General features: G+C 37.8%; 2 protein-coding genes across 5 annotated transcripts; both read left to right on the forward strand.

The window, feature by feature from the left end:
• The first annotated feature begins 32,869 nt into the window (after nucleotides 1-32,869).
• On the forward strand, nucleotides 32,870-99,314 carry HBS1L (HBS1 like translational GTPase). 3 transcript variants are annotated; one of them, XM_067293690.1, is made up of 18 exons: nucleotides 32,873-33,017; nucleotides 37,125-37,190; nucleotides 39,113-39,250; nucleotides 41,926-42,120; nucleotides 72,143-72,251; nucleotides 80,308-80,564; nucleotides 81,033-81,198; nucleotides 83,481-83,598; nucleotides 86,414-86,560; nucleotides 87,278-87,352; nucleotides 88,163-88,280; nucleotides 88,465-88,533; nucleotides 91,805-91,909; nucleotides 93,979-94,069; nucleotides 95,645-95,753; nucleotides 96,360-96,460; nucleotides 97,465-97,609; nucleotides 98,673-99,314. In XM_067293690.1, exons 1-18 carry the CDS (start codon nucleotides 32,975-32,977, stop codon nucleotides 98,682-98,684), a joined length of 2,064 nt encoding a protein of 687 aa, XP_067149791.1. In that variant the 5' UTR covers nucleotides 32,873-32,974; the 3' UTR covers nucleotides 98,685-99,314. The 3 variants fall into 3 exon arrangements, with proteins under 3 accessions (XP_067149793.1, XP_067149792.1, XP_067149791.1); XM_067293691.1 differs by lacking the exon at nucleotides 87,278-87,352 and having other exon boundaries at nucleotides 32,872-33,017; XM_067293692.1 differs by lacking the exons at nucleotides 96,360-96,460; nucleotides 97,465-97,609; nucleotides 98,673-99,314 and adding an exon at nucleotides 94,967-95,030 and having other exon boundaries at nucleotides 32,870-33,017; nucleotides 95,645-95,723.
• Nucleotides 99,315-101,708: 2,394 nt separating this feature from the next.
• On the forward strand, nucleotides 101,709-112,426 carry ALDH8A1 (aldehyde dehydrogenase 8 family member A1). 2 transcript variants are annotated; one of them, XM_013958944.2, is made up of 7 exons: nucleotides 101,709-101,936; nucleotides 106,222-106,369; nucleotides 106,813-106,968; nucleotides 108,364-108,513; nucleotides 109,177-109,433; nucleotides 109,883-110,044; nucleotides 111,458-112,426. In XM_013958944.2, exons 1-7 carry the CDS (start codon nucleotides 101,799-101,801, stop codon nucleotides 111,908-111,910), a joined length of 1,464 nt encoding a protein of 487 aa, XP_013814398.1. In that variant the 5' UTR covers nucleotides 101,709-101,798; the 3' UTR covers nucleotides 111,911-112,426. The 2 variants fall into 2 exon arrangements, with proteins under 2 accessions (XP_013814398.1, XP_067149794.1); XM_067293693.1 differs by lacking the exon at nucleotides 109,883-110,044.
• The last annotated feature ends 31,753 nt before the right edge of the window (nucleotides 112,427-144,179 follow it).

The raw sequence follows: 144,179 nt of genomic DNA on the forward strand, positions 1-144,179 counted from the left end.
TTTTATTCTTACAAAACATATTGTATGACAATAACCAGAGCTTCAGCTATGAATGATAATAGTAATAATATTGATATGGGTCCTTATCTGAGACCTACTGAAGTCAGTTAAAGGACTTCCATTGATTGCAAAGGATATTAGATCAGGCCCTTTCAGAATGTATTTTGGTCAACTTTGTCCAACCGTTATTTCATATAAGAGAAATGGGGTTTATCTCCTTTTTGCACTCTGGGCTTCTATCAGCAGAATGACATCCAAATAAGTGATCCAAATACAAGAAAAGTCAAAACTGTTCCAGTAGTACAGGACAGAGGGTGTGACAGTTTTTAAAGAGCATCAACACCATGACACATGAGAGAGCAAGGGAGGGGAAAAAGAAAGAGTGAGAGAAAATAAATCACGGATTAAGACTGGAAGGTAAAGAAGTAGAGAGGTATAAAAGCAGTTCTACAGTTTGTCTAAAACAAAAATAGTCCAGTCATGTTAAGACCTGAGCAGGTGGGAAAGTACAGCTTTGTAGCTTTAAAATTTTATATTGTTTTTCAGTCGTAACACGAAAGAGAGTTTTAAAAAAGTGAAAAATGTTCCAGCAAGTTTCGGAACAGGAAACAGGCTATGCCAAATTATTGCTGATGTTCAGCCTTTACAGGTGTGCTTTCTCTCTCACCTTGACAGGAAATCCCCCTCATTTAATCTCATGAAATGTAGCAGGATGATTGTAAGCAACTTCCTACCTGGTGTCCTTTTCTTCAGATTTTCAAGCTGTGGTGAGAGCACAAGAATTAAGACCCTTCAGGTTATTACATACGGATGAAATCATATGAACTCACACAGCATGACTGCTAATGGGGTTCTGCAGGGACACGGATAGCCATTTAGAAGGAAACGTTTAGCAGAGCAGGGTCCACCTTAAGCTGTTTGCTGCGGCGTGGTCTTTTCTCTGAATACTTTCACCCACACTTCTCAAGAGAGCTTGCTTTACCCTTAAAGTAAGAATTATGTTACCTGTTGTTGCATTTTAGTAGTGACGTGTTGACTGTAAGCAGGATTGGCATTTATTTTATATTATTTTAGAATACAAATGATTCACAGGAAAAAACTTTAAAACTATATACTATCATACATATCCTGTCACAATAGGAATATCTTATAAGATATTTTATCTAATTTTTAAATAGTTTGAATCTTACTGGAACATACAATTTCAGCTTCTGTATGTTATTTCAGTTTTCTCATGCTATTTCATTTTTATTTCATTCATATTTTTATCTTTAGAACTTTTACATTAATTGTAATATTGTGTGTGCATTTTGTTTACCTTAGAAAGAATTACAACTTTGTGTACCCTGACATCTTGTAAAATCTTGTATTTTCATATAGTTGTTTTGATATTTCCACAGAAACATTTTGGAATTTGTGTTATACAGCAAACCGTAATATTTTGACTCTTTGCCCCACATTTGGAAATGCAATTTCTTTTTAACTGGCATTGAGATAACTATCAACACCATTTTCTTCTCATTTTTCATGTGGTGCATATGAGATTAGACATTCTTCCTGTCTCTTGTTTTCATTCCTCTTACCCTCTTATTCCCATCCTAACACTACGGCAATAAAAGAGTACCAGCCCAGTCATCTTCTCCTTGCACCCTACACTCAAATTGTATGGGACAGGCACTCTGTCACATACACATTCTCCTTAATCCATCCTTCAAGGAGAAGCTTGAATCTCGCTTCATTTAGTTCTTACCCCAGCCCCAACAGGAGAAACTAAAAAGTTTCTGATTTCTTCTTATTAGGAAGTTTCTCAGTGGACATTGTATCATATCCTTAGTTATACCTGCAGTCTTTTAAAATAAATGCATCTTACTGCGACTCTAGGATAATGAGCAACATTTCCAGAGACTATGGTGTTACAGTTCTCTGCTGTCTAAACACAGTGATGAGTGTAACCCGCTGCACCTGTGACTCTCTGAAAGTGCAGCTCTTCACAGCAGAGCGATGCAACAGGAGCAAACTCGGCCAACAGCCCAGGATGCAACAGAGTAAAAACATGATCTTTTTCCTTCCTGCAGAAGCTCAGATGCTATGAGCCTGATACAAAAACCTAGACAGATGGAACAAAAAGAAGGCCACATGTCATTCCATTTCGTTTTGGTGAGATACTGTCTTTTTTTTTCATGGCTGATTAGTATAAGGGACACAACAGAGAATGAATAATTCAATGAGCTCTTCCAGTAATTATGTAAACATGCCGTGAGAAAATGTTCATAATATTTGATAGCAAGTCGTACATACATTGCTGCTTCTGCATGTGCAAAGAAAACATGCAACATGTTCCTCTAGCACTGTAACTAGAAAACATGAATTGTTGAAAAGTTTATTGTAAGCACAGAGAAAAATATTCCATGAATTTTAATTTATTTTTCATTATTATTATTATTATTTAATTATACTCAGTAAATAAACTATTACGATTAAATTGCTGGAATAAAGTGAACTAAACAACAAGATAGTACATGCTTAAGAAAAACTATATTAATTATTTTTGATTACTTTCCATCTCTTTAGATTCTTACTGTGATGAAAGACATAATTAAAGATTTTTCACCAAAAGCCTGATCCAAAGCTTGTGAAAAAAAAAAGCTTGTGATGTCACTGTTCCATTAAAACTAATTGGCAAGGTTCTTTCAACAGGAGGAGTTAGATTTTGAACTAGGGGAACTTTCCTGACTTTTGAAAATTCCAGGTTTATATTTTGCAATTTAAATTCCTGTTCATGCAAGTACAGCTGGTAAAAAAAAAAAAAAAAAAGAAAAGAAAATTAGGTGTAAATCTTCAAGTGCTTGCTCAATTATATCAGAATATTTTTTCATTAATGCATTGATTTTGTCAAAATTTTGCAAGTTATCAAAATGTTTTATCATTTCAATTTTCATATTCTGTATATTGATATTGTACCAGATATGTGTATTGTATATGTATTATATACTTATTTTAACTTTTTCTGTCGTAACATAAGCCAAAATCTCAAGGCCTAAAATAAATATTTTGAGATAATCAAAACAAATATTTATCACATATCTCAATTTGAAAAAAAATCTAATATTTAAATGTTCATCCTGATTTGGGATGAAACATAATGGTGCAATCTCAGAGTCTCACATGGGGTGACAATTCTAAGTCTCACAGAGGTGTCCCACATTCTCTAGTCATATGCTTGGCCGGTCAACAAGTTGTCTCATTGAAGTCAATGAAAGTTTTGCCATTGAATGAAACAGAATGATAGTTAGGAACTTTATTTTATTTTGCTTGTGAATAAATATATGTCCTTAGCTTTTCTTTTTACCTCACCATCTCCTTTCCCCTTGCACCTCCACAGACTTTTCTCATTTCATACTGCCATGACCACTTCACACTTCGTAGACCACTGTGGTCCATGCAGCTTGTTATGTGCCACATAGATTTTTCTCTTATGATCCAAGTATCTCTCGCTATATATGAGCTGTCTTATTGTGATGCTTCTTGGGGTCCTATCTCTCTGTAATCAACTAATGTGCTTACTATCTGAATTTAAGCTGATGTTGACTAGCCGGGAGGAAGGACAAAAGAGGAAGGAGGTTCATGTGGTTATGGTGTTAGCCAGAGCCTCAGGGGATGAAAGTATATTTCCCTGCTCTGCCACAAATGTCTGAAGTGAGCTCAGGCAAATTACTTAAAATGCTATCCAAAAAAGGGTGCAAGTCCCTAAAACGTTACTTAGGCAGGAATAAATTCTCCCTTTAAAAATCATGGTCCTGAAACCCCTGCTTCTCAACTTTTTTCTACCTGCCTGTGTAAAAAAAAAAAAACGCTTCAGTGTGGACATGACTGAACAGCTCAGTACCCGGCTTATGCCTAAGCTTGCCTGGAACCAAAAAACCCTTGGCACTTCTTCACCTGCCTCCCAACAGGGACTTGATCTGGCTGGCATGCTCATGTGCTGCCTGCCTACTAGACTGTGTCCCACACAAGGAGTGCCTGCCGGTGCTTCGGAGAAATTTTTATTCTGCAACCCCATGGCTAAAGCACTCCTCCAGGCTTTGGAAAAAGCAAGTTTGGAGCCCTTTCCTGGCCTGTGTGTTTTGATGACCACTAAATGGCTCTTAGGCACTGCTTTCTCTGTCAGTTGTGTATTGAAATGAAAGCATGGTGCCCTACCTGTATGTCTGGGTTTTAGAGACATGAGGCATTTATCTGCACTTAAGGCTGTCCTGACTGGTGACTTCCTGAAGTCCACAGTCAGGTACGTAAGCCTCTGGCAGCAGGGTAAGGAGGGACATTGGAGGTATGCTTCTTTACCTCAGCATTTTTGGCCTGGTGAGCTCCAGATGGCATCTTGCTTTGGGTGCTGGCTTCCCACGAGCCCCTCAGAGCGGTGCTGCTCTCTACAGGGCAGCTGGGGCCCACCAGGAGGGTCTCTCTTCCACTGCTGCGTAATCACGAGTGTTTGTACTGTAGCGTCTTCAATGCAGATTGAGGCTGCGCTTTTGAAATGAATCCCCTGATCCTCCATCTCCACCTACTCCACTTGGGTTCGTGGTGCAGAGTGGCCTGGGAGTGCACAAAGTGGATTTTTTGCAGGGGAAACTAGACTGGAAGGGCACACTAGGAGCGCACTGGGCGTCCTGCTGTGGCTAATGAGCTTCCAGGACATGGCACCAGACTGCAGCTAGTCTCAGTTAAAACCTCCTGAAATGCTCGCAGGGTGGGCATGGTGCATCAGCCTTTTCATGCAACAACTCCATTCCTGTTGAGCTACTCCAGTTGCTAATGTAGACACAGCGTAGGAGTTAGGTGCTCAACCCCATGACTATGTCCCATTTTGTACCTAACCTTCAGTTACTTTTTATCTCAGTTCCCCATCTAGGAATGGGGATGACAATATTTTTCTACCTTTCCTATGTGTAGTTGCTGGATTTCACCCTCTGGTTTTAAGTCAGGTATTATCCTGCTTGAGTAAAGTTTTCATGAAAGTGAAGAAATACTTTTTCTCTTGCAAAAATAAATGTTAGGCCAAATTCTGTCCTTAGTTAAATACATGTAATAACCAAGGCCTTAAAGTTTTCTTCTTCTACTTAAACCTTCGTAAAAAGAGTCAGAAAATCTGTTAATCTTGCCTCTGATTTGTTATATTAAAAGGCAGCCAAATATTGTCCTGTTTTTTGCAACAAGATGGCTGGGGGAATATGGGAGTTAAACAATCCAGCAGTGTTTTGCAGACTTTCACATTTCCCCGGTGTTTCTTTAGTGAACTATTTTCCACAGCTCCTTTTTCACAGGTGTATTTGACGGCTGTACATTTGACCTCCTTTCTCACCTCTGTTTGCACTCTGCCACGAGTAAGTGGTGAGTCTAACTTCTGCAAAACTGTCTTTCTGTCTGTATCTTTAAAATCTTTTATTTTCATATCCTGACTCTCCTGGTGATACCTTAAAAAAATACAGCCTTTCTTTTATTGGGAAGAGGAATGCATTTCAACCCATGTTAATTAATCTTTGATAAAATCTTGAGGAAGACAAGACAATTGTAGTTTTTAAGTCATGTTAGGCAGTGAGGAAGGACTAAGGATTTTAACAGAGCTGTAAATAGAAAAACTTCATGCTGTTTTGAGTTTTTAAACCTTATGAAATATATCTTTGAGCAGGATGAAGATGAGTTTGAAGTCTGGCATCAGAATACTTGAAGGGCTGGTATCCCAGTGATACTAATTTTCAAGATCTTTTTTAGCTCCACAAAATTCAAGAAAGCTCAAAAAGGCTAGGTACACTTTTTCAGTACCAGTTGAAATGATTATAGTAGGTTCCTAGGCACTCCCTGACTAGGTGGGAAAGATTAAAGCTTATACTTTCCTTGGTTTCAGGATTGTAGCATAGATGATGAATGAACTGGATTAAAAACAGGCTTCAGTTTTCTTTTTTTTTTTCTTTTCCTTTTTAGAGGAGACAAGGTCTGTATACTAAGTATCTAGCCAGGTGCATAGAAAAGCAATATATAGTTTCAATATGAAAATGACCATCTCTCTTTGCCCCAGAACCCTGTAATATGTGCATTATATTACACAATTGTGATTATCAGTTCCAGAGACCTGAGAGTTAAACAAGTCTACCATGTCCTGCAGTAAATTTTGGATCAGGCCATTGGTTTCCTTTTCTGAACGGATCACTGGCTCACTCACAACCCTTGACCAGGTCACTTGGGGAAATCTTTTCTAAAAAGTCCCCCACATTTTGGGTTCTTCTTTTTTTAGATAGCCTAATTTAGACACCTGCTGGTAAGTGTTTAAAGCCAGACAACCGTAAACAGAGGCATGCAAAATCAGTGAATACTTTTGAGCCTTTTCAGCCTTACCTCTGTATGGCTGAATAATTTCTGGTATGATTCAGGAGGCCCATCAGAGCTGAATTGTGAAGTTTAAGTTAATATTTATAAAATTTGTTGTATTTTTTTTTTCAGAAAAGCTGATCAACATTTTCAAACTTTAAGGACTAAAGGTAAGTCTTCAAATCTACTTGTCTATTGATCTATTAAACATATGGCCTGCTTTGATGAAGTTCTGTGGCTCTGTTGATCAAAGATGAACAAGATGCTTAGTTATTAGCTTCCATGACTTTAGGCAGTTAAGCTTAAGAATTAACTGAACCACACACTTCAAACTGTTACAAGCAACAAGAAGTCCTGAACTGCAGCTTAGTTCAGAAATATTAAGAATAATATGAAGAAGAGGAAGTATATTTGATGGTCACCTTTTTACTGCTAAGCTTTATCACTGTCACACAGATTTAAAAGCAAAATCAAGAAAAAAAACATTGAAAATAGAGAAATCCACAAGAAAAAGAGTCTGACTCATGAAAGGGATGCCCTTACTTTCCTTATTGGTAAAAATGAATCACTTGTGTGTGTGAGAACTAAGTGAAAAAAGATCAACTGTAAATATTGCTTTCTTTTTCCTCCCTTTTATCCTGTTCTTGCACCTACAAGCTGTGGTTGTTATGAAAAATAAATGACATTTACTGAAGTGATATCCACAGAGGCAGAATCCCCATGATACACAGCCAGCTAACCTGGAAGTTAATCTAGCTTCCCTTATTCTGTTTGGGCCAAATAGAACATGAGACTAATTTTTGAGATTCAGTTGATCTGTCCTTGAACATGGAACAAATATCTTGCAATTTGGGAAAGTTTTATACTCAGCTAAGATGGAGTGGTGTTTTGCTTGAGCAGGCTTTTGAGTCTTTGATGCAGAAACACTTCGCTTGCCATTTTAGTTTGATGCGTTTGATATGTTTATGTTGATATGTATCCTTTTTGTACCTTGGTCTCCATGAATAAGCTTAGTCCTTCTCTGGGCAGTCTGTGATAGGAAAATATGGAGATTCAGAGCGAAAGATGATTTGACTATGAAGTTAAGAAAAACTATGGATCTGATTCAGTGACTAGTGGAAATCCTGCACCTAAGCTTTATTTCAGTGGATTTTGGTCTATGATGTAAAGGCCTAAGTGTGTAATATGTACAACTGGCAGGTAAAAACAAAAGCAAAACCAACTCTATCAATGAATAATTTTTTCAAAAAAGATGCCATATAAACGAGAACTATATTTTCTTGCCTTTTCTCTTTTTTAAAAGACTGCTATAAAACTCACCCCCCCCATTAAAATAGCACCATTAAAATAGCACCAAAAATTCATTCAAATAATGCAGATTAACATAATAACAATTGAGCAGTTGTGGCCAGATCATAACCTCTGATAAATCAGGCAAACTTATTTTTTTCAAGTGGAGCTATAGCTGGTTTTCCCTTGCTGGGCCTCCAAACTACTGCATATAAATTACCTGAGCATAAGTTAGCCATGGAAGCATGGAGCCACCCCCAAAAGACTATTGCCACTGAAGTAAAATCAAGCGTAATAGTCCAATTATTGTCCAACCTCTTCTTAAAATACTTTAGTTGCTCTGCTAGTGAAGTGACTAAAGTCTTCCACAACATGTCCAAGAAACTTTATCACCTGCCTTCATACCAGCACAATATTGCTTGTATTAGCTTCAGTGGTCTTTGAATCAGACCCATAGCATTTTCAACTTCACAATAAAATATTCCTCTTCCAAAACTCCGGATATTTTTTTCTCAAACAGGCAATATCCTTCAATCTCTTATTTAATAGGACAACCAAGATGGCTCCCAGTATTTGAAAGAGGGTTGAGAAGCAGAATACATCTGGTATGCAATGTGGATGCGATCAGGATACTGTGACTCTGGGGGACTCGCAGTGTGGACACAGATCAGGCACTATCAGAAAGCTCCCCAGCGTGGAGTAAGTGGAGATTTGCTTTTTTTCATAGCCATGTGATATTATTGTCTCTCATCCAGTTTGCAAACCACTCCAATTCTTTGTCTGCCACACTGCCTTTTGGCCAGCCAGTTCCCCCTTCTGCATTTCTGGCGTTCTTCCCAAGTGGAGCATTTTGCAAGTCTCTTTCTTGCCTTTCAGCTCACTAAATTTGGACCATTCTTCCCATTTAACAAAATTAGTGTGAACTGTGATCCTTTTCACTTTCAGCTGCCCACAAGTTTTGTAAGCATGATTTCTGTTGTACTGTGCAAGTCATTATGGAAATATTAAATATACCTGGATTCAGAAGACCCATGAAGGAATCCATTTGAGGTACCTTCTTAGTTCAGCAGGGAATTACTGAGAGCTACATCTGAAACTGATTTTTCAGCCAAATGTATCTGCTGGATAGCAATTTTATTTAGATTCTGCTTCCATATGAGAATGCCATGCGGACTATGTCAAAACTGTACTGCAGTCAAAATATAATACATTTTCTGCTTCTCCCTTATCTGCTAGGTCTGCTACCTATCAAAAAAATAAATTAGACTTGTTTGAAGTGAGCTGTTCTTGACACACCCTTGTTGCCTGTTTTTATCACTTTGTTATCTTTAAGGCACTTAAAATGGATTGTTCAGTAATTTGTTCCAGAGTCTTTATAGACTGACTGGTCTATAATGTTCTTCAGCTTTGCGTCTTCTTCTCCCTTTTTAAAAGTATCTGCCCTTTTTTTGTCTACTGGAGCTTCCTTTGTCCTCCTCAGGTTCTCAAAGGCAATCACTAATATTTGGGAAATTATTTTGGCTAGTTCCTTAATCTAGAGTAAATTTCACCTAGCTCAGCCAGCTTGAATGCATCTCACTTAGCTAAATGTTTTTTAACCTACTCTTTCTGTGCTCTATCCTGCACTCTTCTGTCCTTGTTAAAAAATATTTCTGTTCAAGTGGCTGGTTGAAATTTATCTTTTGTGTTTTTGTGTGCTTAGGCATGTTTGCTCTCTTACACTAAGCAATGGATCTATACCTTGTTTTCCTCTTCTTTCTAATACAGTCATAGTATTTTATGTCATACATTACAGTCATACATTACAGTCATACATTGTCATACATATGTCATACATTACAGTCATAGCATTTTATGCCTCATGAGAATTTAAAGCTGTTTTCCACCTGAGGTTTTCTGATTTTTATCCACATGATCATGCTTGGAAATAATGCTTATAAAGTAACATGCCTTTCAAAAGTGCTTGCTGTAACTGTGGAAATCCTAACTCAAAGGCCAAGAGATACAAGTTTAATTATCACTTAGACTTGCAAAAATAAAGACTTACAAAACAACATTTCAAAAGCAATGAGAATTAAAGCAAATGGGAAACAGATTACGATCATTATTCAAAAAGAAAGTGACCTCTTCATCTGACTCAGACCTGAAAATCAACAATTTAGTAACTATCTGTTATATGGCATGAACTAGCTCGGAAACATTGGATAAACTTCTTCTGTCTTCAGTCTTTGTCTTTTAATATAATGAAAAATTTCACTGGAAGTTCATAGTTATAGGTTTGACAGAGGAATACCATAGCTATGGCAGGATAAGGGTTACCTTGAACATGTAACTGACCTAAAATATTTGGAAAATATCACATGTACTCCACAAATAGCTTCTGTGAATACTTACTGTCTCGTGCATGATCATGTACCTTTCTCTCTTCTGTCTAGGACCCCAGGCATTTTTAAAGAGACTGTGTTTTCTTTTAAAAGCTGCTGTGATATGCCTTTGAGTATGTTTCATTTGCTGTTTTGACTGGCTTGACTTCTTACTTCAACAATGCAGCTGAATTACAAGTCTCACATTAATTTTAATTCATCCTTTTGATAACATTAATAAAAAAGAAGTCACTTATTGGGGGCGAGGATCAAGGAGGATTAAGAAGCTGGAATGTGTAGGATAAAAGAGAGCGGGAATCAGGTTTGCCAGATGGAAAATGAAAAGATGAGGACAGAGGAGTAGGGGAAGCTCATGAAAAAGAAGAGGATGAGGATGACATTGGTGAGCAGAGCGTTACTGTGAGATTTTAGGCTTTGTGGGAATTCACAGGCTATCAGATTGGTCTTTTCCTAGAGGCACTATGATTATAGGCACTACAGCTCTGATATTGACTACAGCAGAAAAAGGTGGTTAACATGTTCTTGTACTGCATGAAGTTGGGAGCAGTTCACACGTAGCTGCTATGGTAAGATTATGCGATATGAGTCTGGGCTGGTGTTTGAATTGCTAAGTACCCCAGAAAGCCTAGCGTAGAAAGAAGAGATGCTCCAGACGCAGACATTTCCAGGCTGTGCTACGACCTTGCTCCAAGCCCCTTCCAACCCCTTCTGCAGGGCAGTGGTGGAGTAAGTGAAGAAAAAGTTGCTTCATGTCCCAGCTGTCACCACTTCCTCTCCCAGGATCTCTCCACCTAGTCTCTGGAGATGCACACTATGAGTCTTGCTCTAGGCCACATGCAGATTATTTTAAGTGGCTTGGAGGAGCAGGAGAATTGGCTGCAATAGGGTATCAGACAAGCTAGCAAGAAGACTAGCTTTGAATTTTTGAATACTATTGTGGCCACATTAATTTCAAATAGAGACTAAGTTATTAACATGGTACAATTCATAAGGGGATTTTGAAAACACTAAAGGGCAGTTAATGCCTAATCCCCACTGAAAGTTGATGAGGCTAGGCATCTGACACTTAGGTGTACTCCCTTCTGAATCACTTAAGGGACAAGAGAAAATTAAATTAAGGAAGAGGCAGCCTAAGGAATGTTGCAGAGGAGAGTAGAAATAAAACACGGGAGGAGATGAACACTAAAAATTACCCACATCTTGGGATGTAAAGGAGTAGTGCAATCAGCACTGGGAAGTATGTGAAGCAGGAAAACACATCTGCATGCATCTGCAGATAGAAGTAATTTTTTTTAAACAAAAGGGCATTTCAAGTAATTACAGGTTTTATGCGTTAAAACCAGTTGTTGCTTCATTAGAACATTTGCAGTGTGGCTGGTCAATGACTGTAATTTGTAGACTTGTATAGATACCCTTTGTGATGGAGTCCAAGCAGCTTTTCTCTGGATTTTTAGTGTTATGTTTAGAATAGCACTACAATTGTTACTATAACACAGCTTTATCCTATTCACTATTTAAGTTTGCCAAAATAAATGGGGATGTAAAGGAAGGAGAGGACGGTGGCTGACTGAGTGATGTTCAAACTGTCAAATTCCTTATGAACAAATTAGCTGATCCTAATCTAGTTGACATTGGGAAACCATCCAGGATTTTTTTTTGTTTTGGATATAAGATGACTTTTTATTGAAACCGAAACAACTGTTTCCCTGGCTCTGATTACATCCTTCCTCATCACAGTGTGTTTGGTATGGCTAGCAGAGAGAAGTCTTACTCCTTGTCTTATGCATCCCACATGTGCATCAATATGAAGGGTTTGGGGAAGGACATAAGGAAAAACTCTTCACTGAAAGCAGCCAGGAGAGGAAAGCCTGCAGTAGGCTGATTTAGGTGTGGGAATGCTGAAGCATTCCTAGAAGACTAAGTTAGAGATGAGCTATTCCACCGCATTACAACAGGCAGGATTTTGTTTTGATCTTTCTCAAATAGGACCTTTCCTTTTCCATCTACTTGGAATAATTCTGTGCTCTTATTTTGTTTTCCCTGAACCTGTTGGAATCAACCCCCTGACAACAAATGCATAGAAGATAACTTCGGATCTGAAAGGCTTCTGTTGTTATGTTAGTGAACTGTGCCGGTTTTCAATTGTCATGGGAAATATCTCTGTGTGCATATGATGTGTTTAAATGTGTTGCTTGGGACAGCTCTGCAGAAGTCTGTTCTTCAAGTGTTGTTCCAGTTCCAGCAGGCTGGTCCACCGACTCAGCTTTCTGGTTGAAGAATGAACAATTTATTACTTCAAATACCTTTGGGTTATAGATTAAAAGTGAGGTTTGGCTAAGCATCAGTGGATGGTTGCTAGATGCTGGGGAACTAAAAGGCCACAACCCGAGGGAAGAGAAGGAATCTCACGTCTTCTGTTCGGAGACAAAGACAGAGGAAAAAGAAAACCCTTGAAAGGGAAAATTAAGAGTTACAGCAACCACATATTAGAGCTAATTGCCCAGACACTTTACGAAATTTGATTTCAGTGTGGGGGGAACTTAATTTGCTCTTGGCAATGGGGTAGAATGCTTAATTCAACTTAACAAAAATACGTTTTTTGAAAGAGGAAACAAGACTGACAGGATTTTGGCACATCAACAAAAGGCAAGAATACAAAAAGAAAAGGATTAGTGAAAATGAAGATCAAGAAAGGATCAAAAATATATTGGCTAGAGTCCAGGAAACATTTGTTACATTTTATAAGCAAGGCTATTCTTCCCAAGTGTGTAGAACAGAGGAACTAGCTGATCTTTACCTAAAGGGATATTGGCCACCCTGTGTGCTAATGAACAGATGTCCCCATAGGAATCAAAAAAGCGTTGATCTCCATACTGTAACTGAAATGGAGTAAACTGCCAGGTCCACATGCATTAAAAACAAATGAAAAATTCAGTAAGAACTTGCAAAATTCTATTGATTTATAAGTAAACAATAACACCTACTACTTAAATCTGACACGATAAACTGTTTTTACTTTTATGAAAAGCTTTTCTTGTCTTTTCTGTCTATTTCTTAGAACACAAGGATTTGAGGCACTCCATAAAATTATAAGGCAGCAGGCTTGGAGGGAAGCCTGAAGGGGAATATTTTTTCCATGTGATGCACATGTGTATTGCAGCAAAACCCATGCCACACAATAGCAAGAAGGCCAAAGTATAATAGAATTATAACAGATCAGACAAATCAGTATAGTATATGTCCATCAGGAGTTTTCAGATTAAGAGATCCCAAACTGCTGCTGTTGACTGCTGATGCATACCAGCATCACTCGGTACTTGCTTTCATTCCTTCTGTTCTCCCCTTAGCATTTTTGCTGGTGGCCAATGCACATGTTGAATACTGAGCTAGATCAGTCTTAGGTCTGACCCAGTCTGCATATTCTTGCAGTTTAGTCTTGCATTCCTATGACCTGCTTTTGTTCTGAAATATTTTTCTAACAAGCAATTTAGAACAGAGTTTTTATTGACTCCCAGCTGAGATGTGGTAGCTGATGTGTAAGCAGTCCTTTATAAAGTCAGAGATTAACTCATACCAGCCTGACAATGGTTTAGTTAACCTATTCGATATTGATATAGGAGCGTCCAAATGGTCAGCAGCTTTGTCTCAACACAGTGTTCAACAAATAACCCAAGACCCAAATAACCCTTTTTTTTTCATGTGGTTGCAATCACCAATGTATGCCTTGGAGTAAAACAAGGACTTGGAGCTTAATTACTGGAAGAATTATCTGCTCTTAGTGCTTCCCCTCCAAAATTTTCATACTACTTCCGTGTAATAAGATGCAGTAGACTGAACAGACTGAAGAAATTGCTCCTGCTGTCTAAACTTAGAAATGTATCATTTATTTTACTCAAATAACTTATCTGCAAAGCAGATTAAACTTGAGGCCTGACTTTCCAAAACTATTCAAAGGTATTCCAAAACTGTATAATAGCAATTTTCAAACCTGTGGCCCTGCAAAAATTGTCTGGATACTTTGAGACTGCTGTGACATTTTTATTGTGCCTAAACTCAGAGAAAGTGATGAAAAAAAAGGTTGAGGACAGAACAGTGTGGAAACTGTCTTGTTAACAGGGCTAGTAATAACAGAGCTGAGTCTTTCACTGCTGAACTCTGTCTACATGGGCATTGCTGAAGGTGTGAATTTACTTTGATTTAGCTCAACTAAAACAACCCACAGCTGTCTTTTTCTAGATGGAAAAACAATTTTTTTCAGTTTATATTATGTCATTTGGAAAGGGATTCATGCTTGACTGGAAGAAACGTTCTCATACCTGACAGAACGTCCACTGATCTATTTTTATGTGTATAATGATACTGGTGTAAGTAAGTGATTAAACATTCCTGCATAAATAAGGTATGAGTCACTGGCTCAAACAGACACCATGTTAGTACCCAGAAAATATAACCAGATGGTATTCCAGTGGACTACGAGCATGAGCTCTGTTCCCTTGGTCCAGTTCCTCAGAGATGACCACCGCCAGTAAATTAATAGCAAATTACAGTCTGAATTGAAGCAGTCAAGATCTTAACACACCTCACTAGGAATGGCCTCTCAGGATACAGGGAGAAAGAAATACGAGCAATCTTAACCTACTATGGCCTACTAATATGGCTGATTTGGGGGTCAGAAAGATTAACACTGAATTATAGGCTTTTGACAGGGAAAGATGCCCAAACCATTTGTTTGAAATAATGTTTTTGGAAATAAGTAGAGATTATTATCGGAGTAAAAAAAAGTCAGTGAATCATCAAAAGTCACTTGCAATGAGTCATATTGTGGTCAGAGATTTCATATGTCAAGCAGGTATTTTTCTCAAAGAATAACTTTTGGTGTTTCTTTTTTTTTTTAATTTCAGTTATTCAGGTTATTCGTCTTGAGACTTTTACAGCGGTTCATACAGTTCAGGTTGTCAGACTATTCGGCATGATTAAATTATAAAGGGGTATTCTGTATCCCTTTATAAGCTCTGAATAGTCAAAACAAAGACAGCTGAACTCACCATTGGATTACAGTAATTTGAGAGAGAAATCTATGCGTAGGTATGTACCCAAGAAGCACTCTCTCGCTGATTGCTGTAAGATGGGTTGTGGCTTCTTCCCTTCCCAGACCCTTAGTGCAGCCCCTTGTCTCATGCAACCTGCAGCTAATCCAGAGACCACGGAAGCCAGTGAAGTGACTCATGTTTGACTTTACTGGGCTTTGGATCTGGATCCTTGTGTAGACCATAGCAGCAATATTGTGCATTGACATTACTGCCTCTAATGTTGCCAGGATGCTTTTAGCTGTCTGCCGGATCCGTGTTAGAGGTCTTGAAGCAGAGGAATGCAGTTGTGTCCCAGACGTCCTTCTCAACTCCTGCCATGTGAAGCACCTGTGCAATGACAGTTCTTAGAGGTTCAACAGCAGCTAGGTGGGTAGGATTTCATTTTCCTGTAATGCATGATTTAGTGTGATACCATGCTACTTCCTTCAGGATATTAGCCTAAAACCACTCCACCCTATTTTCAATAACACCCTGTTAATTAATTGGTTGAATTTTCTATTTTGACTGTACTCAGTCTCTGGGGAAGAGACTCTTATTGCTGATTTTAAAGATGATTTTTCATTTGGCTGTTTTTTATCTTATTTTCTACATTGTACATGATATATTTATCTTTGAACTTTTTCATTTTTTAAACTGTTAGTGCAGAACTGTACCTAATAAATGATTTATAAATGTTGTTCCTTATAACTGCAGTTGGAAGATGCAAATACATATAACTGGAATTTATGCACCTGGAAGATGTGAATATGTGTAATATATGTGCCAGAGAGTTTCTCTGGACATTTATTACTTTAGAAACTAAAATTAAAAAATGCATTTTTAAAGTTGCTATGTATATTTTTAAATAAATTCATTGTTGATTAATTATAAAGTAACTATTTCATTTTAAAGTAATTCATTGCTGGCTTGTTGATCTGGGGGAAATACTCTTCACCAGTACAGTATCTTCTTTCATATATAAGGCCTGAACCTTTATGCAAGCTCAATTTAATATCAATAAGATTAAAGCTGTAATGTAGCTTTTCTAGTAGCTGCCCCCACACTTCTCCCTCCTGGCATCCTTGGAGTGAAATCCAAGGGTTTACTGCAGGTGAAATAAGAACATCTTGGTGAATAGCTCCTGGGGCACCACAGTGGTCTCTGCAGGGCAGTGTAGCTGGGAGCACATGCTAACCTGCTGACCAAGCTGACTCCCCACAGTCGCTGTTAATGCTAATCTGGTTTTCAGACAGTTTTGCCCTTTTGTCCATCTGACCGAGTCTTGCACAGAGTGGCACATGGCTGCATTTGAGGAAGCAGTCATTTTGATTCTCTTCTTCTCATATATTAGAATAAAGCTGTGGAGGCATGTATGAAACAGCGTGGTCTGAGAATGTGTTATCTCCTTTCTGTTGTTTGACAGACTTCTGATCCGCTGCTGACTCATAAAAAAAAAAAGTTGGCAGAGAAGCCACGATGGGCCATGTGCCCCACTGTTGATAGCAATAAAAAAACAATGTCTTGGACTGAAAGTTTGTTTCAGCCTTTGTTTCAGAAGATACCTTTTTGTTATCAGTCTTTGCTTTGAAACATATATTTTTTCAATTAATTAAGTAAAATTTTGTCTTGTACTAATTTTGAAAGTGCTCCTTTGGCAAATATATTTATATAAATATATATTTTATATATATGTATATATAAATGCTTGTGGGATATCTATTCTTTTTAAATTTAACTTCAGATTTTTTGTTAGTAGTCTTTGGATAAAATTGATAATGTTAATCAAATTGAAATGATAATCAAATTTTCTGGATGCCTATATTACAACTGAAGTATTTAAATGCTCAGTATTCCATATTGGTACATTCAAATAAGCCTTTGAATGGTTAGAATAGATGCATAAATACATCCAAAATATTCCTTAGTCTTTTTGTACACGCTTAATTGCATTTAAAGATGATTTGGGGTAATTCTTCATGCACATGCTTATTGAAAAGGCTACTCCATGCTGAATATTTTTGGTGATTGCAAAGAGTTTTCATATGTTTAATTAGTATGTGGTGCCATAAGCAGAAGAATTGCTGGCTTTCTACAAGTTTGAATCCTTTGTCCCCTAACGCTTTCCACTACAACAGCCCCTGCTCTACAGTAATTCCTTCAACACCTCGGTTGGGAAGATGTTGGCATTTTCATTGACCTGGAGATATCGATGTGCTTGGTGGCCAGCTGTGGTGGCTGCACTATGTTGACTGGCCAGCTAGGCAAATGTTTTGTGCAACTGCTGAGTTCCCTTTGCCTTTTGCTCTATTGGAATAATATTTTGGGACAGTATTCTACCCAGCAGCCAAGTTTCATGAAAGATTTAGCATCATAATTATCGCTGAGATACTTACCACTTTTTGAAATTTGTAGAAACTGGCCAATGAAATCAGAACATACCTGGCAGGAGACATACAAAGGAAGGGACAGACAGACCTCCAGACAAATAGCAAAATCTAATAAAATAATTTCCCTAGAAAACCAGGCTAAAAAATAAACAGAGAAAATTTATGACATCTGACTTACAGTATTTCCCCCAAATTTTCAACAATTCTAGAACTGCATTTGGCACAGACCCTACAGTTGCCATGAAATTCAGGCCCTGAAACTACGTTTTCACTGAAACAGCAACAACTACAACAACAACGAAGTGTTACATGACCTTACTGTTGTAAGCAAAACCTTCCAAATAAAAAGTAGCAAATAATGTATTTTCTGTGTAGTGCTAAAAACAGCCTGAAATAATAGAGTAAGGGAATTTTATAATCATATGAATACAGGTTATAAATACAGTCTTCTTTTATAGTGTTTCTCTGGTCTAGCCAGAATGACCTATACTTCTCTTGGCTTGGGTTCTTTTTACCTTGAAAACAGTTTTCTAAACCTTTGGTGTTTTTGTATCCCCTTGGCTGACTTCAGTCTTTCTTTTCTCTTTTTTTTCTTACTTCTAGTATTCAAGGTCTTTTAGCACCTGTTGGCTGTCTCATTTCCCACACTTTGTGCCATCATGTGATAACACCAGCTGAAGGACTTCTTCTAAAACAACAACCACAGAAGCAGACTGTGGTTTTGAGAAAGGCACATCTTGCAGAGGGTGACATCTAACAGTGTTGTGATACCACCTGCATCTATGGTTGAAGTAGTCTCTAAAGTAATGTGAATCATATTTGACTTTGTATGAAAGCCAGAGGTCCAGTGCAGGACCTTGAAAATAAAAGTAACTAAAGAAGCTAGTTACTAGCTAGCAAAAAGGAACGTATTTTAAGCAGGGAGGTCAGTTACCTCAATTAAGGTAATTTGAGGCCCTAGCTATATCCTGATATGCCATGACCCCTGTTCCTTAGCTTTTTCCCCAAAACTATGGCTGCAATCTCTGTAGCACATTGCAGTCCTACCTTGGGATGAATGTGAAGTGGTTTTAGGCTGGGATCAGCTCTATCCACAGTGGGTCTTTTTGCTTGGAGCTGCTCCTTATTTGAGGGCTGTGGACATCCTCTCTCCTGAGTCCTCATTCCCTGCCTGCAGACATGTTGAGTGAGGAAGGAAGTGACAGCTCCCGCCTACCTGAGAAGAGGACTTGCCACCATCATGACAGAGTTATGATTGGATAGCAGCAGTCAAGAGCTCCCTCCTTCTTCCCCAAACAGCCAGATAAACCTAGGATGGTATCAGTAGGTGTCTCTCAATGTTCAGCTATCTCAGCTTGTAGGGTTGGGTCTTCTCACATTATTAGTTTTAACTGGAATACATATACAACGCTGTTTGAAAGATAGATACTGCCATTCCCTCCACTCCCAAACCATGAGAAATAATGACAGAAAACAAGAGGTGCTCTGATGGCTAGATAAAACTTTCAAATACTTATTATTCCCCAATATGAATGTGAACGATGGATAGTCCCTGCTGCCAGCCCAAACCTATGGAGAAAATTCAGTGCCATAAACATTAACAGTATATTCAAACTCATACTGGAAGGTCATCTACATGGTAAATCTTGATCTCCCCATCACAGCCCAGAAATATAGTTCATTTTAAGACAGTTTCAGAAGACAGCTATATAGAGTTGTGACCAGTTTGTCTCCTTCAGAATCATTCATCTTTCTGCAGGTCCTCAGAATTTCCAACTCTCACAATTTTATGTAGACTTCTATGCTATTTTGTGGGTTTATTACATTTACCATGATTTCATGATTGTGTGCATCAAAGCTGTGACTTTTCCCTTATATGTACACTGTTTTCACTTGGAGTAAAACCAGCCTACCATCAGCCAAGACTGCTGCTACCTGCCCATTTTCTCTGAACTAAGAGTCAGATTTCAATAGGTAAGGTAACTGCTTCATCCCACTGCTTGCAGCTAGCAGCTAGCCTACTTTCAAGGACAGCTTTCACATCATATTTTTATTTGTGGGATAAACAAGAAATAGTATATGCAAGAACCGGGATGTAGGTTGAAACTGTAAGAGTAATCATTCAGAGTTCCTGAGGCACCCAAATTCTGTGTATTATATAAGTTTATTAGACACACAGTAGTCAAGACAAATAGAAGGGAGGAAAGAGGGGAATATGTACACAAAGAGTTGCATAAATGACAAAGAAGTAAATTGCAGATGGAGAAACCTAAGAGAAGAATGACTGGAAACTTAGATAAAGGTCATGGAGCTATTTTTATACTTGTAAATAAAACAGGGCCAGGGCTCATACTCATGCACCCTTCTGCAGTAGCCAATACTTTTACAGTTTTAGCACACTTCCTAGCATGTTTTTGGCCCTGGCTAACTAGCACTACCCTGGAAAGTGTGTGGGCATCACTAATGGCAGGGCATATTCCATGAACCATTCCCATTAGGAGATTTGGATAAAACTACTCTGTTTGGGATGGGGCGGGCACAATTTAGTACTTGGATTAAAGCCATGTCATATCTCTTGTCTTCTGGGCCAAAGAACAGTCTCTAGTCTGTTTTATTTAGTAGTATTGATGTAGCCCAAAAGACCTGTCTTAGGAAAAGAGAAAGAACAGAGTGGTCAGGGATTTTTGGGTGCCGATCTTGACCTTTTTGTCTGCCTTTGAAATATTTACTGTATGAGATTAGGATAAAACAATACATCTAAAAGCCATTCACTAATTCAAATAAGACTTGATTCAGGTAGTTCATATAGGCAGTCAGATTATGTGATAACAGTAGTCTCTTCTAGATTTATAATCTGAAAAGGATCAGCATTCCAGGCCAAGGTAGAAAAGAAAGTTTGTCAGAAAGGAATAATAAACTTGAGGAAAAAATATGTATGGATGGTAGCTGCCTCAAGTTTAACAGTAGTTTTATTATTATTGAATGCAGGAGCTAAGTAAAAATCAGCAGGAACCTATGTGTGGGTCATAAATGAACATAAAATATTCTCTTTCAACCCTCACTGATATTACCAGAAAAAGTCTTACAGTCTTCACTGGCTGTTGGATGAAGCATAAAGAAGTGCAATATTTCTAGTTAAACCTGTCACACATTATTCTTGATAGATTACTTTCTGTCTTTTCTACACAGTTAGTATTAACACCAGTTATTTAATTCATATTTTTGTACATGTTTTCTTGCTTTTATGGAGATCACTGTTTTGTTCTGCTTTTTTCTGAGGGAAGAACTTTTGATTTTTCAGAATCAGGTGGGTTGTGAGAGCAGAGATGGAAATACTGAAATCATCTCATTTTTGTTTCTCAGTGGGAGGCCCATAGGGAACAGCAAAAACAAGTTTCCTCAGCCCAGACAAGTTTAAGAAGATAATGTGAGATGATGGTTGAAATATATTCTCTGATCATCTGCAGGCCATGTATTTGATGAGCATAGAGCCCTTATTGTTGGTGATGTACAAACGCCCCAAGAATCATCACACTAAAATTGCATAACCAAGCATTCACTCTTCAGCAGAACAAATTTACAGTAATGAATGGGGAGACTCTTTGAGAAATTATGTGAATTCTCACAGTAATGAATCAAACAACTACGAAAAAATGTTTCTTAAGGTACGTATACAGCTAATTTGTTCTGATTTATGGTGGTTTAGCTGTAATTCTTTATCAGAAGGGAATGTCATAAGTCATGACTGTACAGTTAAGAGTATGATTTTAAGTAGCTGCATGCAGATCATCCTCATGGCTCCCTGTCTCTTACACACAGACACACGAAGCCGTGTGTCTGACCCGTGATTCTTCCTGTGATCCCGTCTGACTCTTGTGCCAGTGACTCACAGCGACGTTTTCGTTCTACCTCCAACCACCTTACCACTTGAAAAGGTGCTCTGGCTTCACTTCCTGGTTTTCTGGGCTAAGTTTAGTTCATGAGAGGCTGCTGAGCTACCATAAACAGGTAACATGGAGCTGGGGTTCACCACAGTTGTTAAAGGTGAAGCCAAGGTCACTGACAAACAGCAGGAAATTGCCAGCTAAAGGAGCAAACTTCATTAATATAAGAGCTATTCATAATTTGGGAATGTACCGGTAGCTGGTTATATTCAGAGAGGATGAATTTTACATCTTCAGACCGTACAATGCATTACAAAGAGTGAATAGTGCAGTCAGGCTGTCATTGCCTCCAGAAAATGTCTTTACAGCCCCTAACAAAGTAGGGTCCTTCTGCCTGTTGATGACTTCTAACTCCTACCAGCAGAAAGCCTAATAAACAGTAATTGCAAGCTAATATTTGTACACTCTGACAACAGAGATCTATAAATGAAAGAAAATATATAGCCACTTTGCTCCATTGATCTGCTGAGCTATGGTTATACAAATCTCTTTGTATTTTGTTTTTCATTAAACATTTATCCCTCTTCTCAGGACAAAAGGAAAACAGAATAGTAAGCAAACACAGGCTACATATGTACTGTATAGAACTGGTAGAAATGATTGATTTTTAAGTAATGATTTAATCAGTTGGCTTTAAAAAGGCAATTATTTAAAGATTTGGAATCTTTATTATTATAAATGTTCCTTTTCCTTGAAGATTCAGTCATGGGGAAAATGAATATAGAAGAATCCATTATTCCTTCCTTCCCTGGGGCTGCAATTATAATGTTAGGCCAGATAGTACCTATTACCTGCCTGCTTCCTGTTATTTTTGGAACGATCTTAAACAGGGTGAAAGTGCTTATTCAGTGTGTGGGAATAAGAAGGCTTTATTTTACCTCTCCCAGGATAAACTCTGTATTGGTCCAGTATTTTACATGGCAAGTTAAGGACCAGAATCCATTGAATTTTATGTGAGTCTTACAATAATGCCAAATAAATTTGGGTGACACCCTCAAATAACAAGAATATATATCGCGTAAGGATCCCGAGATGCTGTGTTATCATTCTCAGCAAATGCTGCACACCATGTGGCAGTGCTTGCAGACAGCACTATTTTTACTTTCTTAACTTCACAAAGTATTTACTGTTCACACAGTTAAGTGTGTTAGCTTTGTATTAGGCTTAGACTATAAATAATCACATTTGCTTATACCTTGAACAGATTGTTTGTTTGAGCATTCTCATAGGAATAAAACTTGTTACATTGAAGCAACACTTTCACCCATTCACCAGCTAAAATAGTGTAACTTTCCCTTCAACCTTGCGGATGCAAAGACATCATATTTAAACAGGTTTTACCTTTTGCTACTGTTATAAAGCACTGTTAGAGACAAGTCTAGCTTCCAAAAAAAGAGACAAGATAGCGTAAAGACTAGTGATCCATTTGGGTAAGATTGCATGTAGACGCAATTTTACAAACTTTGTCATTTCTGGATAAAATATATGCAACCATTTAGACCTCCCTCAATTATTATTTTCCTTTGTTGATTTATATACCTTTTCCATGGATACAGTTTTTCCATCCATTCTCATTTGTTTGATCTTCCCCAGGTTAGCAGAAAATTTTTCAGTAGAAAATATCCCCCAAAGATCCCAAGAGCTCATTATAGTGCCTTGGAGTAGATGGTAACCCATGCTAGTAAATAAGGCCTCTTTAACTTTCATTGGTAAGTAATGTGGTTTTCTACCATTGTATGCACAGCTTTGGATTCTGCTCAAAATGACTGCATGAGGTAAAAAACAGGAAAATCAGTTTTTCTGGGCCTATAACCAAACAGAAGTTTCTTAAAAAAAAGCATGCCGCTTGCATCCAAATTATGAAATGGAAGCTTTAAATCCTGTGAAACTATAATTAATTTGTGCCTGCATATTCATTAATCAAGGTCTGATTCTCATTTAAACAACATTAATTTATTTCAGGAACCTACATAAGTTATATAACTAGTACAAATGCAAAATACTGTAGGATTAGAACTGGACTCTCAATACACTGACAATCTTTTGGTATGTGTCATAAATGCATATGTGTTTATATTAATGTTTGAGATACCACTGTTCTACCAGTGCTGCTTTTGTGAGCCCATCTGTACTCAGCATGGTAAAAATACAGCAAAAAACATGATGATCCTTGTTCCAAAGAGTTTATGATCTGAGACAAGCACTCTCTCCGGTTGAGGAATAGTTACTTTTCAACATAAAAGAAGTTCTGCTTTCAAAAATTCAAGTCAATGGATCACAAACAATCTTCTTTTCCTTTTTTGTTTACAAAGTGATCCTTTTCCTTGAGGTGCACTCAAAGATAATGTGTCAAGTCTGCTTTAAAATACTGGAAAGCTTTGTGTCTTTCTTGTGAAGGAAGACTTGTACAAGCACACAGTATTTGCTAAGCCCCTCTATTTTTGTGAAGTGGCAGGCTCCCTCACCAGCCAGGGAAAAAAATCCGGTACCACACCCAAGCCTCTTTAAGGCCCTTCCCTCAGGCATAGTTTATTATCTCAAATGCAAACTTTACTAAGCAGCACAACACAGGGTTATTTCCCCTGACTAAAACTACCCACCAGGGCCCCGCAGGCAGGAGCCAACTGATCCACCTGAGTTCCTGGTCCTTAGCAGGACTCCCTGGATGCCTTCCCAGGCTGGTCAAATAACTGCCCAGGGCTGGCTGGTGCCAGTACTCCTCTGTGAGACCTGGCGGACCTCAGAGGGGCAGCCTGCTCCCTTCCTCGCCTCCTCTTTGGTATGTTTCACTTTTTTTTTTAAACTCGATCTTGTGTTTTCACAGATAACATCCATTGACATTTTCTCACTGCCTGAGAACACAGATAAGAAATTTGCTATACCTATTATTATCTTTTGTCACTCAGCTCATGGTTCCTCTAGTAGCGATAGGATGTCTCCCTAAAACAAATTACTCTGCCAGAACCTGATGTACAGTTTTGCAGTTTTGTTCCACCAAAATTCACCCCTTTGTATGCTTTGTTGATATGGTTAATGTGAAATCGATTCATTAAAGCCAATGCAGTTTTCTATATTCACTTTGGTGAGTTTTGGACTGGGCCCCAAATGAATTGGTATAAAAAAGAAGACTGGAATCTTTTAGATGGAGTGTATTAGTGCACTTCTGCTGTGGCATTTACTGAGAATAAAATGTAGATTTTCACATTAATGTAGCTGAATGAAAATGGAGTAGAAATATTTTTTGTTTCTTTCACTGATAACGTTCATACTGATCCTGCTTGTAACATTTCCAATGATTCTAAACTTTCTTTTAACACGGTTAAGTGACCAAGATGTAATGCTGGCATTGCATCATAGCTGTAAATTACGATCTCAAAGTTATGGCCTGAAAACCAGCAAAGCACTGATGCATCCATCTAATGTTTCACCAGAATAAGGTTTTTGAATGGCCAGTAGATGCTAAAATTTACTGCTATGGGGTTAAATTCATTCCTGATTAAATTTCATTGAAGTCACTTTTACCTGCCTTGCCAAATAAATTATACTGATTTAATTCATCCATGCTTAATAGAGCTGAGTATCAATTATTAAACACTGAATAGAACTTATTTCATTATCTCCTGAATATCCTACCATCAACTTAACTAATGTGGATAGACGGTGACTAGATATATTAAATACTTAAGACACCAGGAACAGTTTCTGCCAAATAAAACAAGCCATTCAGCAAACAGTGAAGTGACGAGACCTGGATTCTTCTGCACTGCCTCTGTTGTCCCCTAACTACCCTTCACAGCAGTAACCAGAGCTCTCACCATATCTCTGTGACACCGTCGCTGGGCAAAAGATGGCACATGCTATGGCTAACCTGAAACTGTGTACACGCAGAAGGTGTAATGGTTCAGTTTTTGATGGTTTTCCATCTGTGTGAGTACTAATTTGAGTCCCTCTCTTTTATCTTGCCATTGAATTTTATGAAAATTAAAGGAATATATGAGAACTTTTTTTCCATAAGCCTTGTTTCTACAGAAGTTTGTGAAAAAAACCTGACCAGATTACTGCATGTAGAAAGAAAATGAACTTAGTTCTTGAATTCCATGAGTACAAATGAGAAAGGGACTTTCAAACAGGTAGTTGTTATTAGAACTTAAATGTGGTAGTCTCTTCAGAGGTTATCTGCAGGAACGATCGGTGCACAGTACACACTCAGCATGAACTCTTGTGGGAAATTACTTTATGTATAATAGAGGGGTAGAAAGAACCATTCTTCCCTTGTGTTCATGCATGTTTTGGTGAAAGTGATTTCAGTGCTAACTGAATTCAGCAATTGCAACACTGTTGTGTCTTTCAGGGAATTCCCTATGTGAATACAAACATAAAAAATTTTAATGGAAGCTTTAATGGAAGATGGAAGTTCAGCACATCTCCAATCAGCAACAAATTCACATAAAGCAAATTATAATTTCAATTGTATTAAGTGAAATTTGAATGTAGTTAATCTCCACTCAGAGATAGCTTAGAAAGCAAGACAATGGCCTTTTAAGAACAGGGGAATGACTCTGGAGGCAGAACAATGTTTAACTAGAACAGCTATATCAGTTAAGCTCTTGATGCCAGTATTAAAATTTTCATTCATAAAGGCTGGGTCATGTTTCTTTTTATAAATTATGTGGATAAGAAAATTGGGGAGGTGAGTAAGATATCTCCAGTTAAAATGAAATCCTGCCATCACACACAATGGTTTTGCAGAACCATAGGACCAAAAGTTTACATGTTCCTTTTTGTAACATAAAATGTACAGACTAGGAAACTTTTGACTGGTATTTTTTTTTTAATTGGTTTTTCTCCTTTATACTTTGTGGCTAATGTTTTCCTATTATCAAGGTCTTGCATATTTTCAGCACCCACCCAACTCTGTGGTATTATATGCATTTTTTAAAGGTCTGAGTGACAAGTACATTGATATAAGTGAATCATCATTTTGCAGGCATAAAATTTTATCAGATTGGTTTTTAAGTAGATTTATACATTTAAGAAAGTGCATCTGCCATACAAGATTAGCCCATGGAAGATAGGACATTTGTTCTAATAGCGAGTGATAGAATTTTGTACTTCAAACATGTGAAACAAACTAGATAGTAAATTAGCATCTTGTTAAGTAGTTCCTGGTTATCAGATACAGTAACCAAAACTAAACTAAAAGGATATTGTGCAAGATTAGGCCAAGTTTCCAACCCCTGCTAGTGTCACTGGTTTATGCTCCAGACCACACAATTTGAGTCTAGGATGTATAAAACATAACCAGATCACAAAATAAGGAAAGCAAAATAAAAGAACATCTGAAGTGCATTGTTTCCTGTGATAGCAGGATGAATTAGCAATGTTTGCTGTTTCAAAGTCTGCAGTAAATGAGAATTATTTGAGAGAGAGAAAGAGGGCCTTGCTAATTTCATGTAAAATTACGCCTTTAAAATCAAGATTTTTTTTGAAGAAAACAGAAATACTTTAGTCAAAGACTGAAGTATAGTATCAGTCTGAATGAGCCACATACCTTATCTATCTAATGATGCTCCCCATCACACTTCATAATACCCTATATTTCTTTTCAGCCTGACGTACCACAATTCTACAAGTTCAGTTACAAGTCTCGTGCAAATAAGTGTGATTCAGTAAAACCCTGCATGTACCAGATCCCCAAAAGAGGTATTTAGGGTTTCCTTGACTCAGTGGCCATGTCATCACTGCCATTAAGATGCCTGTCATTTGACCCTTCTACATCATGTAAGGGTAGCCAAAGTTCAGGCTCCCTGCAAATTGCAGACAGCTTTATAGCCTGCAATGTGGACACATGATATTGCTCCCCACTTGCTAGATGGCGTAGCAGAGGGCAGCAGATTGTCCGAGCCCTGGTGCACTTGTCAATTCACGCTGCCAGTAAGGATGTATTGGAATGAGGCCAATGAACACCATGTACCTGAGATTTGTCCTAGGACATCCTAGGACTTGCCTGGAGTCACTGTGTGAGTCTGTGCTTCAAATGACATGGATACATATTCAATGAGTTTGCCAGAGCCACAACTCATATAGGAATATCAAATAGCATTTCTTCTGAAAGTCTGAATTTCTTCTTCGGCTGGAGGTCTTTGTTATGCTTTCCATATGTTAGGCAAACTTTTTTTCCTCTCGGATAGCTTTTCTTTAGGGCAATAACCAAGAAAGTGCAAAAATAAAGTCTCAGAGAGACTAGTATATGGAGTTTCCTTGACAACACATTCAGTCTGTCCTGCCCAGCATATATAGCTCAGATTGCCAATGGCAGGTCCCCAGAATTTAAAAGTGCAGAACAGAGAAAACAGAATCAGAGTAATTACAAGCCAATGCTATAGAGTTTAATAAGCTGCCCCCCCCAACAAACCAACTATAATAGCTCCTCTCCCCTGCAAGCATCAGCGTATTTTTTGAATTATGTTTGCATGATGAGATTGGTAGGGAAATGTCCAATTAAAATTTATATGTTCAATGACTTTATCCAGGTAAGTGAAGTATTTTTCAAACTGTATTCATCCTGACTTGATTTACGCCTGTGGGTGCTTGCGTAATGCTTCTTAAAGCATATTTTCCAGAATCTAAGTTCTTTTTTTCTACTGAAGTAATAGAATAAGATCCTACTGGCTTTACTGAAAGCTTGAGTGAGTCTCTACATTCAAGAAATACACTGCACCACAGATGGATTGGTGAAGACATACAGTTTGTTGTAGTAGCTAGAATCCATGACAAACTTTTTTAGTTTAGTTTTAATGCTTGCTAAATTGATGTACACAATCATATACAACAGAATGCTGCTTTTACATATGTATGTCAGTCATTATAATATGCTTTAGCATGGACACGTGCATCATATTTAACCCTGAGTCATAATGACAGCCTTATGTTTTAATTGCCTCTTCCTTATGTCTGTAGCTCCCACTAATTTATCCTGTCGGTCATCTGTAACAATTAAAAGTGAACTGAATCTTTAACATGGAGATTTTCATCTCTTCCAGAACCTTTACATAAATTTTAAATATTTATTGTAATCAAGTTTAAGTATTCTTGTCATCTACACAAGCACCTAAGCAGTTTGAATCCTGCTAAGTTTTTGGCCTCAGTCATTTCTTCTGGCAGAGAATCTAATTCTGTGCTGAATGAAAATTTTTTACTTTTAACGGTTTAAAATTTTCTTCCCTTCAGGTTCAAGGAATTCCGTCTTTTATTATGAAGAAAAAAAGTAATGACTCTTTTTGAATCATTCACTAGTATATATTTTGGTCATGCTCCATTTTATTCGTATCCTTGGTAAGACAAAGTCTTAATCCTTTTAATCTTTCTTCATGTAATAAATTTTCCATGCCCCTAATGATTCTCATCACTCACCTCTCACCCCATATCAATAGCACACTTTATAGACCAATTAGAACCAAATGCAGTAGTCCAGGGAGGGCACAGTGCTGACATAAGTAATGGCACAATCATATTGCCAGATTACTCTAAGTTTTAATCACATCATATCTTAATTTTTTATTTGCATTCAGTGGCGAAAACAATTGATCAGAGATTTTCATATCTCCATTGTTCTTGGTAACTGTGCTTGAATTTGGATTCTTGCTCTCACAGCCATGTGGTCCAAGGGTCCCCATCCTTGTACCTAGTGACCGAGCTCCCCATTCTGGATGGTCTTTTGGCTCATTCCAGACTAGAAACGGTGTGAGAGCCAGCAGGGAGGCAGTATGATGATAGGGGAATTTGGGACTGGACCCAAAGTGAACAGCAAAGGATAGACATAGCTGAAGCTGCTCAAGTCTTTTTTTCTTTATTGCAACAGTGACTTTACATACTTGTGGCAAACACAAATAGTCCATATTAAACCATCTGAATATGCAACTTTTTCAGATCAAATTGCCATTATATGGTTTATTCATCTAATTTAACTGGATCCCATTGAAATTGTATAGGGTCTTGACTAATATAAATCATTCTAACTCACCTGCAAAATTTGCTGTTCTGCAGATTCCCCATTCTCAAGCAAATAATAAATATATTAAACAATCTCATTCATAATGTGGAAAATTGCACACACTTGCTATTTACCGTATGTACAAAATGATCATTTGTTAATACTCTTTGTTTTCTGACTCTTAATCAGCTTCTGATCTAGATGGTGTCATTGGAAATAAAAACAGACATTTACTTATTGCCTGCAGTTCTTTTGATCTAGTCAGATCATTTATCAGCTGGAAAAGTACTTAGTGACATTGATAATATCTATATTTTAAAACTTAACTCACACACTGCATAGTGAGGTGTGACATCTGGAACTATGCTGTTTTTTCCAAACCATGTCCTGCTTAACCATGGTTTAAAAGGAAACAATATTGAAGTAGACTGAATGCTTTTCACCTAAGAAATTTAAAACTACTAAACAGCTGGGTAATTTCACTTTAAGAAAAAATAACACCATCCAAGAGATTTTCTGCTTAGCTAAAATAAATTATTATTAAATATCAACTGAGTCTTACTGTTTTCAAAAAATTAGTAGTGCTAGGGTTGAGAGCACTCAGGGGGACTGCTAAAAAAAACAGACTACCAGTACTGCTAACTGCTGTAGATTAAGTCTGTCAATGACAGCTTTAGGTCATTATTACTCTCTGACACCTGGATTGAGACTGGTGGTCTTTGTCCACTTCCTAATGAACACATCTTAAAGTAATTGATAATCTCAGTGGGCAAGAAGGAAGCAATCATAGTATTTTCCAGCAGAAGTGACCTGTTTAGTCATTCGTAGGTTAGAACTGTTAGAGGCAGGCTGACATGGTTCTCTGACGGAGCTTTAGTTGCTGCTGAGAGTAGTACTTAGGCTGCTTTGCTCTCAGATGAATACCTTTCATGAACTTTTCTTTCACTAAAAAATAGCTATTATATAGCTTATAGCTAATAGCTATACTGAGCTATAAGCAGAGCTTGAGAACCAAAGCTTATTATTTCCTAAACACTTCATTAGCTGGCCACCTTCCCCAAAATATTTATATAGATCTCAGAGTTAGCAGTGCCAAAAGAATTATGACAGTGTATTTATGACTCTTTCCTAAATTCCTAAATCTTGAAAACAATGCTGTATTTGAATATCAAGTAAATGAAATGTGGGTCATATCTGCTGAGGCCACAGTCACTGAAAATCAAGGACTGATAAGCTAGTGAATGAGAACATAAAATTCAAATGTGAAAAAAACCACGAGCAGCTGATGATTTGTCTTAAAAGCATGACTAGTAAGTATAAAAGAAACATCTCTGCAATATGATGGTCATGTTTGAAAGGAGAAATACCATTGCTTGAAAGAGAAAATATACTATATTCATATGATTAGATTTTCTGGGGATTTTAACATTTGAAAAATGATTGGGAACTAAGTAATTCTGGGGGCTTAAAAAGCCAGAAAGTGCCATTGCCAGGTTAAAGTTGTTGGAGGCAGATTGGCAGGAAGCAGTGAGGGTGTAGTGCTATGGGATCTTAAGTTACCTCAGTAAAGGCACAGCTGGAAGCAGCACATGCTGGAATCAGCTTTTGAATTTAGAAGTGTGCTACACTGCAGAGCATACTGCTTAGCACTACATGCTGTTAGACAAATCTTTTAAGAATGACCTGTTCAGGATCACGTTTTAGAATTTTCTACAAATGTTCCTATTACGAACTTATTCTGAACTTATCAATTTGCTCATTTACTTCTTCACTTCTGCTGTCAGCAGCAATGGGAACCAGTTATTTAGAAATGTCACACATTTTTGCAGAGAATCACCACTGTTACAAAAGGTTTTGGAAATTTTTTGACAACAGTTTTAACACTTTGAAAATAAGATTTGGAAACATTCAAGGCTTTTCAGAAAATGTTTAGTAACATGTGGAATTGACCATACAACAAGAGTCTGTAATATTGAATCATAACATTTAACAGTAATTCTTCACTTTTTTTTTTATCTTTGACCTATATCAAGAGATTGGGACAGATAAAGATCAACACAATGTCTGTCAGACCTCTACAGAGAACATTGGGTCACTAAAGGTCAACAGCAAACCAGCATTAATTAGAAATCTTAGTTTCTAATTCTGTTTTAGCACCATATGAAGGACGTATGGATGGTAAGTTTGTGCAGCTGCATGTGCTGTTCTGTACAAATTAATTAGAAATATGCAAATAACAAAAAATCTGCACATTTGCATACAATTTGTATATGAACACAAACTTTGGCTTATGTTTAACATACCCTGTCTCTGGCGATTGACCAGGAAGGATGTGGAGTTGCAGGTACTGACAGTTCTGGCATGTGGGCCAGGATGAGACAACTGTTAGGCGCTGTTTAGAAAAACCAGGGTATGTGGATTTGTAGGGGTATGTGGCTAGAAGGTGGGATATCCGACGACACCTAGGCATGGCAGCTGGAGGAGGCTGGATTTGTGGTTTTGTCAAGACAGGATAAAAAGTTGGAAAGGCAAAATGAAATACCAAAGGTCTTGACTGGAAGATGGAGACATCTGATTTGAGAAATAGTAACTGGATGATTTGCCCAGAAGTTCCTCAGCAAGTTGATGAATGCAGGTATCCGAGGAAGAGCTGAGTTTGAGGCAACTGAGTCTGTCAGAGCTGGAGCTCAGTGGCTGGGACCTTTATGCAAGTAGCTGCCTGGGAGCCTTGTGGAGCCTGGAAACAGGGAGCTGCAGCCATTACTAGCTCCTCTCCCCTCTCTCTCTGCCACTGAAGCTTAGTGTCTTCTCCACTTGCTCTCCTCTCTCTCAGAGACATGGAGACAGGCAGTTGTTGGCATGTTCCTTGATTACCTGATCCCTAGACATTGCAACAGCACATGCAGGCTGAGACTCACTTTTCAATGGCACCCACAGCTGGAGACATGCCGATGAAGCCAAACCAAGATCCCCCAAAAGAGCCTGATACTTCAAGGTTTTGCTGATTAACACTACAGATAGCAATGCCAATTAATACAGACCATGTTTACCTACAGCTAACTCATTTTATCCTGGCCACTAGACAGTCATCACAGAGTAACGGTTACTGCCACCAACTAGCCAGGTCAAAGCTGGGCTGCGTTTTAAGCCCACAACCGAAAATTTAGTTCACTTCAAAACCGTTTCAAACTTTAACGTTGCAGTAGTAAATAAATAACGGGCAGCCTGGGCTCAGCCCCGCTGCCGCGGCCAACAGCGCGCCCCGTGCCCGAGCTCGTGACGCCACCGCCGCCCTGCTCGAGGGGCGGAGCCAGCAGCACCTCCCCCCGCCGCCACGCCGGCCCGCCTCGCGCTGCCCCGTTTGACCCGTCAATCAGGAAGCAGCCGCGCCGCCGCGCCTGCGCACCAGCGCACAGAGGGCGGGAAGCGGGGCGCCGCGCGCCTGCGCACGAGCCTCCCGCGAGGCCCCCGGCGAGCACCAACATGGCGCCCTAGGCCCGCCGGTGCCAGCGCTACCGCGGTGAGCGACGCAGCCGCCGCCATCATGTCCCGGCACAGGAACGTCCGAGGCTATAACTACGACGAAGGTAGTGGCAAGCAGGAGCCGGTGGCGGAGCTGGGAGGGCCGCCCCGGGCCCCTCCCCCACCCGCTCCTTCCCAGCCGCCCCGCCGCTCTTTCCCCGCCGGGCTCCCCCACCCACTTCCCCCGCCGCGCCGGGCCCATCCAGCCCCGCCGGGGTGCGCGGCCGCGGGGCGGGGGGCGGCCGGGCCCGCGCGGAGCGGGAGGAGGCCGCGGGGGGCGGTGGGAGGGGAGCGGGGCAGCCGCCTCCCTCCCTTCCTCCGCGCGGGGGGCGTTGGACGAGCGGCGGCGCCAGGCCGCGCCGCGCCCCGTCTCGGCCCGGCCCGGCCCGCGCGAGGGAGGCGTGGGCCTGGCGCCTCGGCGGAGGCGCGGCGGCGCTCGCCCACGTCGCCCTAAGCTGCTGCAGGGGGCCACTTTGCAGAGCGGGGTGCGAGCAGCCCGAAAAGCAGCCCCAGTGCAGAAGGGCCCGCCCCTGTTGAATCTTCGAAGTGTTCGTGGTCCCGCTCTCGCTCTAGTAGGTTGTTGCTGATGTTCAGCTGTAACATGGATAAGAGGCAACGGCCATCCTTTATAGAGGGAATGTAGCTCTTGAAGATGGAGATCAGCATCTAGTGAAAAAGCTCTTTTTTAGAAGCATTTCTGTCATGTTTTACTTAAGCTTGCATGGAATGAATGAGCTCTTGAATAAGAACTAAGCTAGTATGTGCACCACTGCAGCTTTCTTTGGTGCACTGTCCCATTAACTTAGGCAAACTGCTAATTGCCCCTTTTTTGCCAAGGTTTTATTTGTGTTGGCTTGGGGTGTGGAATAAAGAACATGCTTCCAGCTGATAATACTATTTTAAAGAACCCTTTAGTATGGGTTCAGCAATTTTATTGGCTGTCTCTGTCAGATTATATAAAAAATGCAAGAAATACTTCTGCCTGCCTCTGGCTTTTTGCTCTTGAGTGGACAGGTGCAAAGTGTGTGTATGTATTACAGTAGCACAAACTGGGTTGGTTGTGCACCATGTTCTCACAGCTTCTTTGGGAGTAAATTGAATGCGTGTGAACCATTTGTTGCAAATGTGGGGTCAGCCTATCTAGCAGGTTTTGCTAGTGCAAATTTACCTAATACAGGCAAAATCTTAAACTGGCTTGGGGATTTTACTGCTTGATTCTTTCACCTTCTAGAGATTTGCTTTGTTGGCTGAAATGCTGATTTAACTGAATCTCTGTCCTCTGTGGAGTTGAGTGCCCAACCTGTAGAATTCAACACTTGTACGCTCTTCAGAAACTTTTCATTGAAATTGCTGAGATGTGTAATAACTTGCTGCAACCATTTGAGTATTAATTTGCTATTGCTGTCTGAAACTACTACTGCATTATACTTTGGTTAACCTTGATTTGTATGTGCATTCTTTATGCTTCTGTAATAAAATTTCTGTTTCAAACGAAGTCTACCAAATACCACTTTTGTCTTCTTTTTTTATTTAATATAATGCCAGATGTTCTTGTAATGCCACTTCTCATTCTATATTGCTTTGTCTGGCCCAGTTGTTTTATTTCTAAAGTAAATATTAGCAATATTTTTGGTCTCCTTTCATAGGAAGGAGATCTTTGTTCTTGTGGCCTTTATTTGACATTATTCTATTTCTGCTGTCTTCTTTTTGAGATTGCATGATCAGAACTGAGTATGGTATTCCACTTGAGAGCATGCTGCTGATGTAAATGTTGATACTTCTTTCTTCTAATCTGTCCTCTGTAATTTGTACCATTGTCTAATAATTATTTTTATGGTCACTGCAAGCTGAGCAGTTTTCACAAATTAGTCTTTTTCTTAGCCTAGAAGTTAAAACTGTATGAGATGTACAAGTGATTCAAATGATGTGCACTGACAAAAGACTGTGATTTCGCCTGCTATTCTGTTAACCATTCTCTGAATTCCTCCTGGAGTTCTTGATACTCTCCAAGTCCTGGCCAATCTGCGAAAGGTGTCCTTACCTCAAAAAGTTGTATTGCTCTTTAGACCACTTTCTAGAGTAACTGATCCTCTTATGGGACCAGGAGGCAGTATATTCATTTACCGTGGTCAAAAAGTAGATTTTTTTTTTCCCCCATATATGATAAATATGTTTTGCTGTTCCCTGATACTTAATTTCCAGAGTAGCTTTCTGGGTCTCTGGTCTTTCACTAAACATCTCATACACTGTGTCAACCCTTTTAGTCACTGTTTTTATTGACCATTCTTGGAAAATTACAATGGATTATAGAGTTAAGTTTACTTTGATTTTTCTTATTTCATGTTGAGAGACAAATAAACCTTTCATTACTCGGCTGATTCTGAGCTTTTTATCAATAGATACAGTGTTTGTAACATCCCAGTTCTGCAGTCTAAAAGTTAATATCAGAGTGCAGATTTTTTTAATGCTTTGGTTACTTGTTCCCCTGATTCTTTTAAAAGGTTATTTGTGAAACTGCCAAGAGTATGCAATAGCATCTTTAAAAATATTCAATTACTTTATTCGTATTTTTCATTATTAGTGCAAAATGTGTAAATTTATTTTTGAGGTTTACATAATACCAAAATAACTTATTTTCAAGGTTGATATAATATTCAAGTAGCTTTTTAATTGGAAATAATTTACTTTCTAATTGTGATTCCTGATAACAGTACACTTAGCTGAATAAATCTTTATAGATCTCACATATCCAAAATGTTATTTTAATCAGTTGACATAATATTTTACCATTTTATAGATGGTGAACTGAATCGGGAGGTGAATGTCATTAGAAAAAATCAGAAAGTCTTGGCTTCTAGCTTTTTGTCCATTTGTTTGTGTAGATTTCGATTCATCCAAAGATGGCCAAAAACTTTATTCTGCTGAGGATTTGGTTGTTACTTACTTAATGATATTTTAAATCTTTGTTCAGGGGAAAAAAAAGAAAAGGAAAAAAATTCAATTCAGTAGACAGCGATTGTTGAAGAGTTACCTTTTAAAGGTAACTTTTCATTTCTTTCTTTCCTGAAATTCAGAAAGTTCTTGCTCTCATAAAAGTTGTAGTATAAGGTTATGGTGAACTTAAAGGTCTAGGTGTGACAATTTTTATTAGTCAGATGAGAACAAGCCTTATATGAGGGAATAAAAATGAAAGACTGCAGCACATGGAAGAAGAAAGAAGTTGCATGTAAGGTATTGAGAGACTACAGGTATCATCTTTCTTTGAATTTCAAGTGTGATGTGCAAAGAAATCATAAAGACAAAATAAAAAGTGGAGTGAAGTTAAGAAATAAAAACAGAACAAAATGATCTGGAGAGCCAGAATGTTAAATACTGTAAAAGTTTTAATGAAATAAGAAATTGATTTTAAATTGAAGGGCCAAAAGCAAAACATGATTATAGCATTATCAAAGTTATGCCCACTAGGGAAGACTACACAGTTTATTTGTTGACAATTGATTATTGGAGAAATCTTTAATACAGTGTGGATTTGACAAGTCAGTTTGTCAAGATTCTGTGGTTGTCCTTTTTGAATTGAGGAAAGATTATGGCTGTGTTTAAGTAACTGAATAAGAAACTTCCCTTTTGCCTGATACAATTTGACGTAGCCAGAGGGCATTATGAATTATGTTTTTTGCCTTGCTGAATTTGAGTTGACATGCAGCTGGCCATTAAGATAGATCAGAGAGTAAAGCTGTGAGAGGTAGACAGGTATGGAGTAGAAATGGTGATCTTTAATTGTTGGAATAAAGATTGTAATTGAACTGTCTGTGCATAAGGCTATTGAGGGATCAAGTGAAAATATCAAGAGAAGTACAAGACCATGGATGAAGGTCTGTGGAACTGTAGAAAGTTGGGTTTGAATTATGAGGGAGGTCTTCCAAAGGAAATGCTGAAGGAGGAGGATGGTGAAGCATTGCAACTCTTGAACTTTTTCTGCTTTCATAATTAGTAGACTATTAAAGATTTAAGTTCTATTATTGTAACCTAGAATTTCCTACCTATGTAAATAAACACTTCTGGAATACTGGAGATGCATAATAACTTTCTTAAAACCTTATATAAAAACCATCCTTTGACTTTCTAAGTATTTAAAAATTGCATAGATTAATCTTACTCTCTCTGCTTCATAGATTTTGAAGATGATGATGTGTATGGCCAATCAGTAGAAGATGATTATTGCATTTCTCCCTCAACAGGTTAGTTCAAATGATTACATATCGGCATTGTCCATTGATTCCTACTTTGATTAACCTGGGAAAATATATACATACAATTTCAGTTTGCTGGTGAGGAAAATAACTAAGATATTAACTGATAAACAGCTGACTAAGTAATGCAGTGAGATTTTTGGGTTAAAGAACTGCAATCAAATTATTATTTATTTCTAGAAGAAAGCAGTATTTAAAGGCAGCTAGTGAAACTTTCAAGAGTGCCTAGCTTTCTAACTCCTGTTAAAGTCAGTTAAGTAGTGCTAGGGATCTGTGTGCTTTTGAAAGTCACATTAGGTAATTCTCTGCATCTTTTGTCATTCAAGTGTATTATCTCGGATAATGGATGGTCATTTGGAATGTCATGAAGTAGGTGCACAAATAGGGATGCTGTGTGCTCATGTCAGATATAATTGGAGCGACTCAGCCCAGCTGAATTTAACCAGCCCCTGTGTAGAACCATTGGGTTGTTTGTGTTCTCCATGCCTTTGGCAAGATTATTTGCTCTGGGTTTCCCCAAATTTGGTTGTAATGTTTCTAGAGCTGAAGTGGCTCTGAAAATAATTGATGCTGTGCTACTGCAGGTAACTAGGATCGATCTAAATCCCCTGCATCTGTGATGTATTCTCTGACCTCTGGTCACAGGTACTTCAGTTAATTAGGCCTTTAAAGATTAACATGAAAATAAATGCTGCTGTGTCAACCTGTTCATTTTAGGTAAGCAAGTCTAGGTATTTGTATTATTTGTAGTCACGTTCTCTAATTTAAATGCAGATTGTCTCACATTTAATTTCTAAGCCTTATTGTGAGAATTTTTCAAGTCACTTCAAAAGAAATAAGGTAGCTGGTATTTTGTGATGAAAACATACAATATATTTACTTTTTAATTGTGTAAGCTTTTAAATCACAAAAGTAATTCTGGTGTTTGTGCACACTAATTTTCCTAAGAATTTTTTTCTATATAAGCTTTCATTTGTAAAATAATCTAATCTTGATGGTGCAGCAATCTTCTAATGTTAATAGTTGCTTCAGCTATGGTGATTGAATATGAAGTGATATGCATTTGTGAAACCATTGCTAAGGTTATACTACTTAACTGGAGGATATTAAAGTATGGAGGATAAAAAATGGAGGATATTAAAGCTTTCAGTATGTATTTCAGATCTGGGGAAATACTGCATAACACATGAGGACATTTGTTCACACTGTATTTTGTAAACTTCTCAGATTATGTGCTGTCTGGAGTTCATGTTCAGCAAAAAATTTTAACTATATATGCCTAAACATGTTGCTGAATTGGAATGGAATTTTGTCCTTGTTTAAAGTTGTGTGTGAATGTATGTTTTAATGCGTGCCCTGTATTTCTAATTCAATGCCAAGAATAGAGGAATGTGCTTAATTCAGGTAAACTGTTGCTGATAGTTGGACAGTGTCAAAAAGTAAAAACAACATTTATTTTCATGTTAATCTTTTGGCTGTAGCTATGTAAAAAAAGTTTGTGGAACAAGATTATGAAGAGAACATTAGGTCATAGATGGTAACTCAGTACGGAAAATTGTCTTTCAAACCTGGAATATCTTTCTTCTGTTTGAATATTGAACTTTGTAGAATTATTGCATTATATGCAGACATACAGGGATATTGTCCAGCCTGGGGTGTTTTCACTGTAGTGGTGAACTACCAGTATTTATATTCTGTCATGAACTGCTGTATGTTCTGTGCAGTCTTCAGGTAGTGGTCACTATACAGTGATATTGCCCCTTCCTGCTTCTTCCCTCCCCCCTCCCCACCTGCCCCCAAATCATTGCAACAAGCTAGCATCCTAACTTCCTTTCTGTAGATAGGCTTTGTTTTTAAAGGAAGAACAATATTTTAAATGTGTTTAATACTTTGTTTTTTTCCTAATGTAGCAGCTCAATTTATCTACTCAAGACGAGACAAACCAGCAGCATTTGCTGAGCCATTAGAAGAGGAATATGGCTATGAAGGTACAGAAGATACTGCTGGTTACTTTACAACCAATCATCAATTGTCTGGAGTTGACAGAGGTAATTATAGAAGAAGAATAATTCTCCTTAGAGCAGTTTCTCTTATGATGTAAAGGCTTACTGAAATAGTCTTAAATTAGCATTTGTTACTTGACTGACTTAAACTGCTCACTGTTTTGGAATCTCATACTAGAACAACACCCTTCATGAGTATAGTGGGTGGAGTACTATAAGAAGCACCTCTTCAACAATGGCCCTTTAAGCTCTTAGCCACCTTCTCATATATTGCTTGAAATTTGCGCACTCTAGAATATGTTCTGAGTTCCTCTCTGGAAATAGTGAGATTTGATAAGAAATTCAAACATAACACCTCCACTGGCTTAGACCAGGAGTTCATGTAGCTCAATAAACTGACTCCACAAATGGATGCCTAGGGAAGAGTATAAGAAACAGAGTATTTGTATAATAATTTTTTGCCTGTAATGCCTTCCAGATTATGGCAATTAACAGTATTTGACAGGGTTGCAAAGTCAGACATTTCCTTGAACCAATACTCAATAGCTTTGGATACCTACATTCTTTACAATCTTGTCTAATCCTGTTTTGAACCCATTAGACTTTGATTTTCATTCAGTCCTGCAGCCATGAATTCCATGTTACAAGCTGAGTTCTATATGGAGGGAATAATACTTGATTTTTAAACTTGCTGGCTGATTGCTTAGTTACATACTTCATGATAAAGTTGCCCAACTCTCTTTCCTAAATAGTAATAGCTAACTTAGTTTGTGATTTTTGTGGGAATAATCAGTGTTATTTTTACTGTGTTAATAAGCACAGACTAAAGCGTGTTGCTAAATGACTAGGCAATAAATGGATGAATCAAATTTAATATTTAAAACAGAACTTTCATGAAATTCTGAAACAGCAGACAATTCTAGATTCAATATCAAGTAAACTGGTAGAAGCTATGATAATGCATAGACATATGAGTAAATATGATAAATTGGAGTGTAATCCACATGTTTTTATAGAAGGAAATAATGCTGTAAAGTCAATTTGAAAGAATCAGCAAGCAGGTGGTAAATATAGCTGATATAGTATACTGGGTTTTCAGAATGCTTTTGACAAGGTCCACCAGCTATTTAAGGAGTTAAATGGTATTGGAACAAGAAGGAAAGTTATATTCTGGACTTATAAAGATGGAAAAGAAACCTAAAAATAACCATCTCCACTGCGAAAGCTGTCTTAATAGTAGGGGTGCCAAAATACCTGCTTTGTTCAGTATAGTTGCAGGTTATTTGGAAACAGTGTGGCAGTGTTGGCCATGAATACAAAATTATTGACTCTAATCAGTCTGGCTGCAAAGAGTTTGAAAAGTTTGTTCATATTGAGTGCTGGATAATAAAATGGCTGACCAGCACATTCTGTGGAGCTCTGTCAGTACTCGTTTTGCAGAGGAAATGTCTTGTGAAAATTGACTTGCTGTTCGGGTATGGACTGAGGGTGCTGATTTAAGTAACCTTGTAGAAGTTGGAATTGGTGTTGAATTTGCTTAGCAAAGTTCTTAAACTTACCATCATTGGTGAAGTTTTCAAATAATCTGTAGTCGTCTTTGTGGTGTTGAGTAGTCTTCCTGAAAACTGAACTGGCAGAAGCTGACACTCAAGGGGGTTTTCTTCTCTTCTGCTGTAGTGTTTGTATGTCTGATGAGCACACTACTTCTGTGAATGGCAGCCTGGTGAATTTTCAGTCTTTGGTTGTGTGGAAAGTCAAGAATGTTAAGAAACCAATCTTAGTCAAGGTTTATACTAGTCTGATGTTTTACTGGCTACTTTAAGATAGGAAAGTTTATTTACTGAACTGTATAAATATTTGCTTTAAAAAAAAAGGTTGGTCAGAGTGACAATAGAAGAGAAATTAAACACAAATTTAATGTTTATATCATAAAAAATCAAAAAATGAAAGATGTTTGAGAAAGCTACTTCTTTTTCAAAACCATTGAGAGTCTATTTTTAGTGTAGTCTCTTTTTTCTTAAGTTCAAATTCTGAAAACAATTTTGGTATACACCTTTGTGGTAGAATTTGATTGTCTAAGGCTTTTGAAATTTTCATTTCTGTTTGCATTCAAAAATGTTCTTGATAGGAATACAGAAACCTGCTGCAAAGAAAAATGGATTCTATGACCCTCAAAATATATTACAGTTCTAGGAAAGGTAAAGATGGCAGGTAATTTGGAAGCTGGAGTGTTGATCCAGAATCGCTAATATTTAGAATTTTTCCGTTGTTAAGACCTGAGGCCTGAGAAAATGCTGTTTACTTTGAATGTTAATTATAGCATCTGTAAACACTTAAATTGTGCTGTTAAATGGAATTCCATGTTGATGTACTAAATTACTTTGAATAATTTTAAGGTGATTATTTGCACCACTTCTCAGCAGTGAAGCTAGTTAATTTTACAGCATCAAAATATTTCAATGTTGAGGCTTTAATGATCAATATATGGTAGTTAATGATAGTTCCATATTGCAATATTTTAAATGAATCAAATGTTCTCCAGGTTTTGGGGGTGAAGCCTATTATGGAAAGAAGTGAGATTGAAATTACTTTATAAAGGTTTTATCTCTTAACAGACACTGGAGAGAAATATCATGTTATCAGATGTGTGGTGTTAGTGGTTAGACCACTTTATTAAAACATTTCTTATGTAGCTTATAACAGTAATATGTCTCTTCTAGCCCGTCTTAATTCATGCCTTGATCAAATGCGAGAAGTTTTGGGAGAGTCTGTACCAGAGCAAACAACGGTGCAAGCAGTACTGGATAGTAAATTTGATGTACAGAAGGCTTTGGATCTTGTGCTTTCACAAGACAGTAAGCAAAATATGAAGACCAAGAATGAGGACGCTGTGATTATAGGAAAGACGACAAAAGGTACACTTCTATTTAATTGTGTTTGGCTTCAGGATGATTCATTTCTATATACAGTGTAATTTTGGATTTAAAAACTGTGAAGATGCTTATTGCATAAGTCATTCATGAGAAAATTAAGTAAGGCCATCTTTTCTAAATGCTTGTGTTCTAAAAACATTTAAGAGAAACAGTTTTTCTTGAGCTGGAAGTCAGAATAAAACCTTAATCTCATCTTAAATGCAAACTGTAAGCAACCATCTGCAGTTTACAGTAAATTTCTGTCTTCTAATAAGTGAATTTAACTGTGTGTGTGAATACATGTCCCAGAAGTTGGACAACATCTTTAAAAGTTTTATGCACTTCTGTTGTTTCTTTGGTGAGCCAACACCCCCCTTTCCCCCTTCTTCCCCCTGATACCTCTCCTTTTTTGATAGTGTTTATACAGTAAATTTCTTGTTTTGATTCATATGTAAACCTTGGTAATCTGTACTGGCATTTCTTAGCTGATTTTTTTTGAACTTCCATGGTATTTGAGTAAATATCCATCATTTAATTGAACAGTGGAACAGGTTGCCCAGAGAGGCTGTGGGGTCTCTATCCTTGGAGATACTCAAAACCCGACTGGATATGGTCCTGGGCTACCTGCTCTAGCTGACCCTGCTTCAGCAGGGAAGTTGGACCAGATGATCTCCAGAGGTCCCTTCCAATCTCAACTATTCTGCGATTCTGTAATTGTAGAATAATGCATATTTTTCAATAACACTTAGTAATTAAATGCCTTTCCATGTTTTTTCTTGATTTTGCTGCTGCTGTCTACTTTAAAAAAAAAAAAAATGGATATTTCGTTGTGACCATGCTTCCATCTGAAAATTACTGGCTATTGTAAGGTAAGGAGACTTACTTTGTTGTCCAGAAATATTTATTAATACAGTCAATGTCTCTTGTGCAGTAGAAAATGTTGCTGACAACACCAACGCATCTGAGCTTGGAAACCTGACAGCCAAAAGCGATTCAGCTTGTTACTCTTTAGTTACAAATAACAAAATGCTCCTTAATGCTAAAATATCCAATATACCTTTATGTGAAAAGAAAGGATTGAAATCCTCTTCATTTGTTCTGTCATCTTCTTTCAGTGATGATTTGGGTAAAGGGTCATTATATGAACCTCTGAATAAACAGGCAGAGGATCAACTACCAGAAAGTGCTAATGCAGTAAGTTTGATTCTTGACAGTGAAAATGCTTACTTTAGTGTAGGGAGTAACACATCTGGAAATCCTTCCTCTAAGAAGCTGGAATGCAAGGAAACACAGGACTTGAAATCTTTCCTGATGCAGAATGTGATTTGCGAGTCTCTCAGTCTTGAAGACAGCATGCCTTTTGTTTCTTCAAATACTTCTGATTGTAATAGTAGTGCAAATTTTGATAGTCCTCCTTGTTTAACGAGTGCTTTAGGAAAATTGGCTCTTGATAATGAAGTCAGTCATACCGTAAATAGAAAGAATGAACTTGAAAATTTTTCTTCACTTCTACAAGGTAGAAAACAGGAAAGCCCCTCTTTAGAGATGGCTGCTTTGCCAGTATCAAAGTCTGGAAGCACATCACTGGCTGACTTACTTCAGGAGCACCAGGAAAGCAGTGCAAGCCACTGTTATTCTTTGGCTGATCTTTATGCCCAGTCAACAGCAACTCTTGCAGATGTGAAATTGGGAACCTCATCATTATCACAACTAGTAAGTCAACCTCAAACTTCAGGTGTGATGCCAGAGCTAACAGGATCTTTGTCTTCTCTAGCCCTCTCCAGTGTTTCTCCAGTAAAGGAAGTTGAGAATTTGTCACTGTCAGATTTAATTGCGGAGACTATTGAAGTAGATAAAACTCGACAAGAAAAGTACTTCTCCATGCTCAATGTAACTGAGATGAGGCCCTCTAAAAGAACAAACATTGACTTAAGTGGCATTATAAAAAAAGCAGGTGTATCAGCAGAACAAAATGTAGTAGGACAATCAAATATCTTAACCCCAGAAACTAAACTTTCAAATGTAAAGCAAGGGAAATGTTCTGTTTTTGCTAAAACAAATAAAAAATCCAAAAGAGGACTTATTCCTAAGAGGCAGGATTTGTCCCTTTCATGGATGAAGGCGCTGCGTGCAAGACCTTCAGCTTTTGCTTTAACCTTGTGTCTGCGTTACCCTCCAAAAGGTTATAAGCGGCGCATGGTTGGTGTGCATAAAACTTTCCTATACAACAGACAAGTGCAAGAAGTAAAACCCAAGGAGATTGGTCCTATAATAGCCATAACACCATTTGACTTCAAGTCAGCATCTCCTGATGATATTGTGAAAGCTAACCAAAAAAGAGCTTTTACAAGAGAGTAGTACAAAGCATGGGAAAGAATCAGTGTTTATATCTTGGTATCTTAAAAAATTTAAGAAATAAATTTTATATTGGATCTATTTATAGTCCAGAATTAATATTGTTTATCTTTTTTAACTGTACATATGACAGTTCTTACTGTTAGATTGGTAACAAATTTGTATGTGAACTTTTAAGCTGTTGCACTGGGTTTCTTTATTTTTGCCTAATTTTCACTGACAATTTAACATTTTTAACTTTTACAAAATTTTGAACTTCAGTATATAGAAATTGCATGTATAAACTCCTATAAACACCAGTAGACTTCTTTAAACACCTTTCTTGGTGTTCAAAATATACTTTATTGGGAAGAACACTGAATTATTTTTTTAAGTCATTAGTTTTGCTAGGTGGTGTATATTTTGGGGAAGGGGAACCTCTGTTTATCTTGGGGATTTATTTTATTAAATGTTCTTAAATTTTCTGATAAGGTATGTTATTAAACTGTCAGTCTCATAATTGTATTTTCACTTGACGTTACTTTTCTGTGCTTGTTCTGGTTACAGTGTTACAACACAATTACCTTCAATTTTTAAAAGCCTCACTAACCTCCGTTTTTAATGGTTGTGGTTGTGATAGGACATGTATAGCTTTTGATAGGACCAAATTTGTAGGGCAGCACTTGAAATTGTGTGGTTCCCCCCTTTCACTTTCCCGTCAGGTGTCAAAATGGCATTTTGAGAACTTCAGAACACCTATTTTGCAGGTGTTCCATGTAGCATATGTTTCATGAGAAGTTTCGGTAGGATTCTGTGGTTTATTCTGGAGTCTTTCAGGCTCCAGAGAAGCATTGGACTAACAATTCTCCTTTTAGTTTTGGCATTAGAGTCTTTGGTTAATGGGGGGGGGGGAAACAAGTTCAGGCAAAGCAGAGGTGCTCTTTATATCCGTCTCATCTGTTTTGGAGAAAGCTCCCTTAGTAATGGAAATGTATTCTCTTCTATTGTTGGCGTCTGTGGCTGTTACTTTGAAGCTTTAGAAGATCAGAATCAGGCCATTTTGGACTTAATTTTTTAGCTGATAATTATCAGATTCTGATGCATCTGTGAGGCAAATTAGTAACTGCATGTATGTTTCAATTTAAGTATTAGTATATGTTAATTGTTTTATAGACTTTCAGTGTCTCCAGTTTCCATGAGGTGCAATAAAAGTACTGCTACAAGTAGAGGAATACATTTGTTCATAAATTGCCATATGTTTATCCATCCTAAAGTTGGCAGCTAATAGGGAACAGTAGATTCAAATTTAAATCTAATTTTAGTTCAGTATGTTATGTCAAAAAGGTGACAGAAACTTAGATTTATTCCTGACTTCAGGTTGCACTATAATTTTATTTTTAAATAAAAATAAAACATGTTCCAGTGCTCTCAGGTACAAATTTCATGTTCTGTATATTTTGCTTGTCTGATTGACACTTTGCTATAGTCTCATTTAGGGACTATGAATAGCATATACTTTAAAATTTTTATAATAGTTTGACCTCTGACCTCTTGAATGAACTTTGTTTCTTATCCTTAATAATAAAAGTTTTATATAATGACAGTGTTGCAGTGTTTATGTTCTAGATGACATGCTTTTAAGTCTAGCCATCTGTATTCTTGCATATTTTGGGTGCCTTAAAAGTTTTAAGTGTAAATAGTACAGTCTGATGTACATACTATGTTCTGAGAAGTTCAAGAGCAGAATTGATTTACTTCCCCTTTTGCTTCAGGACCTCCTTTTCCTCCATAAACCAGCATCCAAATAGTTTCTCAAGCCTTCTCTGATAGAATGTCATATTCCTGTTTAAGATTTGAGAGAATATAGTTTGTGGAAGTCTGGCTGATACTGATTGTACACTGGTTGTATAATTAATAAGTCTTCATAGCTAGTTCTCCTTTTTGAACAGTATGTAATACTTTTCACTTCAGCAGTCCATTTTCTGCAGTTAGTCCAAGTATAAGCTTTTCACTGCTTAAAAGTGCAAGTCTATTTTTCCCATCAGGTTGAGAGGTCCTATTTGGAGTGTTTACAATTAATGCTTAGTTTTTCAAAAATGAGGTGTATTCTTCTAGTAGAGAATTTTTTTTTTTTTTTTCTTAAATGCAAAGTTTGGTAGAGTCCTGCCTGGCTATACTGTTAGATGTTTTGACTTTCTTATGTTCCAAATACTCTTTGGGCACTACTTAATGTTTCTGGAGGTAGCGATTTCTAATACAAACATTTTCTAGATTTTCATGGAATAGCTTTTTTTTTTTTTTTTAACTCACAAATCTTTTTTTTTATTCTTCTTATTGAACTTTTTCATTGTTTTGGTATGTTTTCTCACTCCCCTGACTGCTGTTCTTGGCCCAAAACTTCTTAGCACTTCGAACAATTTTAGAGCCAAATACTGAACATACACCTAAATTATATCCTGCAGATTCTTTTGGAAAGTATGTATAAATAGTATGTGTACTTGGAACTGTATTTTGCCATGGGATTTATGTAGATTAAGGTGTTGAACAAGTGGCTGAAGCCAGAGGGCATCAGCAAAGTATGTTTTGCATGGATCTTACTGGGGGATTGGTCTCTTAGCAAGCAACTTTGGATCTTGTTAGGTAGCTAGATTTTCATATATAAATATTTCATGGTATTGGTGGGGGGAGGGATTTTTCTTCAGTGTGCGATCCTGAATCCTGAAGTAAACCTTGAATTAGTACAAACCTGCAGGCTGAAGACTGCAAAAGTGCAGAAGTGATGGATAAGCCTGAGTTCCAATTAATTTTCAGCAGAGATCAATTATTTCAATGCATGAAAAATTTCAGTTTTGTTTTTACAAACAAAAGGTAATGTGTTACTGTATCTGCTTTTTAAATGAAACGGGTATGTTAATAATTTCTTCGATGAGAACCAGGTTTATGTGATCACTGGCAGTTTTGATTTTCTTAGTTTGCTGCATAATATTATGGTATATAGTATTTTTGTATAAGAGCTGTGTATATGGTCTTTGCACTGAAGTGTTTCTGCCTAATGAATGCTAAAATTGTTGTTAACCAAATCTGTCTCTTTTTATGCTTAAAAAAATCAACTTCTTCCATTTTGCAGTTAGTGTGTATCTTTTTGTATAATACGGGTTAGCTGTATTTGTTCTAGAATTCACATATTAATATTGTAAAAGTACCTGTGCCTGTGTCCGCATATGGATGTACAAAAGAAAATACTAAACTACATAGACATACGACTTCTAGTGTTCAGACTGTATACCTTCAAGGTATTTTGTACATTAAATTTATTTTGTACATAATTTTTAACAGTGGCTGCAGAATATTTTTAATATAAAATTGTCTTGTGGATATTGCTTTACGTACCTAAATAAAATGTATATTCTTAAAGGACTGATTTAATTACAATTTTTTGTTAACTTATACAATAGCGTTGTGACTGAAAGGACTATAATGATTGCTACTGTTGGGCAAGCAGGCACCAGTGCTTGGCTAGATTTGCCCAAGCATACTTCTTTCTTCCATGGAAGATTTCTTTGGATAAAGTACAACAAAAACTGGCATCTGCCACTGTCTTCCAGTACTACATTGGGGCTCCAGTTTGCTTTTGACTAGAAGTGTTTTCAGATCCTTTGACAGAGTTTATAAGATTTATTAGAACCTTAAAAAGAATGGAATATCAGTGAAATAAGAAAAAAAGTAACTGTCTAATACTAATTCTCAAGCTCTTTGTAACTGTAAAAATTGATCGTTTCAAGAGCTACTATAGTTGATTTGTTTAAAAGCTGTTTATAAATGTCTCTTCCATTTTTCTCTTTTAGGCTTACTTTTTCTGGGTTTTATAATCTAGCTGAATTCTAGCTGAACTTGTTTTGGAAAATCAGAGCAAACTGAAAGTCAAATGAAGTGTGAGAAGAGTAGGAAGATAACTAACCCCCAGTCGGATAGCAGAATTGATTGATGCTTTGTACCCTTTAGGGTGTAATTCAACTTAGTTTTATTTTGATGTTTTTTAACATAACAAAAGCTACTTTTTTGGGGAGAAAAGTAGAGAATGTTATGAGGAATCTATGCTTCAAATTTAGAAGCACTGATATTAAAAGTTGACATACCTGGTTATTAATTTTACTCAAAAATACCTATATGAATAATTTCTTATGGAGCTGTTGGGACAGTTCTCAGGATCTTAAGCTTCAGAAGTAGCAGGCTACTTGAATTCCTGCAACAGTTACACAATAATACTTCTAAATTTTACTGCTAAGACACTAACTGGCAAAGTGAGGTAGTCTTGCAGTTTTGTGTTCTGGCCTATTTTCTCTAATCATGTAGTTGCAATATATTTTCCAGTAATCAGCAATTTCTGAATGTTAATGGTTGCGCAGAAATTAATAGAGCAACTATAGCTGGTGGAAAAATAAATAGCTATACAAAATATTTGTATAGAGCTATGTGATATGAATTGTCTTTATGGAGTATATTCAAGTTTATTACAGTGCTTTGGTACAAGGGCAGTAGTTTAGGATTATACTAACATATACAATCATTATTCAGATAGAAGATACCATCATTATTCATGTATCTCTCAAATTTACAGCTTGCAGTTTTACAGAGTTCTTGCTAAAACAGTTTTTGTATAAAATGTTGATTATGAATTGTGGTTGGGAGAAAACAGTGAAGCAAAAATTTTATCATATTGTAACTTACACAGTAAGAATAAATTTCCTTAAGTGTTGAAAGGTTGCTTCTCTGCTTTTTTGTTTCTTTGGAAATTGAGTTGAGTTTTTATTGATTGCATGTCTTTTTTTGGTTTCCATGATATATAGGCAACTGAGAAACTCTTAGTAGATTTAATCTTACTAGATTAAAGTTAATTTCTCTATGTCCAAGCTTCTGTTTAGATGATGAGGCAATGTTCATTAGTGCAAGATATCTGTACTACTCTGTGTGCTAATGGTTTTGACCTTATAGGATTTTCTGTGGAAGGAAGAGGAACTTGGTGGGGAGGGGGAGAGACAAAAACAAAAAGCCAGATGATGAACATTTTTGCAGCAAGCTCTGTTGTTCTTCCCAAATGCTATCTTAATGGGGCATTTCAATGGGAATGGGCCTTTAAGTTAATATTTCTCTATTATATAGCCAGTTGCTCTTGTGTCCAGACTATTGTTTGTTGAAGTAGATATATTAGCAGAAATTAAGAACTATTTGCAGTTTGATTTTTGGTGATTGTTGAGAAGGATTTTTGCGCAATAGTTGATAAGTTTCTGGTAGCTGTGTGGCCATGAAAGTGGTCTTCATCTGATTTGTGGAAACGTTACGCTGCATGCTTGTAAATGACAAGTTAAAAACAGTAATCTATGACTTCTGAGATATACCAATGGTTTCCTGGTCACAAAAAGTTGTGGTTGATTTGGATGCTTAGTCTTGGTAGAATTACTTTAGGAAATAACTCATTGCCCTTCTCTAGAACTTTCTGGCAATAAAAAGACCAGAAGATGACTAGAACTTGTAAAATAGTTGAGGACTGCAAAGATTAGTGTTATACACTTTAAAAGAGAATTCACGAATAATTTGTTAAGAATTTCAGACTTATAAAGACATAGTGAAAATGGTCTTACTTTTTTGCTCTTTTTGAAATGAGGCTACATCTATATTGTAATATAGATGATGAAAAAGAACAGTTTTATGAGCAAAGTATTTATTCATCATCATGTCAATGTATGGAATTAATACTCGATGAAGGTAGACATTATTCTAATATTTAAAATGGCTAGTTTGAGTCTCCTCTGTCCATACAACCAAGGAATGAAATTTTGAAACTTAACTAGCAGCTTGTTTTGTTTTATGTTTATTATGTTTCTTCATATACGTAGCATTGCTCAGGTGTCCTTTACCTTTTTCTCAGCAATGGGTATTAGTGATGTTCAGAGATTGCAATTTGGAATGCACTGCTGTAGTATGTTTGTTTTCACTATAATTGGATAAGCAAGGCAAATAGATTTTTTTTTTTTGGATGGAATTTAGCTGATTTTTATGGCTTCTCTGAGAAATCTTTTAAAAAATTTACACTTCTGAAAAACGTCTATTTTAAAATGGTAGCCTCTTAGTCAAAAGGATCTGCATTCTGCATATATTCATTTCATTTCTGCTTGCTTTTTCTAGCTAGATTACGTTTTCATTTCTTTTTACTCTTGTTAGTATTATAAAACAAATACAGATAGTGGTGAGTGAGCTAGATTCTATTCCATTTTCAGGCACCTTTAACGGAATTGTTAACCACTTTATGACACCAAGATTTTTGGTTTTAGTGATGCATAAGCAAGAAGGAGGTCAGATCTCTGTAAATGTGCAGTCCTTGCAGGAAAAAAAAATACCATGAACTGAGCATGTTCAGTTTGATAGCTCTTGGGGTAACAAGGAATTTTTTTTGTTTTGTTTGTTTTTTTTTGTTTTGAAGTAATTTTCATAGTTAAACTGTCTTTGTGGGGGCAATGGCTAATTTGTGTTATGGTTGTTTCTCACTACTATTGCCAGGAACAGGGCCTTTGTAGGACTATGTGTATAAATATTTAATAAGAAATAAGTTTCACAGTAAAGAGTCAAAATTTACAAGATAAACGTGAGGGTTATTTGAAAGAAAGGTACAGAAGTTGAAAAGCTAGGAATAGAGTGCAGGTCTCGGAAGCTGAAGTCCAGTTTTCTGAATGTTGGGCTATGCTGCTTTGTTTGCAGGTGTTAATAGAGAAGTAGATATTTGTTTATTGGTGTTTGTTCACTTATGATTTTTACTAATAATGCATGTATTCAGGTTTTTCAGGTAGTTGCAAAAAAGGTCTGAGAGGTTTTACAGAATACCACCCATGAGCAAAATGAGCAGATGCTTGGAAATGCACTTTGTTAATGCTGTTTATCTTTCAATTTTATAGAATTCTGTTTTTGTCTCTCCTGTATAAATATCTCCCTTCACTTTGTTTTTACATGAAAAACAAGCAAAAATCCCACGAACGTTTCCACAACATGTTAGCCTAGATGCGAGTTCATATAATTGGCTTTTTCTCTTTACTGAGTTGAATGCAGCTGGGTTTGTGGTGATGGGGATTTCTTAATCCATGGACAAATAACTTGTTGGTCTTTTGGCTTTTTATGCTACAGAAGGATCCTGTGGTAGTCAATGCTTCCTAGTGCACAGTATCAAAATGCAGATGATTATGCTTTAACAGATAACTTTTTGGCAGTTTTGCTTTGTTGTTATGGACAACTGAGGAGGGGAGTCTGACTGAAAAAAACACAAAACCTGACATTTTTTGGATATTATTTTTAGGGTTCCAGAGAAATCCGGGAGGAAAAAGCTTTATGAAATTCAACGGTGATGTACAATATATTTTCATTAGCCTAGAAATCCACCTGTTTTAATTCTAGTTATCATACTGGGCTGTAATGCTTTGATTTTTACAAGTCTGAAAATCAGTTATTTACACTCAGATAGCTCAGAAGAATTTTTTTCCCCACCTTTTATTCGCTATGCTAAATATTCAGTAACATGACAGTTCTCAAATGCCTGCTGTAGTGCTGAAAGCCCATTGTACTTAATGCTTTTCAGATAGGGCATGAATTCAGTCTGTGCCAAAGCGAATGTGTTCTTTACTGAATGGAAATGTTTGAAATCTGACAAGACTGGTAATTTAGTTATATCTTAAATCATGGAAAATAATGAGAATTTAAGACTTCTGTGTTTTTATGCAAGAAAAATATATACATAGACTTTAAGAGAAGTTACTGAATCTCAACACTAAGGTACTGTGTGGGTTTTAGAAAGGAAGTGGCTTATTTCAGGGAAAAATGTGTCATCAGCAATGAAAAGCTTTTTAAAATCCTTTGAGATATCTTTTTGAGATTCTCCTCATATATATTGTACACCTACACTGGAAAAAGTGACACTCCAGGCTTTCTCTGAGTTTTCTTTTATGGTCCTTTAACACTAGTATAGTTTACTTTTCAAACAGAATATAAAGCAATACAAAGTAGGTCAATTGTTTTCATAGTTAACTATATCATGTATGTTGGGTGTTTGGCTTGGAAGCTAAGAGAGCTTAGATAAAACAAAAAATGGTTGTATCCCCTTTAGAACTTCCTCAAGGGATTCAGCAAGAACCGGAGATCCTGGGAAAATGGGCACTCTGCTTTTTCTTGCTTACAGTGGCCTTCTATCTCAGTCCCTTCAAGTCATGGTAAAGATCAATCATCATTTAGTTTCCTCTGTGTCCCTAGAAGATAAAGTGAAGAATTTACTAAATTCTCATATGTGATTGCTGATGTGCAGGGAAGGAATGACTGGAGTCATGTTTCTTTTAAATCCTGTTAAATCGAAGGTATCCAAGATAATATACTACTCTTCCAGTTAGGTAAGGCATACCTTTTTCTGTCATGTGTATGGGAGGTTCTTATGTATGTGAGTCATTCTTTGCTAACATGCGAGAGTTGTCTGTAGGTCTGGAAAATATTTTAACCACATCAGGATTGACCATGAGTATTGAAGAACAGCTTTCTTCCCTTAAGATGGTGATTGGAAAGTTGATATAAAAAATAGGCACTGTAAGAAAAGGAAGCTTTTACTACTTCCATCCTTGTATTTCCTTTTCTCTGGATAAACCAAGTGTCTGAAGTTGCTTAATTCAAGAGTTACAGCCAGCCAGTGTTGAATGCCAATTATCAATATTTCAGAATGTCTAGGCTTTAAGTATATAGTTTTCAGAGTATTTGACTTTCTGTGCTTGAATAAAAATGGTGCTTAGAGCACCAGTCAATCTAACACTGGTTCAGTATCAGGATTTTGAATAATTACTGAAGTATCACGCAAGATGCTAGGAGGAATTCATATTATAATAGATAAAGGACATTAAAAATTTCTGAGGAAATGAAGGAAGAAGTTCTTTTCATCATAGGATTTCAAAGCTCTGAACAGATGATTTTAGAATTATGTATGACCTCTTAAGAGAACCATATGGTAAATAAAGAACTTCTTATTAAAAGGGGGGGAGTAAGAAAATATTCCTGTAATTAAACCTGTAGCAAGATTTCTCATAATAAGCTTATTTTATCATTTCATTTTGCAGCATTCTTCTCAGGTCATCTACATACCAGGTTTTTATGTGTTTAATCTGTGAGAGAAGTTGGTGTTTTTCTGAATTATTAAATTGATAATTGAGTTCTTGAACTTAAATAATGAATGTTCTCTTCATTTTCCCCAATCCCAGCCAAAACCCCACCTAGTAGGAAGCACATCTTCCCTTAGACTTGCTTTAGTGATTTTTTTTTTTCCGCTTAAAAGCAACTTAATGCAAAAAGTGCACATTTTATCTGTCCATTTTCTGAGATTAGATACTGTTCTCTGGAGACTGGACCAGCTATTTGCAAGCTTGTACCATTTAGCATTTTTAAGGAAAAATGATTGCTGCTGTGGAGCTGTTGTGTGTCAATTTAAAAGTTGAAACTTTTACCTACAGTTTGCATCTGACTACTCAAAAGCTTTCCGATGCAGACGTTACAATTAAAGCAGGCATGCTGACACAGACAGTAGTATTTCACAGTTGTGCAAAAATACATTTCAGCTTTAGAAACTAGTAACACATTAAGACATCAGATGTAGAGGCATATCAAATCTAAAATTGTGTGAGCAAAAGAAAATTTAAAATATGTCAGCTACCCAAGGCAAAGGAGCTTGAATACTAACAGAACATGTAGCTTTGAAAATGCATGTAAACATTCAGAAATTAAGTTAAAAGCTAAAATTCAGCAAGCTATAACAATGCAAACTTAAAACATGGAATTACTTTACGATATTCAGTTATGTTAGGCACCTCTCAGTACAAATACTATTGTTCTTCCCCTGTAAAATTTGCATTAACAAAACTCACCTGGTCTGTGTACTCTTTTCTGGACATTTTTACTGTATGGTAAGTTTTGCATTTTATATTGTTCAACATTGCTATAAAATGTATTAGTTGCAAAGTCTAGTTTATTTTATCACATACAATGTAACAACAAATGCTACCCACCTGTTACTTGTGTGCCTCTATATGCACCCAGACCGATTTGCTCTTGAGTGACAAGATATCCACTTTTTATCATCTTGACTTTCTTGTCTTATTCCTTCATAAGACTAGCATTTCAGTCTACAGAGTGGATAGCCTTAAGTCCTAGATTACTCACTTATTCTGTTATACCTGTGACACTTGAAATGTGTATCTTTATGGCCATTAAACATAAATTCTGAGTTTACTGTCAGAATCCTTGCTAGGTGTTCATGGTTAAAATGTCAAAAGTTTTGAAAAACCTGGGTTGCCAGTAACTTTAATATGGAACATATTTGTGTCTGCTGAACCTGTGATGCCCAGTTAGCAGAGGCAGGGAATAACTGGTTGTTTCCTCAATTCTTCTTCCATATCTTTACTACATTTAGAAGGTCAGAGTAAATGGAAATTTTTTATCTAACGGATTCCAAAATATGAATTGAAGTTGTTTTGGTTACTCCACTCAAGCACTCCTGCTTGAGTGCTTGCTATCACTTTTTGTGGTTTTATAATCACATTTTCCTATTTTTCTAATGTTTTCCTCTTCCCTGTTGTTGGCCCACATAAACAGGAAAATGACTAACTTTGCTTGTCAACTGGGTGAAATGATGAAACTGAGTATACACAAAGTGCTGTTGAATGCTTAAGTTCAAAAAAGGAGGAAAATTGCCATTTAACGTATAGTTGCTAACACAGTGAAGAAAGCTAAAAGATTTTTTTTTAACTAAACATTTTTCAGGCAAATATGTTATTTGAATTGTATGCTTTTAATGCCATTTTTTTGATAGCGTATCTGTGCTAACTATTGTAAGGTTGGGGATGCTCTCTGTATGCAGGCAGTTGCTGCTTTGCGAAGTGTCTTACTCCTCTTCCTCTTCAATGGGGAAGAAGAAAACATTAAAAATGAACTTGAGTCTGTGAAGGTACCTCTCTGAAATCAAGGTACAGTGAGGTGTACTTCTTGAGACTGACAAATGAACCTTTTCTTCCTGGCTTTTATCTGATATAACTCTACAAAGCTTACTTAAAACTATTCTATATTTTACTATATCCAGTCTTTTTCTAGTCTTAATAAATACATGGCCTTTTATAAATCATTTTGCTTCTCTAGGTAATTTTAACAATGAAGAATAAAGCTTCTAATACTGTGTTTCACATCTATACACAGGATGTTATTTTCCAGATTTGGGGCTTCCTTCTTCATTCAGAGTATGGTGATGTCGAGTCATTTTTTGGAGACTTAATTAGGCAAGTTCATCTTTGGTAACGCTGAAATTAAGGTATTTTTGACTTGGGCCAGATTACTTATGTTTATAGGAAACTGGAATAATTAGCTAAATTCTTAGAGAAATAATGTAGATAATGTAAATGTAATATACGTAATGCAGAACAAGCTTCAATTCAAAGGGTAGACTTAAGGAATGTATTCATTTACATAGAATTATGATGAAGAATAGGGCAATTCTTACAAACTTTTTCTAACTTTTTAATGCAAGACTGACTTTTTGCGTGTATCTTTTGCTCCTCAAATGTCTGGTGCCATATATATGAAATAGCTACTTATATCTCTTGGCTTGCCTGGTATCTCCACTTCTCCTTGCAGCAGTTTCTAGAGCTTAATACTAGAGCTTCATATCTGTTAGTGAAAGCCATTACCGTCAGCTTGATCATCTAGTTAATGTTACATTCACTAAATCCCTAACAATATCCATTGTTACTGGTAGCTTTTGTAATGTGTTTCTTATGGAATGACGTTTTCCTTCTGCATAACTGTTGTAGCTGCTTGTAAAAACAATAATGATCCATGAAAACGTCCTTCTTAGCTTTTTTGAATAGATTTGTCACCATAGTTATAGTAATAGATGTGTGAACTTTGTGTGCCTTTTTTACTGCTATAACATTGTTTTTAATACTGCAGAAGTTCTGGAATATAGGTAATTTCAGTATGCTTAATCAGCCTGCTGCATTGATGCAGCTTGGGTTTATGTTTTGCAAGTTAGATTCAAAGATCTTTAGCAGTTTCACACCCAGGTTTCAAAGATGCTTTGCCTGTAAATGTGTTGCCACTAACGCATTTAAGTAACAAAGAATGCTAAAACTTTTCTTTCCCCATGTTCTTGGTATTTTTTAATAGCCATTGCTTCCTCTGCATTTTGCCCTTCAGATATGCTCTCTATAAACAGGGCAAGATAGCAGAGTGGCAAGCTAATTCTATTTATTTTGGAAAAGGGGAAGGATGCCTTAAATTCTAAAATTAGAATTAAAAGAAATAGCTAAAGGAAATGTTGACTTGACAAATAAGAGAACTGAAAAATTAACAAAAACTAATTAGAGGAAGATAACTTGGAAGCAAAGTATGCCTCTGTTGTTTCAAACTGCTTTATCTAACAGCTTGCCTGTCAAGCCATGCTTTGAGAATGTGGTCCTCCTTGTTATGTGGACCTTGTTATGTAGACCTCTGTAGGGGGATGTGTTTAATGATGTTTAATAATATCTTTAGGACTTTGTTTAAAGGTTGTTGCTGTTCAATAAACCAAACACACCTGCTGAACTTTCTTTGGTGTAGTATTGAGGACAAAACTGGATTGTACCCTTTCCTGAATAGTAGGAATTGCTAGAGTTTAAGGAGGTATGTACAGGAGAAGTCCTTTACAGCACAGGAATATCTGTAAAGCTTACCAGCAAAGTGCTCCTAGTGTGATGTAGCTACGTAGATCAGAAAAGCTGTGCTTTGAGTTTTAAACTCCAATAGTAAGATGGAATAAAAATGCGGAATTGCTACCATGATGATGAAGACCATATTAAGGGCTCTTTCTGTGGAGAGCTGTAACACAAGGAATAACCCAGCTTCAGATCCCCAGCTGATACACATGGCCTGGTAAAAGCTGGTAGATGTGAACATGACCAAACTTTAGCCTCATTTCCCTTTTTTTCTCTTCTGATGTTCCACCACAAGTGGCAAATAGCACTGAGGAAAGGTGTAAGACTTTGGTTAATGTTGGGAAAATGTTCTGACTTGAAAAGTGGTTCCTAACATTAAAATGGGGAATAATAGCACAATGTAGAATGTAAACAGTAGTATTGGAGGTGGTAGGTAATGGGCATACTGTAGAAGCTTTTTTTTTTTGATGGTGTACCTCCAGCCTTTGGTATCATGATATATGTACATGTCGAAAACAGAATTCCGCTAGTCTTGAGCATTTTCTCCTAGTGTTATCTTTTGTTTAATTGATGTTGAGTGTCTTTGCAGAATACTTAAACTCTCATCTACATAGAAATCACTTAAGTCTTATTTCTTTTTTTTCTACATGCAACTCAAAAGTTAAAGAGAAAGTGTTAAAACTTTGTTGGGTAGCTTGCTGAAATTGTTGTTAAAGAATTGTGACCCATTTTTTTTTTTTTTTTAAATCTACTTAATATTTTATAGTTGAGGAATGATGTAAAATTGATGTAATGGTATAAAACACCTCCTCTTAATGTAAGCCATGGAATATTTAGAAAGAGGCAGAGTAGGTACTTGATCAATACCATTCTGTAATTTTGGTGGTGGTGGGAACAGCACCTAGTTAATTGTTTTGCTTAGCTGGATAAGTATGTGTTTTTCTTCATTATTTTAAATTTAATCCTACTAAAACAAATACTATAAAAGGTGTAGGTTCACTCAGCAAATTTTATTTGATTGGATTTTGTGTGAAATGTTTAACTTTACCTAATTTACATGTGCAAATGAGAACAATGCATGTTTAATTCTTTTCATTTCCCACATTCTTTCTTAACTTGTACTCTTTTTGATACATTAAGAATGATAAAAATCTGAACCTGTTTCAACCTTTTTCTCTTCGTAATAATTGTGTTCAAAATACCTTTTACATGAGTGTATTAAGAACTGTTTAAAATTCAAAACCTTTTGAAATAAACTGTTATTAATTTAACTTCTTTCAGGGTTGTGCATTTCCAATAATTTTTTAAGACTTGGATATTTGAGACCTGTTGGAAGTGTAAAAGAGGCAGGAATTTCAAGTTATGGTGCCACCTGTGAGCTATGTTGTTTTGTAAAACCCTGTAAAATATCATATCTAAAATACTTTTGCTCTATCATTACTTTTGTAGTACAGCTCTTTCCATTATACTTAATCAGGGGCTTGTCAAGTGGTAGATCTGGCAGTTCTTCTACAGAAATATAGTTCTTCTATATATAAGAAATACTTTTTACATTCCATCAGCTGTATTATTAATTCATGTGAGCAGATATCTTGTTTTTTCTTTAAAAATTCTGTTTACAGTAGGTAGCTACTTAAGTAAAAGGGATCCATATGCCCAACTATGAATACTTGCTCTGAAATAATTCCCATTGTTTTGGGGGCACATGCAGGAACGCTCTGTTCTGTTAGACTGCCTTAAATGTGAGAGCCCTGATATGTGTGCTACCATACTAATTCATTTTCCACTGCTCATTCTTATTTCTTTGGAAGCTTTTTTCCATCCAGATTATAAGGCATTGTTTATGCACTGAATATAGTAAGCTAGAGGCCTTGCGTATAACACTGTCTTTTTTGCAAAGTAGGCAGTCTTTTAGAATATCAATTTTGGCTTTTACTGGTTTTTGTCTTCATTTGACCCTATCTCCCAGTGTCATTATTTCCTCTCTGGTAAATACTGTCAACTTTTTCCCTGGCAGTTTCCTCAATTTATTAAAATCGCTCATGGCCAAGAAACACATGAACTAAACATACATCGTTTCTAACTATTTTGCAATAACTTGGAAAATCACTGTGTCTAATTTCTTTGATCACAATGATGTCTTTAATTTTTATTTTGAGATTTATGATAGCGGAACAGCTTTCATCATATCACAGTTCTTTGTCAGTAACTACTTTTTGTTTGCATTTCTCTATCCAGGTGTAATTCTCAGTAGAGAGTTGCTGTAGTCTTTGATATTGTTGTTTTTTGTAAGAATACTTTTGGTTCATGTAGAAACAGTTCTGTAACTTTATCAGTCTTCGCTGTGCCATAGTATCTTTTTCTACTGCAACAATTTTCTGTGTTAAGTGGATCAGAGCAATGGCCTGACACAGTTGTTTTTGAGTTCTTCATGTCTCCAGTAGGGTTATAGACTGAGGAATTTAATTAGCATTTAAAAATTTGTATCAAAAATGCAAGATCAGTCTGCTTAAAGTTACTAATGTGAACAAGTACTGAACATTCTGCACAGAGATGGTTGTTAGGAGTCTATAGTGAAATAATTCTTTATTGGAAGCTTACCAAAAAGCTTACCAAAGCACAAAAAAAAGTCTATCAAGAGTCTCTATCAGGTATGGTAAGGACTTTGTGCCTTGTTTTACCAGATTCCAGAAAAATGCCTTAACTACTGGCTTGGGAAGATGTCTGTCTCTATCTCTCTTGGGTGGGAGGGGCAATGAGGATAATCAAGAATACCATTTTGTGATGATACAAAGTAAAACCCTGAAGTATGAACTTATATTCCATATAATGTGCTCCCTTCTCATCAACACCATTTCTGTGGGCAAAATGAGTACCACCATTCCTGCCATCTCTGGCTTCACCACTAATGAAATTCTAATGCATACTGTCATTTCCTTTCATCTTCATTGTAGGTAAAGCTTTCAAAATTGGAGTCTCTTGCTGGCTCTTTGTAAAATATGTAAGTAGAGTATGTCTATCTTTGTCTTTTTAAAGAAAAATACGCAAACTAAAAGGGGGTGGTGCTGAGAATTTACTATTAAATTAGCATAACCTTGCAAGCAGAAAATGCAAAATCAGTGCCAGTTAGTGAGCCTATCTCCCTTGTACTGATTCCTGTTTTTATGATTCAATAAATTTTTTTCAATTTATTAAGATGTGTGTGTACACACACACACTTTATCTGTATGTAGTGTTTTAATTAAATTATTACTGTACTGTTTCACCTTAACCTTTTTTTAACCATACTCCCATCTGTTCATGAAGATTACTGGTTCTTTGCAATAATGCCTTGTAAGATAAGACCCGACACTGCTCTTCATAGTAGCTAATGAATTCTTGGTGTATGATTAGGTTATTCTTTTGGTCCTCTGAAGTCACAAATCTTCCACTCTGAAATACTTTGATGCACGCTATGCTGTGACATTGCAATCTACTGCCATTCTTTAAATCATGGAAAACATGGATGTGCATCAAGTAAATGCATTTTTCTCATAGAGGGCTAAGTTTGCAGAGAAATAGAAAAGTGAATGTATGGAGAAGTAAAAACTGTCAAATTTGGCTGTCTTTAAGAAAACATTGATGAATTCTCTCACAGATGTCAGCTCTCTGACCCAATCAGGGTCTAGTGTGGTTTTAATGTCACAAGCAGAGTGGTGGAGGAGTTAAGAGTTCAGAGAATCTGAATTAAATTAAATAAGGTTTAAACTAATCTTACACGAGGGTCCCGTTACACTAGAAGCTGACAAAATACAATTTTCCTGAATATATAAAAGCTGAAATTACCCGCTATTTACTTACAGTTTCAACATACATATTTGTGTAGGACTACTAAACGCATTTACTCTTCTTCAACTGTGAAAGGCCACCTCATTATGTTTCTGAAGAAACTTTACTGAATAAATTTGGAAGAGTTGAACAGATCTAATATGATTTTACTTTTTGTTTACTAACAGCCAGTATGCTTTTCTTGTTCACTGTTCTTTTTACTTTAAATCTACTGTGCGATTTAACTTCTTTCTTCCTGAAGGATTTTGGTGCGTAAGTAGAATTTGTGGATTAGGAAGGCTAAAAATGCCTTGCATTCCTGTAATACAGTCAACATATATGCTTGCATATATGCTTGGAATTTGCTTGCATATTTAAGGTCAGTATGTATGTAAAACTCATGTTTCTGTTTCTAAATTACCTGGATGGTGTGCAGGCAAATAGCACCATCCTCTGGCATTATAATACCAGTTAAAGATTAAACCTGAAATTGCTGTCTGTTATTTTTGGAAATTGAATATAATTGTAATAGAATGTACATATTGTACTTTCAGTTTTACATACTCATTTTGGGCCAAAGTCTTAACAGAAATTTTGTTAATTTGCATGGACTACATGCGTTCTGTTCAATTAAGTGACTAGCTAATGGATATATCTTTTTAGGGTTATCCTGCACACAGTGCTGACTCCGTTCTTTACATGACCATTTATGGTAGGAAGTTGCACTTCAGAAATATCAGACCAAGCTTTTTCTAAATCTCAGTGAAAGACAATTCACAGTCATTTAAGAAAAATTCGTTGAATTAGAAAACACCACCAACGACTCACAGTTGTACGTCTGTGGGAGAGTAAGGGCACTGTTACAGAACAACTGCAAATGTCTAATACATAAGTTATTTTTACAACAAATCATAAATTCAGTAACGGATTGAGAAGGGACATTGTTGGCATTGCTAGAGAGTAGTGCAAAGAAGTACACCTCCCACAAATAAGGTTTCAGTAGTTACAGAATGAGTTGTACTGAGTTATGATTTTGTGAAAGATTGGATTTTAGTCCATTAACTATAAACAGCAGGCATGAGAAATACCACAGGGACGTTCTTGTCACAAAATTGACGGATGAGAAAGTCACTGTTTTGATTGTTGTGTATTCCTATTGGACCTTTAAATTTTTACGTATCGGAAACATCAAAGGGGGACGGCTGATATTTGTGTAATCTCTAGAAGAAAACAAACACCCCACAGTCCATCTTTCTGTGCCGTAGACCTCCATTCTTTCACACTAGGTGTTGCTTTGATGAAACTGGAAATTGTGAAATGAGAATTTTACTCCAATACCAGTGCCCTTCTTTCCTCTGATATATTAACTGTGAATGTAAACCAGGCTAATTATCCATGTTTGTGGACAGACCATACAAGTGAACTATGTGCAGAGCTAACATATGAGTTCGTCTGTTGACAAATGTTGTTTCAATGTAACTTCTTAAAGGTGTTTGCTGATTGGAGTGTTATATTAAGCATCCAGAATTTGAGACATAACAAAGTCTAATTTGCTCAAAAACAGAATGCTTACAACTGTAACAGAGGTCAGTAAGAAATTCGATATAAAAAAAGTATTATGGTATTCTGAGACGTCTTGTTCATGTAGGACATCAGATATCCCAAATTAGTATTTTTCATCGCAATGTCTTTACCTCATGTGAGAAGATAAACTGGTGAAAATGTTGATTGTGAAGCCTGCATATACTGTAGTGATCAGTAGAAAAGAAAAATCCATGAAAAAATGAACTGTTTGGTGTTCTAGAGGAAAGATTGGTTACTGTGTAATGATAGAAAAATGGGATTGGTATATTAAATGAGAAGAAAGGAAATACTGGTAGCTCATTAGATGAATACCACTTAATGGAATGATTACAATAAAGGGTCATAGAGAAAAATAGGTTTCATAGGGAACCTTAATTCTGTAATGTTTGAGTATTTCAATACATATAATTTGATTGATTAAAAAAAGCCCTGATGGCTCAAACAGTTCCATTGAATAGTCTTTGTTTCAGCTAACAAGAGCAAGAGAATGTTGCAGTAGCTCACTGCTATTTTCTGTATCATCTGGCTTTGGTTGGGGAAGAAATGTTAATGGCAAGAGGAACGGTAAGACTCTGAAAACTTTGGCTAGGTTCTAGACGGGAAAGAAAATGTGCTGTTGCCTACTTATAACTCATTCTGCCCCTTCCACTCCAACTTGAGCTTATGTCAGCACCTCTGTCTTTCTCATCTCCTCCTCATTGACAAGCCTATTCCCCTAATTTATTTAGTTATGTTCTCAATTTTTCATTTAGTTCCTATTTTTGCCCTAAACACAACATTCTGTCATGTTACTCCAAGTTTTTTGTTGCAGTTCCTTTTTTTTTCCCCTTTATTGCTCCAAACTCCTTGCTTAGCCATTCCCAGTTTCCTCTCTATTTTCCAGTCATTGGCCATGATTTTTTTGCTTGTTCACTTTCTTCTACCCGTAGTTTGCATTCATCTTCAGCTCTGATCCTCTTCTGCTTTCTTTGTTTATGTTTAACTTCTGCAGTAATTTGTCACTTTAGTATGTGTTCTCTTGCTTTCTATTTTTCCTTCCACATGGTTTTTCCCCAAGTTTCATGTGTTGGTCTCTGACTGATATGATCAAGTTCTTTTTCCTTGCTACATCTCTCGTCCTGTCTTCTCTGCCTTGATTCCTGCCGTCCTTGTCTGTCCTTGCTAATCTGTTTGTCTTACTCCTTGCCAACATTTACTTTAATGTTGGTTTCTTCTTACGAGCTTTCAGTATCTTTCTCTTCTCACTTCACCTTCTTATTTAGTTGTGTTTGAATCAAGCATCCAGTTTGTGCCCCTGCGTACCACCTGTCCTTGCCCCCCAGTCTTGTTTACTTTTTGTTTACCCCGGGCATATTCTCACCTTCAATTTTCTGATGCAGCAAGAAATTACTGAGACCACAGGAGAGGTAGGATCTGCTCTCAGTTTAGGTAACAGGACTTAGTCCAGCCTGGCCAAGAATAGCTGCACTTGTAAAACCCAAGCCCCAAATCTGTGCAGAAGCTATATACTTAATGAAGTATTTGGGGAATTTAACTGTTAAATTTTAGGAAGTCAAACGAGAATGTGCAAGCTGTTTTCTAAGGCCAAATTTGGTTGGATTTTTAGAAGATGGAAAGTTCACTAGAAGGATTTAATTTATGCAAATTATGTTTTTTCCAGATGTCATTTTTGGAAATGAACCATTCTGTCTGATGGTAGTTTCCCTATTCTCCCTTTCTGAAAAAAGAAAATTCAGCCTCAGATAGGCATCTCACTTGGACAAATGAATGTTTAAACTAAAGAGTTCAACTTGCCAAGTGTTGTGTGTGTTGAAAACAAAGCCTTAACAATGAAAAGTGCTGAGTAACTGTAACAGGCTAGGCTGCTGGCCCTTCTGACTGTGCCTACTGCATATTCAGTTTCTGCAGCTGGAAATCGTGAAGGAAACTCTTTTGGAACTCCAGTCTTGGGATGGTAAATTGCCGTGGTGCTTGTGTATTGTGTTCCACAGAGAATTTGGCCCATGTTGGTGGTACTTAGGAAAATCTCTCAGTAGCCTGCTGTATCACCTCAATGTATCAAAACCTTAAAAAATACCTTGTAGTCAGGTACAAGTAAATGTTTTTATTTTCAGCATTTTTCAGTGAAAATGCCTACTCCCAATTTCATGAAAAAAAAAAGTATTCACCATCTGAAACTTTGCAGAGAAGGTAATACTTATAACAACAAGACAAAGTTACCTGGAAAACCCCTGACTGTGGTTTCTATTAGGAAATAACCTTTCTTTTAAAAAGAAAAAGTTCAGTGTTCTTGTTTGGGGAATTGTTTTTAATAATACTTTTTGGGTGGTTGTGTCTCAATACTGTGGGGATGACTTAGCATGCTACCTTTTTTATTTTGGACTGTTATGTTACATTTAAAAGTCCTGGATATTCAGTAGCATTAATTGTACATTGCAGTTCATAATATATTTGGTTGTCATGTTTCTTCCTAAAAATAAGTGTTTTGAGTTGGTAGAATTTAGATACAAGAGAATAATGTTACATTTTTTTTAAATTAGCATGTTGATTAGAGCTAAGTGGTGTTTCTTTGCTATGTGAGGTGCTCTTTAAAGAGCTGTTGATGTTTCTAGTATAATAGAAAAATGGGAGAGACTTTTTAAAATCATTTAAGTTTTCCTTTCCCCATTATCCTGTATTGCTTTATATATTCACATGAAAAAGGTTTTATTTATTTTGAAATTTCTTCTTGCTTCTTGCATGTGCAGCAGACTGCCACTAAACTTTTACTTTTAGTCAAAAGAAGTTTAAATGCTGGGATATAGGGATGAGTACATTGCAAATTGCATGTAGGCAGAATCTTTTAAAGCTTAGCAAACTGTGCAAGTTTAGGAAATTTGGAATGTTCTAAATTCTGTGGTGGTAGCACATGGTTGAGAATCCTGAGCTTCTGAACTGTATTCCCAGCACTGTCATGTGTTGATATTACTAATTCTCTGTACCATAAGAGAGTCTTGCCAAGATAATTGTATGTTGTGAATTAGTAATATACTTCCACTGAAGATCCCATGTGCTCTGTGGAAAGCTTAACTAAAGAGTGTTCTGTAGAATTTGTGATAGTTTCACATAACTTGTTTAAATTCTACAAAAAATGATCATATTCAGTACTATATTTCCCTTTAACATACTTTATGTATCCTAGTGTTCTTTTTCATATGTGCTGTGAAATTTTGAAGCGGAAAGATACTACTGTACTCCTCTTAAAGAGGTTTTGTTTAAGTTAGAACTGTTGAGTTTTATGGCATGTATGGAAGGATGTAACCAGTTTGAAGCATGTCAGCTGGGTAGGTTTTGGTCAGCATTTCAAAATAGCTGGTTACAATGGTGGATGTGTGTAATGAGATGTTAATGTAAAAATGTTTGCCATACATGTGGGCAAACAGGTGATAAATACATGCTTCTGAGTGTGAAGTTGCATGTGGTCAGACTGGAATCTCTGCATCTGTTATCTCATGCGTTGTCCATATTTGGAAGATTTTCACAAATGTAATGCCTTAAGATTAGTTTTAAATGATAGCACAGCACATAGCAAGGAAAGTATTATCTGGACATAGGCTTTGTTTATTAAATCTAGTTTTCAGCCAGAACTATGTCTTGACTGTGCTTCCATTATTACTAATACACTCAACAGTTGAATGCTGCCAGTAGCGTAAGCAAGCATAGATTTTTTTTTTTTAATAAGTGAGTCACAAAACATACTTGGAACAAGCTCATGGCACAGTGGTATAAGCACAAAACCAGTGCACTGTCTTTTATCTTCTATTCAATTGGTGGATGTTGCTGCATAATGGGTAGACAAAGGTGTAAGTGACTTGCTTGTGGTTATATAGAAAGTCTGTAGCAGAGCAAGGGATGCAAACGATATCTTCTAGATCAGAAGGCATGGTTACATGTATATGTTTTTCATGGTGGTGCTGGTTTACATAGCTCCTAACCAACCCCCCATAAGGTTTGTCTTATTTTTTTTCTTTTGCTTATGTTGCTTTTAAGTCTGATTTATCTAGACTGGATATCCAATAATGCAGTTTACTGCAATTTGTTAGGAAGCTTATTAAACAGAGCTTCTAGTTTAATGATAAATATTAGTGTTTAATACAAATTTTTACTATTAAACATCACTAGAAAAATATGTTGGAAAAAAACTTTGTACTGAAAAATCATACTGTCATTCCAGCAATGAGATTGTGCTGCACAGAAAGATGATATTTGGATTATCACTAGTATTAGAATAGATATTTGTCACAGATATGAATTTGAATTCAGTGGGGTTTCTTAGGAATATTTAGTTTTCAGTACAGAAGTGTCTATCAGAAACAGTGGAAGAAGTTTTTGGTTTCCAGTAGAGCTAAAGGAACTAATAACTCTATGTGCACTCCTTTGCCAGTGCTAATACACTGTTAGTTACTTTGTGTGGGTACCTTCTTTTGATACACTTTTTCCCTGACAAAACTAGATTCAGAGGTTCCTTGGTGCTTTACTACCCTCCCAGTTGTAGCAATGCAGCTGTTAGGAAATGTACTGAAAAAGAATTGCTAAAATAAAGTAAAACCTCCCCAAACAAACAAACACCAAGTTTTTTTTTTTTTTTTTTTTTTTTTTTTTTTTTTTTAACTGCAGATGGGTGACCTGTGGAGAGTTGATGGGACTTACTAAAATGAGTTTGCCATGTGAGAAGGCATGGACTCAAGACATGCCTAACACCTTGGTATTCTTCCCTTCTTGTTTTGCAGACTGAACTCTGGCATGATAAAAAATTGTGGTTCATTGTGTCAGAAGTGGCCTCTCTCTGTAATGGTAAAGTTGACTGGAAGTTCCAGCGCCCTCGTACAATTTACTGAGAGGACTACAGTTGGAAGGAGACGTATGAGAATTTGCTGTGTAACAGTAGGAATAGAAAACAGTGGCATTTTGTTTTTCTTGTTGAAAGATACAGTCATCTGAACTAAGCCAGAGTGTATTTAAATACTCAGTGCTACTATGTGTTTCTCCAAATATGCCACCAAAACCCTTTTTTTGCTCTCTACTTTATTTGATATCAAAATTTGTTACCTGAGATGGTCGCTGTTTAGCAGACTCCTGTTATTTTTATGTGACTCTGAACTACCTTGGAACAGTCAATCATTAGTCTGTTTTGTTCCCAGCACTGAAAAAATAACCGTATGCCCTATCTCCAACAAAATTAGAGAAAAGACTGATATTTACCTACCTTCAGAATGTGTGTGTGTGTGTGTGTGTGTATAAAAACCTGAAAAGAAGAATCTCTCAAGCTTTTTTTTTTTTTTTATGGTAAAAATTTTTTTCAGGTAATCCTTACAACCATTTTTACAAAGAAAATCCAGAAGCTAGGGAGTTGCTTATGGTAAAGGATTGTGGTTGACTTTATCCATATAGTTCTGCTATTCTAGCTTGAAGGCAGTTTCTCTGGGTATTCATTTTTAAGCACTGTCCCTATGTTTTGCTTCCTTCCTGTATATGTGTGTCTGTGTGAAACTTCCTACTTTTCAGTCTGCAAATACTTTATTGCACAGTCAGACTTCAGGGTTGTAGTTATAAGAATTTTGGAGTTAGAGACGGTACTGTTATGTAATGATGTTTGACCAAATTGAAAAGCTTTTCAATCAGAAGATGAAAGGGCAGTCACAGGAAAGGTAAAAGCAAACAAAGAGAAGATTAATAAAGGGAAAAGTTCCTTGACTGTCAACTTGTCAGTACTGCCATAGTTGCACTGGAGTAAAGTCAGCACAGGTTTATTTATTCCCTTTGGTATTAGGCTCATCCTAATTTAATACTGAGGAAAGTGTACTAGTGGATATTTTGTTTTGTAGTAGTGGTTATTTTGTAGATACAGTATGTTGTAGTCCAGCTACACTGATGTCAGTATAGTCTCAATAGTAAGTATTTGTCTGAAAAATACTGTCCATGAAATAGGAAGGGCTAGAAGTTTGGTTTTTAAACATTTTGAACTGTGATAACCATCATACCAACAAGCACTTTTATAATTTACGAATGTATGCTTTCTGTTTTCACAGATGAAAAATTTCTTTAACTTTCCTAGTATTAAGTTAGTTAATTGGCAGCATTTTTATGGAATCTCCTTTTCAGTAAAATCTCTTGGCAAATTAGTGTATGTATTTTATATGTATGTGATCCTCTCTTATTTTTGTTTTTTGTAATGCTTGGCTCAGCTAAGTGTAGCAAGAAGGCGTTGGGGCTTGCTTAGGAGGCAAAAATATGAATAATAATAAGTTTAATAAAGATGCAGTTGACAGTATGCCCCTTTTGTTTTTATTTCACATATTCTCTTGATTTAGGAAACATACTGTCATTTAGTTACTTAGGTTTGTGCCTAAGGATGCCCAAAAGGCAGTGGGTCTGAAGGGTGTTTGTAAAGACTTTCTTGGCAAAAAGCTTATCCTTTCCCTTCAGAGGCTGGTATTCTCACAGCTGCTCTTGTCCTAATCATATTGGGATTACTGCTACCAGACTTTTTCCAGGGGTGCAACACACTTTAGTTGCCATAGTATGCTCTGCTTGATGATTAAGAAGTATTTCTGTTAAGAATTGTACCGGTGTTGTGCGCTGACTTCCACTGAGTTCCAAGGTACAATTTAAGGATTTGCATTTGATCTGTTAAATGCTCAATAGTTTTGGCCTTGTCTGCTAAAGCAGATAAGAATTTATCAGGCAGTTCTCTGCAGTGCCCTATAGATTAGATAGTAAAGTATACTCCTTTCCTGGACTTCTGTCCCTCATATTGAAGCTCATAATTATTGAACTTAGGAGGACAAAACAAGGACAGTTGGTTTGTCCTCCTATCTTGCCTTTGAAAAGGATTGTGAATCTGAAGACTTCATTTATACGGAGTAACATTTTCTTGATAATGTTAATAATCTTTAATGGTGTCTGCAGTGCACAAAGTTCTTCAAAAAACAGGCTTGGTCCTTATCTCAAGTTCCTTAGCATTGCTTGATTTTATTGTACTTGATTATAAAAACAGAAGTCAGAGAGTGCTGTTAGACACTTCCTTCTGTCAGTAGGATTACTAATAATTCTTGCATTGTCTTTGCATCTACTTGAATGCTACCATTTGAGGGCTATCTTTTAGTGGTTTGGTTTGCATATGGAACCTTCTCTCATAACAGCATCGCTTGATTACTCTGCTGTGGTATAAAATGTTTCTTCAATGTTCGTAATTTCAAGTGCTTGTTGCATACTACAGAAATAAATGATTGTCTCAGTGATGTAGTTCTAGTGAATTGTCTATTCTTATGGATTTTATCTGGAAAGTGAGAAGTGTAATACTTTTGAAGATTATTATTTGGCTATCCTTCAAACAGATGTCAAATACAATAGGTTGAATGTATTTGTCTCCCTGTACATTTAACTTTGGATCAGTGTCAAACATCCCAATGGTTGCTGTACAGAGTGAAGATGAAATTCTAAATCATGTAGAGCAAATATGTTTTGCAAAAGCTGTAGCTTTGGATTTTTGGATCATGTGTAGCAAAAATTGCTAATAGATTCCAAGTTATCTGATACCAATTGTTACCTTGATTTCTTTCAACTAATCTCATTTCAATTTCATAATTGTTTTTGTCATTTTTAATTCCAAACAGCCAGATTTCAAAGAGTGTGTTTTCTGAGAATTATCTGCAATTTAGCTTTCAAATGACATTTAAGGATTCATGTTTAACTAGCAACCGAAGGAGATGCTGCTTGAAAGTTGTTAGAATTGAAGTGAAAAGAAACAAACTAAGTTGGCAACAAAAACAATGTAATTTTTAATGTAACTCAAGTGATTAACTTGGTCAAGAAATGCTGTAGGTGACCTGTGTAGGAACTTGAAGATGAAAGGAAAACTTTGTATTTAACTGGTGGTCCTTGTCCAGTGACCTGAATTTTTTTTAATCCTGGCTATTTGTTTGTCAGCTACAGAATTTGTGATTTTGTAAAACATAATTTGTGCTATTATCTTTATATTTTATATTTACCTTTTTTTATTTTTTTGTTACTGTTATTCCTTATTTGCAGTGTACGCTGTATGCAACTGTTAAGAATACCCCTACAGATTATTTCTTCCATGGATCTCCAGGTGGCATACAAATAAAATGAGAAACAGCAGATGAGACAAATGAGGAAGATGAAGACTAAGTAATCAATTAAATAACAATGTCTCAATCTATTGTGAGAGTCTTTAAAAAAAACAACAACAAAAAAAACCCAACCAAACAAAAAAAACCCCCCAACCCCCCCCAGCTATTTTGGTGTGCTGTCTATTATAGACCTGTCTGTGGTATTCTGTTTCCTTACCTGAAACATACCTTCAACAGTCTTGACCACAACTTTATACATAACCTGTCTAGCAATATGATTATGTGGTTTTTAAGGTATAGCTCTCATATTTTAGATCACAGTACAGAGTTAACTTACATGAGTAGGATCAAATGACTGCAACAGCTCATCTTACAGTAGTAATCTAAAACACTTAAAGTATTAATTTGGTATTCAAAATAAGTATTCATGTGACTGTCACTATCAGAATCGCTGGATTATTTGAAGAGTAGCTGCATTTTTCCAGTTTTCTTTTCAGATTCATCAATAGGTGAAGAATGCTTAAAAATTACAATTTAGTTCTGAACTCAGATTATTCTGTTTTGCTTTTCTGTGTACATAACATCGTTTAGAACACAAGGCAAAGTTGTCATTCATGCTGTGAAGTTAGAAAAAAATTTTTTTTTTAAATGGAGGAGGAATCATGACGTATTAAAGAGGGAATTGTAGAAAGATAAGAGCTAGTTTACCTTCTGTCCCCTCCCCCCCCCCAAAAAAGTTAAATCACTTTTTCACAGATTTCCAAGAAACTGCACTATTAGGTCTGTTGAATGTAAATTCAAAAAAAAAAAAAACACAAAAAAACCCACAGACAAAAAGGGAATTAAGTTATTCAACTCTGATAATTACTCCTAAATTACCTTTAAATTAGCCAGCTTGGGAATTGCTTGGCTACTTTGACATAATTCAGTATGAGACAACTATTTGTTCCCAGCTTTCAGGGAAACTTGGTAGCCCACACTTAGCTCTGTGCTGCTATTAGCAGTACCTGAGCTAGACATTTTACCATGCAGTAGCCTAGAGGCTCAGTGTTGTTAAGGCAAAAGCAGAACTCTAAATAAGGATTAACCTAATCAGCTAGTGAGCAGCTGCAAAACCTTTCTTCATCTTCCTTATCTTGCGTAAAATACTACTGGAATTCTGCAGAACTCCTATCAAATAGTAAAGCTCTTAAATGGTGTATCTGTCATCTGAATGGTTGGAGAAACAGATTTTCACAATAAATGTTTGAGATTAACTTGAATAAATATGTAATAAATGCAAGTAAGAAAACTAACTGTGAGGATTCATCATTGTAACAGACTGGTATCATTGGGTTGAAGAGAAGGAATTTAACTTGTTAAACTGTATATTTAGTCTCAACCTTAAGTTCAAACTTACTTTTTGTCTATTACTAGGAAAATCAAGGGATTCCCAGTCAGCCAGAATGGAATCTGAAATTGTGCGAAAAGTTACCAAAATGACAGTGTCTGGAAAGAAACAATCTATGGGATTTGAAGTTCCATGGTAAGCCAAGCCCTCATACATCAAGGTACATCAGCAGCTCTTCTTTCAGACTGATGCACCTGTAGCAAGTTTTCTTCTTTTTTTTTCTATTTTTACAGCAGTTTTAGTGTCACTCTCCAGAACTAACCATCTCAGCTTCTTGTTTGACTCATAATTACTTTCAGAAGATGGTACCTCACGTTTTGAGTTTAACAAATCCTTTCACTATGAATAGTGCAGAGAGATATCAGCTAGTCAGATTGTTTAAACATCCGCTTCATAGAATACTGAACTTTCTTGGGGTTCGTTTATTTTAAATTTAGTTCTCTAAGTGGAATTATGAAATCAATAAATCTTAACTGTAATTGCTTGTTCTTCAAAGGAAGTAATACATTTAAGAATAATTTACGGGGAAAATGATCTCTTATGGCTAAATTTTGCCTTCCTCTACAGCTTTTATTAACTTTAACAGGTGGCCAGGGTACAACTGTTGTAGAGAAGAAATTGGTCCTGCTTGTGCTTTGGCTAAAATAGGATGGTTGGGGGAAAATTAGAAATACTACTCAACAGTTCCAAGTTAGGGTATATCTTGTAAGAGCATAAAAAAAGACATGCTGGGTCAGGGTCCACCTTCAACAGTAGCCAACAGTTAGAGAAATATGTAAGGACAGGTCAAGCGTGCTGGGAATACATTCTGTGAAATACCATTGCATGTGGCATTCTGTGGCACATGCACCCTCTTGAATTAGGCTGTTTCTATTCATAACAGTTAATTGGTTTTTCTTACTTGTATGTGCTGCTTTGTTTTTGAACCCAGTCTTGTAATAGCCAGCATGTCTGTGTCAAGAAATTCCATGGTTCATCCACAGGAAAAAGATTAGCAAGCATAAGCAGTGCATACTTCCCCTGCTAGTCCCACAATACTTGCAATTCTGATCTGGAAAGCATTTTTAGGAGTAAGAGGGTATCGTGGTCTTTATTTTACTGTGTTTTGTGCATCCTTAATGAAACTGCATGGAAGGCAAGCAGTTGTATGTGCTTAGTATTTCAGTACATTTGATTAGGTGTGAGGCTGATGTTGCTTCCTTAAACCTGCTAAATGCAATTGCTGAATGAAAGTGATGTCTCTTAGCTACTTAGATGCAATAAACTCCAAATGAAAAGTTCCTCAGCCTTTCAAAATCCGCTTTCTGTGGTATTTGAGAGTTGTGTTATATAAGAGAGAACACAGATCCCTCTCCCCCGTCCCCCCACTAGCGACCCTGGAAGGGACAACAGGACTTGATCACTACATTCCTGAAAATTCATCCCTAGTGTTTCTCTTAAACCTTTTATAAGCTGGAGTTTTTCATGGGGTTCTCTGTGGATTAAAAACATTTGAATAAAAGTTTATAAAAAGGAATCTCAAATGAGTGAAAAGGATCTGCAGGCTAGGCCTTCAAAAGTGCAGTGGGGATGGCAGTGATAGCATTTTTTGGCTGTAATAATCACCATTTAAAATGTTTTTTTTTTTTTTAAAAAAAGAATTTTGCATGCCTGATACTTAGCAACTGCTATATCTTATGTATGTGTGCCCACTCCTTAGTGAAGGAGGAGGTAAGAAGAATACTTCCCTGTCTGTAGGCTATTATAATTCCTGGATAGGCTAGGACGATGACTTAGTCTTTGAGAAAAATGGTTGGTTCTAACATGGTTATCAGCCACTCTACTTCTCGTCAGGGACCCTGAAATACAGTTAGCATTGTGCTTGCTTCCATTTTAGTGACATGTGGTTTTCTGTGACAGAAAAGATTAACTCTTGAGGATCTGCTAGTAATCCCTCTGAGTATAAATCCTTATCGTTGTGAAGGTAGTTAAACTCCCTTAGTGCTATTGCCAAGCCTCTATTGCTCTAGAAATTGGATGAACATAGCAGTCCTTATCCTATACAATTTTCAGTAGGATTAGATAAAATAAGGAAGGATTACAGGGTAGTATGGCGTGACAGCATGATGGTAGCAAATGTCATGTTAGCCACATTGGGGAAGTAGATTTAGGAGGGGTAAGATGAGTGGAAAATAATGGAAGAGGAGTTGTCATAGGAGTTGTCATTAGCTTCAAGCTAGGAAGAAGAGGAATGAAGTGGAGCAGTTTGTAAGAGTGTGAGATTTGGAGCACAGCTGATCAATATGGAAGGAAGTCCAACTGAAACTGGAAAGTTATCTGCTTGTCTAAAGACCTCTGCTTCAAGGAATCTGTATTAGCCTCCTTTGTTCTTTCATCCCCGAAGCCACTGTGAAGGCACTACCAACGCACGAGGCCTTGACTTGAAGAACTGAGGTTTTGCTCTTGCACAGTTCTGAATCTGCATGTTTTGGGGGAAGAGGCCCTTGACAGTGTTTGCGTTGAATTTTTCCTCCCCTGCTTCATGGCAGTGGACTTTGCTCTGCCTGATTGCTTTCCAACCTACAGGTTTCTTTCCATGCTTTGTGTGTGAGGTCTTGCTGATGTGCTAAATATGGTGTGGTTAGCTGAAACACTAGTGTTCTCTTACAAGCTTAACATGACTTTGTAGCTGTTACATATCCACTTCTGAACTTGAAAATACAGAACATTAACCCCTTTCCCCAACTCCCTGAGTACTAGTAGTTTTTAATTCTGCAGTTATCTCCTGGAATATTGGTGGCATAAGAGTGAGCTGTCAGGGAACAGAATGAATCTGTGTTTAGTAACATCTAAGGCTATTTCTATTAACTTTTTTCAACCTGTGTTTTTATTGGTGTTGTGTAACTGTACTGCAAAGGGCTTATAGACAATAAAGATCTCTTGAGTATGCAGTGTATATCACAGACCAAAAGCACAGCATTATAAATTATTCATAGCAGTTATAATAAATTATTACAGGTGCTTTAGAATCCAAATTTCTTAACTTTTCAGTTTGCTGCTTCCTCACCATCTCAATATTTGTATGGCATTGGTGCAGAGACCGTAAGAAATTTAACAACTGCAAGTGATTACATAGTATGCATGAACTAGCTTTTGTGGGATCTTAAAGATAATTCATGGACTATGTTTTTAAAACAGTGGCCTAGCATTAACCAAAATAACCCTTCTTTGACTAGCTATACAGTCTATATAATTCAGTCTTCTTATGAGGCATGACCCTTCCTAAGTGAATCTTTCTTAAAATGTGAATGGATTATTAGGAGTTGTGAATTGCTGTGAGCACTGATTGCCTTTGATGCCAATGCTAGGTATTCTTAATAGGATAGTCTATGGAAAATGTGGTTTGTTCGACTCTGACAAACTGTTTTTCTGATACTCTAGCAAAACTAATGACCAGGCTTTTTCTTCCTGTTTAGTCATGAAGGAAGCCAGGAAAAGATATTAGCAAAAAAGGGTGATTATTTTAACCAGCCTGACCAATATTGTGTAATTAATAATTTTGAAAGGGGAAATAAATGTAGACATTTCTGTAATGACTGTAAGTACTCCGAAAGAGTCGGTTGTATAAAAATAATTCACTAAGCATGCAGACTATAAGATTGAAAATAATGCTTAAAGCTAAATTATGCAGGGTTAGTCTTCAGCAGATAAACTTTTCAGGTTCTTCTTTGAATGCGTGCTAGTGTGAACTTCAGTGAACACAAGTGTGTGAGGATGAGTGACTTTTAGCATTGCTTTTAACAGCATGTGCTGTATTCCTCTGTGTCCTGGTGCTTCCAGAAAATGGTGATGTAACCATATTATTTTACTGAGTTTACTCTTATCCTTGTCAGCAAGACAGAACATAGGAAATTTCTGATGTGGCAGTTCTAATTTTGACCAAGTCTTGGTCCTTGCCAGACTTTTGTATGTCTTTTCCGATTTGCTAACAAAAAACTATGGTAAGCTTTTTTGTCCTCCAGCACTGAGTAGCTGGTGGTCAAGCTTTCTTGGTACCTGACCTCAATGCACATACGAGGTGCTTCATAGTTCTGTCTTTTCAAAGAAGTCAGAAGTTGATGGATTCAACGGCAGTGCAGCAGCAGCTAGCAGTGACTTGGCAGGCATGCTAGGCACAAATGCTGGCTAATAGAACATGCTCACTGAGACTGCTCTTGGCACCTCCATCAAGTTCTCTTATAAGGAAAAAACAGTTGATTAGGAAGTACAGTAGGAACATACTAGGTTACTAGTGTGCTCTCCTATATGTTCTGTCTTCTGGCAAATTTTTCAATACCATTGAGTAATTTTGAAAAATCTTGGTGGAAAAGACTTACTGAAAAACATTTTCAGTGTCATTCATTTTTCATCAACACTTAAAGATGAAGCTCCATGACATCCTTTTGAACTTCTTTGAGTTGTTACCAAGCTGTTCAATAAATTACTCATCTGTTTGCCATGAGGGTTACATAACCATCAGGGTCTTATTTGCTAGATCTCTCTATACTAGACCTCTCTAGGCATCCTTTTGTGAGACTTGAATTGTACATTTCACCAGCCAGTCTTCCCGTCTAGAAGAGAGGGACTATATAATTGTACTTATCAGGAAACTCACTCTCTTCTTCCCCTAACATGGCTCACCAAAAAGCTGAATCCTCTCATCAGAGAGGATCTATAAGTAGATAATACACTCTATCCATTATTAGGATGTTTCTACTCTGAAACAGCCAGTCTTGCTTGATCATGGCACAGACTGTTTTCAGACTTCCAAAATGTGGTAGTATCTGAAACCTGGAAAACACTAAATGAAGCAATCTTAACTTTTCAAATATTGTACCCTTGAAATAGTGGCAAGGCCTAATGTTATGATAGCTAGACTCATGTTTCAGTCATTATTTCACTAGTGTATCTAGCACTACTTCTTTGCACTGCCCAAAATAGAAAGTACTGGGCAGCCATATTGTATTCACAGTAAAAGCTATTTGTAAGTGAGAGAACGATTATTTATCTGGCAGTAACCTTGATTCTCTAAGTTGCTGTAATCCATGTGGGTTCTGCAACTCAGCATTCATCCTGCTTTATGGAAACCTTACTGAAGTATGCTTTGACTTGCAAGAGAATCTAAGACTAGAAAAAAATCATTACCTAGCTAAACGAATAAAATTTAGAAGTTTACTAATAGTCTGTCTTTCAGGATACTTTTTTGTCTTTTGATAGGCTTCATGTGACAGTCTTTGAGGATTTTGGAAAGCTGTAGAAAACATGAGTTAGGTTTTTGGTTTACATTAATTCCAGTTTCATCTAATGTCGTCTTTTTAAGTATTTTTGATTGTGAAAATTTGGTCTGGGAAATAGCATAGACATTGAAAGGGAGAAAAAACTGGGTTACCAACTTCAAAGGCTATTTTGATATCACTATACGAATACAAATATTATACGAATACTTCTTTCTAGAACTTCAAATGTCAGCATTTCAAGGAAAAACTTTTGATACCAGTGTAAAATATCATATCTGCATTACCGTGTGACTTTTGCATATTAGCAATAGTCATAATACTTCAGTGTGAAAGTGACAGATGTTATACTAACACTGTGAACTGAAATTTATCTGAAAAAAATGACTTGGAAGACCGGAAGAGTCTTAATCTTGATGGAAGATGTCTAATGCAAATAAACTGTGAGCATATATGACTCTTGATACGTGGCTTCAGGCCAAACTGGTCTGGTGTACTTTATAACATTCAGAGGCTTTTAAAAATATTGTTAGAATATGTAGAAAGGTTTGTCACTGCAGTTCTGTGCATATTTGCTTTCTATTACCTTGGTTGTTTTCAGTCAGCTTCCATGAGGTAAAATGCCTCTGAAGAGATATTGTAGAAGATAATTGTTGTACAACTCTAGAATAGGTTTTCAGCTTAAACTTGATGTGCTATTTAAAGAAGTTTTAAAACTAGAGACTTCTGTTCAGCATAATAGAAAGGTACTTAAGTTTTCTGTAAAAGACAGCACAAATAACTAGTTCTTCTGTGGAATGGTTCAGGTGTAATTACATCTACAGCGATGATGAACCATTAATTTTGGAGTTTAGGAAATTAAATGTACCTTCTTTAAAGGAAATTTAGCTTGTCTAGATATATGTTGTATACTGGAGCTTGTCTAAGACTGTATTTGATGATGCAGTAAGGCTGGTTTCCTAGCATCAAATCAAAAATGTCATGGTTTTGTGGCCCAGTGCAGTAATTTTGATATAAACTCATTTGTTCCTTCAAATGGTTTTGAAAGTGTTGATAGGTTAACTTTTTGTGAATAGAGTTTATGCAGAAATGTCTATCAATTATGCAGGAGAACAGGTATCATCTGTTCCCCTGCAGCCAGCATGATTGGCATAAACTAAGTTGTGTGCTTTACTAATTTGAGAGAAATGAGATTTGTATCCGGCCTTGGTGAAAGAGCCAGCCTTGAGTTGTGGAACTGCAGTCTGAAAACAGATGCTCACATTTCTACTTTGGGGTCTTACTGGAAGTCAAGCAAAAGCTTGACTCTGGGTCTTATGAAAAGGATGGCACAATCAGCAACATATCACACTGCTACAGTACTGGATATTTAGATAGGCTCTGAAATTGAGGAAAAAAGTGAGACCTATAAAATCACCAGTGTTGCTTACTGCTACAGTAATGGGCTAATTTTGCATTTGGTCTGAACATTTCCTAGGTTTAAGTTTTTAGATCATAACTCTTAAATAGGTTGGTTTGTTAGACTAACATGCTTGAGCTATATTGTTTCTTGAGATGTGTAATGAGAAGGGACTAATACAAAGGAAATACTCCTACTAGGACTGAAGCAGATAGAAAATCAGAAGTAATGTTTCATAGTGTTATCAAATGAAAGCAGAGATGTTATGACAGGGGATTCTGAAGTATCAAAATAAATAGTTTTGATTATAAAAGTTGGAGAGGAAAACTGGGAAGTAAACTCTGGTAAGTAAATGAAAAGTGGAGGCAGAAAAATTCACTATGGACAGGAAGAAAACTGTTTCCTTTTGTAGCACTTAAGTCTGAGAGGCTGCTTGAAACGAGTTTCACAGAAAGAAGCCCATAGCACAGTGGTGCTGCAATTGGAAAGGATTTCCGGTTTTCCAAGGAAGAAGCCTCTTCTTATTGGAAAAAGTTTTAAATATTACATTTCGTAGGAATTTTCAAAATACTGTAATGGTAATGGTTTATATATTTAAACGTGCTATAGCATAATGTTGTTGTGCCTTAATAACTACTTCTGTTCCTGTCTTGCTGTGTACATTAATGCCTTACCTTGAAAGTCTGTCAGCCAGCAGGAAAGCTTTTGCTCTTTGGAGTTATTGCTTTTAGTGGTCATCTTTGCCACAACAGGTGAAAAATCATATCACATTTATTCGCAGAACATTTATGTGAATTAGGAAAATACCCTCATTTACAAATCAGAGAGGAAGAATGTGAGAGAGTGTAAGAGAATAATATTTTTAGGATTATTCAGTATTAAGAGTAGTACAGTAGGTCTGTGGTAGAATGGGGTGGAAGAAGAGAGGATTTGGGAAATCCAAATCTCCTTAGTCGTGGATGCCTTATTATTTTATGCATAAAACAATCTTCTCTGTCCGGATAAACATAACTTGTCTGTTATGGCTCTGTATAAACATTGCACCCTAAATTGCAATGCAGATATGTTTAGTATCTACTTTTTATACTATATTGCTGGTGTTTTCACAATAGAGCATCACCACATTCAGCTGCATTACTTCTAGTGTAAATGAAAGGTGTTTTAGGATTGATATTTCAAAACTGATGTGGGCTTCTTATTTCGGAGAGAACTAGTTCTCAGTAGCTGTCCTTTGTAGCTGTTCTTTCCCTCCCTGTTAAAAAAAGGGTCTGTGGGAAGCTCTTGTTTATCTGAATTTCATGTATTATACAGGATTCTTTCTTATCTTGCTTTCTTACCAGCTCTGAACTTGTCTAAAAAGCAAGATATCTGTGTAGTTTGTGTGCAGTTGCTTATCATTTCCACCTTAATAGGCTTGTTGTTACTTACAAAATACTCTGTCTGGAGCTTACATGACAGTAAAGAGAACACTGCTTTTTCTCCCATATTTGTATAACTTCTGTGACATTTCTATTCCATGTGTTTTCTTTGTTTTCCCTAGTGCTATTGCTGAAGAAAATGGCCATGTTAACACACCTCAGAAAGGACTGTTAGCTGAAGATGCCAGTGTAACTTCTGGGGTACTTGAGGCAGTCTCAAAATCTGCTCTTTCACCCCAAATAGTGCAGGTTTCAGAAGAGCAGAATATGGTGCCTACTCCAGTGAAAAAGTCAAGCAAGACAAAACCACAAATAGATGTGAAAGCGGAGCTGGAGAAGAGACAAGGCGGAAAGCAACTGCTTAATTTGGTGGTAATAGGTAATACTGTTAATTACATACTTACGTTTTAGGCAAGTATAGAGATTAAAAACTGTGTTGATTGAATCTGGAAGTGATACAGAAGCGAAACTCTCTTCTCTTTAGGGAAGAGAGATCTCATACTGTTCTCAAGCACATCTGCTTGACCAATATTCTTTGGAAGGAGTCACATTCAGACTTCATTGACTAGAATATGAGGTTGACCGGGTGCTTAGTCTTGAAAGTATAACAAAATGCGCTTTGAGTTGGTTTCATTCTTGCAATTTTTTTTTTTAGTATGAATTTGGAGGTGCATGTGACTGTCACACAAATTACCTGTCTCTCTGCTTCTCTACCTTATATAATTATAAAATTCTGTGGATTGAATAAGCATTATTAATGAATGTGATTTTCAGTATATTTCAGGTTGCACTCTGTCTAAAATTTGTAAATTAGTAAGGTTAATATAATGCTTGTTTTCCTCCTTAGGACATGTTGATGCAGGTAAAAGTACTTTAATGGGTCATCTGCTCTACCTTTTGGGAAATGTGAACAAAAGAACTATGCACAAGTATGAGCAGGAATCTAAGAAGGCTGGCAAAGCTTCGTTTGCCTATGCATGGGTCTTGGATGAAACTGGGGAGGAGAGAGAAAGGTAGAAATATTACCTTTTAATGGAAATTATTTTTTTGAAAGAAAAGCATTTGTTAGTAAATATAATTCTACTAATCATGCTTTGGTAGAAGTATGCTAAATGTTCAATGATATTTACTCAATACTTATTAGCAAATATTTTAATAGTAATGTATATAAGCATACATTATCCAAAAATATAATATCCTGATTTGGTTATAAGAATTTGATTGAGAAGTTGAGTATTTCTCCAAATATTTCTGTGTTGTAGACTGCAGTGTAGGGCTGCAGAATAGAATGTTTCTAGTACCCATGTTAGTACATTTAAAGCTGTCTTACTGTTTCGTTGCTGCCAAGTTTTTTTCTGGTGGGTTATCTCTCTATAAAAAAGGTCTAGGTTACATCCTTTGTACGAGGGGTGTCAGGATTGTAAGCCAAGCACTGTGAAATTTTGGTTTGCCTCATGTGACTTACATTGCGTTAAATATCAAATCTATTCCTAATAAATTAACTATATTGGTAGTTTTTGATCGCTGCCTGCAATTTATTAATTTGAAATAACAAATTTAAAATTAACTTGTATCATATTGAAGAAGTATATAAAGGGGATGCAGTCAAGCTCATTTAAAAAAAAATGCTCTAGGGCTTTTAAGAAAATCATATATAGTTACAGACATGATATTATTTGTTCACAACGTAATAAACACATTTTCTTCTGTCTTACCATAGTGTTTCTAATTCTTTGCCCTGTGGTTTTAAATACGCACAAGATAAAGTTTATTTATCTAATATAATAGGTATTTTTTACAATTGCTCATCACCCATGGTTTCACAGCATATAAGCTCTCTGATTGCAAAGATAACCTTGACAATGCCAAGTGATGCTGATGAACATGGAGTAAGGCAGTGTCTATAGAGAGTGTAACTTTTTATTGCTGTTTTTAAAGGCAGATGCACTTTTGCACGGTCCATGTGTATAAGAAAACTTGTGCATGTGCCACTACTTTCATTTACACCGTGAACATACAAACCTGTGTTTGGGGGGCGAGGGGAAGGACAATCCAGAAGCAAGTAAACAAAATTTAGGAGTGGCCTTACAACAGGTAAGGCTTATAGTATTGCAGTAGTAGTGTTGTTGTAACCATGTAGTCTAAGGATGTTAAAGAGGAAAAGCTGGTGTGGAGAGGTAACTATTTTTATTGTACCAGTAGATGTAGCTTGGTATAAAATTGAGAAGAGTTGAAGTTCAGTTCTTTTCACAGGTCTGTAATAGAATAATTAAACACCAAATTAAGTACATGTTATTTTATTAGCACAAGCTACTTATGATAGGATGTAATTAACATGTGAAACCAGAGACAGACAAGTATTTTTTGCTTGTGAAAAATAAAATTTAATTGAAGGTAAGCTTTGTGAAAAATTTTAATAAGCATAAAATTGTTATCACTTAGGGAATTTTTAGTTAAGCATTTAGGTACCACATCTCTTTTCTGAAGATAATTTGTAATTTATTAAGGAAAAAGCATTCTGAATTGCTGTTTTTGCTTATTTTTATTTTCTCCTTTTTGGAGTTTTGTATTTTTAAATCAAAGTTTTATGGAGCGATCTCTAAATGTTTCTTGTCATTGAAAGTGGAATATTTTAAGTATCTGTGGTAAAATGAGTAGTTTTGCAACTTAAGTGCCTGTTTCTCTTCATTGGCTGTAAAGGGAGATGCAGGTGACTAGCTCAGATACAGACGTGTATGACAGATGTCTGCATTTGATCAGGTGAATCCATCCTTTGTGCCATTCAGAAAACAGGGTTGTTAGTGAGATGTGGAACTGAGTCAGAGTTGTGATCCCTTCTTGAAAATAAGTAGTTCTGAACGTGGCTCTTTGCATATATTATAACCTTATTCCTGTAGTCCCTACCTTCTGTTTTTATTTATTCTTGGCTATGCTTCTGCTATTGTATGGTGCCTGTTTCTGAAGGGCAAAGTATTAAAAGTAAAATTAATAATGATTCAAATACTCAGTAAAGTTTTCTCTTCATATTTTCACTGTGCTTGTGGGTCATGGTCTATTGGCGTGGAGTTAGTATTGTTAATTCTAGGTATTTGTTTCCTTCCTAATTAGAATTACCCAGAGATAACTCTAGAAGTCTGCTTTTCATGCAAGTAGGTTTCTTTCAATTTCTTGGTGCAGGCTAAATGAGATTAAAGCTATAATGCATATAATTTCATGACTGCGTTACCTTTCTTTGTATTTCTGTGAAGCTTTCAAAACAGTTGTAATAGTGTGTTACATGTGTGCTTCATTTAAGGGGAGTAACAATGGATGTGGGTATGACGAAATTTGAGACAAAGACTAAAGTAATTACATTGATGGATGCTCCGGGCCATAAAGACTTCATTCCAAATATGATCACAGGAGCCGCACAGGTAGATATATTCTAAAACTCTTCTTACAATAGCTTTATTATGTATAACATAAAAAAAAGTTTTCTTCTTCCTTTTAAATCTAAGATGAAATAGTATCGTTGATGGCACTAACATAGCTTTGAAGTTTTCATGAGTTTTTCTAAACTTAAAAATGTGTTAAACTTTTTAAAGGCAGTCACTTCTCTTTTTTTGATAAGTTAGCTCTTTGGAGGAGAGTTTCACACTTACTAGGGAAGTAATTTGAATACTAAGTTACAGTTAAATAAATCAAAGTGTCGAGTTCTTAAAGTTATTCAAATGTGGCAGTTCTACTCAACAAGAAGTTCTGTGAAAATTTTTTTTAGGTAAAGATTTTAAGTGGCTTTCAGCTTAAACAAAAAAAGGTTGGCCTAGGTCAAACACAAGACTTTTTCCAATTTAAGCAAGTATTTTTGTATGGGATGACTAAATGTCATGTAGATGCAGCTTATACAGAGTGCATATATATTCTTCAATAGGACATTTGCAGTGTCTACATGCCGCTATTGCTTTGAGAACTGTGGGTAAAGTCTAAAGTGTTGGGCACTACCTATTGAATTCAGTATGGCATTTACCATTCTCATATAGGTCAGTTATTTAATTTATGTAAATAATAAATCAAATGGAGCAAGTAATCCATCTGGTTACATGGAATAAAATGAGCATTTTTTTTCCCATTTAAAAAGGCACCCTTTTTTAAAATAGTGGAATTTGGTTCTCAGAAGTAGAAAAGTTGGTGTAATGAAAGTTCACCCCCCACACACACCCTCCCCAAGGCAAGCTACTGTTTAGAGGTGTGTTTTGTGTGTGCTATCATCACAGTCTCAAATGAGAGTTTTATCTTAAGATCTCAGTATGCCTTGCAAAAGTGGATAAGTATTGTTATCAGTTTTACAGATAGAGAAATTATGCCATAGGAAGACCAATTTTGCAAAACTGTACTCTAGGTCTGTAGCAGGCCCTGCGTAAGAATTCATATCTCGTGGCTCAGTGGTTAGGCCACAGGATAGTCAGAGGTTCTCAAATTGTGGTGTAGGGCTTCTATAATCATCTACACTGTGAAGCACATGTTACAGGAAGCTCATGGTTTTTTAATTAGAAGTGGATTTGTAGTTTCAGAACACTGGAAAATGTTGACTCAGACACACTGTTTTCATTACATTTTTAATTCAAACTGGTTTATCTTTTGAAATAAGTAATACAGAGAACATGTGTAAGAAAAGATACCAGCAGTTGTATCAGTTCAACAGAAGATGAGGCTGACCAAATAAGACTTGACATATCTCTGTGTTCCCTCAATTCTCAGGATTGTGAGGGGCCAGTCTATTCTGGCATCTGTGAAGGAAATAAGTGGAGCTATACAAGTCCTCTGATGCCTGTTAGGGTAGCCTGTGCACTCTGAGGAAATGGGTGGAAGAAAGCAAATGTGAAAATGACCCTGATGCCTTTGTATTGCTGGGAATTCCACCACTGCAAGGTGAATCCCCAACTGCTGTTATACAAAATGCAAATCAGCCTTATCAGGGTCAGGATCTGGCCTTTGGTACGCAGCATTAATAAATGGCTAATTCATTTTAGTCCCTAGGTATGGTTTTTACAATTTAGAAAATGCAGATTCCCCCCCCCCCTTTTTTTTGAGGGAGGGGTTTACCATAGTGCACATTTGAGATTAAGAGTTGTGGGGAAATTCATCCCTCATCCTGTTGCTGTTCTCACACTTGCCCAGTCTCTCTGTTTGAGGTGAGGGGAATTAAGAACTAGGACAACATGCTCCCTCTAGTTTCCTCTCCTGGTATCCAGAAGCATGTGTATATAAAGAAAGGGAGAAAGCACTACTTTTCTCCTCTCTTTCAGTTATGTCCACCTCATCTGTCCTGTGAAATTGACTGTCTTGAATCTTTCTTTTGACACCAATGCTTTTCTTGTTCATATTTGTTGCCATTGTTTGGTAGGTGATGATGGTATAACTAGCTGTTACCTGCTGAAATAGGTAGAAATAGTAAAATAGTAGAAATATTAGCAGCATTTAAGGCTGTCTGTGCAATCTGTTTTTTCCTATGCTTACATGCCAGCTTTTGTTCGGTGATATAGACAGCATGATACCTATTTGCTGTTAATATCCTGGCAGAGATTTATCTAGCCTATTACATATTTTATCATCTAGGATAAGTCTTTCCACTTTCCTTCTGGTGTTCTTGAGAGCTTTGGGGTGTGAACCACAGTTACCACCTCATGAGTTTGGCATGTTCCAGCATGTTGAGTAGACTGTGAAATGTCCACATCCAATATGGAGTGGACTGATTGTCCCAGCTCTACAGTGAGGTGGTTTATCTGTTATTTTTGCTGCTTCTCGGTATGAATGTGTCCAGACTCAGGCTTCTAGGCACAGTCCTGGGCATACCCAGCAGGGAGAACAGAACATTTTTCTCATATCCGTTCTTAAGCTTGTGGAGCATGGGCCACTTGTGTTAACTTGAAATCTGTGGTGGACATCCATGGTGGGTAGTTTGAAGAAGACAGGTTTTCCAAACCAAGATTTGGCTACTATTTAACATAAAATTGTGGTTTGTGGCATGAGATGATGTAGTGCCATAATATCTCACTGAATTGAGCATGAAACAGGGAGATAGAAATAAGCAGTTTCAATTGCATTTGAAGTATATCAGTATTCCTTTTGTGTAAAGTATATTTTGTGTAAAATGTTGCTGATTGACATATTTACCTGGATTATTTCCACCTCTTAACCAGTTTTAATTTTTTTTCTTTTTTTTCTTTTTTTTTTTTTTTTTTTTTCAAGGCTGATGTGGCGGTTTTGGTTGTGGATGCTAGCAGAGGAGAGTTTGAAGCAGGGTTTGAGACTGGCGGACAAACTCGAGAACATGGATTATTAGTGCGTTCTCTTGGAGTGACACAGCTAGCTGTTGCAGTCAATAAAATGGACCAGGTACATGCTTAGTTTTTCTGTTTAATGGAAAGGCTTCCTTCCGGGATTGTGGTCCCTTAAGTTTAAGGGTCAGTACTTGTAAAGCTGGGGGGGGGGAGTTTGTTCCTTCCTTTCTTTGAGTCTCAGCTCTTGCAGTCCCTGTGTTTAGACTTTACAATATTTTTCTTTCTGTTTGTCAGTGTATTTTCAAAGCACACAGAAGGGCAGTTTGGATGCTAAAATGAGCAGGGGGATTCCCTCCTGTGTATGTGAAAGTCTCCCTCTAGATTTCAGATAAGCAACTGTGTGACATCTGAAAGGGTGGTCATCCAGATCAAGGCACCAAGAGCTTTCTTCAGGCATTTAAATGGTGTTAAATACTACTGTTTGCATTTTAGATTATTGCTGTGTCACGTATGATCTTGCTGAATCTGATTTTGTGTGAATTAAAAAAAAAAAACCCAGAACAAGGTGCTATTTATTGACAAATCAACTAATGGACTTTGAAATTAACGGTTGTGTTGGTTGCTATCACTAAATGTTAATAGGTATGGTCTCACTCCATTCAACTGTTGATCCACCTGGAAGAATCTCATTTATAACATCCTTAGATGCTGTGGGTAAAGAACACCTACTGATTTGATGACATGCAGTTATATGTTCAAGTCTCAAGCTTAACGTAAAACTGCATTTTTAACAATCTAGAATTTTATTCTCATAATCTGTGTTCTATTTTAGGTCAATTGGCAACAGGAAAGATTTCAGGAAATTATCAGTAAGCTTGGCCAGTTTCTTAAACAAGCTGGTTTTAAGGTAATGTAAATTTCTGAGGTCTTTGTAGCTTTGTTCAGGCTCTGGGGTGAGGATAGGACCAGGTTTTTGTATTGTTTCAGCCAGGTTATTATTTTGTGTCACTTTCCTGCTGGTACTATGTGCATGTAGTATAGCAGATTACCTTCTTCTTGGTAGCGTGTTTATTGAGCCTTGGATAAGGTTAGTCTGTTCTTGATACTCCTAGTAATGTTTCCTCCTCTTTGTTTAGGTCTGTTGAATCTTTTGGGTACTCACCTGTTTTGTAGTCCATTGGGACTGTTTTCTACAAAGCAGAACAGACCATCTTAATGTTCAGAATTATGTGAATTACAGTAGATGGTTTTATTTCAGAGCATGTTTCATTGTGAATTATGAGCTAGTAAGAACATTCTTTATTTGTCATTCTTGATTATTATTATCATGTTTCCTTGGTTCAGACTACTATCTATTTGGACAGGTTGTGATCTTCCTGAAATTATTATGCTTGAACCAGCAATTCAAACTGGAATATACCTGTCAAATATGGAGTTGGAGTTTCTTACTCAAATTCAGCTTCTAGTTAATAACGTTACAATCATCATTTTTAGATATATCTGACTCCTTGCTTTGGTAAAGAGCACTAGGACCAGCAAAGAGATGAACAGAATGGAAATGTATCAGCCAAAGAATTCACTTTTTCCATAAGGGGAAATACAAGTGTGCTAACTGTTCTTGCATAACTTGGAAGCATAATACTGAAAAATGCATCCCTTGCTTCTCTTAAGATGTTGTTATAATGTATGTTTAACTTCTGTTTGTTTTCTTATTTAGGAGTCTGATGTGGCTTATATCCCAACAAGTGGTCTTGGTGGAGAAAATCTAGTCACAAGGGGTCAGTCAGATGAACTCGCAAAGTGGTATAAAGGAAAATGTTTGTTAGAGCAAATTGGTGAGTGCAGTTTTTCTAATTTAAAAACTAATATGATATTGTAGTTGTGTGTGTCAAAACTTTGGGGGGAGAAGTGGGACAAAGACTTTGGAATGCTGTATAGTTGATTTGCCCTTAAATGAGAAATTGTCAAGATGGTCATTGAATATAGAAATTCTAAAAGGTGTTATCAATTTATTCGCAGATTCTTTCAAGCCCCCACAAAGATCAGTGGATAAACCATTTAGGCTGTGTGTCGCTGATGTTTTTAAAGGTTGGTTGTTTTTATAGTATTTTTACCATCATTTCACTGATATTTAACGCATGAATGCACAGGTGTTTATTGAAAAATGATGTAAAAGTATGATTTTTAAAACAGGAGCTTTATGTGTGTCAGGATACTTGAACAGGAATGGTAAGCTTTCAAACACTGTTATTGGTGAGATTTTAGATAGTACCACTGAAGAAGCACACTGAAAAAGAAATTGAGGAAGAAGAAAATCTAGATGGCTTGCTAATTGACTGTGTAACGAGTTGGTGGTTCTGTGGGACAGAATTTGGGACTTCCTTTTTTCAAAATTGGTTCTTGTTCCTTAGATAAATGTTTCTCAAACTTTTTGCAAGTGTGTCTTTGGGATCTTTTACATTCCACTTCTAGATTTAGACAGAGTTTGACTTTGTCCTTTTATGTTCATTCTTGTAGCCATTAGTGATGATAAATTCCTCCATTTTCATATTACAGCTTTTTGGGGGGATGAAGAAATGGTGGTGTTGTTGAGGCTGTTACAACCAGCTGAGGATGTAATTAAAGGTGGCAAGCTGTTCCCTAGCACTGATTTTGTAAATAGCAGCAGCCAGTAACTATAATCAGTCTTTATTCCCATTGTCTGGAGGAAATAGACTGCTTTGAGCAATTAAGGTTTTTGTGGTAAATTTGATTTTTTTTTTTCCAGCTAAATGCATTTACATTTATGTTTAATTTAGAAAAAATAATAAAAATAAGGTTTGTAGCACTCTTACCTTGCTTTAAACTTTCTGTAACTCCCTCAAGAAACATTGCAAACTAAATGAGAGCATGATTTGAAATGTTGTGCATATTTGTAATTAAATACTTGATACTTGAAATTAACTATTTTAATAGAAATTTTACTGTATTTATTGGGTGTTTACAGCAGAAATACCAACAAGCCAGATCAAAATATTGATCATAATAGGAAAAAAGGAGTTCTGTGCAGTTTTGATATGGGTCTTTCAGAAAGAGATTAAATGTTATGTGTGCCCTAGGATAGCTTACTTAAGGTACTGAAGCTATAATGGTAAATATTGAAGCCTTATGTGAGAACTTTCCCCAGTGTGTTACCACTAATTCCTTCATTAAGGCTGTCACTGTATTTTCTTTTTCAGCCCTGTGATCTGTGGGAAACTGCCTTGAGAGTATTGATTAAGATCTTTCAAAATAATATTACAACATTTTTGTTGCAATAATCATTTTTGTGTTGAGTTTAGTTTCACAAAATGAGCAATTTTGACTAAACCTGCTCTGGGGAAAAGGTCTGATAAGCCAAAGTAAGCAAACAAATAATGGCTTTGGAAAGGAACTCAATTTACAAATATAAGGTTTATCACTTTAAATGTCTTTTAGGTGTTTTTCAGTTTTGTATTCCCCCTCTTCCTCCCCCTATCTTGTAATTTCAAAACCTAACCAACTTGAGTGCCACCAGAGGAAGTAGCTAGAGATACTGCTACATGAAGCAACAGTTGCTCTCAGCCCTATACCAACCTGTGCTCATACACAGGAGGAGCTGTCCATAGAAGTATATAAAAAGTGAGAGTGCTGAGCTTGCTCTTATGTAGTTTGGAAAACCCCGTCCTTTAATATCTTACATGTGATTCATCTACCTCAGCCTCATTTTAGTTGCTGTCCCCCTTAGTCCTCCTAATATTCTTTCCAGTCCAGTCTCCTGACCCAAGACGTCCCTCTGAATTCATGCACCTTCACCTCTGCATCAGTCCCCACTCTACAATATAATGCAGTCAAGGGTATGACTTGACTTGACTTTAGAACAGCCTTGTCCAGCAGCCAAAAACCATGGACAAAAACCATGTTCTGGCAGAACCTAAGTATCAAGATGGATATAAAATCAGGCCCTTTTTTATGGCCTGGTTCTGTCTGCCCCTATACATTTGTGCTTGCAGTGATTTGCTGTGGGAGCTGAAGGAGCTTTGCACTTTGCAGGAAGCAGTCAGCACGTGACAAAGTGAAGTCCTAGACAACGTACTGCTTTACCAAGCCAGAACTGATGGTGTTAAGGGAAGGAGAATTGGTTCTTGATTCCTTCTGGGTGAGAGCAGGGCATGGTCGGGAGCCTGGAACCAGTTAATGACTCTGGTTGTCTGCAAATGCTTGCAGAGCCAGCTTCAGGTTCTTTTGTGTACAATATTCAGGTGGTATTTGTACCATGATTTGCAGATTTTTTTCTAGCATGTCTCTGTTTCTCCAGTTTTCTATTCTTTTGACGTCCTGTGTCATCTGTTAATTGATTGTGTTCATCTCATTTGCTGGAATGAATAGAGGAAAATTAGCTTATAGGCATACTGGCAATACTTTTTCAGCTAGATAGATAGAAGCATTCATCAATAATTGTAATGAATGCAAAAGAAGGAATTGGTAGTACATGGCTCAAGATTAATGTGACACAAAATACTAAGTTGCGTGCTTATCACTGAGTTCTAATATTCAGCAAAAGGTCTATTTGCTGTTTGGAATGTCAATGAAAATCTTTGTAAAATCACTTCAGGGGATTCTGTATAAACATACCTGCAGACGAGGACTGAGGAGATGACGCATTTCTTTAGCTGTGTACGTATAAATGTGTGTGTGTAGCACTAGAAGTACAGAGTGGGTCTATATTGCACACTTTTTAAAAATAACCAATTTATCATTAAAATAATGAATAGGGTATTAGTTAAGTGTATGGACTTTCAAGAAGAAAAATATATGCAAATCTTTTACTCGGAAATACCAAGTCATCCCTTTTTACAATAACTTCTCATATTAGATAGGACAGATTCAATCTTTGACTTTCTAGGAGTAAAAGAAGTTTGCAGATGGAGCTTCCAGGATTCTGAGTCAGTTAAACAGTAAAGAGCGTAGGAATTTGGGTCTGTCTCTGTGAGAATTTTTATAAGATGTTAGTGGAATATTTTTGTCTCTAGTTCTAATGAGAAAGTGCTGAATTAAGTAAAATTGCTAGAAAATAAGAAGCTTTATCTAATACTGAAAAACTAAAACATACTACTTCATGAACCTACATTTGTTTAAAGAAGGATATTAGTTCTGAAAAATATAAGATCTAGAGGTTTTGAATTTAATGTTTCATTTTCATTATGAGGCACAGCTGGCTAACTTGCAAGTGCCGAATTCTCTACTGGAGGAAAAGCTTCATTATATTTAAAACTGTCTATACATTGCTGAAGGGCTAACCCATGATGGGAAATCAACCTTCCTATTAAGTTATTTGAAGTTATTACTGTTGTTATTACAGACCAAGGATCAGGATTTTGTGTGACTGGTAAAATAGAAGCAGGCTATGTTCAGGTTGGAGAACGACTTCTGGCAATGCCTCCCAATGAAACTTGCACTGCAAAAGGTACAGTCTTTAGAAGCTTGTTTACTTTCAGGTCGATACTGGGCTAGAAACAGTTACTGAAATGGTAACAGATTGTCAAACTGATACTAACTGTCAAACATAAAATGTGAAAGCATAAAACGAATTTCTTTAGATGTGACTGTCTGTATAAATGTCTGTGAAGAGTATGTGAATGTTGCATGCTTTTTACCTTTTTTACGGCATCAGATACTCCTAATGTTATAGCCTCATGCCTTTTTACATTGTTTCGTGAAGAATCCATAAAAACATCTAAGCTCCACAGTTCACGGCTATAAAACTATGCAATACAGGAATCATTAATGTTCAGCTTTGCTGTGGAGTGTTACTGCTGTTAAAGTGTGAGGATGTTGAACAACATTTAGAAATTAATCTTACAAACGAGATGCAAAAAACTTGAATTAAGTTTGTGCTGTTGTTCATAATATTTGACATTGAACCTTTCATAATATACAAACTTTTAGGATGTAATAGTGTTGAGCAGCTACAAAGGAGTAGAAAATTGGATTTAAAATACTATCAATACGTTTGATTTATGGAAAGAGGAATAGTTAAGTCAAGATATTAAATTTTTAACTGTTTCATAATTAAGCATGCTGTCTTTGTACTGCAGAGTTTTTTGTTTCATATGCAAAATCAAAGGTAAAATTATGATTTTGCTACAACATTGACCAATGAATTAACAATTAAGCCCTCAAAATAAATGAATGGGCTTGTGCATCTAGCTTTTTAGCCTGGATTCAGCAATTTGCTGATGCAGCTGTCTTGCTCCGTTTTGAAAACCAGCTTATTCAGTGCTAATTTGGGAAGCTCTTTGGTATGCTGGATTATACCTTTCTAAACATTGCTCGCAATGCAAAGGAATGTTACAATAACTAGAGTGTGGGTATCGGACTGCTGTAGTCACACCCCTCAGTCAGCTGTGGGAGTGGGGGAAGTGGCATGGAAAAAGATATATTTTGTCTGAGAATCCCCTGATGATACATTTCTGTGATTTTTCTTACATGTACTGCATCTCATATGGCTGAATTGTAGATAAAGGTTGGGAGTTAGTTCGTTAAGCATGTACTTTTAGTAGTGTAAAGAAGAGGTAATTTAGGTAATGTAAAGAAGTAAAGAAGAGGTAATTTAGTTTATCATACAATGTTAACTAAAGGTAGTGTGCACGTTAGGATTCCAGTTTTTCATTTCAAGAGGCTGAACTTCATTTATCATTATGTGAGAATGACACATATATGTGAAGTAATTATCAACACTGTTTTAAAAAACAGTGCTTAACATGGTTACATTTGAATGATGTTTTCTGGCATATCTTGACAGGTGGTTTTGGGAACAGATTTGCAAATCAATAAATACAATCTGCAATGAAATAGCATTAGATCCTATAAATGTGTGCAGTATTTATAAAATGTGATTTTTTTTTTTGCTGAGAAATGTCTTTCTTGGGATCTACCAGAAACTTAAGAATGTTAAATCAGGAGTGGTTAGTTTTATCTTCACCCACCAGCCAGATTATCTTTAAAGCATTTGGAATGCATTTAAAAATCAGAATAAAATTACTTTTAAAGATGCTTTCTCATAGATGCAATGTCGTTGTGAACGAAAGGCGTCTGTTACACTTTTTTATGAAAGAGTCAACAAACCCACTTAAGGTAAATGAAAGTTGACGCAGTACTATTAAAGTATATGAAAGATGCGGTCTAGGGTGTGCATGTGCATCAAAGGATGGGTGGGGCAGACAGAGATATTAGTATGATGGTATTTTCGGGACTGCGTCATCCGCACTGTGAGGCAAGCGCCAAGTCCCCTCTTCTGGCTTAAATAAAGCCATGTTATTGTGCAGGGTGGGGTGAGAGAATAGTGAGTCCTCACCAAGGAAAAAAAAATGCTTCCTCAGTGTTCTCAGTTAAAAAGCTTTTACTCTTAACCAATTCATACTGAAAATCGATGAGTAATGGTTGATGAAGCACAAATGGCCCAAACAGAGCTGTTTGTTTGTAGCTCAGAACCTAGGTACTTCACTGTGAGGTTCTGTTCTTACTCATTTCCAGGAATTACACTGCATGATGAACCAGTTGATTGGGCTGCAGCAGGAGATCACGTTAGTCTCACTTTGACCGGCATGGATATCATCAAAATCAAGTGAGCAAAACTGAGTTTCAGTCTAAGTAACGGTTTGTTTTTAATGAAAAGCTTTATAACTATTACACTTCACAATCAGCGGTTTACTTGAAGAATGATTTGGCTACCAGGATATTTAAAACCAAAGTGATGCATATCACCTGGCTTGCATGTACAAACGTTGGAAACATCTGCTCTATGTACAACGGCAACTTCAGAAGAATACTGTTAGTGTTCTTACTTGGCCCTAGTGCTGACATTGGTAATCTTCAAAAACCTTTTCCTTAAGACTTCTCCTCACATATCTTAACTGCTTAATTAGGTAGATCTTGCTAAATGAAACAAAAGATTTTTGAAGAGCTTATCAAATCATAAATCATTCTAACAAAACTTATCAAAGCAACTGCTATTGCATACCAGTATTTAAAACTGGACAAATTAATTGATGGGAAGCTGTTTATTTAACACACTTAGCTTCTTTTTGTTTTGGTCAATGTTTTGCTGGCCCTTTTTTAATGTATTCAGTAAGACATTTAGCAAATAGCTTTTAGTGTATATTTTAGTGTATGGGTTTCATGCTAAGCATAGCCTCAAGCCTTTAGGGGTACGTATTTGCTGTCTATCAATTGTTGTTCAGACTAGATAGCTGGATCCATAAGTTCTATAGCTTTTCTACATTTTAGTTGGACTTCAAACATCAAGCTTTCAAGCTACTGTTTGAAAAACTCCTTGCTTTGGTTCTGCAAAGTTATGCTCTCTTTTTAGGGAAAAAGTATAGGATTTTTGTCTGTTTCCTCTTCATAATGGTGTGTGTTTCTCTGTGGTAAATGAGGAAAAGAAACACTGTTCTACTTGTTGAATGGAGGCTCGGATCAATTTTTAACTTTTGATGTCATTTGTCTTCTGGGGGTACATTAGATTTGTCAACAAGAAGTACTAAGTTTTAAGTCCTCTTTGAAATTCCATTTCATCTGACTTACAGGTTTGTGCTGTTCATTCTCTTTGGTCATGTTTTTCTGTGTGGAATTAATTTTCCTTTTGTTTTAGATAGTGAAAATTAGCTGCTCTCAAAAAGCTGTGTCTAGTCTACCTTGTTGACTTATAACAGGCAGTAGCTTGCTTGTGACCTGATTTATTAGATTTTTGGAAATGAGTGCTGATGAGAGAGCTTAAGTTTTGACAGTCCTGATTCTGATCATCTTCTATTCACCAAACAGTTGAATTGTGGGTAGTAGCACTGCAGTTTTGGGCAACCCACAGCATTTTTTGCTGTTGATCTGGAACAGTTAATCTCTAATGAAAGTCTAATTCTTCAAAGCACCTAAGTACAGGAAACAATGACATTTTTAGAAACTGGTTAGCAATGGATATAATTGTTCATTGAACTAGACAAACCTCTTCATGGATACCCACAAAATACCATAGACATTATCTAGGAATTAATTTGGCTATGGGTTTTAATGAGGTATTCTGATTTTTTTTTAAATTATATTGAAGTGTTGTTGTCGCTCTTAAATATTTATCTTTTTTCAGTGCAGTGATTAACAGTTTTATGTCATGATGTGCATCAATTTCTTTTGTTCTCCCCTCTTGTAGTGTTGGCTGTGTATTTTGTGATCCCAAGGAACCCATTAAAGTTTGTACTCGTTTCAGAGCTCGGATTCTCATCTTTAATATTGAGGTTCCAATCACTAAAGGATTTCCTGTGAGTGTCTTTGAAAGTTCTTATTTTCATTATAGGTGACTCTTCCCCTCCCCACCCCCCCAACCTTTTTAAAGATGTATTTGGCATCAAAAAATTTTTTTCCCCCCTCTGGTTGAAATACCTAATTCCTCTGTAATTTGAAGAGGATGTGAGGTGCTATTCTGGCTGCTCATGCATACTTGTACTGACTTTTGATATGTAGTTAAGCAGTTTCAAAGAACATGATGTTCCATCACAGACTCAGGCTAGGCTATTCATTGATAAGGCACTCAATGTATAAGATTATGGTGATGCACTTGATTGCAAGATACCTGAAAAATTCATTCATGCTACAGAACTGTACTGACATGGCACAAACAAAACACTTAAAAATGAAAAATGTATTTATAATTAAAAACACATGACCTTTTTGTCATATCTGCAGAGATAAAGAAATTAGGTAATAGGAAAGGTTATTGAATGTGAGGTGCAGACTCCAGTGAGAAGTTTTATGAACATTTGTTTACAAAATCAGTCTGAAAAGAACTTAATGTTTTCAAGTATTGACAACTAGGATTTCTGTTTATTTTAGAAAGTTTAATAACTGAAAAAATAAAACTATTTTAGGTGCTTTTACACTATCAAACCGTAAGTGAACCTGCTACTATTAGAAGATTATTGAGCGTCCTGCACAAAAGCACTGGTGAAGTGACAAAGAAAAAACCTAAGTAAGTGTGTTGAATAGTTAATAATTACATGAGGAATGGGCAGCTGAGTTTTGGTTAATATGTGGCAAATCCAGTAGCTTCTATTATGAAGCAATAATGTGTTTATAAGGACATAAAAATATACTTTCATTTTTGTATTGGTTTCACATTTAGATTTCAGAGTGCTTTATAAAGTGGAAGTTCTTAATCCCACTTACTAGTTATTGATCCCCCAAGAAGTAAAATGACTTGCCTAAGGTCACTTGCAGAGTCAGGAGTGAATTCCAGATCACCAGCCCTGCACTTAAGGAAATTTCTTACATTACCCTTTTTGTCCTGAAATAGGATGGGATCCCTGGTATAATTCTGAAAGTGAGTTACTGCCTAAAATAAACTCTGCTAGGCAGTGGGTTGGAGAGGAACAACAGATTTAGGTTTATCTGAACCTGGTTTCTTCCCACACTTAAGTTAAACTATGCGAGCATCCCTCTCGTTATTTAAAACTGTCTTTGGGTTGAAGTGTTGTTTGACAGCTAAAACATCATCAGAATAATCCTTTGCCAGAAAATGCACAACTAAAATTGTCACTGAAAGGTAATGAGAAGAAAACACATGACTTCTACAGAATAATGAACTGGTGAAGTAAACGAACCCCACATCATCTTTAGTTGCTGGGACTGGATTTGAAACAAGACAGACTTGTACTAGATGTAAAAAGTAGGTATTAAATGGGATACTTAACCTTGAAACAGTTTGCCAAATGTTGTGATGGATGCGCTTCCCTGGAAGTTTTTAAAACAAACACAGATGCCTTTTTAAAAGGTATGCTGCAGGCAAACGAGTTTTCAGTCTTGTGGCCTTCGTTATATTTGAGATCAGTCTTGGTGATCATAATTTCTTTTGGCTTTACAGGATGATTTTTTCATTTACTCATTGTTCTCTTTTAATTAATATATATATATATATATATATATATATATATATATATAAAACCAATAGGATTTTCTGCTTGTTTAACCTTGCAGGTTCCTTACTAAAGGACAGAATGCTTTAATAGAACTACAGACTCAAAGACCTGTAGCTCTAGAGTTGTATAAAGACTTTAAAGAGCTTGGGAGGTTTATGTTACGCTACGGTGGTTCCACTATTGCTGCAGGAGTTATCACAGAGGTATGATGCTTTTAAAATGGACTTTCTGTACTGTTAAGGAATGGTGTTAACTTTCACATAGCATTAAGTTTTTATAATTAAGACCTGTTTGATTTTACACCCTTTGGCTTAAAAAATGATTTTATTCTGCTAAAAAAGAGACAATTCTTCAGCAAGATTTAAGGAAAATTTGCCACAGTTCTGTTCAATTTATTAAGGAACATCCATTTAGAACTTCTGAATATTGTTTTTTTCCTCTCTCCAGTTAAAAATAACCCTTCAGGATTTTAATATAAATCTGTCGTACTGAAATCAAATTGACTATATAAATATATCAAAAGTCGCTTGTAAATAAGAAACGTTAGCCATTTCTACTGTGGTTAATTTGTGTCCCAGATTTTACTCTGTGAATGTTAAAGGTAGTTGTGCATTTGATTCTTTCCAATGCCTGTATGCATTTTCTGATCCAATTTCAGTGGGAGAAAGCACAAGTTGTGGAGGTAAATACAACTGTTTCACCTTCTATTAGGAGAAGAAAATACAAATGATGTTCTGTCATTTTCAAAATCTTGCTATCATTTCTGGATTAGAACTTAAGTTAAAATTTTAGGTCTGATGGAGAGAATTTTAGTTACATTAACCATATTTTTATACAGAGACTCAAAGCTGAGTCATTTAATGTCAAAACGGACTGCAGCTTGACAATTTCTGGCTTCTCCCAACGTGTATAGGAATAATGTCCTAGGTCTATCAGAGGCTCTGTGTCTTATGGTGCTTTAATGTTCTTAGCTTGTCTAGTCTTAAATAGGATCCAGAATTAGGCTTACATCTTGAATCGTGAATAGGATGTTATTTAAATCTATGATACCTGATGTTTGTAGAATTGGGGACTGAATAACTCTTTAACTATTCTCTGGGAATTACTATTTAGTACTTGTGATCTTGTTCCAGAGAATTTCCGAGCAGAAGGAATTATTTTTTTTTCCCCACAATTCACAATATCATGTTGAAAAATCGATGACCATTTTACAGTTAGCACTCTTGTTTTTTACCAGCATTTTTTTCCATTTGCTTTTGTTTATAGATTAAAGAATGACAGCGGTTCCAGAACTTCCACAGTCCAACCAAAATGCAATCAGATATTCACACTTTTAAGAATCCAGTTACTTCAGTTGAAGGAACAAGTGCAATTAACTGGGGGCAAAATATGATGACAAAAGTCAAATCATATTAGACTTCTGGGGAGCCCTTCATCAGTCTCTCCCACTGCAGAACAAGATGCCAACTGACAAGCAATTATTAACGTTGCATTTTCCCATCTCAAAAGTCCATGTATTTCTCCATATGGAATTAACCCCGTAAAGAGCTTGATGGAAACATGCTTAGAAAGTTGAATTAGAGAATAAGATGATGAATCATCATGAAACAAACTCCTTACTTCCAACCATAAATTGTTTACATATTTTCTTTGATTTGCTTTTTTGCTGCACATTAATTCAGTAAAGAACTTAATTGGTCTAATATATTTTGAGGTTTGAGTTGAATGCATATTCAGGGAAAAAAGAACTATTTACTTTCAGAAAATGGCATGTAGTATTATCCAAGGATTGTTTTTCCTATCCCAAAATTTATTTAAAGTTTCTTTTGCTGTGTAGTGGAAGCTGTGCCAACACTGGCTAATTTTATTTTTTAAAATGTAAGAATAATAAAATAGCTTAGAGCATAATTTTTGCCTCCTTGACCTCTTGTTATTTAAATACTTCTAAATTCTGTTAAATCATTTATTGATTTCTGTAATTCATATGTTTCAATGCAAATTAGTGAGCTATGATGCAAAACTGGCCTATGACTTCTTTCTGTGGAATTAATTTTCAACTCTTCTCATGTGTTACTCCTTTGTGTACCCACTGTCTGACACATACATCTCACTCACATTTAGTGCTCTTTTGAACACCAGTTGGCAGGTTAATCTTGTGATGTATGCTAAAATCAGACTATTGTGCTTGCTCAAGCCTGTAACTCCTTCCCATTTTTCAGTAAGAGGGCAGGCTAAACCACCCGACAGATAAGTTCTTTCAGGCCCTTCTGCCATCTCCAGCATAAACCCGGGACAGGCACATTTTACTACAGCTTTGAAGTCTTTTATAGGAACTGGGAGAGGACTCCAAGTATTTCAGGAACCATATATATGAGTGCAGTGTGGAGAAGACTATAATTTTGATCCTAGCCTATAGTGCGAGGAAAGAACTAAACTACTCACTCCAAAGCATCAGTCACTTCAGTTAACTGAAGTAAAGCCACGCCTTGAGCAGTAAAGAACACGGAAAACTATGATCGATATTTAGTGCAAAGTCATGTATTTGTGCTTGTCTGTATCTATTCTTCCCACACTAGTGAGAGGTTACTGTTTTGCAGTCACATGCTTAGCCTCAATTCATCTCATACATGCGCTTGACACGTGTAAATTGTACTGTTGACTGCATGCACGTTTGTAGAAGTATCGGTGATGCTGTATGTTGAAATGAATTGATATCAAATCTTACAAACAAACATTATCTGAAAACTGTTACTGCCCAAACTGAAGCTATCTTATGAATTATGCACTATTTGTTATGACTTCTCATAGTCTGTAAACTGCATTTAAATACTTCTCAATACTCACGTGCCAGCCATAAAGGTTTCCGTGCTTGTAGGATTCCAGAACTTGGTGCTGCCAAATTCCTGTGTTGAACCTGCTCTGCTTGAACTTGCCTTCAAACCTAGAAAATGTTTAGGTTGGTTTTAAGTCGGGACAGCTAAAACGCTACAAGTGGAAGAATGTGTCTTCAGTGTTAAGACTTCAGTATAATCCTTTTTGCCTGTGTGTAAGGAAACGCATTTCTGAAAATGAACCTCCAAAAACCCCTTTCACATATGGATGCATTAAATTTTGAGGTTCTATATTCTGCGACTGCAGAAAAGCTATTGCATGGTTTCCTGGTTTGTAGCTTGGGATAGCCAGAGTTATTTCTCAATATTCCAGTTTCAACACATGGCCGGATTACCTTTCAGCACTGATCTGAGCTCTACCAGAGGCTCCACTTGGTTGATGAATAAATTTGTTGTTGGGCAATAAAACCATATCACCTTTATTCAATCAAAATGCAGTTGCATGTTGATCCACAAGAAGTTTTGTGGGTTGACAGTGGTCTAGGGTCTAAAACCTTTGTAAACTGCTGGTTTAGATATTCACAATCTCCTGTGGATAAAATACTGCTCTTTAAAATGGCTGTGGTGGTTGGAATAAATGGGTAGTGCAAGGAGATTATAGACAGTCTTAGAACAGTGTATGATAATCTTGGAGAAAAATATATTTTAGGCAACTGTGTTACTGGGTGCTTCAGGTTCTTGGGAAGTTAAAGCAAAACTTTAGTTACATGTAACAGGCTTCTCTATAGTACGAGAATGTCCACTGGAATATCCATGGAGAGGAAAGCGTGAAAGCCTCTGTTTAGCTTCTTTTTAAAAGTTAGATTTAAGCAGCATGCCAGAAGGGGTACCATGTAGGATAGTGCTTCACAACTTCTCAACATTTTTTGACTGAAGGACCACTCAGCCTCTTGTTTTGGTTGATGTTTGTGGGATATTCTGGTTGAAAAAGATAATTCCTTATTTTTTAAAATGTATTTTTTAAGAGAACCACTGGTTTTGTCATTACAAGCAAAAATATTGATGATAAAGCAGTAAACATGAGCTACAGACATGTCAGTCCAAGCACCTCTGCTATATGTTGTCTGATGGTAAGGAGTGGGTCCTGGGCTGGGCTTGAGGGTACTAAATTATTTGATATAATAGTTGCAAAATGACTTTCTGCTTTCTGTACCTTGAAAAACTACTACAGGGAGAATTTCCCTGTCAAACCATTATTTTTCCCCCTTCTTTAGTATTTTACTTTTTGCACACACAAAAGAGCAGATTTTTAAGATCTTAGCTGATTCTGCCTCTGTACTTAAGCTGTGAGAAACAAGTATCACAGACACAGTAATTATTCCTCCTTTCCTCTTTGTTTGTGCTGTTGCTGCTGGGGTTCCTTCCCACTTTTGAGTGAGCAACGCAGAGAAGACGGAGAAAGAGAGGGAGGAGTTCAAACTAGCAGTGCAAATAATACAAAACTACTAATCCAAATTGACACCTCTTAGAAAAAAATCATAGATAAAGCAAGCTGCTAACAATGTCTTCCTCAAAGACTCTTTTAGTGCTGGAAAACTTTATAGCTGGCAAATTTGTTCCTTGTTCCTCCTACATAGACTCCTATAATCCGTCAACAGGAGATGTCTACTGCAGGGTGCCGGACAGTGGCAAAGAAGAGGTGAGTACTATCCAAATGTACAAAAAGGTAAAAAGAGAATGTTAAATACAAATAATGTGAATGTTTTGAGTGGGAGAGAGTGAAAGGTGAGAGACTGGGAAAACATCTAAACCCTTAACACTTAAATGAATAAGTTCTTGATTGTATTTTAATGTCTGGTGATTTATTGCTGCAGCAGCAAATACCTCTAATTTTTTACATTTTGCAATTAGAAAGTTACAGGCTGAGTCCTAAGCTGGTGTAAATCAACAGAGCTGCAGTTACTTCAGTGTAGCTCTTTCAGCTCACACAGAGATGTCTTGTACACAGGTTACCAAGAATACTTGCGTTGGCAGTAGGTATAAACAGCTCTGGAACAGAGAAAATTGGTTTATTGGTCTCTTCTGTGAACAAACTTAGAGCCACTGTATGCAAGCAAACGTGTTCTACCCTAGTGTCCTGATTGTTTGCTGTTGTCATTTAAAAGGATTTTGTCTTGTTGGCTCTTCCTTAAAGTATGGTCGAAACCTTCCAGTCCTTTTTGTTTTTGAAATTAGCAGCTGGATATTAAGTGTGAGTGAGGAACTGGCTGCAATGAGTGTACGTTCCTTTATAATGTAGCTTGTTCTCTTCATCAATCAATAGAAGACATGCAATGTTTTTTAGTCCTGTACTGCCCAGTGGGATGAATGTCTCTTGGTACCTTATATGTATTCAAGTGAGGTAGGACAACATGTCATTCATTTTGGGAACTGCAGTTTCATTGATGCTACTTCTAAGTGACCAAAAAGCGTGTGTCTAATGTAATGTTTGAGATTCAGTGTGGGGAGAAATGACTGGAAAAGGTTAGATCATACAAAAGGCTTGGAAGGTGTTGGCTGGTAGTGTCCAGCATTGTTTCATTTTCAAAATAATTTTTAAACAAGCTGTTACTGTGTGTGCTTGTTCCCTTCGCATGCATTTCAGTCTTGTTGACCACTTTTTTTGCTTCTTTCAGCAGAAACCTTTGCACTGTAATTTCAGTTGTGTAAATATTTGCTAGATGTTGATGACCAAGGGTTAAAGTGTAACAGGTTAGATTTGCTAGAATACATTTGTGTAAGTTCATTCCAACACTAATTATGCCTGCAAAAGCTTTTCTTTGATGTGCAGGTGCAAATCTGCTGTTTATTCATTTGCAGAATCATTAAAATGGGAGATTTGTGAGAATGCCAGAACAGCCTAACAAACGTAGGCTACTGGCCATTCTGGACTATAGTCCAAATATACATAAAGTAACAGGTATGTAAAGAATGATGACTTTTTTCTTTTAGCTTTCTAAGTTAGTGGTTTGTGCGTGGGATCTGGAACTCAATTTAAACATCCATGAGGTCAGCGAGTGCTTTACTCCCACCCTTAGTCAGCCACAGAAAAGGGGAGGGCTCTGCAGAGCTGATATCCACTGATGGCTGATGGAATATGCTAAAGTGCAATCACATACTTTTTAGAGGGTATCTAGAGATTTCAAAATAAGTATTGAGGGCTAGGTTCAACAAAGCACTCAGGCTGATAGTTTCTAGCAAGGCTTGGTGTCCTGTTGATCTTTTTGGTTGGTTTCAGTGGAAAGTAGGAGGCAAAATAGGAATGAGTCAGAATCCATTGCTGACCCCAGAATTTAAAACGAGGTCTGCTGCACTGGCCATTTCAGTGATAGAATTCCACCACAATGTTTTTTGGGGTTTTACTTTATCTCTTAGACAGATGTCCTGAGCTCCAGAAAGCCAGCACCAAAGCAGCCTAAGTAGGTGCCCTGTATGTCCAAAACGCAGGCTTGTGATGGCTAAGTAGGCCTGGCAAACCTCTCTTTAAAGAATCTTACTCCTCTGCATCATACACCAGAAAAACAAACAGAATACCCTGAGAACACTATTGTATAATCTGTAATGTATAATGTATTTTAGTATCAACCTTTTATGATAGTTCTAAATTGTATGTTCTTTGGTGTTTAGTCTTTCATGTGCAAAAGAGGAAAGCAGGAGGAAGCGTTTCAGACACACAAGTTTATAGCTCAATTCTCATGCATGTTTTCTTTATGGCTTGACTTTCTTTGCTTCTTTCTGCTAGTCAAACTAAGTAACTGTTTAACCTGTCTTCCCTCTGAGTCCTTCTGTACAAATCTCTATTTTTCTCCTCTTACTTTTTGGATCAATCTGCTACCACCTCATTCCTTGCTCTGCTAATTTTCTCTTCTGCTGTCTATGAAAATGCTGCATTTTCCCCCTGCTTCAAAACTTGCTGGAGGGTTAAAAGTGCAGATAGCCTTAACTTCATATCAGCCCTCTTCTGAAGCATGCAGCACCAGGTGAAAGAGGCAACAAAGAAGAAAGCAGATGAGACACAGCACCACAATGGCACCTAATGACGGAAGGGTGGAAGAGCAAGTTAATTAGTAGGGGAGGTATAGATGCTTAGAGGGTGAACCTTTTCAGGGTAGTGGGCCAGATCATATTTTTCTTTACAAGGTTGTAGGTATGTGTTCCACTGAGTTTCTGTTGAGAGCTGGGAAGCTCTGCCTGGGTCAGTCACCTCTTGCCTCTATATGAGGTAGGAGCTTCTCCCTCCTGCTGCATGTAGAAGTCAGAGGGCACCAGACTCCAGGAGCTCCTGCCATTCATACCTGACTCGCTCAATATGCTGCAGGTCCCCTTTTGCAGACCAGCTTTGGCCCTGCTCCAGCTGTTCAATGGCTGATGGCCTGCAGGCTTTGGCACCTGAGCTGTAGGTTGTTGAACTGGGTTTGAAAGAGTAGAGTCTGGATTTCTGGGCTTGGCCAGTAATCTCTGTGACCTTGTGTATGTTGGTTTATTTCCCGCCTTGGCCTCCACACCAGTATCTCTGTCCTTCCACCTCTGGCTCTTATTTTTAGGTAGACTATAAAGCCTGATGTGCAGGAGGAAAAAAATTTCCACCTACTTGAACTTTTGTGCCCCCTTCAGTAAAGGGAGACATCACTGGAGTATCTACAGTTATGTTGGTTTATGTGGCGCTTGTCACAATGTGAAGGAACAATTTTGGAATTCAGATTTGTGGAACTGATGGAAAGGAATATTTGGTGATTGCATAGGAACCAGTGATGTGACAACATTAGTAACAGGCCAGAATCATCTAATTTATATTGCATCAATGCCCTCTTAGTTACTGACCAGGGAAGATTTCCCAAGACTGAAGAAATTTATAAATAAAAATGATGAGAAACCAAGTAGGAAAACAGCTTAAACTAAAAGCCCACCTTGATGCATATGTTAGTGGAGGCTGTTAATAAGTGATACGTAAGAAGCAAAAATAGGGAAATAGAGCAGTTAATTAAAATATGGAAGGGTGTTAGTGACCACCTTTAGTAATTTGAGAGACTGGTAAACATCTAAAAGGAACAGTTTGTAAATCAGTAGATCCAGATAATTTTCATTTAAGAGCCCAGAAGAACTGATTGACAGGGAGAGAACTTTCTGGTAAATTTTAATCCATGAAAGCCTAGGCAGAAGTTACATACATCTCAGGCAAAATACTGGCAGGACTGGTATGCACCTATATAAATGCATATGATAATCTTTCATATCTGTAGACTTTGTTAGATACCTGATGAGATAAACATCTAGATTCCAAGAGTCTAGAAAGGAACATATTTTTTTCTGTGAGGGCATTAGTGGGTTTCCAGCTGTGATTGGGTAAGAATAAAAATGTTTCTGATTGGTTATTCCATAAATGTGTTCTCAGACCTTTCTTGAACCAGCTGGGCAGAAGTGGAGACGAAATGAAAGGTTAGCAGGGCATAGTCTACTCCTTCTCTTCTCCTATCCCCATACTTTCATTGTTGCCCAGTAGGTCTTATATGGCAAGACCTGGCTGTGACCTTTTGGACTGTGGCTGCATACTGCCTTTGGCAGATTCCTGCGCTCCCCCTGTGAGAAACAAGGTTCTGAATGGTTCGGACCGGTAGCACTTGCTGGTGTCAGCTGACCCATCTGGTATCTGCTCCAGGCCTAGAGGGCTGCCCACAAGTTACTGCAAAGCAGAGAAAAGCAAGAGTTATAGCAAAATACAATATCAAGAAGAGAAACCCTATCCCATAACCTAACAAACATTATTGACAGTGTCTTGAGAAGAAGAAAATGGAGAAGCTATGAACAGCCACAACTCTGAAGAGCTAGTCGTTTGAACAATGTGCTTTGCATTAGTAACCTCTCAAATATGAGTTGATCTGCTGATTGTTTGATGCTCTCTCTAAAGCCCTCCATGAATATTCACCATTCCTGCTTCACTTTTTTAGGTGGAAGCTGCTGTCAGAGCTGCCAAAGATGCTTTCCCAGTTTGGTCCTCAAAAAGTCCATTAGAAAGATCTCAGATCCTGAACAAACTGGCAGACCTGATTGAACATGATCTGGAAGCATTTGCACAAGCGGAGTCAAAGGATCAGGGTAAAAATTGCAATTGTTGATCTCAGATAAATTTTGAGAAAATGAATGCCTTGCTGATTATTGAAATTGAGGGTCTGATCCTCATTTTTAGTATAGTGTGAACTGTTGGTGCAACTTCAAGTTGATGTGCACTAATTTTGTAGAAGTTGTCACTGATTTTGTATTTCTGTGGTAGTCTAAGGCTTGCTTTTCAGAATTTCTAAATGTTGACTTCAATTGTTATCTACTTATAATGCAGTAGTACAGGGAAGCTGTTGTCATGGCGTATGACTACACTGTGCCAGGGATTACTTGGGCACAGAACAAAAGGCAGTTCCCCAAAAACACGCAAGCTGTAGTTTTCAGAGCACAGTTTAAAGCACTGTTTGCAGTGGTGTTCAGATGGGCTATTTTCTGCCTATGATAATACAGCAGATAAGACAGTGTGCTTGTTTATGTTTCAGGCAAAACTATTACGTTTGCTAGGACAGTGGACATCCCTCGGGCAGTGTACAACTTCAGATTCTTCGCCTCTTCCATCCTTCACCACACGACAGAGTGCACTGAGATGGTAGCCATGGGCTGCCTGCATTACACTTCGAGGACACCTGTGGGAATTGGTATGGCGTTTCTGAAGTGCTGAAAAGGTTGATAGGGTGTCTGCCCTGAGGAGAGTTCAACAACGAAAGAGGACTTTTCCAAAGCTAACTTTTACTATCTCTGGATTTCATGCTAAATATGGCCAGTCTGCTAAAGCATGAGCAACTTAATGTAAAATAATTTATGCTACTTGGATAATTCACCTTAAAATTTTTTTTTTTCCCCAGTAGCTCCCACCCTCAAAATTTTTCTTGTATTTTGTGCATATATGCCTGTGTACATAAGTATGCATTAGTGCTGTGGATTGATGGGATTTTCAGAACCTTTGCTGCTACTTCTGCTGGGATAGCTAAATCCTTCCTGGCTTTGGGGGAGCAGTAGTGTGCAATTGGACATTACAGCCTGTCTGGCATGTAGACAGATGTTTGAAACTTTTTTAGTTGGGGAATTGCTGAAGTCAGCCACTAGATGTTGCTATTGCTTCAGAGATAAAGTCACTGTGCTCAGCATAAGTAATGAATTCATGATTATGTTATTATATATTTTATACGATTATATATGAACGTTCCAAATCATTATTTGAATTATTCTTAAAAATAAAATTGGCTAAGCTGGAGGACCCTTTTAACAGTTTCCGTGAGCAATGGAGAACGTGAGTACTTCTAGTATAATTGCTCTCATTTAAAAAGTCACTCAAGTTCTGAAGCTCCGTTCCTGTGTCTGCTCAGTCAAACATCAAAGAATTGAGTTTTATGAGCAGCCACACCTGTCAGTCACAGCTTGTTTTTCAGTATTTCCTACAAATATGTAGGGCAAAAATATTCCCGAAGGCAGCTACTGAACAAATTTTAGTGATTCAGCAATTTGTGGAAATAGCAATTTGTGCATTAATCAGTTTGGCTAAAATTTATCAGGAAAATACGCACAGTATGTTATGGATACTCTTTTAATATTTAGATTGAAGAAAAAAGCTGTGAAGAACAACAGAAGAAAGAGTGGGCTGAGCTAACTCACGCTGCCTTAACCGTTGCTGTTGGCTAAGAGTGTGCACAGGATATTACCACAGACTAATTGATGTAAATAGTTTGAGTGGCTAGCCTTGTGTTAATGTTCCTAGAAAACACTAAAAAGCAAACTGTGAAGATAAGATTCCGCTCCAAAACAGCAGCAAAACTCACTTAGAGGGTACAGTTGATCACCTTCAGGATCATTTACACAAAACTTTTTAAATTATTGTTTATGAGGAATAGTTTTGGCTGTGGATTTCTTGCACAATTGTATGGATGTAAAAGCCATAGCCAAATTCCCCTCATAAATCTCAATTGGTTTATAATTGGTTTATAATTGAGGTTAGAGAATCAAATTTTCTGTTGCAATAAGACTGAACTCTTATTTTTTGTGCTTTTGCTATGTAGCTGGTTTAATCAGTCCTTGGAATTTGCCACTATACTTGTTGACCTGGAAAATAGCTCCTGCCATTGCATGTGGGAATACTGTAGTTGCCAAGCCAAGTGAGATGACATCTGTCACAGCTTGGATGATGTGTAAGCTCTTTGAAAAGGCGGGTAAGTCTCTTTGTGTTAGGGATTATGGTTGGGGTGGGTCTGCTTATTTGTGCACTAAGTTTGCTGTAGAAATCAGAAAGCATGCAAAGAATTGAGAAAAGATGGTTACTGTAGTTGAATATTGCATCGGAGAACTAAAAATGCTGTCCCTGTCTTCATGCTATTCCATCTCCCCATCCCCAGTCTTTTCCGATTTTTTTCCACTATCTTATGAAAAGTCTTTGTGTGTCTCCTTCCACACTCCTGCATTCCACATATGGATTTCCCACATCTGTGGTGCCAGCACAGGGAACCACAGGAGAGTTGAGAGAGCAAGAATCAGCTCTTGGTTGGTGTGTCAATGTTGTATTTGGTCTACAGGAACTATTAAGAAAAATTTGGAGGATAACTGCTTTTGCCCCAACACAGAATAACTAAAAAACGAACCTCTGATGATGGATATCAGGCAGCTGTGACAGATCAATGAAATAGTTTTTTATCTTTCAACCATGCCCTCCAAAGTTATTAAACATCATGTATTTCAGCTACTGTGCAAGTTAAGGGTTAATCTTTGTCACTCTAGAACTATTAGTAACTTTATAACTTCAAAGACAAAACACAATGAATTGAATACCCCAGAGCAAAGAAGAAGTTATGGTCACTTTGTGCCTTTCTTCTCATGAGGAATACCCCATGGGGTGGTGAACATGGTGTTTGGAATGGGCTCTAAGGCGGGAGAAGCTATTGTCTGTCATCCCGATGTGCCACTGATCTCCTTCACGGGAAGCATGCTCACGGCCCAGTGTATCACCGAGAAAAGTGCTCCTCACTGCAAAAAGCTTTCCCTGGAACTGGGAGGCAAGAATCCCGCCCTCATCTTTGATGACGCTGACTTGAACCAATGCATCCCTGCCACAGTGAGGTCCAGCTTTGCCAACCAGGTACCTCCCCGTTCTGAACTGTGCTTACAGCAGGAGGGGTGTGTGCGCGCGCGTGTTTGTGTGTGCGCACATGCCTCTGAATCTACATCCTAAATTGTCAAGGTCTGTTTTAAGATCTTGTCTTGTCAGCAAGCCGTAAGTAGAAAAATATGAAATTATCTACTTTTTCTTAGAAACAGGGAAACAAAATAATAAAGAATATGCTCTTCCGAGGCTATCGGAAGGTAACAAAATGTCGTTAGCCTCTCATATAGATAACACTGTATATTCCCTCAAGGAAGTAGGTGTTTTACAATTCTAGCTGCAAGTTGATAAGCTGGAAATAAATTGAGACACCCCCTCCTGAGGATTTAGGACACAAGTCTCATTTCTGGGAAGTAACTACTGGTAATCGTCAATAATATAAGGTAATGTGAACAGATACTGTTGTTTTTCTTGTTTTTTGGTAGGGTGAGATCTGTCTCTGCACCTCCAGGATTTTTGTTCAGAAGGGCATATATAATGAGTTTTTGAAGAGGTTTGTAGCAGAGACTAAGAAGTGGAAGGTTGGAAACCCCTCAGATCCTGCTGTTGACGTGGGAGCACTAATAAGTAAAGAGCATCTAGAAAAGGTGATGGTACATGAAGTTTAGCTGACCTTATCTTTTAGAGGGCTACAAAAGGTGATTTCAGAGGTCGAGGACAAGGTCCACATATTCTCAAAGGTTAATTTTGGTGATTTATGATTCAAAGCTGTTATAAGGTATCTTGTTGTTAGTTTCCATTGCCAGTAGTCTGGCATCACATGATTACTCTGGATAAAATCAACTCTGTGTGTGAAAATAATTTTAAATGGCAAACAGCAATTGTGAAGCAATTGTCTAAATCCTAAGCTTAAACTGACCCATTTTACAGCAGCATTTTCATGGATTTCGATATTGCATTTGCTGTGCTCACCTATTTGCCTAATAAGAGAAATGAATATAACATTTTTACATCTTATTCTTTGGCAAATGCTGGGGAATACAAAAACAGTTATCTAGGACTGTTTGCAGGAATTCAGAATTGCATGTATTTAGAGGGCAGCTCAGACAATGCATAGCTAAACAGAGTTTGCTTTAGTGGCTTATATGAAATGAGTTTTTGTGGACTCAGCCAGAGTCCAGGAGAACATACTCATATCCTAAAACTACCTGACACAATTAGTATGAGCAAGAAACAGACTGAAAAACCTCAGAGTGAAAGAGGAAGCCAAAACTTTGTCTTCCTTTCTGAAGCCTAAGTTGGTCCTCCAGGCCTATTTTGGTAGAAAAACGCCCACTTCTTGAGTTTCTCATGTTCTGTGGCACCACAGAGGACTTTTGAGTCTATCTTACCAAGGCAGTAAAAAGAAGAAAAAGAGAAGAAAAAAAAGTCATATGTCTATGGTGTTTCTATAGGGAGAGAAACTATACAATGATTTCAAACCAGCAGAAGTAGATGAATAGCATGTCCTATATGTTCAAGGTAGTATGCCATTCAAGCAGCAGACATGGAAACAGCCTTAATTATTTATTGATGGGATCTTCTATAGCATTCATGGCTTCATCATCCTAGTGGCATGTAAACATTTAACAAGCCTGACTATGAGATAGGAAAGTATAACTGATCTCTTGAAGTGAGTGAACAAACCGTGGCCCAGAGTGTATGAGAAATTGCCCAAGCTCCTGGAAGAAGCAAGGGGTACTCTGGGACCCACTTTGGTTTTCACCAGGGGTCCTACCCTTTTGAGAATATGTAGAAGAAGTAGAGAAGGGGCAACAGTTTTACCTACTAGGCTAATAAGCATTTAGAGAACAATTGTTTTTACAGCAAGAGAGACACGGCCTTATGCTTACAGAAATATAACAACAAAAGCTAGGGAATGACTCGGTGATTAGGAGGGAAGAAAAGGCGGTGTGACCCAGTTGGATGTATTCTTGGACTCCTGTTATTTACCCAGGTTGGAAGGATGAAGTCTCAGAATTTTGTGTCTTAGCACTGACATTTTACTGCTGCTTCCTCAGGTAAGGAACTATGTGAAGAAAGCCCAGGCCGAAGGAGCCAGGATCCTCTGCGGAGAGGGAGTGGATTCCTTGGTGCTCCCAGCTGGCAACCAGAAAGGATATTTCATGCTGCCCACAGTTATTACAGAAATCAAAGATGAATCTTGTTGCATGCAAGAAGAGATCTTTGGTCCTGTAACATGTGTGGTAGCGTTTGATACAGAAGAGGAAGTGATTGAAAGAGCCAACGGTGTCAAATATGGCTTAGCAGCCACTGTATGGTCCAGCAATGTGAGCCGCGTTCATCGGGTGGCCCAAAGACTACAGTCTGGATTGGTGTGGACCAACTGCTGGCTTGTTAGAGACCTGAACTTGCCATTTGGTGGGATGAAAGCCTCAGGTGTAGGAAGGGAGGGAGCAAAGGATTCCTATGAGTTCTTCACTGAGGTCAAAACCATCACGATAAAGCACTGACACATGTCAATGGAAGTGGTTTAGGGTGAAATAAATGAGTTATTTGTGTTGCAATAAATGTCTTTCTGGAACAGACTACTATTGTGGCCAGCTTTTTCTTAAACTCCGGTCAAGTAATATCAATGATGGCTGAAAACAGTCACCCCAGATGATAATGTTGAATGTAGCCTTTCATGTTAGACAGGAAGCTCAGTGTGGACTCCACAGCCAACCCATCCCAAAGCAGATGAGTTGGTTATCTCATAGATCCTAATGTTTTTTCAATATTCCTATCTCAAAAATCTTTCCCTCTAAGGCAGACTGGAGACAGGATGATATACAATTGTATCTGTGGTTGGTGAATTATGAGGGACAAAGAGGCAAGTACATTGTGAGGTAGATATTGTAATGGGAATCAGACCCTTTCCAATATAAATAGCATGTTCCATGTACTAATCCATTTTACACTTCACTGATGTCAGACAAGGACTAATGCTATAGCCTACTAAATGCCTGAGGCAGTATCTTTAATCTATTAAGTTGTATAAAGCTATAGGATCATGAAATTCTCATGACATACAAAGACAATAAACGTTTTAATTATGACCTGCTTTATGGTATATAGCTGAATCGTCACAAGACTTGTTCTTTAACTATTTTGAAAATACAACCTTTTGTCACTTCTATGCCTCAACGATGGTGTTTTTCACATCCCCAAACAATGATTTGGCTAGAACACAGACAGTGTAATTCTTTATTAATAAAGGCTGGAAGTGACTCCTAAGAGAACTGGCTGTTGGAAATATTTGTCACAAAAAAGTAAAAATACTGGAAACTTTCCACGATTCATTTACAGATTTTTTTTTAAATCAGTATCTCACAAAGTTGTTCACATTCCACAAAAAGAGAAATAAATTTGGATAGACACCCCCCCCCACCCAAGATGACTGTGTTGCTGTTGAGTTTTCAGAGCAGCCATCTGTGATTTGTTTTTCAGATTTTGAGCTGAACTTTACAGTAGAAGGAACTGTATGAGGTTTTACAGAAGCCTATATTCTGAGACGGGCTAACTAGTCATTTGGGTATTTTTAAGAGCTGTTGAGAAAAAAAACTGCTCCTCTAAAATACACAGAGACTGGCAAAAATTATTACTGATTAGACATGTGAAAGAATGGAGTAGCAAATTGCTCTGCTGCTCCTCTACACCCCAAGAAAGAAAAAAAAACATTTCCAGTTCTAATTCCACACATGATGGCCAAGAAGCTCCATGGGATGGAGCCAGAAGCCAAATCCACATTTCCTGTGTCTGACAGCAGGGAGCTGAGCAGTTCTGGCATTGCTGGCTGCTTGGTGAATGTACCCCAGATCTGAGAGCATGATGAACCTTGAAATTTTTTTCTCCAACTTGGTTGCAGGGCAGACCTACCAGATGGGCTGGGAACTAGTTATCTGATGGATTTGGTATGAATACCCACAACTGGAGATGAGTTAAGAAAATAAATAAAAATGATAGGCTCAATGAATTGTTGTCTTCTGAAGAAGCATAAACATTTTGTTTTATCTTAAAACTCTGTCCAGCTCTATTTATGACCATGTGGTGGCAGCAGAACACCTGCTTTGATTTTTAGTCCTCAGTCGTTCATTTTACTAGGAGGGAAATGAGAAGATATATTAGTGCAGGCTCCACTCTGCCAATTTTTTTTTTTTTTTTAACAAATCCTGTTTGGAGGAACAAAGAACCCAAAAGCTGAGAAGTGCTTCATTAGTTTGAGGGCAGGAGTTTTCAGCAACAACAGCAGATGTGATATTACACAAGTAATAGGTTTTGAAGGATTCCTTCTCCTACCTGGACTCAGTTTTAATGAGCTGACTGTTCTTTTAGGTGTTGATTTTGGTTTGGCATTAGATGAGGTGCGATATATCTGTATATATTCCACATTCAAGAGAAAAATGTGTGCATGTGTCATCTGCCTGTTTCTGGCCCAAGATAGCTGAGGTATTTTACAGAGAGGTGGAGTACTAGGTGGGGAGATGATGGGGTTTTGCTGAGCTCCTTGGGTGAGGGATATGGAGTTGGTGGCTCTGTATCCAGCATGGCTCTGTGGGTTTCTCTCAGAGAGGATCTCCTGGAGCAACCCATTCGGTCATCTGTGGTATGCAGTGGCTCAGAGAGGTAAAGGAGGTCCTCTGGCACTAATGATGATGCTTATATTTGGGCAGGAGAAGATCCCTGTGGGGATACAAATATTGTTTCTCTCTGCATTTTTCCATCTACAATGGTTCCTTCCTTTTGACCTGTACTTAAGGGGCAGTTCAAGTGTCTTGTTTATTCTCCTGTCTTGGCCTTTAGCTGAATAGAGTTATATATGTCTGTATACACGTACATGTGTGTGTATATGTATATGTGTTTGTGTGTGTTAACTAGTGGGGAGAATTTTTTTTCTGCCTGTAGAAAAGGGGAATTCATGTATTTCACATGTTCACACCCAGCCTCAGGTCCCTGCCCTCAAGAGAGCAGCTGGTGCTTGTGGCAGCGAAGTGAGCTGTACAGCAGCTTGCATAAGAGAAGCCAGCTTCTTGTAACGGGCCTGTCTGCAGGTTTACTGAATTCTCCCTACTTCCTAAATTTTAGGAAGTTTCCCATATTTTCTTTATTCAGATTGACTTCTAGTAGAGCAAGGTGCATGGATAACTTTCTCTCCTATTTTGCAGATTAAGCTGTCAAAGTGAAAAAAAATTTCCTGTAAACAGTGAAGGTCACTACCATGGCTGCTTTGTTCCTAGATTTTTCACTCTCGATCTCAGTGTGCAGTGAAGAGGATATCTAAAGGACAAGGCAAGTGGATCCCAGGCAGCAGGCTGACAGGTCTTGTGGAGCTCTCTGGGCTGGGCAACCTGGAATTTTCCAACCCTGCAGCAAAGGTTTGTTTTGCAGGCTGCCCTGGCTTGTGAGTGAAATCATGTGGCTATTGTAAGGATTTGTTTTTAATTACTGTTACGTAAACCCTGGAGAGTTGCTCCATCTGTTAATTCTTACAGATGGAATAAGTACAGTTCTACTTAACACCAGAAGATTATCTCACTGGCTTGAGATTATTACTTTACATGGGTGGGTAGTCAAGTATTTGCCATAGTTTACAGCTCGCAATTAGTATAGTTTTTTTGTTCTTTTTCAGATCTTTTCTTAGCATGTTTACATCTGTATCTAGCTATTGTATAATGCTTGAAAATAGTTTTGCTTAGGGAGATTCTAGGCGTAGCCTGCAGAGGAGATGGATCAGTTTTAGTGTTTATATTCAAATCAAATTACGTCCCTGTTCTCACAGTGTTTGTAACTTTTACAAATACTTCTTGTTTTGCCTAACTCCCAGTGATGAAAACAGAATTCAGACTCTTGCCTTATTGGCTCAAACAAAATTTTCTGCTTAACTTAAATATGCAGAACCAGAATGTGAGTTAGGATGGTTCCTAATTTTTGGAATTTCCAAACCTGAAGAAGCAATACCTTAAGATACCTTCACAAGTTGAATAAGATCTCTTACCTCTAAGACTTTCCTCTTCCAACAGGAAAAAAAAAAAGAAGGTGGGATCCTAAGGGAGCTTAGGACTTATGGGATGTGGATCTTTGTCAGGCTTGTCCTCAAGGCAGTCTGGAAGGATGTTGCTCAACACCTGTCTCAGCTCTGTTTTTGCACCTGGATGGTGATGTTTGTCCTTAGGGCCCTCAATGTACTAGCTCTGTTAATCTAAAACATGTAAAATCCTCATTGGTAACACTTGTAGATTAGGTGAAGACTGCTGAATAATGATGAAAAGAGGGCAGTCCTACACACTTGTTGGATTGCTGGGTAAACTGGCTGCATTTTAATGCATCTGAAAGTTAATTATGCACCCTGCGTGTGAAACCATGTGTGGTGCTTGCCACCTCTTGAAAAGGAGCAGTTAAAAAGGATTTAGAGGTCATGAGGGAAAAGGCACAGTCACTATGAGAATACCAGCTCAGCCAAAGCCAACTCAACAGAGGAGGACTCAACATGAGCTCCACTACATCATTGCAACTAAAAGGAACCAGTATGATCCTGGAAGGGATGAACAGAAGTGTGCTGGAACTGCAAATAATCTTTACCTTTGTACATAGGATTACTCTCATGTAATACATCTATTTCTGATATCTTTTAAAGGACATGGAGCAGAGAAAGGAAAGAGTAACTGAAACGATTCCCAGTTTGGAAAAAAAGTTCTTTTAGTATGGGTCTTAGACCTCAGTCCCTTTGCTGTGACATTTTTTGGCTTCTGAAACACCAGCTTTACTAAGAGAACCTGGGGGAGCAGCAATTACAGAGGTCAGTGAGGGGAGGATGCATACTGTTAGGCTGGCATTTGGACAAGCAAATTTTGAATTCTAAAACACAGTGGGTGGCGGAGTGCATCTGACAGACTTCCTCTCACTTGGGGGAGTGTCTTAACCAGGCTAGAGCCTGGCTTATGATGCCCCGCTCTGGCATAGGGTATCTTTAATTGCTTTCTAGAAAATGGAAATGCTCCTACAAAAGGGAGCAAAAGAGTCCCTTAGCCCAGAATATGCTATGTGTTAGGAGCATGCTCTTTAGGAAAGAGGGAGATGTGGTGGCAACCACTCAGTCTTTGTGTTTGGCTTTGGGAACATCTGCTGGCCCTCCCAGCTCAGCTTGGGTAAGGAGAGGGACACCGTGGGACAAGGGTAGGTGTGAAGCAGATGCTAAATGACAGCTGGTACCAGAGGTATTTCTGAATGTACCACCAAGCAAAACAGTAAGGACTCATGTAACTTTACTACAGTTATGTAGGCAAGTAGGGCCTTTGGGCAGTTATGTGTTAGATGAAATAAAAATGCTTCCCTACATACCAGAGGCATTGTGAAGTGCTCAGATACTCTAACGATGAGGTCTGTATAAGTCCCCATAAGAGCAGAATGCTTCTCTCAGAACAATGCTAAGAGCTATCTCCTGGTTCCAGAGAAGAGTTATAAGTAATTATAGACCATTTATTATGGAGAAGTAGGGACACAGATTCATTTGCTAAGTACTAAACATGTCCAATTAATTCTGTGCTCCCGAATTAATAAAGAAAAGATTGTGCTACCATTTTAGTAATTGAATTTTCTCCTTTGGGAACAGTACATATTAAACTGAGGGTTTATTCAGTATTACAGAGAGATTTCTTGTTTTTCTCCAAGTTTGGCTGACCCAACACAAAAGTCAGGCAAAAGTCATACTTTCTGCAGCTGTAAAATAGCATTTGCAAGGGTTTATTTAAAAAAGGAAATAAAATAATCATTTCTTAATCTTGCCTTAATTTTTTAAAAATGGACTTGTTTACAGTTACTTGACTTGAGTGAATTAATGTGTTTACCTGCTGAAAATGCAAGCTTTTGTCCTCAGGAGGAATGCCAAAATATTTTTAGTGGAAATAACTGGGCATCAATCTGGGATTCTGTTTGGGAGCTTGTGCTAAAATATCCATGTTTTCACATGAGTACCTGTTAGCTGAAAATGGATAATTTCACTCTTGCTTAATGGTTATTTTTCAGTCACCCTTTTCCAAGGAGATACTGGAGCCAGTTCACCATGGACAGGACATTGAGTAGCTATGATAAGACAGTCATGGAAATTTGATTAGGAAATTACCTCCTTCCTGTGCTATTCTGCTCCCAGAACAGAACTATGCTGTTTGAGGATGGAAAGGATACTTTTGTAGCCCATAATTATATTCCTACAGTTAATCATCTCTTTTAGAGCTGTCAGTTTGGCTTCCTCAAATGCACAGTTTGGATTTTTTTGAGTGTCAGATGTATCTTTGGACTTTTTTGTTTGTGGCTTTGAGTCATATAGCACAGGGGTTAAAAATGGCATCCTGCAACAGCCCCGTGCGCAAAAGTGTGTTGTCAATTAAAATAGGATTTTGCTGTTACAGTGATCTGAGATTCTTCTAAATCAGTTGATTTGTGTGAGAAGCTTCAGGCTGCTTCCTTTGTTGGGGATATGTTTTGTAACCTTTGCTTTGTTTTTAGGAAAATATGTATATGCGTATATTGGTATTCAGATATGTAATTTCATACTTTGGTGCTTTAACAAAGAAATACCTGTTCCAAAACCTGGTCTTCCAGTTACAATAATTACTTAAAAAAAATCCTGTAGTCAATTTATGACTAGAGATTCTCCAGTTTTACTCAGTGAAAAGGTATTACTTGGAGCTGGGTAAACTGAGGTATTAATTCATTTGCTTCCAAAGAGACTTTCACTCTGGTTTGAGACCTTACCTCCCAGTTTCTTTCTGTGAATGAAGATGGGGACAATACAGTGTCAAAGAAAAATAATTTTGATTTCTGAGCACTTTAAAGCACAGACTGCTATTTATTTGTAGTGTTTAGCACTGTAGACTCACTTGAATAATAAAATTCCCTTATCTTAAGAAGAAGGGTTCAAGAGACGTGACATTCCTCTCAGCTGATATAAATTGATATCTACTTTTGATCAACTGGTGGTTTGGTCCTGTTGTTTTTGCTGACATCTTGACTTGGACTCACTTTTCTTTTCCTCCCAGGGTCTAATCAAAGCCACTTTCCCCAATGGGGTTAGAGCTAAGCTAGTAAAAAACATATTTCCTGAATGGGCAGTGGTGAAGTCAGGCATATGCTTTGTTTACCAATGCATATTGTGTTTCTTTGCTTGGAGACATTGTCTTCTATCATGGGGGGAAAAAGTGTATCTCCAGTCATTCTTTTGGAGATTTGGCTAGGTTATTGCAATTTATGGAGTTTGGACATGAAGATGAGAATGTTCTATTCAAGAACAAAATTGAGCAAGAGGTTGCCTTTCTGTCTGTTTTTTAAATATGTATATTATCTTTCTTTCCCTCCTAATTAATATTTGGAAATGAACTGTCATGCACTCAAATTCACTTGTTGTTTTGCTTCTAGGTACCATTTTTCACTGGTGTTAGTGATATGAATTATTTAGTGGAAATATTCACTGTGCTTCAGAAAAAGTGTTTGTAGCTGGGCTCCTGTGTGCTTGGACAGAAATAAAAGAAGATTGCTTTTTGAGGGAGCTGTCAGAAATCTCCTATATTTAAAAATCAAAATTGTAAGCCCTGAATGTTGAAGAAAATGTCATAATGTTTTAGCAATATTTAATGTCCCTGTCAAAGCTATATTGTGAAACCATGTCTCTGATTGAGATACAGCTTGGAAATACCAGTTTTTTAAAGAATCCCTGAGGCTCTGAGTAAAACTTTGATGAATAATCCTATGATTGGACAATTTTACTGGTATACATTTTCTGTGCAACATCAATCTGCTTTTTCCGTTTTTATACCAGAAAAGATGGGTTCTGGTTATCTGTTCTTAGTACTTCATTCAGAGGTCTTCCCATCTTCAAAGCAGTATATCACCTTTAGCTAATTTAAACCTCTTCACACATCTTACATCTGGAAGTGTGAAGCATTTTTCATTTTACTGCTGAGGTAACTTATGGACAGGATATAATCTAATACCTGCAAGATATTTTCTTCAAAGGGAGTTGAGGATGTTTTTTTTTTCCCTTGTGCAGTCATATCCTAAAGGACAGAGACAGCCTTGCCAAAGAAGGTAGCTTTGTGGGGGTGGGGTGGGGAGAGGCAGAAGGTTCCTGGGTGAAATTATTTTCTTGCCTCTTCCTTTCTTTGGTAGCAAAGTGGTTTACATGGATTCTCCAGGAATCCTAGAAAACTTTCACTGCCAGAACGCCAGGTAAAATGTGTCGGCTGTTGTGTGTCTAGTATGGATAAGCCAGAGCAGAACTGAGGCAGGAGAACTAAGAGAGAAAGCTCTCATTATGCATTAGTGGGAGGACAGACTGCTGTTATTCAGGCTGCCTGTGTGGGTAGCTTTTATTTCACTATAAGTGGATCATGTAGGTACATTTATATGCTTCTGAATTGTAAAGAAACCTTAAAGTACTAGTAGATGGTATTTACACACAAGACAATTCAGAGATGTAAAGAAGCCAGAATACAACTGAGAACTAGGCTCACATGAAGCTCTGAAAAAAAAAAAAAAGTTTTACAAGTGTTGATGGCTCTTGCTTTTGAGACAGCTCAAATCATGCAATAGGGTGTTACCTGCACACAGAGAGAAAGAGACTGCTGGCTGACATCTAAGCATCAGCCAGAAAAATCTCACAAATCTACAGCAGTATTTTGAGCTATACTAAATTTTCATTCGGATTTCAGTGCTGTTAGCAGTATAGGAGCTGAAGGTATTTTTGTGTAAGGAAGCAGTCATTATGGGCTGGACTTGTATTTCATGGAACAAAGATTGGGATGTTGTCAGCTTTGATGTGTTTTGAAAAAGCTCTGTTCCTTGAAGCTAGATCAGATCATTTTTGTGATTAACTCATAGCATTATTTCTCTTTCCATGTGCAGACCACTCACCTATTCTCCCAGTTGCTTTTAAAAATTAAGATCAAGGCCATGATCTTGCACAGACTAAGTCCTTCTTGGTCAGAGCAGTGGGAATACTAGGCATGAGAAATCAGGATTTTACTGCCTTATCTAAAGTGGAAGTTGCCCAGGGTTCCACAAACCACTTGTGAAATCTCTTGTCTTTTTGTATATGGTCCTGAACAAATTTCTAGCTACAGGCCTAGTTTCTGAGCCTGTAGATCTCCATCCAAAGCATTAATGACCTCTGAGAAAGCAGGAATGGGAGTAGCTGTTCTTTTATTTGTCTGTTGGGGAGACTGCTCCATCCTTAAACATTGCTAAAGTAAAAGAATGAATGAAGAAAATTGATCCTAGAAAGGACTTAGAGTGCAGCATTTTGTTCTTCCAACATAAATGGGTGTTTCCTTACAACAAGTGGCAGCTGTGGTCTGGTCTGGGGAGCACAGTTCTGGTGTTCAGACCTGCTTTGCAGAACTGAGAGGAGTCGGCCTGTTGTGATTAGTTTGCTTTGGTCATTGCAATAGGAAGTTTGGCTAAGCACAGGTTAAATCTGCAGTTCCAGCTCTAAACTTTCCGCTTAGAGCTACAGTTATCCACTGGAGTGGGATGGGGGCAAAGGTAAAGAGACAGTCATTAGACCGTGTGACCGAAGTATTGTTTAAAAGGCGGCTGTATATCCCAGATCGGTGGCTGTCTCATTTGCCCCCTTTCCCTCCACAAGCCCCCAGAAGGTTAATATAGTTCATGTTCTTAGACAGCAGTCATAAAGAGCGGTACTGCACCCTTTCCTCAGGATGTATCCATGGCAGTGTAATCTTTATAAAGACCATGTCCTGAACTATGAGATTAGGGTCACGTTGCCACACAGGGAAACGAGAAACCTCTCCCCATGCTTCTTGTAAACGTCAAAACTAAGTGATGAGTTGTATGAAAGGTGAGGGGAATCTTCCCACCCTACCCAGGAACCTTTTGCCACCGCATTGTGTAGTGTGAAGCACGCTCCACCTGGGGTGATAAAAGGCGCACTTCTATTTCTGCCGTTTGGCAGCGCCGTCTCCCTGCCACAGGTTCAAGATGATAAAAGGGCTGCGAGCTCCTTGAAGTGAGTGTTGACGGCGGGTGCTGCGCTTTGTCCCATTGTTGTAAGGCAGACCTCACCGTCCGGGAACGAGGAGTGGCTCCTGCTCGAAGCAGCCTATTTGTGATACCTTCCTGTCTATTCTTGAGAAGAAAAATGGGCAGGGTCACACGTTCCTTCCTCAGCAACACCCTCATTACCTTGAAATTACGATATCCAGTGGGGCATTCCTCTTGCTCTGTGTAATTGAAAATTATGGCTCTGCACCATTTTTAGGGTGGTACCTTCTATCTACTGTAAAATGTTTGCACTGGGGTTATGTGGACTTGTCTCCTGCACCCCCAGTTCTGAGGTAAAATAGTGCTATGAAGAAATGCTGGTAGAATTAGCAGCCCACAAGACCTAAGTTTGCTTCTTCACAAACAGAGGCAGATTAGGCAAATACATCTGCTGAAGGGCCTCATCTCTGCCCTGCTATGACTGAAGAGAAGAAACTGATTCTCAATATGCACAGAAACTGCCAGCGAAGGTGCCAGAAATCATTTTATTGCCTAGGGTTGGGTCTAACCAATTCACTTTGTGCTGCTAATCAAAAAGGCATCAGACAGCATTAGCTTTTGAGCCACTACACCAACTTGACCCAGGACTGAGCCAACAGCCCAGTTAGCAAAGGGTCCTGCAGCTTATGGCTGGCTCTGAGGTATCTCATAAGATGTAATAAAAATGTGGTTTTGCCACCATGACCAGCGGGTGTTCACATACATATGCACATACATACCAGATCTGTGCAATAGGATTGCACTAGGGTCTTTTTAGCCTCTCTTCTGAGAATAAGTCTGTTTTAATGCCTGGAGTGGTAGCACATCTTTTTGCAGGGCTTAGTAGAGTACTAGAGTACTAGAGTACTAGAGTAACTGCTAGAGTACTAGAGTAACTGCTGAGCTGTGTATATAAACACACATACTGTTCCCTAATTCCCATCATCTGACAGTTTTCCAGAGCAGTCTGTCCCTCATCTCATGCTGCTTTTTCTCCTGTTAAAGGCTAGAAAGAACAACTGAGCAAGTAAATTAAACTCCAAGATTTTTTCCACCCCACTGAGGAGCTCCCTAAGAAGAGCACAGGCTAGCCATACAAGTACTCTTTTTTTTGTAAGCAGACTGGAGAGCAGTAAATATGCCAGTTCCCGCCCCTATAAACCCAAGGTATTTTTTTTGTTGTTTTATCCCTGTGCACCTCCAGTCGCATTCAGGGTAAGACTTTGATCATCAGCTGGTACTTTTTGGCAGTTTGGTTTACACTGGTTAACAATTTGGCCCTGTTCCTTGGAGTGGCTAAGAAGGTAATCTAGGAAGACAAAAGTATGTTGGAGTCTGTTTTAATGCCCTTACACAGTCAGTCACTTGTATCTGCAAGCACCTGTGAAGCAGAACAGGCTTGTAGGGCTAGACTCACAAAAGACTTTACATGGACATGGCAAGACTCTAATGAAATTTAAACAGCGACTTATCGTGTTGCAATTCCCCAAGCCCCACTTAGCCACCACCATAACCTGCAGTGTCCGAAGATCTGTGGTCCCCTCTGCTTTCAACATCAAAGTGTTCCTGGTCCCGAAATCCTTACATGTGTCTGTCTATAAGCACCACTAATTTTGCCTTGTGCCAACCTCATCAGTATTTTTGAGGGGGGCATGGGTGTCCCTGATAAAATTTTACTTTTCACTAAAGATGACTTGCAGCAGAGAAGGAAAGCTGGATATGGAAAACTCTTGTTTTCATGGTTTGCTCCCAGGACAATGTGTCCAATTTGTCTAATGGAACACAAATACAGTGTTTAATAGAAATGTCTTCGCAATTCTTGGAGTAGGAAGCCAGAGTAGCTCCTTCCCTGCATTGAGCAGTAGTGTTCACTTTCTCTGGCCTATTCATCTATGCCCAGGACTATGGAGTTTGATTTGGGAAGAGGCCCATAAAAGTTTGGAGTTACTATGCCTAGATTGCGTGAGGCTGTGCGCTTGCATGTTTTTGAAAGGTTAAAACTGAGAGGAGAAACTGGTGTAATTATCAAGGGAAAGGAAGATCACACTTTTCCTATCACTTTGTATCTGATTGCCTGTTCTCGCCTTCCTCTGCCCTGCCCAGGCTATGAATAGGGAGTTCGGAGGTGTTTCCTGCAAGCCAGTCGCAGTATCATAGCTGGAGAGTCTCAGTTACAAGTGAAGAACACAAGCTGGATTAGAAGTGGTGAGTTACTGGTGACTGATCTCAGCTGATGGAGGGGAAAAAATGACTCCTCAGTGAACTGTGCTAGTTCCCAAAAAAAGAATTCACCACTTCGGAAAAGAGATTAGTGAAGTACATTCAGCAGCTCTGCTGGACAGTGGACAGCAGTTTGCGCTACAGCCACCGGATGAGGTGTTTCATTGTGTCACCATGTGATTATTTATATCTTCTGTTGACTAGCACATTTGTTTCTCTAAAGCAGAGTGGGTGTATGATCTGCTATTTTTTATTCTTTATTAAGTTCTAAATATAAAACAGCACACAAGGGTGTGTAGGACTAGCACTGACTGATTTGTATGGGATGGGAGGAAGCTAAGGAACCCCCCCTGCCTGTAATGATCCCTTCCCCTTCTAAACATTAAAAAACTTTTGAGCCAAGGAACGAATTTTCCTTTCTGCCTGGATGCAGTTTATTAAATGTACAGTTTGCCATAGTCTGCAGAATTAAGACCATACAGGGTCTCTTTTCTCAGGCACTGCAAGGAATTTTACCAATAAAATCATTTTCAGTACTGTATGTGTTCATGACTTTTGCTAGCGCAAGCATATATTCTGATATTTATAAGCCTCTTTGGGAATAAATAGCAAGGAGGACTAAGTATGATGTGTTTTAATACTGTTGAACTACAAAGAGAGGTCTTCTTGAACCATAACTGTTAATAGCTTATGGAAAACTTACCTGACTAGTCCTTTATATTAGGAGAGGAAAGTTCTCTTAGTTCTTTCCCTTCCTCTCTCATCAAGCTTTTTTCAGTCTTAGATGAAATTGTATTTCAGTGCTGTAGCAACTGAAATTTTAAAAGTACAACATGACTGACACTATATATGTATAAACCTAATATCTATATGAATTAAAAAAGAATAGATGAAACAGCAGTGCTGCTTCTGCAAAAGCTGACTAATGTCAAAAAAAAAGGGGGGGGGGAGATAAGTGGTTTCATAGTGGTCCCATATAAGTTTTTAAGGCCATTTCTGTATGGCTGAAGGGCCTCTCTAGTTTTGAGGAGAATATCCAGGGTTTGTGAATAACAATGTTCGGAGGCTTTCCTACATCCCTATCAAAGAGGGTTTCCCGCACAAGGAATTCTCTTCAACTTTCCTCGGGGCAAGGAGGAGATACTGTTCTCCATCTCATAGGCCACTGATCTTTACCAGACCCCTGGGGTTTGTGTCCAGCATTAAAGAGAGTGAATGACACTGATGATATTTAATAGTCGTAAATAAGAATTTAAAATAAGTAGCTACCTGAGATACACCAATTTTTTGAACCAGACTTTGTTTCTGGTAACCCAAACATTCATTCTTAGCTCTGTATCACAACATTGTTCCTGTCTGTTTTACCTTTGCCTCTGCAAATTTGAGGTGCTGAGCAGCAAAAGGACAAAGCACTGAAAATGTAGCAGGAAAGTTACTGCTGTGAGGGACCCTTGCCTCAAAGATTTAGATAGATTATAGAGAAAATCCAGATGTGATATTCATTGAAACATCAAATCTTTGGAAATTTGCCTGCAGTTAGTGTGAATCTGTGCCTGTGTAAATGTAAGAGCCCTTCGTCTCTAGTGGTAGCTAGTATTTCTATTATGTTCTTTTCTTCAGCTTTCCCTGGCTAGGCTGAGACTTTTTTAAGTGGAAGGGCATATGATATTCACAGTTGTATGACAAGATCTGATTCTAATATTGTGAATTGGACTATAGACAACAGGTTTACAGAGCAGTTTGGCTGAAGTAAGGCAAACTCCGTTACTGTGACTGAAGAAGTGCAGCAATATGAAAGAAGTATCTGGGGGAAAGCAATAAATATTTTATCAGCTGAAAATGGGAAAAGAATAGGTAATATGACTGATTTTATGAGAAACTGTTTGTGACAAGTCCAAAAATAGGTGGCAGAGCCAAAAGAATTTTCTACCTGTGTTGCCCAGTTTTGAAACTAACTTGGTCGAGCAGAGTCAAAGTGGCTTTTTGCAACCATTGTGAAGTAGAACTTATTAACACTGTTCAGTCTTTATATTTATTTTCTTTGGTTAACAAAAGAGTATTCCTTCATATGCAAACTGTCAGAATAAATAGTGGTTCCTTTAAGAATATGCAATGAAAAGCACTTACCATTTTTGTCCAGCTATATTCATGGAGACTTAGTGTATGCCTTGTGCAATCGGAGGTGTGTTTGAGTTGAATTTCAGGGATGTCTGTACTGTACCTTTTCAAAAGGCCATCAGAGTGTGCTGGGTTCAAGACATCCATGGGACCTGACTGGTGCTGTCAATGTTGTCTTTTGCAGCAACCTGTATTCAGATTGCATACGAATCCTGTCTGCATTTCTGGTAGGTGATATCAGCATCCTGGGCAGGGATGACCCTGGGGTGACTGAAGGAAAGAAATCTGACATTTTTATACCAGGCATGGTCACTGAAAGCACAGATGGGATCTGGAAGCTGCAAAAGCCCAACCATGTTTCAGTTAGCTGAGTCGTGGGCGCACTCTGGGGAAATGAGTTTTCCTCCTGGGCTCCCCAAAAGGAGTCCAGGCCCAATCTGGAGAACATCTAAAAGCAGACAATTTGGGAAGTCTGAGGTTTTTCAACACAGCAAAGTAATTCCAGAAGTTTGTATAAACTTGTCTGTGACTCTCGGGCCAGACAATAATTGCTCCCTTCTTATCCTGTCTTCATGAATATTTTGAATTTATTTTTGATAATTTGATATTTCTTACTTTTGATATTCTTTACCACATATCTGTTTTTTCTTTTTGTCAGTTGTGGAAGTTTCTCTGCATTTAGTAGACAGGTTGATTCTGTATCTGTTCTTTGCTCTGTAAGGGTCTGACAGAAAATGAATGCACATTGTGCATACACAATAAAACTGTAGATCTGCGATCATGGAGTGGATATCCCTTCTTAAGCCTGCTTTGATCCTGGTTAGCATTTGCATAATGAAGTCCTTTAGGTGTTATGTTTTGAGGAGGGGAAGGAAAAGGATTTTCTTACCAATGAAAAGATCTACCCTTGTAGAGTAAATATCTGTTCAATAGAGTCACCTTTGGGCGGTTGTACAGGGAGTGACTCTCCATTTTATTCAGCAATACTAAGTTGTCTGCTGGAGCATGTTGTAGAAGCATTGTCTTGGTGCATGCTGATCAGAGCTAATAAAGACTGTTGAGCAAATAGGAAGGACATTAGCTGTTAGTAAAACAGTTTACTTCTGAAGGTTTGAATCTTCCTTTAATAATCCAAACACATTGCCTTTTACCACAAGCACTGTGCTACTGATTGTTGCTATAGCAGCTATATTGTATTGAAAGAAAAGGCTGATTACACAGTTAACCATGGGTTTATTTTTAAACATATAAAATTCTGACTGACTTCATAGGGCAACTTGCATGCTTAAATTTAAGTATATGCTTAAATATCTTGTTGGAGTCAAGCAAGTCTCAGAATTATTATTATGTGTGAAGACAATCTTAAATTTAGCTGAGTAGGGGTGCCTCTTTAATAGGCTGTTGTGGCAATAAACAGTGGAAACCATAATCTAGCATTCAAAGTTAATAACCTGAAGTTAATGAGTGCTTATTTCAGTTTTATATTATATTTAGAAACAGTGGGAAATCAGGAGCTGTGCTAGAATAGAAAAATAAGCACACAATTGCCAAATAATGCATGACATCACAAAGTTATTGCACCATTCAAGTAATAACATTGTTGTTGTGTTCAGTGGAAAGTTGTCCTTGTTTGGTGTCCTATCAACCACACGCATATGAATAATCTCACCCATGATAGGTCAAACTGTCCTGAGTCTAAACCATTAACAGTTAAAAGTGATGAAACCCTGTCCCAGATACTGTTGGCAAATTAAGGGCCATTGCCTCACACCTTCAAATGCCTACTTTCTAGTACAGAGTCTACTCAAATGTGGGCAACTGCTGTAAGGTGATTTGTTCATGCCTTGATGTCCACAGCTTCAGATATGTTTCATCTCATCCTTGCCTTGTCTTCACATTGACCCTGATAAACTTTCCTCTGTTAGCTCCTGGCATATGAGAGTCATCTTCCTGCTTAGTTGACTCGCATTCAAAATTTATCTTCAGAAGTGGACTAAACAGGAAAAAGCCCTTGTTATTTCTAGGATAAGAGTGTCCACACATGGAGAGTTAGGAAAATATAATCAAGCCCCTACTTTTGATACTCTGTGGCATTTCTGCGGCTAAGCAGATCATTCATCCACTTTGCTCCTGCATAGTGTGCTTTAGGTCATGCCTAGATTTGATAGGTGTGTTCTGCTGGGCACTAGATGATGAGGCTGGTCATTGTCAATAAGGCAGTCATGAATTGCCTAAAAAAAAAAAAAAAAAGAAAAAGATACTAACATGATCACATCTGTGACTCATCTGTGATGTTTTAATGTTTTACTGACTACACTGCCCTTCATGTTAAATAGAAGGAACATATAAATGCCCCTGTATGAAAAGAAAGCTGCCTGCAGATGCACAAAGGCAATGCCCAGCATTTTAGAAGGCGAAGAACAAGGGAATTCTCCCGGGACGGGATGCAAACACAGAAGTAAAGGAATAGGAGGGTGCCAGGTGTGTCACTAGATGTCAGGTGTCCTGGAGACAAAGTGAGAAAGTGTGAGCTGATCCTGTTCCCACTGAACCCATTGGGAAACTTGTTAGTTGTTTTCAGCAAGGATGACAATGTCGATCTAGGAATAGAAACCAGATCTCCCAGGCTCCCATCAAAAGTCCAACAAATAGGTTTGAAATATCCGCTATGATCTAATTTCATAACTCGGGAGTGTGCAAAGCACCCTACAAATGTTATTGAACTAATCATCCAGCAGACTTCTGGGTGAGAAGAATATGACTTGCATGTTACAGATATGGAAAACTGGGGCACAGAGAAGATCAAAGATTTAGCTAAGCCATTTGGCTCTGTGTTTAATTAATACACTTATCATGTACAAAATCAGCCAACTTAAAAAAAAAAAAAAAAAGCTATGTGGAACTGTGTTAGCTACAGAAGTCAGAGGGACTGTTTTATTAAACAGAGTTATTTAAAGAATGTTTTGATCTCCTAACCTTTCACCAGTAGGTTTCTGAACTTAAAGTAGATGCATCAAATTAGCTTATTTCTCTCCTGGTTAATATTATTTTCCAGCCTACTTAATTACTCAGATACCAAGGTAATGAGGTGATTATAGTGTTACTGTTATAAAAACCAGAATAGAACAGAACAGAGAAACTAGTATGGGTACAATAAATATCTTCAAATTGCCATGTGTTGCATTACGATCCATTAGCTTAATGATCTTGAATGCCGTCTTTATGGACTTTACAGGAGCATAATTCTACTGCCTTCAGCTGAGCAAATCCTGATTTACACTGATGTGTGTAAAATCACATGTATTTATAATTTGATTCTGTGTATACAGTTGGAAGAAAGCTCATTTTCTCTAGGCTAGAGTTTTAATATCAGAGGCTCATAGAACAACAGGGCTTGGAAGAATCTCATGAACTTTTCTAGGCTTTGCTTCTGCTTAAGGTCAGAGTAATTAGACCTGTATATTTACTAAATTCATCCTTAAAGACTTCTGATGGTGGAGGCTCCACAATCTCTCAGGCACTCTGTTCCTGTACTGCTAAAATGGTTTTTGCTAATATGCAACCTGATTTCTCCTTACTATAAATGAAGGTCATTATATCTTCCTCATGATGGTTGGGAAGATCATATTCCTTCTTTCCTCTTTTCAGTAGCTTTTTATGTATTGCTAGATAGTTTTTACAATGTGCAATTCTTCCTCATGTCATACTTTCTGGATCCCTCTTGTTGCTCGCTGCTCTCCACTGGATTTCTTCACATCCTTCATGAAGGTGGTACCCAGTCCTGGCTGCAGTAACCAAATGGGGCCTGGCCAGTACAGAATAGGACAAAGGAGTACTTTGTGTGTCTCATGGAAACTAATCCTGCATATACATCTTAGTATGATATTTGCATGGTATTGCTGACCAGATACATAATCACTGATATATGTAATATATCCGTCCGATATATTACAGCCCTTAGGACCTGTTCCTCTATGTTCTGCTATGTCTGAGAAGTCTTTTCCCCATTGTTTTCAATAGACCTTCTCCAGTTCTGTATGACAATGTCATTTCTATGGCCCAATACACAAAATATATTTTTCAGGAAACTCTCTTGTTGAAGGGAAAAATGGTAGCAGTGGGAAAAGGTAAACACTGTATCAGTGAGGAAAAATTAGCTCAAACACAAAATGTGCACTGGTTTCTATCTGTTTCTGAATCAGGAATTTGACTTATGCTCTGATGTTTTGATTTCTCACTAAAAGGACACAGGAGCACTGTTACTGGCAATCCTTTCATAAATATATTCCCTCCTTACCAGCACTTTACAATGCTGAGAAAGAAAACCATGTCTCTGTGGGCCCCCTTCCCCCCAAGTCCCAAATATTGGGTTAATCCTGAAATTCTCACACAGGCAATAAAAATGTCAGTCTTGCTGGAACATTTTTCTGAAATTCAGTCTTTACGTTTGTAAGGATTCCTTCCTTCCTCCTCCATTTATATTGGTGCTGTATTAGCAAGTCCTAGTGATGCTCTAGTCAGTACTTTGACTTTCACTACAACACTTCATACTTGAAACATTGTTATTAAGGTGATAATGAATGGTACTACTTGTATTCTGGAATATTCCTAATGGTTTTGAAAGGAGATACATTGTTTAGTGTTCAGCATTTTAGTGCTCTCCCATTAATTTTTATCTCCAAACATAAAATTAGTCTTTTTTTGTGCGAATCATGAAATTGTTGACATGGATATTATTTGCTCCTCTAAACAGTAATTTTCAGTTCATGGAGTTGTCAAGAAATTTCTATTGCCCAGTTTTGGTTTTATAGTGCTATTAGACAAGCTGTGATAGAGATAGTGCTATTTGGAGCAGTACATTAGGCACAAATGAGCAAAGATAAACAATTCTGTGCTGATCCTGATTACATCCAACTGGTGCACTGCCTCCCTTCCCATGCCAGTTGCATGCTGCGTACATCTTCACCGTGGGATGCAAAGACTGACAGAACAAGTTCTCCTCAACATCTTCTGTTTTTACAGCTGGAAACCCTCAAGAAAGGGCTAGTTTGATATTTCTTGAATTTCAAGAAGGAACACACTGGTTGAAGTTGCAGACTGTACCTTATTATTATTTTATATATATGTGTGTGTGTGTGTGTGCGCACATACACACACACACACACACATATATATCTCAGGTAAAGATATATGAGGTTATATATATATATATTATATATCAGGTAACTATTTCTGATGTGCCAAAGGTACCACTTATTTAAGATGGGAGGCACAGCTGTCTGCCAGTGTTGAAACAAACTTAGGGCCTGAAGGTCTTGATTGCCATTTGGTTGTCTTATTCTCTTGGATGACTGTCTTTTAATTCCAGTCCTCATTTGTCCCATCTGTAAAATAAAACAATGTTATTAACTTCCGTCATCTCAAAGACAAAGATGCTGTGAGGTAGCAGCCTTGGGACCATCCGTGCAAGGCTGAAGTCAAAATCAAGCTTGTACTCAACCTTGGAATTTGTTTGCTCTCCTTGCCTATAGTCCTCATTGCATCTCTGCTTACTTCAATTTCAAGATTAAGCACTCAAACCTAGAATAAAGGCCTAGTCTGTAGTACTGCAGGGGTACTTGCCTCCTTGTGCCTTCTGGTCCCTTGCTCTGGTCCCTCCTAGGCACCCTGGACTTTTTTTGTGGGGAAACCAGTGCATGGAGAATGGGGAATGGAGGAAGAAGATGGGCAGGGGAAAAGGAAGGGAACGATGTGCTTTTGGGTTGAACCGCAGAGTGAACGCAGGATGTGGATGGAGCGTGCGTTTGGACCTGGCAGCTGAGCAGCCCTCCTGTGCCCCACATGCTTCGGAAAACCCAGGGTCACCATGGTCTGTGCCAGGGCAGGCAGTGGTATCCAGCACTCCTAAATCCCAAGATGGCTGGCTAGTCTTCCTCTCAGGAAGGAATAAGGAAGATAAGATGTAGGTTTACTGATGAGGGAAAGGTGGTGGTCTGTATCTGCATCTGCTGCCAGAGTGGATGCATATGGTCATGTGTCCACAGTGAGACCATGTGACTGCACCCCTGCCTGCACCCTGCACATCGGTCTCCAGGCCTGGGGTGGCTGTGCAGCATGCCAAGGGAAGAATTTCTTCAAGCTAGATGGAAGCAGAAACAGAAATATGTGGCATTCCCTGGCACCCAGCCCTGTGTTTAATTCAGGAGAACATGTGGCTTCTGGAGGGCACCCACACCAACACTTGAATCTCGATGTACAAGAACTGGTATAAATCAACTGTTGAACAGCTGCCAGCATCCAGAGATCACTCTGTATTTGTGAAGTCTTCTTTGCTGAGAAGTTTCTTCTTTCCTTTCCTGTATTAAAAAAAAAAAAAAAAAAAAAAAAAAAAAGCCTGCTTTCCCGTTTCTGTCATTTTCCACACCTGTGAAATAAGTCTTTTGGAATAAAATACCTCTTTGCTATATATAGCTGAGGCAGATATGCTCAAATATTGCAAGGCTCATGGCAAAAATCAAGAGAGTTGGCAATATTTGATACTTTTCTCCAAGACTTTGGAACTGTGCAGTAAGGACTGAGCTGCTGCTTTATTAAAAACAAACAAACAAACCTGTTCTCATGACTTGTCAGAAAAAAATCTGAGAACATGAACAAATTTCACACCAAGGGACCAGGAACCTAGAAAGCAAGACCTCAGATTCTGCTCTTTGAAAGAGCCCATGTTTTTAAGCTCCCCTCATAGCCCAAGAAGCCCTGGGTGGGAAGCAGGGGTGGGGGGGGAAGGAAGTCCTTTTAACCACTTCGGGGTGGCAATGCTGTTTCCGTCACTGAGCTGCAGCTTTTCTTCATGATGTTTCAGACACCAGCTTTTAGCTGTGTTGATGTGTCACTGCATCTTGGGAGCTCTTATGTAGTGTGACAGCGCCTAATTAAACCCCGGGAAGCAAAGTGCTGGTTAAGTGAACCTCAGCTACACCTGCCAGAGGCCAGAGCTGTGCGGCTTTTCGCACAGGCCTCTGGGACTTAAAACCAGAGCACAGTTACCTGCTGGCTTGCCTGAAGCTGGCAAGGTGCTGGGGAGAGACATTGCTGGCTGGCTTGCCCCAAACGGGGGGCCAAGGCCATGGTCACGCGCTGGGTGCCTGGCCCTGCAGAGCCTGGCCAAGGGGTCAGTGACTTTTGAGCCAAAGCTCCCAGGCATCTGGTTCCTGCGAGGGGGGAGCCTGTTCAAACCCTCAGCCCAATGTGGGGACAGACACCCTACCAAACTCTCCCGTACTTACCTGGAGAGGTAATTTATTTATTTATTTATTTAAAATAGTTTCTTTCCATGAAAGAAGCTTTGGGCTCTCTTAGAGGAATCACTAGGTGGCAGTGCATTACTGCAGGACAAACCACCTTGCCCTGTCTCTGGGATGGATGTAGGTAGCATTACCTACCTCTTTGTTCTTCAGCTGTTTGCTTTCAATATTTATCAGGAGCAGCCCCCCCCCGCAAAACCAATCTGTGCCTGTTAATAAAAGATGCTTTAGTGCAGTTTCCCTCTCTAGCCTCAGGAGTGCTAGCCCTGAAACATTTGTCCGTGGAAATTTCTGATTAGAATAATACACTTTATATGACCTGATCTCTTAGTTTGTTCTTCTAGCTGGTTTCCATCTCCCTGTTGTCCCCAGTACCAGAAACTTGGAAGGTGCAGTGGAAGAGGTGGGTTTGCATGTTTAGTTTAAGACTACACTCCCCCAAGTGGATGTTGTTTGGGAACTCTGGTCCTGAATTAGGCTTCTAAGTTCCTAAAACAAATGAAAATAAAAGTAAACGGATATACTTAGCACATAAAAGACTAATAGAGAGTCATCCACTGACACATGAGTAGAGATAGCATTGTTCACTAAGCTGCAGTTTCAAGAAATTATTGCTATTATGCACTGCAAATGGCTTTCAGTAGAAGTATCTTTAATCAGAGGCTTGACCAAAATTAACTTTAACCACCAAGCCTACAAAATTGGGCTGAAAGTCTCATGACTACAGACTTGCTTGCAGTAATTTAAGATTTCTATGCCTAGGCAGTATCTATAAATTCATAGTTTGGCAGAAAGGGAGAATAAAGTGATTGAAAAAAACGTTTGAAAATGCTTGAAGTATTTACTTTGGTTGGAGTCCCGAATGAAAAGGTTTTGGTCATTTCCTATCTGTTCAACAAATCTTAATATACTACTGTTTCTGTCTTCAGAAAGCATTGCCAAGTAGTAGCACTTGGAAGGAGTGGGTGTTTGAGCTCTTCTTTGAGATGTCAGAGAATCAGTCTTAGCATTGTGCATTTTTGATTAGTAGCTGATGTAGCTCCAGCACAATTACTATGGGCAGAAATTTCATTGCTGGGGGAGAGACAAAGTTATTTATAAACTCTGTGAGAAACCGCACCACACGTGAATATATGACTCTTGGCTTAATGCTCGTTTAATCTATTTTTGTGTTGCAACACCATTGAATCAAAGTATTTTAGCTTTAAAAGTGAAAGCTTAAAAGCAGAGATGCTACAGATGTGCACAGTGTCCTCTCTTTTCTTATTAAGGGGGTTGGTTAGTTCAGAGTAGCCAACTGATAGTAAAGGATGGTAGCTTTGTCAGGTAATTCATGTTTGCCAGCAGTCGCTAGACACAGATTTTCATAACTACTTTATTGTGTTTCCACTTTAAATACACAACTAGTCATTTAATTCTGCAAGATCTTGTTGCAACTAGAGAATGTGATACTTCACTATGCTTTATTCTTTCTATAGCAACTGCAAATGGGTCGGACACCATGGCAGCCTAGCCTGCATAGGAAGGCAGCTGCCTTACACAACGGTGGTTTATCCTCGTGTGACTAGATCCCATGCACGATGCCTCCTAGGACAGTACTGAGTGCTGCAACCAGGAGGTATTGTGCAACAGGTTACTCAGTGGTTACTGAACCTTGAGGAGCCCCTGGATCTGCTACAGGTTTTCTTAGAGGCTATCAGTTTAGATGTCCTGATTTTAGGCACTGTTCTGCGATGCACAGCCCCATGTTCCAGGTCCATGTAATTATTTCAGGTACGCTATGGTGATTCCCCACACCAGCGTGAAGTTTGTTTTGAGCCATGCTCTAGGTCCCTGACCAAGAGAGTCTGGGTTAAGGCAGTCTGAGAGAAGCGCTTTGGAGAAAAAGGGGATGCTAGAGAGAAGGTTGGATTGTCTGGAAGAGAGGGAGGAGGTCGAGGGCCAGATAAAGGCAGAACAAATACTGGCTCTGTTCAGTGGTAAAGTAAATTCATTTTCGGCAGGTTGGGGTTCAGGGAGAGTTCAGTGGGGGTAAAGATATGCTGGGAAGCAGGGCACTGTGAAGGAGGAGGGGTGTCCAGATACCTTGGTGCAGGAGTACCTTGATGTTAGGGGACCCCATTTGGATTCCACTTTATATAGCTTGTAAGGCTCCTTACCTTACATGTGGAAAAACAATTATATGATTTGAAGTTCACATGATTCAGTGCTACAACTAAAATGGACAAGATGAAACAAGAATAGAAAATGAGCCAACATTGCAATATTGTGAGAGTAATTCTAGACTGATTATTGAGGGCACGTTTAGGCATAAAATTATAGTAGTGCTAGACAGATGAAATGGAGGTATGCATTAGGGTTTTGTAATAGGGACACTGAGGGTTATTTTCAAGGCCAAAATGCAATTTATGCTTCTGAATATCTGCCTTGCTGTGTCATAACACTGTGGAAACTGGGGTGGGGAACTCTAAACCTAATCTCTGGTGCCTGTAAGTCTTGTTAACAGCATCTTTGCATTCCCACAGCAGGCTCAATCATTGAGAGGTGGGAATATTTTTCTGCTGATCTGAGGCATGATGTTTCACGTATTCTGAACTGTATCTACTGAGCAACAGGATCATAAAATGCAAAGAAATTCTTCTGAAAATCCATTTCAATTGCTGAAATAAGAAGCAGTGTTGTCATTGTGCTCTCTGTTAGTATTGTTTTCTGCTAGGGGACTGATGTCCGACCAGTAATCCTCATTAATTGAATCTTGGTCATGTATACGTCTGCTAGAAAGAAGGGACATTGATTATCACTTCATTTTGGTGAAGTCTCTATTCATCATTGTCTAAAAACACCCAGAGTGGCAGTCAGAGACCTTATGGAGATGTTAACATATAACTTTCACCTGGAGAAATGATGTTGTCTCTGTGGTCATGTTTATATCAGTGAGTAATTCTATGTGAAAGGAGCAGATCAGTAGATTGAGGCAGATGGATCCCCAACTAATATATCTAAAGTTTTGATGATTTGGGCATTTTACTCTGCACTAGATTTATCCTGGTCCCCTGATATCCTCATCTCACATGTGGTTTGAGGCCATCTGAAGGTCACCTTGAGGTCACCAATTCAGCCATTTATTGTCTCTGTTATGGACTGGAGTGAATTTGGTGCATGTGTGGATGGAGGAGAGCTGGATGAGTTCTCTCCTAAGAGAATCTATTCTGAATGTGCTAAAAACATGCTGCAAACTAATCTGACACATGGTAAATTGGGACAATCAGGACATTTTCTTCAAAACCGATCTTCTCAGATCACTCCCTCTCCACATATATGTCTATGTATCTATATGTAAAAGAGACTTGCTTTAAGATAGCAATTACTTCACTGCTTTCTCTTAGCACGGTCTATCCAATCTCCCAGTCTAGGATGAAACAACGTGGAACTTGGTGATTTTTATCCTTTATACACTTATTCTTAGAGCATTGCAGAGCTGGCCCCTGTGCTATAGTCCAGGGTAGGATCTGGACCAGAGCCCTGATGTTAGAACTGGGAGCATGAACTAGATAAATAGAGGGCTAAGAGGGAGCTCTTGGTTTGCTGATTCCAGACTCTTGCTACCATAGACCATGTCATAATCTTGTTTACAGACTGTTCAGCCTTCATCTTAATCCTAGCCGAATATCTTCTCCTTAATTTCTCCTGAGTTCTTTGAACTTTCGAGGACCTCACTGATTTGCTGGTTAGAGGCTTTCTGTTTTCCAGATTAAATTTATTGAAAGCCCTTTGTTTTTTTCCAACACTATTCATTAGCTTAAACAGTTTTTTTTTTAGCTTTTATTTTGCTAGGCTAAAATAAACTAAGTTCTTCTCATCTGCTTTTTTGAAGTGGCCTTTCCATTTGCCTGATTAGTTTGGCCCCTCCACTCGTGACCCCAATTCCTATTTGAAGCAGAGGGGATTTTTTTGAATGTAGGTTACTGGAACACAATATTGTACACAGCATTGTAGTGCCTTGTGCAGTGCTGTTAATATTAATACATCTCTGCCTTTTTTTTGGGAACGTCTTGATTTATGCTGCTCAGGATTGCATTTGTTTTTTCACATAGGCTTTATGGTCATTCTGTGGTTAACTAAAACATCTAGGTCTTTTATTTTGTCATTTATTTCCAAATGATCATTTCCCAACTGTGATAGCAAGAGTGGGTTTATTAGTTTGTATGTGTTTGTACTATTACTTATCCTATTTTCATTTCTCCACTCTTCAAGGGCACTCAGTCTCTCCTTGAAAATATTCTGGTCCTCCTCTGTGCTAACAGTATCTCCCAACTTTGTTAGCAGTGAATTTTGTTCTGCTATTCTTATTTTTTGCTATCAAGATCAACGAAAAAAATAGTAAGAAAAGATTTGTTCAAAGATCAGGAATTGAATTAAAAACCTTCCTCTGGCTCAACATGACTCTTCCTGTGCTGTCTATAGGCACATGTAGGTTCCTTATCAATGTAGTAATTCTCATCTTCTCCAGCTGAACCACTAATCTCCTGTGTGCTACTGTATCAAATGCTTTGCTAAATTAGATCCAATGCATTTACACAGAATCACAGAATCACTGAGATGGGAAGGCACCTCTGGAGATCGTCTAGTCCAACCCCTTGCCACAACAGGGTCACCTAGAGCAGGTTGCTCAGGGCTGAATCCAGTCGGGTTTTGAAAAACTCCAGGGATGGAGACTCCACAATCTCTCTGGGCAACGTGGTCCAGTGCTTGACCACCTGCACAGTAGAAAGGTTTTTTTCTTATGTTTAAACGGAATTTCTTGTAATTCAGTTTGTGCCCATTGCCCCTTGTCCTTTCACTGGGCATCACTGAGAAGAGTCTGTTGTCTTTACTCCCACTATTGACCCCTGGAGTATGTCACTAGCATCTGGTCTCTAGCTAGATGTTGTACCACTTATCGCTATGCTTAATTATGTTCAGTGTTTTTAGACAATCAGAGAAAAATGGTTGGGTTAGTCTAGCTTGATCTGCACTTGCCAAATGCAAGTTGCATTCATCCAAGTTTGGTTTTACAACCCCATCTTTAACAAGTGTCTGATCGGAAATAGATTCCAGGAAATGTATCTCAGTAACACAAACAGAGCTGAGATTCATAGGTGTGTTAGAGCAAGAAATCTCTATGTGAGTGTAGGAAGGAACTCTAGGATGGTAATGTTACATCAGATCTGTGGAGTAGAGTTCAGCTGATAAGAACCCACAAGGCTGTTCTGAAGTTTTTTTGCTATTGTTATTAGCAATAATAAAATTTCAAATAAAAAGTTTTTCTGAGCCTGCATCTTATTTTGCTAATCCCTGCCTTTGGAATTGGGGTTGTTTCTGATCCTTCATTAGAATGAATCTGCAAGGTAGAATGCATATACTTTGGATACATGGTGATCCAAAACCTTACTCTAGCTTTTCTATGCTTATTTGCATTCCAGATAAAAGGCTTTGCAACAGATATCAAACAAACATTAGGTCCTCTTGTCTGCCTGGAGAAATTTAACATAAAAGCATCTATAATAGGGAAATGACTTAAAAATGAGATGACAGAAGTAATGGAGATTTAGATAAGGAAAAATCAGCTCCCATTATGAGGTAATAAGATTGCTTACTTGGCTGTGTATTACAACAGAGTTCATTAATGAGATTTCTGTTGATGAACCCAGATAACAGAACAGACATCATTTGGAGCTTTGACAGCCTTTGGAGTTGGTAACTTCTATCCCTAGTGAGAATATTGCTCATATGTTTCCAAACATGCATATCATAAATGATACACATATGGAATTGAGCAAAGCAAGCCTGATGGATGTAAACATAAAGAAAATGAAAGTAGCTTCTGTTTAATGAATTAAATTGTGACCAGTAAACTGGAAAAAAGAAAGCATATGACCAGGACAACTGTGGGTCAGAAAAACAAGTCTTAAGCAATAGCTTTTTGCAATTATATATCCTGATGTGCAGGAGTTACCAGCTAGATAGACTGGCCATACCACTCTTAAACACAATTCTCTAGCAGTATTATGAACTGTATTCGAATAAGCTAAGTATGGGGACACAGACAGTGATTCTGCAGATGCTTGTGGATGGGCTTAACGTTAAGTATTGATTTCTGTTGAAGTCAGGGCTAGTAGCTGTCTGCTTAACTAGGTCAAAATGCATCTAAGTGTGGGATGAGGGGCCAGCTCTTCTTCAGTGACACCAAATCCTCATGTTGTCCATTAGCAGCCAAAGGAAAACAAAGTACTCATACTTATTTTTCATGACTACTGTTCCCTAGCATCATTTCCAGTAGATACACAGAACTGTGTTTTTGTTTTTGTTTTTTTCCTTTTTACAATGAATGATTGCTCTGCATATAGAGACCAGGAAGCTACCCCATGAATATTGTCTCAACAGCCCAGTATCAATCTAAAAGCAGCATGTCAGTAAGCAGCATGCTGGAGAGGAAGCATGGGATACCCCTGTTCTGTGAGCTGCTCTGGCTCCCACTGGTCCCGCGGGTACAATTTAGGGTGTTGGTTCTGACACTAAATGGGCTGGGAGCTGAACCACATTTCCAGAGCTGGACCCTACTCTTGACTCCTCTTCCTCTAATGAAAAAAAAAAAAAAAAAAAAAGGGAAGGGAGAGTGGGTAGGGAGTTGTCTGTGATGACCTCTTTGTTCTGAAATTCACTTTCTATTCTTATTTGACCCAAGCTGAACTTGTTGGAAACAGGGTTTCCAGGACTGGTTGTTTGGGAACCATTACTCAAGGCAGCAGTGGCTGCTAGTTTTCAGGGCAAGTTGCATGTACCTTCTTGTTTCCCAAACCAGGACTCCACTCCTACTCACCTTCCCTTCCCAACTTCAAGCTCCTTGCTTCTTTCTACACATCTTTCATAAGCTGCGATTCGCTCCTTGTTTCTTACTTCTTCCTCTCCTTTCCTATCATATACTCTCATCTGCCACTACAAGGACTCCAGTCCTATACCTCTTCCTTCTTGGTTGCTTAGTAGCAGGACTCCAGGTCTAGCCTTTCTTCCATCCCAGGCTAGGGCTCTTACATTGTTCTGCCAAGTTCCTGCCTTTAAGTTGGAATTACAGGCATGGTTGAGTTGGGAGTTAATTGTGTCAGCTCCTGATTCTCCTGCGGGACCATGAGTTTTACTCAGTAGTTCCTGTGGAAACCTCCATGCAGCAAGTCAAGAACTACTGCTGCCACCTGCCTTGCACATCCCACCTGGAGGAGTTTTTCTTACCCCTTGTGCCATGCACACCACGGATGGGGAACCTCAGATCTAAACATCTGTTATGCAGGACTGCCAAGCAAATTGAAAGACTGGGGTTTGAGGTGTGACAGGTATACATTGTGGAGTGACTGCATGTGCTAAGAAAGAGTGCACACTTGGGGGAGAGAAGGGAAGGAGAAGGGTTTGTACCTATGTTGCAGGAGTGAGAACTGGGCATTCACAGTACTTCAGCGACTTTAATGTTTCCAACATTATGTAAGATTTCCCTGTGTTTTGTCTATGAAGCATGAACTTCTGCTTAAAATTAGCTGACTGGGAACACAAAAGAAGTTGTCACTAAGGGCAGTTTAATCATTCACAGGTATGTGAATCTGTAGCTTGAAGTGATCACCTTCTGTCAGCATCAGTCTGTATCAGATAGCTGCTGTCCAATTTTCTCAGTACAATGTTTTTCCTTTCTGATATATTTGAAGAATCATGGTATTTCTAATAGATTCCAAGTAGCTGGCTCCTAATTCCATTAGCAATTGTGCATCTAACTTGCTTAAACTACTTTGACAAAGTTAGCCCTGCTGAAGAAAAAAAACAAGACTAAGGTGTCTAGGTGTTCAGCATAGTCTGATCCACATTTGAAAAATTGGCCACTCTTTGTATTAGACTATGCTTAGAATGGATCAATTAAATAATTGGTGGATATTTTAATAAACAGTTAATTGATTGCCTGTTGATTCTGTTAGGTTTGTATGTTCCTTACCGCCAAGGCCTGCACCCACGTATAAAACTTACTGCTAATGTGCTTCTAATGCCCCGGAATCATGCTTCTCTCATCAGTCAGTCCTTTATAAATGAAGCACTGTGTATCATGCAGAAAACTGATTGAAACCTGTGGCCTGTTGTGGCATAAGATTCATTGGAGAGGCCTCCAGATGCACTAAACATGATTTTTCAGATCAATCTTTGTAAAAGCTCTTTCAGTGTGTATTCACAGAGCTATTCATAATGAGGATGTGTCTGTGTCTGGAATGCTTATTTACAGCTGTATTTTAGAGAGAAGTATTTGTCTTTCCTACTGATAGAATCATTTTTAGCAGGTTTGAAAGAAAGAGGGTTTGGGATAGGCAGCCTGAGAATTCAGGTGGGGAGATCCAGGCAGCTGGGGTAAAGCACAAGGCATTGACCCATGAGCAGGCTACTGGAAGCTCACCTGCTCTCTGTGCCACTGTCCTCCTGGAAGATGTGAGGCATATCTCTTCCTACTCTTGTCTTTCCTTTTTCATCATTGTCCCTATTGCCTACTTGGACCATAGCGCAGAGAGATAGCTTCCACTGTGATTACCTCAGATCTCAAGTGAGTCTCAGAGGGGCAGCTCTTCTTTCTTTGACTGTATTTTCTAAACTGAACACAATGGGAATCAATTAGATGACACAGCTAATACTGAAGTTTGTTTGAGCTGGATAGTTGGTTGCTATGTGTGAAGCACATAGCAGCAGGACCCTCTAAACACACCTGCAATACAAATGATTATTATGCCTGGAAGCGTCACTCTCTTACCTCCTAGGATATATATTGGCTTTATTTTAGACTTTCCTCTACTGCTGATTGAAGGTCTTATGCAGTGCAAACACAACAGAAAATTAGGGAAAGGCGTGCAGAATCAAAGAAGTGAAAGAGAAAAAGAAAACATATTAATAGGGTGGTGGGATAGCTAGGAGCTGCTGCTGCTTGCTCATGAAGAAGTTTTTATCAGTGTGAAGGCGAAAGGAGTACCTTTGGGGTTTGGTCAGACTGCACTGTGTTGCTGCTCTGTGAGATGAGGTGAAGTGGCAATGGGGATGAACGCAGTCCATTTTGCCCTTCAGTAGAAAAGGTGTGGGCAGTAGCTTGGGTCTTTAATAGTTTAGTATAGCGGTACATAAGAGGAATCCTTTCCTCACCAATATACACTTGCCCTTTATTTATGCACTTTGTGAGCCTGACATTTACTGAAACTGAGAAAACTTTACCTCACTCTAGCAATACATGCCTTAAGGTAGCTTTAAGTGAAAATAAGGCTTTTTGCAATAAAAATCTCTGTGTTAATCCAGTATAAAAACCTATAGTACCTAAACACTATTCAGAGCAATTTCCACCCAATTTAGATTACTGTATTTAGTTAATTTCCTTACTCAATTTTTATGCCTCTCAAATTACTTAACATTTATAGACACCTCCCATTTTAGAGGTTGTTTGGCCAAGCTAAACACATTTAACGATTTTAATCTTTCCACAAAAATCCTTCCCTCATACTGTAGACTCTGAGGTTATATCAGTTGGATGAGGTGAAGGAAGCTAATGTCATGGATTAACACTCCCACCCCATGTGTGTTCATCTTGCTGCCAGATGGTCGAGAGAAGAGATTTTGAACATATTGCTGGATAGAAACAGTTCTGGACTGTCAGGGCAGGAATGTTTCTCGTCTCCATTTAAAAAATCTATATGGCCCAGAAATGAGGATAGTCCAGCAGCTGGAACATTAGAATTTATAAATAAATTCAGAAATGTCTGAATTTATGTCCCTGCTTCATCTTCTCTAACTTTTTTCTGTTACCATTGGCAAACTGCTGAGGCCTGGATGCTCAAAGGTGCTTGGACTCAGGTCCTCCCCTCAGCACTGCAAGGCATACCTCCTGCATGGTCACCCCAAGTGCTGAGTTCAAGGTGCAGACTTCCTATGGCATGTGGAGGAAGAAGCAGTCATCTACAGAGAGGTAGCCATGAGTGAAATGCGCAGGAAAGTTTTAAGCACCAGCTTAACATGCCTGCTCGGAGATAAGTACTTATTTCACAGGTTTCTTATCTGTGAACACTTTCCAGGAACTATCCTTCCGAAATGGCTCAGCTGCTCAAAAGCAGGGCTGTGATATCGGACCAGGTTCATGAGGTGTCGATAAGCTGCATTTAAAACATGCAAGATGATGGAGAGAGGAATTCATTTCTTCCCTTGGCTTAACTGGGAGCAAAGACTCCAGGCCTTCCTCGTCCTAGGGACGACATTTCCCTGCCCCTTTGCTGGGTGGCACCACTCTGCCCTTAGACTTTTGGCTGCTCAGAGCTTTGCTCTGGTGCAATCGCCAGGAGCTGCCAGGACAAGAGCTGTGCCTTGAGACTACCCTTGGAGACCCATGGCCCAGGTTGTGAATACTCAAGTGAGTGCCAGTGATACTGGAGGCACGTGTGGTTTGTGTGGCTGCTGACCAGCAACACGGAGTCCGTCTGCGCTGCCGTGCTGGGGGCTCAGCTGCACAATGTGACAAACGGCACCCAAGGGCAAGGGCCTGGCTCCTGCGCCTTGGCCCACCTAACAGATGGGGATGACAGCACTTTGTTATCCCCTAAGGGTGCCATAAGGATAAATAGATTAAAAGATTGTGAGGTGCTCAGAGGTGTGAGTTGAGGGCCTTATAATTAGCTAGGTTCAATAAACTCACAGCAATACAATAAATGGTCTCCTGCAATGAGAGCACTGTAACATCACAGCTGTCTTGAAAATAGTCAAAAATGTCAAAATCATTTTCATTCTGCAGTTTTTGGAAAGGAAATATTTCTGTCTAGCTAGAACTGCTTTTTATGACAAACTTGTATTCAAATGTTGAAATTTAAAATTTTCATTTCCTCTTTTTATGCCGCCCCCACCAAAGTCAGAATTGGCCAGTTTTTGAAAAAAAAAATCCAGTGTATTTTTCTTCACACTGATATTCCTTTCTAAATTGGAAATTCACCTGAAATGTTTATTATTTATTTAGTGACACATGACAAATCAGCAGGAGTCGGTT

Source organism: Apteryx mantelli, chromosome 3, assembly GCF_036417845.1.
Source record: "Apteryx mantelli isolate bAptMan1 chromosome 3, bAptMan1.hap1, whole genome shotgun sequence".
Classification (NCBI taxonomy): domain Eukaryota; kingdom Metazoa; phylum Chordata; class Aves; order Apterygiformes; family Apterygidae; genus Apteryx; species Apteryx mantelli.

What these genes read in the sequence shown, in the direction of transcription:
- ALDH8A1 (XM_013958944.2), top strand. Translation starts at nt 101,799, where the DNA reads ATGTCTTCCTCAAAGACTCTTTTAGTGCTGGAAAACTTTATAGCTGGC. An exon ending in CGGACAGTGGCAAAGAAGAG is followed by an intron (nt 101,937 to 106,221) that starts GTGAGTACTATC and finishes TCACTTTTTTAG; the next exon opens with GTGGAAGCTGCTGTCAGAGC. An exon ending in TAAGCTCTTTGAAAAGGCGG is followed by an intron (nt 108,514 to 109,176) that starts GTAAGTCTCTTT and finishes TCTTCTCATGAG; the next exon opens with GAATACCCCATGGGGTGGTG.
- HBS1L (XM_067293690.1), top strand. Translation starts at nt 32,975, where the DNA reads ATGTCCCGGCACAGGAACGTCCGAGGCTATAACTACGACGAAG. An exon ending in GCTTAATTTGGTGGTAATAG is followed by an intron (nt 80,565 to 81,032) that starts GTAATACTGTTA and finishes TTTCCTCCTTAG; the next exon opens with GACATGTTGATGCAGGTAAA. An exon ending in TTAAACAAGCTGGTTTTAAG is followed by an intron (nt 87,353 to 88,162) that starts GTAATGTAAATT and finishes TTTCTTATTTAG; the next exon opens with GAGTCTGATGTGGCTTATAT.